The sequence below is a fragment of the Podarcis filfolensis genome (assembly GCF_964270895.1).
Source record: "Podarcis filfolensis genome assembly, chromosome: 6".
Lineage (NCBI taxonomy): Eukaryota > Metazoa > Chordata > Lepidosauria > Squamata > Lacertidae > Podarcis > Podarcis filfolensis.
Window position 1 is genome coordinate 6,149,903 of NC_139609.1, and position 121,896 is coordinate 6,271,798.

General features: G+C 43.3%; 3 protein-coding genes across 54 annotated transcripts; 2 read left to right on the forward strand and 1 right to left on the reverse strand.

Moving 5' to 3' along the window:
• Positions 1–19,513: 19,513 nt before the first annotated feature.
• Positions 19,514–32,293, reverse strand: TOR1AIP2 (torsin 1A interacting protein 2). 3 transcript variants are annotated; one of them, XM_083619761.1, is made up of 4 exons: positions 31,943–32,293; positions 26,399–27,169; positions 24,460–24,552; positions 19,514–23,021 (listed from the first exon to the last, which is right to left on the reverse strand). In XM_083619761.1, exons 2-4 carry the CDS (start codon positions 27,129–27,131, stop codon positions 22,231–22,233), a joined length of 1,617 nt encoding a protein of 538 aa, XP_083475887.1. In that variant the 5' UTR covers positions 27,132–27,169; positions 31,943–32,293; the 3' UTR covers positions 19,514–22,230. The 3 variants fall into 3 exon arrangements, with proteins under 3 accessions (XP_083475887.1, XP_083475889.1, XP_083475888.1); XM_083619763.1 differs by lacking the exon at positions 31,943–32,293 and adding an exon at positions 31,625–31,648; XM_083619762.1 differs by lacking the exon at positions 31,943–32,293 and adding an exon at positions 31,092–31,161.
• Positions 32,294–38,436: 6,143 nt separating this feature from the next.
• On the forward strand, positions 38,437–54,386 carry LOC310765135 (uncharacterized protein). The gene is made up of 7 exons (XM_083619764.1): positions 38,437–39,714; positions 43,448–43,531; positions 44,236–44,280; positions 45,703–45,786; positions 47,076–47,144; positions 49,488–49,526; positions 51,001–54,386. The coding sequence occupies exons 1-7, from the start codon at positions 39,255–39,257 to the stop codon at positions 51,813–51,815; spliced, it is 1,596 nt and encodes a 531-aa protein (XP_083475890.1). The 5' UTR covers positions 38,437–39,254; the 3' UTR covers positions 51,816–54,386.
• Positions 54,387–54,692: 306 nt separating this feature from the next.
• Positions 54,693–114,957, forward strand: CEP350 (centrosomal protein 350). Of its 50 annotated transcripts, none has more exons than XR_014549454.1 (40): positions 54,693–55,007; positions 65,580–65,665; positions 66,836–66,879; positions 68,602–68,716; positions 71,680–71,803; positions 72,745–73,328; positions 74,061–74,174; positions 74,580–74,696; positions 74,899–75,045; positions 77,492–78,135; positions 79,111–79,235; positions 80,886–81,865; positions 82,247–82,400; positions 83,508–83,659; positions 83,808–83,994; positions 84,718–84,926; positions 85,032–85,195; positions 85,693–85,803; positions 87,269–87,409; positions 87,633–87,766; positions 88,928–89,041; positions 89,579–89,742; positions 91,101–91,294; positions 91,751–91,935; positions 93,274–93,361; positions 94,632–94,778; positions 95,395–95,546; positions 99,574–99,696; positions 102,169–102,368; positions 104,610–104,788; positions 105,114–105,258; positions 105,766–105,926; positions 106,361–106,497; positions 106,769–106,851; positions 108,978–110,713; positions 111,117–111,518; positions 112,064–112,210; positions 112,845–112,967; positions 114,173–114,450; positions 114,507–114,957. XR_014549454.1 is itself a non-coding variant. In XM_083619711.1 (39 exons), the coding sequence occupies exons 1-39, from the start codon at positions 54,835–54,837 to the stop codon at positions 114,335–114,337; spliced, it is 9,150 nt and encodes a 3,049-aa protein (XP_083475837.1). In that variant the 5' UTR covers positions 54,693–54,834; the 3' UTR covers positions 114,338–114,957. The 50 variants fall into 50 exon arrangements, 47 of the variants coding, with proteins under 47 accessions (XP_083475837.1, XP_083475857.1, XP_083475868.1 ...); XR_014549455.1 differs by having other exon boundaries at positions 54,694–55,007; positions 80,886–81,484; XM_083619711.1 differs by having other exon boundaries at positions 114,173–114,957.
• Positions 114,958–121,896: the final 6,939 nt, after the last annotated feature.

Here is a 121,896-nt window from a genome sequence, read left to right on the forward strand (position 1 = left end):
GCTCACTGGAAGGACAGATCCTGAAGCTGAGGCTCCAATACTTTGGCCACCTCATGAGAAGAAAAGACCCTGATGTTGGGAAAGATGGAGGGCACAAGGAGAAGGGGATGACAGAGGACGAGATGGCTGGACAGTGTTCTCAAAGCTACCAGCATGAGTTTGACTAAACTGTGGGAGGCAGTGGAAGACAGGAGTGCCTGGCGTGCTCTGGTCCATGGGGTCACGAAGAGTCGGACACGACTAAATGACTAAACAACAACAACAACAACAAATGTGTCCCATATTTCAGAAGACAGCCCTCTGAAAGGCTGTCTTGTCCTACTTTGATTTAAAGATAAGAGAACCATAAGAAGGGAGAGCAGAGACCTTAAAAACTTCCCTCCAAAAGTTAGCACCTGAACAGCATATTAAGGAGGCACGCAGGTCACCTGATGACACTCTCCTGCCCTAGGGTCAGAAATATTGGATTTCTTTGTAAATATTAGTACAGCGGTACCTCTGGATGCAAATGGGATCCGTTCCGGAGCCCCGTTCGCATCCCGAAGCGAATGTAAGACGCGTCTGTGTGTGCGCAGGTCGCGTTTCGCCGCTTCCGCGCATGTGTGTGAAGTCATTTTTAATGTCTGCGCATGCGCGAGCGGCAAAACCCAGAAGTAATGTGCTCCGTTACTTCTTGGTTCGCCGCGGAGCACAACCAGAAAATATTTAAGCTGAAGCGTATTCATCCCGAGGTATGACTGTAATTATTTTGAAAAGTGCAGATAGACATATAAATTAGCATATGCAAATATATGCCCCTTTTCTGAGTAATGCATGTGCATGTAATCACTTGCTTATACTTGATGAGTGACACATTGAATGTGTGAACTAACTCCATGGGAAAATTCTTAATACAGGAATAACAAAAAGTGTCTGGGACAGTCTTATGCAGGGGTAGGCAACCCAAGGCCTGGAGGCCAATCGCCTTCTAAATCCGACCTGCGGATGGTCCGGGAATCAGTGTGTTTTTACATGAATAGAATGTGTCCTTTTATTTAAAATGCACCTCTGGGTTATTTGTGGGGCATAAGAATTTGTTCATTTTTTCCCTTCAAAATATAGTCTGGCCCCCCACATGGTCTGAGGGACAGTGGACCGGCCCCCTGCTGGAAAAGGTTGCTGACCCCTGGCCATATGTAAAGATAGTGACATGGCCAGCCAAGCCATCTTTGTGACTGGAGTAACCCCATCAGATGGGTGCAATTATTATTATTATTATTATTATTATTATTATTATTATTATTATTATTTTGAGTTTACTTGGCACTGGATATGTGTGTGCATCTCTGTATTTTACCAAGAAAGGCTCCCCATATATCTCAAAGGGTCATTGGGAGGATGAATGAGATTATGCCACAAAGCACTTTGCACAGTTAAAGAATTTCATCAATTACTAATAATAGCAAAGGCTGGAAAGGAAGAGGGATCTGGTTGCCAGATGTAGCGTTGGCTGGTGCAGGAAGTCGGTCTAAGCCTCACCATCTCCCCCTTCCTCCCCCAAAAGGTCTTGGCCTCATAGACACAGCAGAAAGAAAGATGAAAGATGTTTGTGAGGATCCTGCGCTGGAAGGAGGTGATACTGGAAACCATCCGTCTAAGGGATGTCCTGGAAGCCAGGGCTGTCCAAGAACAGCTTCTCCAAAGCTGTTCCTAAACCGATAAATTAATTCATCTGCCCTATGCTGTCTGATACCAAGCAATTCATTTGCTCCTTAAACCTCTCCCTGCTCCATTTTCCTGCTACAAATCCTCTCTTCGTTCTTCACCCGGTCCAATGCAAAACCCTATTAAAATGAATGGAAGTGGCAGAAGTGTAGTCGTGTGCCGTGCATTTTAATGGAGCTTGGCTTGTGCCTGCGATCTTCTTGGTAGATTGTGTCTGTGGATCCTAAACCCACTGGCTTTTCCCAAAGGCTCCAAATATATATGGTCAGATGGAGTTCATTTATCTGAGTATCCCTGAAGATAGAAGGAAAACATCACCATACCTGGCGTGGAGATATACCGTATTTTATTTTATTCTATTCTATTCTATTCTATTCTATTCTGCTAAGCAAGTAAAGTTTGGCTAGACTACAATCAGAGTGAGTGTTATCCGCAACTTCCAAATGCATTTGCCCCAACAATTCCCTTATCCCAAAAAATCCAGTATTTTGAGGAAGCAGGTTTGGTGTCCAATCTAAATTTGCTGGCAGGTGATTGAATTCCACCTGAAAATAGTGGCAGTCTGGAAGCACCCTTTGTGTCCCAAAATGGTTCACATCAATTGACAGGGGCAGGCAGGCAGGCAGGCCCTGCCATGATGAGGCTTACACACCAAATCAGGGGTAGGCAACCTAACGCCCGTGGGCCGGGTGCGGCCCAATCGCCTTCTCAATCTGGCCCACGGATGGTCCAGGAATCAGCGTGTTTTTACAGGAGTAGAATGTGTCCTTTTATTTAAAATGCATCTCTGGGTTATTTGTGGGGCATAGGAATTTGTTCATTCCCCCTCCCCAGAAAATATAGTCCGGCCCACCAAATGGTCTGAGGGATGGTGGCCTGGCCCATGGCTGAAAAAGGTTGCTGACCCCTGGACTAAAGAGACAAGACACACAAGGCAAAAGGGAATAGAGGGGGAAATGGGAAGGTTTGCTTTCAAAGCCAGGCCGAACTGCTAAACTACTGACTTATTTGAGAGATAATTAAACCCTGCAACTTTACTCCAAACTAAGATTTCTTTACCTTCGATGTCTACAGTGTGCACGCAAAGAAAACGCAAAGTTCTTTATAGCACAACCCTACACATATCTGCATTGAGTTCAAACTTGCTCCTCGTCCCATGGAAGCATGAAACCTTAGTTTCATGGCAGGCTTCATTTTGGACCAGTTTGGACCAGACACCCTGTCCTGCCATCCAGCTCACAATTACAGTTATAGAGGGCTGTGTGTGTGCAGTATAGTGTGTGTGCGAGTTTGAAGTTGTACACTGCTAAGAATATCTTTCCAAAGAAAATGAAAATAGACTGTGGTTCTTCCCCCCCTTTTTTCCCTTTCTTTCTTTAAAAACAGAAATCAAAGAGAGTTGCACTGCATGAATGCACTGTTAGGAGATCAAGAGAGCACAGGAGTCTCAAGAGCTTAGCTCAAGAAGGACAAAATATTTCCGAAAAGGGGCCTTCAAGACCTTGAACCAAGACCTGGAGGACTCTAGAACGTCTGGCTCACTAAGCTACACCACACCCTTCTTGCCAGATTTGTAGAATTGTAGAGTTGGAAGGGACCAACCCTCTGCAATGCAGGAATCTTTTGCCCAAGGTACAACCTTGAGATTAAGATAAGGTTACCATATGTTTTTCAATGAATCCAGGGACACAATAAATAAATAAATAAATAAATAAATAAATAAATAAATAAATAAATACTACACGTTCGGGATGTTGACGCTGCAGCGATGGCGGTGGCAGAGGGGTGGCCACCGCCTTGACCTCAACCGCCACGTTTCCCCTTCCTCCGAGGCTTCTATCTCCTTTCTCCATGAGCCTGGGCACCCCTGAGTTGTTGGTTCTTCGTTGGTGGTGGTGGGGAAGCAGTGTGCAGTGGGTCAGGCATGGAAGGCGGAGAAGGAGGGCCGAGAGCAGCGGTGAGGCTCGGGCAGCGCGATGCCTCCCTTCCCATCGGAGCAGCCCCAATCCTACTCCTACTTGCCTGCAAGCAGGAGTGGGCGGGGATGCCTCAGCTGGGAAGGGAGGCTTCACACTGCCTTTTGGAGCAGCCCCATCCCAACTTGCGTGCAAGCAGGAGGGGGCAGGGATCTCTCTGGCAGCGCAATGCCTCCCTTCCCATTGGAGCAGCCCCAATCCCATTCCTACCTGTGTGCAAGCAGGAGGGGGTGGGGATCCCTCAGCTGGGAAGGGAGGCTTCCCATTGCCTAACTGAGAGATCCCTGCCCCCTCCTGCTTGCACGCAAGTAGGAGTTGGGAGGCTGCTCCGATAGGCAGCGTGAAGCCTCATTTCACAGCTTAGATGCTGGGGTCAGGGAAGGTGGAGGCAGCCCGAAAGCTGCATCTTTTAGCCCCTGCACCACCATCATATGGGGACTTCTGAGCAGCTCCTGAAGCCAGCCAGAGCCAACTGCTCCGGGCTGCTGAGACTACCACTGCTGCGTTTCCCGGGGACATTAGATAAAATCCGGGGACATTCCGGGGATGGAATTTGTCCGGCGACTTATTCGCAAATCTGGGGACTGTCCCCAGGAAACAGGGACATCTGGTAACCCTAGATGAAGAGTCTCGTGCCCTGCTGAATGAGCTACCTACCCTGTACCATCTGATTTACGCTGATGGGCTTTCATCCCAAACCTCAATTCTTTCCTCAGTGTGAGGACTTGAAGCATGAACCTCACAAGCTCAGGCTAGTGAGCTGTATGAGCTCAGAGGCCAAGAGCCTTCTCTGGTCATAAGGGCAGTATTATACAAACAAAGGTTGTTGAATCTAATACTACTGACCAAGCCATGGTTGTTTTTTCTTAATGTTACCTTGGAAATGCTAAACAGGGGGTGTGTCTTATCCAGGGAGTCTCCTTATGAGGTCCCAGTCCATCCCAGAAATCTGAATCCCTCTTCTCCCTAACTGGCTTTCTCTTGAAAGCAGAGGAGCCAAATAACCGCCTTCTCAATGCCTGTCTCAAGCATATAAGCCTGCAAGGTGCATTAGGATTTGACAGCAGCCGGCATCAAAGTTTATGGCTGCCAATCCATGCGACCCCAAAGGACTGGAAGAGAGCATTTTTCTAATGAGTCCTGATGGGATTTCCTTTCCCCAGGGCCCATCTGGGCATGTTGTTGTTGTTGTTTAGTCGTTTAGTCGTGTCCGACTCTTCGTGACCCCATGGACCAGAGCACGCCAGGCACTCCTGTCTTCCACTGCTTCCCGCAGTTTGGTCAAACTCATGCTGGTAACTTCGAGAACACTATCCAGCCATCTTGTCCTCTGTCGTCCCCTTCTCCTTGTGCCCTCAGTCTTTCCCAACATCAGGGTCTTTTCCAGGGAGTCTTCTCTTCTCATGAGGTGGCCAAAGTATTGGAGCCTCAGCTTCACGATCTGTCCTTCCAGTGAGCACTCAGGGCTGATTTCCTTCAGAATGGAGAGGTTTGATCTTCTTGCGGTCCATGGGTCTCTCAAGAGCTCTCTCCAGCACCATAATTCAAAAGCATCAATTCTTTGGCGATCAGCCTTCTTTATGGTCCAGCTGTCACTTCCATACATCACTACTGGGAAAACCATAGCTTTAACTATACGGACCTTTGTTGGCAAAGTGATGTCTCTGCTTTTTAAGATCCATCTGGGTATACACAGATGTAAAAGCAGTGCCCCTGGATTATAAACATTGGAACTCCTTGAGATGCACAAGAGAATTTAAATGGTACCTATGAAGCTCTTTGGGTCCATCATTCTTGGCGTTCAAAGCACAATGTCTCTGATTTTAAAACGCCGCTTGGGAGACGCCGGTCTTCCTTTCGTAGCAGGTTTAACTTTCCGCTCTCCCTTTCCTTGACTCTGCTTCTGCTTTCTGTTCTTCTCATTCTTGGGGAGATGTAGTTTCCAGAGCCGTCATTTATACAGAGCAAAGCAAGGAGGGACCAATTTCAACACTGTAAAAAAAAGGCAGCGGTGCTGCTAAGGCAGGTTTTGGAGCAGAAGTCCAGGACCGTACTCAGAAGGAGGAACAGGAAAGTCCTCAAAGGCAGCAGGGCTGGCTTACCGTATTTTGAAACAAAGAGATTTGAAAGAGGTGGGTCCTTGTAATAATATTAAAGCCAGGGTCTAAAATTACCTAATTACCCTTTGAGAATCACTGTCTTATTCAAACAACTTGAATGGTTTCAGCAGACTTTGGCAGACTTAGGCCCTAAACGATCCTATGTTCAGACATTGTCCATACCCTTTCAAACATATATTGGTAACTATACAGTCTTAGAAATCTTTTTTTTTTTTTTAAGTAAAAGCTAGGATGCATGCAACTTTGAACATAGGTTGGGAGCTAGCATTGATTGCTCATGTTCTGTGCTCTGGCTAGGCAAAATCTCCGCAAAATCTAGTCCCTGTGGCACAACTGAGATGACGGCTCTTGGTTTCCATTTAAAACAAAGCAAGTGGCTAGTCCACATGATGGCTGGCATATGTCTGAAGATGGAAAGGTGGTGAATGCAAATAGTTGTGAGGAGTCCCTGCTTCTCACTGCCCCTCCCCTTCAAAGCAAGGCCTAGGATTTCAATTCCATTAGAAGTGTGACATCCTCTTACCCTTTCTCATGTAGATCAGCATTAATTAGTGCTGACACAGTTATATGTGCCTGCAGTTTGTTGGTAGATTTTAGGTAACTTTGCTTGGGAGGGTCTCCTCAGTTATGTATCTCCTCAGTTCATGGGGCGAATCTACATACATTCGTTAGTTAGTTATAATGTAAGAAATGTGTTATAAAAATGTGACACCAGGAGGTGATCTGCTGGCAATGTCAAAATGCATTGAGCATTATATAACATTATTTAACGTTATTTTTAATAATGTTTTTACAAATCCATGTAGATCCAGCCACGCATGTATACTGATATCTCACGGAGTTCTGCAGTTTCATACACCACAAGGATCCTACAGAGCCAATATGTGCAATGACCAAGGTGTGCATTCTCTGGGACCATTCTAGTCTCCAGAGAATGACACGTGTGTGTGTGTGTGTGTGTGTGTGTGTGTGTGTGTGTTTCACAAACCAACTCCTTCGCAGGTGGTAAGGCTCCACAATAAAGGTTTTTATCATTTTGCAGTAAGGCCTTTAAAAAAGAACGCATGTGTTTCAGGCACAGCGCTACATGCAGACATGTGCGCCTACATATTTTCTAACTTATTGCATGCTGTATCCAAAACGATGTAACGTTAAGAAGTGGATTTTCTCTATTTCAGGCAACCTGGGAATATTTATAGTCTCTTTATGAGTGGAACTGTCAGCACTTTACCAGACTGACTGTGGGCTGCCAGCTGGCCATTTCCGTTGCAGAATCCTGATAAGATCTGTGTGGAAAACAGGCCTATCCTCCCTTTTGTGGGGAAAGTAAAATATATTAAGGCCAACCCCAAATCACAATGTGGTAAACAAACACTTGAGTTTCCAAAAATTCTTACGTGGGCTAGATATTAAGCCAGGCTTCCTCAACCTTGGCCATCCAGATGTTTTGAGATTACAATTCCCCTCATCTCTGACCACTGGTCCTGCTAGCTAGGGATCATGGGAGTTGTAGGCCAAAAACATCTGGAGGGCCAAGGTTGAGGAAGCCTGTATTAAGTAAAGGAAATCAAATTAAACAACCAGCCTGAAGAAGAGTTTGCACGAACTTAAAATGAACCCGCCATTTTGTGATTTGGAGTTGGTCCTAAAGTACTACTGTCTTACAATCCAGGTATGCGGTTCCTCCCCACATTGGACAAATACTACTCCAATCTGTACTGTGGAGACAGCAACCTTGAACTACCTTAAATGACTTTTAAAGGATTTGGCACCAGCTTGGCTGCAGGTGTTGCTGGAAGGAGGTTACAAAATGCCATCCAACCGTCTTAGGAATTCCACTCTGGATTTGTATAAGGTTTGCTTCTTAGCCTTTTATTCTCCCTTAGGCAGCAGGTATAGATTTTTCCTCCAGGTTTACTCCCGAAGCCTTTCTCATGGATGAGTACAGTGGTAGCTTGGGTTACAGACGTTTCAGGTTACAGACTCCACTAACCCAGAAATAGTACCTCGGGTTAAGAACTTTGCTTCAGGATGAGAACAGAAATTGTGCAGCGGCGGCAGCAGTGGGGGGCCCCATTAGCTAAAGTGGTACCTCAGGTTAAGAACAGTTTCAGGTTAAGAACAGACCTCCGGAACAAATTAAGTTCTTAACCCGAGGTACCACTGTACAGCTGCAAGGTAGTAGAAGTGTAGGATCAGAGTTTTCCTTCTCCTAAACCACTGGTGAAAGAATCAACTGACCACCCCAGGCAATTAAGCAGTAATTGCCTAACATTTGTTGTTGTTTAGTTGTTCGGTCGTGTCCGACTCTTCGTGACCCCATGGACCAGAGCACACTAGGCACTCCTGTCTTCCACTGCCTCCCACAGGTTGGTCAAACTCATGTTTGTAGCTTCAAGAACACTGTCCAACCATCTCGTCCTCTGTCGTCCCCTTCTCCTTGTGCCCTCCATCTTTCCCAACATCAGGGTCTTTTCCAGGGAGTCTTCTCTTCTCATGAGGTGGCCAAAGTATTGGAGCCTCAGCTTCAGGATCTGTCCTTCCAGTGAACATTCAGGACTGATTTCCTTCAGAATGGGTAGGTTTGATCTTCTTGCAGTCCATGGGACTCTCAAGAGTCTCCTCCAGCACCATAATTCAAAAGCATCAATTCTTCAGCGATCAGCCTTCTTTATGGTCCAGCTCTCACTTCCATACATCGCTACCGGGAAAACCATAGCTTTAACTATACGGACCTTTGTCGGCAAGGTGATGTGATTGCCTAACATAGGAATTGTTAATCAGCCACCATAACAATATCCTTATTATGTTTTGTAAGAGTGGATGTTGTTTAGTGCAGCCTTACTGAGAAGTTCTTAAGGGCAACTAACTGTAAGGACAGCTGTAGCTTCAAAAAACAACAGCTCCTTTGGCAGGGGAAGAAAAGGTAAAGGTAAAGGGACCCCTGACCATTAGGTCCAGTCGTGGCTGACTCTGCAGTTTTGGCGCTCATCTCACTTTACTGGCCGAGGAAACCAGCGTACAGCTTCCGGGTCATGCGGCCAGCATGACTAAGCCGCTTCTGGCAAACCAGAACAGTGCATGGAAATGCCGTTTACCTTCCCACCAGAGCAGTACCTATTTATCTACTTGCACTTTGTGCTTTTGAACTGCTAGGTTGGCAGGAGCAGGGACTGAGCAACGGGAGCTCACCCCGTCGCGGGGATTTGAACTGCCGACCTTCTGATTGGCAAGTCCTAGGCTCTGTGGTTTAACCCACAGCGCCACCCGTAAACATAATAGTAAAAAAGATATATAATAGTAAAAAAGATATATAATTTTGTCTGCACATAGAGCATGTAGACTGAGTCTCCAAGAACAATTAATTATAAATTCAAAGTGACAGTGGCCCATCTCTACCCACCCACCCCCAAAGAACATACGTAAATATCCCCCCCCCAAGCTTCTCAAGGGAAAACTCTTTCATCCCAGTCCTCAGGTCCATCAACTCTTGAGTGAAGAGTTTCCATCTGCAGCATCTCAAGGACTCTCAGTGCTGGAGAAATAATGAGAAACACAATGTTTTGTCTAGCCTTGAGAGGAGTAGAATGTTACCGGGGTCGATTGCTCAGTTGGTAGAGGATGAGGCTCTTAATCTCGGGGTCGTGGGTTAGATCCCCATGCTGGGCAAAAGATTCCTGCGTTGCAGTTTCAATTCTATGATTCTGTGATCTGTAATTAAGAAATCTGTTGCGGAATTAATAATAATAACTTACTTATACCCCGCCCATCTGGCTGGGTTTCCCCAGCGACTCTGGGCGGCTTCCAACAAAACACTAAAATACAATAACCTATTAAACATTAAAAACTTCCCTAAACAGGGCTGCCTTCAGATGTCTTCTAAACATCAGATAGTTGTTTATTTCTTTGACACCTGGTGGGAGGGCGTTCCACAGGGTGGGCACCACTACCAAGAAGGCCCTCTGCCTGGTTCCCTGTAACTTTGCTTCTCACAGTGAGGGAACCGCCAGAAGGCCCTCGGCGCTGGACCTCAGTGTCTGGGCAGAACGATGGGGGTGGAGACGCTCCTTCAGGTATACTGGGCCAAGGCGGTTTAGGGCTTTAAAGGTCAGCACCAACACTTTGAATTGTGCTCGGAAACGTACTGGGGGCCAGTGTAGGTCTTTCAAGATGTTATATGGTCTCAGCGGCCGCTCCCAGTCACCAGTCTAGCTGCCGCATTCTGGATTAATTGCAGTTTCCAGGTCACCTTCAAAGGTAGCCCCACGGAGAGCGCATTGCAGTAGTCCAATCGAGAGATAACTAGAGCATGCACCACTTTGGCAAGACAGTCCGCGGGCAGGTAGGGTCTCAGCCTGCGTACCAGGTGGAGCTGGTAGATAGCTGCCCTGGACACAGAATGTTAGCTTCTGTGCAGATATCCACACTACATTTCTTGCAAAAGGGGTTCATGGGCCTCTGTTGTTTCCCTGTTTCATAGGAAGTATGCAGGAAACTGCCTTCTATTGGATCAGGCCACAGGTGCATCTACCTCAGTACTGAGTACCCTGACGGGCAGTGGACTGGCACTGCCAGTCCCAGCCCGCCCCAGAGATGCTGTGGATGGAGCCTGACTCCTTCTGCCTGCAAAGCAGATGCTCGATTGCTGAATCATGGCCCTTCCCCCAAACTTCAATGGGTCCTTCCATCCAGCACCAGCGGCTGAGAATCTATCCCAGACTTCCTCCTCTAGCTGGCCTCCAGATTTTCTTCAGTTCCAACTCCCATCACTTGCAGCTGGACTCCAAAACATCAGGAGAGAACCAGCCTGGGGAAGCCTGAATTCAGTCCCGTATTCTGCTGCTGGAAAAACCTGCAGCACTGGATACAGCAAATGGCACAGGGTGCTGGATTGTGTGACCTGCTCAGAGAGGAATAGGATAGGGTTGCTGTGTTTCAAAAAGTGAAGATCTAGACACAAAAGTTGTAAGTTGTTGTGCTTTTTCTGGCATAGTTGTTGAGCTTTTTTTTTGCAAAATCTCCAAAAGAAATGCCTTAGGGCTGAAAGGTAAGATATAAAGTTTGAAATAAATATATCAATAATCCTTAATATTTAAAAAAAGTGGGAACATGCCTGGGCCATGCCATCATGCCCTTCTTGGTGTGTGTGTGTGTGTGTGTGTGTGTGTGTGTGCGTGTGTACACATATATGGTACATATGTGAGTGTGTGTGTAATATGGAGTTTCTTTGTATCCCTCTCTTCCTCCATAGATGTCAGGACTAACAATCATAGGCTAATTTCCATTTTATCCTTGTAAGAATCTTCTGAGGTAGGTTAGGCTGAGCAATAGTAACCTGAAACTTAGCAGTTCCAGTTGTTCATTTCACTGCAGCTACTGAGCTGAAGAGCTGGGTCCTAACAGGGGAAACAGCCACATTAGCTTTCGAAGACTACAGTGGTACCTCGGGTTAAGTACTTAATTTGTTCCGGAGGTCCATTCTTAACCTGAAACTGTTCTTAACCCGAAGCACCACTTTAGCTAATGGGGACTTCCGCTGCCGCCACACAGCCGGAGCACGATTTCTGTTCTCATCCTGAAGCAAAGTTCTTAACCTGTGGTACTATTTCTGGGTTAGCGGAGTCTGTAACCTGAAGCGTCTGTAACCTGAAGCGTCTGTAACCCAAGGTACCACTGTAATCCGTGTCTCTTCTTTTCCCAAAATCCATTTATCGCCTATTTAGAGCTAAACAAATGCAAGATCCTCCACACTTTCAGAGTTTCCCATTCTAAATATAGCGCTAAAACAAAAGGGAAGCCAAGCGAGAAGCAGGTCTAGAGGGATTTAGCATAGGATGACAATGATCAACACAAACCCTCTACCATAATTTTGACTCTAATCCGTTAACCAAACTCAAACTTCTTTTCTTTTGGCATTTTCCAGAACGCTTGGAAATTGCAAACAGTAGGCCTTCTGCAGAGAAGGAGAAGTGTTTCCCCATCTCTCTTTTCCCCCTCCTGTGCATTTAAGAGGAAATCTAATCAAGTCACCCCCAGCCCCAACTGCAGATGGGAAAATCATTATTGGATTAGATGGCTGACCTGCAGAGGTTGATGGGTTCGGCATGTGTGGTCCAGGAAATAATCCATAATGCAAAACAAAACTTGGATGGCAAGGCATTGTGTCCTTTAAAGGGCATCGACATCAGTTTGATTAATGGCACTTGCCTGCAATGCCCTTCGTAGGTCCCTTTGTTCTTTGGCTTACTATTGACAGCTGCTAAGGTACATTATCCTCAAAAAACAAGGGAGCTACAGGAGGGGGAACAACATTGGTTGGTTTTGCCTCCTCCTACTCTTCCCTAAGGGACGCAGGTGGCGCTGTGGGTTAAACCACAGAGCCTAGGACTTGCCGATCAGAAGGTCGCGGTTCGAATCCCCGCAACGGGGTGAGCTCCCGTTGCTCAGTCCCTGCTCCTGCCAACCTAGCAGTTCGAAAGCACGTCAAAGTGCAAGTAGATAAATAGGTACCGCTCCGGCAGGAAGGTAAACGGCATTTCCGTGCGCTGCTCTGGTTCACCAGAAGCGGCTTAGTCATGCTGGCCACATGACTGGCTGTACGTCGGCTCCCTAAGCCAATAAAGCGAGATGAGCGCCGCAACCCCAGAGTCAGTCACGACTGGACCTAATGGTCAAGGGTCCCTTTACCTTTAGTATTCCCTAAATGTTTAGGTAAGATCCAGCAGTGGGATGTTTTTGCTGCCAGTTGAAGGCATACCTGTTCATTCAGGTTTTCCCTGGTCCTTCATACTAGTCAGTACCGCGATGGCGTTACTGATTTTGTTGCTGCCCATTGAGATTGTTTTTTATTATTATTATTGAGTGCACTGCTTTGGCAGCTCTTTGTGTGAATCAGGGGTGGGGAACCTGAGGCCCTTTTGGTGTTGTTGGGACTCCCATCAGCTGGAATAGCTAAGTCAGTAGAGCACGAGACTCTTAATCTCAAGGTTGTGGGTTTGAGCCCCACGTTGGGCAAAAGAACCCTGCATTGTAGGGGCTTGGACTTGTAGTCCCTTTCCAACTCTACATTTCTATGAGTTTGTTAGCTCCCCATCATGCCCAGCCAGCATGGGCTATGGTCAGGGATGGTGGGAGATGTAGGCCAACAACATCTGGGAGGACCACAGATGGTACCCGCTGCTGCTATAAAGGGAAAGAAGTACAGAAATATTTCAATAAATAAACATGGAATGGTTGTGTCTTTTGAAGCATCTTGTACGGGGCTCCACAGCGTGCTACACCTCAGTATACAACAATGTCCACTAGCTTATGTGACTTTACAAAGGAGTAGACACGTTCATGTAGGGACGCACGTGGCGCTGTGGGTTAAACCACAGAGCCTAGGGCTTGCCGATCGGAAGGTCGGTGGTTTGAATCCCCGCGATGGGGTGAGCTCCCGTTGCTTGGTCCCTGCTCCTGCCAACCTAGCAGTTCGAAAGCACATCAAAAGTGCAAGTAGATAAATAGGTACCGCTTCAGCGGGAAGATAAATGGCATTTCTGTGCACTGCTCTGGTTTTGCCAGAAGTGGCTTAGCCGTGCTGGCCACATGACCCGGAAGCTGTCTGCGGACAAATGCCAGCTCCCTCGGCCTATAGAGCGAGATAAGCGCACAACCCCAGAGTCGTCTGCGACCGGACCTAATGGTCAGGGGTCCCTTAACCTTTACCTTTTAGACAGATTCATGGATATGGGCAAACACAGGGACTGTTGTAGTTCAATGGAGAACTCATTCTCGGAGGCAGCTGTTGGCATCCATCTGTCTCAAAAGACAATGGAGTGCACCTCCGAGGGTGAAGTCAAACCATTGGGCTAGCAGCACTGAAGTGATCTCCCTTGGGCGCAAACCTGGGCAGTGTGTATGGAGATCCTGGGCTGCCCAGATGACAAGACTCTTGGCCTGGCTGATGTGACCCAAAGGAAAGCAGAGCAATACGTTTGGCACCAGCTTGGCTGCAGGAGTTGCAGGAAGGAGGCGTTCAAGGCGCCATCCAACCGTCTTAGGCAGCTGCATAGCATGGGTTGGTGGTGCCCGGGGCGTAAATGTGCACAGTGGGACAAGGATGGTGGCCGCACCAGCCCAAAACCTCACCACCAACCAAGCCGCAGTGGTCTGACGTGCGATGGAGGAGACTGCATGAAGTCAGGTGAAACAAGGGGAGGGACAAAGAGGCTCAAAGCTGCCCCACAAGGACGGCAGACCTGAGGGCTGTGGCGCTCTGTTCGCAAAGGAGGCGGTTGCCGGAGCCTCTCCTTGGTGGGCAATAGTGGTGGCATCCCCTTCCTCCCTCCTTCCCTCCCTCCCTCTCAGCTGGGGGGGTGCACACATGGGTTGTGCTGGTCACAAAGAGGAGGAGCCGCTTCTTCACTAGGCCTGAAGTCTTCCTCGCAGAACTTATGATATCTGGTTTTGAGGATTGAAGATAATGTTGGTTTATAGAAGTTGGGTTTCTTGGGTGTTATCTTGAAGTAGATGTGTTGAATAATTTTCTATAGATAGCTGACAGATGAAGAATCAGAAGTTCTCTTTCTCTTTTGTTATGTACTGAAGTTCTCACCCTGGGCCAGCAGGGGGATACTGTAGACAGTTCAGGTCCACATATGCAAATAAGGGATCGAAAGTGACGTTCAGTGATTGGATAGTTACAGAAAGTTGTTACAGTTACGTTGTACTGGAGCTCTATATAAGCAGGCTGGCTGAACCCTTCAGTTCAGTTCTGTTCCAGCTTAAAATAAAGAGCTGCTTTGAAGAATCGCTGTGTCGTCTGCTATGTCTACCCACTACTTAACATCTTTCTTGTTGATTTCTTTTTCTTTCCCTCTTTCTCCCCTTCTTCTTCTTCTTCTTCTTCTTCTTCTTCTTCTTCTTCTTCTTCTTCTCTTCTCTATTTCTGCTGTGTGTTTTTATTTAGCTTTTTAGTTTTGGTAAAAAGATATCTGATATTAATCTTTATATTTCCCCCCCAAAAAATGTCAATTTTTTTTTTAGAGACAGACAGATGCCAACCAATGTATGTGAACTTTATTCTCTTTTGTAGGCTACCTTGGGAGGGGTTTGCCCTGAAAAGTGCTACTGCCATACTTAGATAAATAAATACAGTTTTGCAAAACATGTGGAGTTGCATTCGCACTCATAAATTACAAGATGTGGGGTGGAAGCTCCACTGAATGCAGTGGGATGTTGGAGGAGTTCGAGGGTTTAAAGGGGGGGCAGGAATAGCATGATTTATCTTTGTGTTAAAATAAAATATTTTCCTAATTAGCTATGGGAGCCTTTCAGAGCCAAACATGCTAGCATGCAAATGCCATAGCAATACAGTGGTACCTCGGGTTAAGTACTTAATTCGTTCCGGAGGTCCGTACTTAACCTGAAAGTGTTCTTAACCTGAAGCACCACTTTAGCTAATGGGGCCTCCCGCTGCCGCCGCGCCGCCAGAGCACGATTTCTGTTCTCTTCCTGAAGCAAAGTTCTTAACCTGGAGCACTATTTCTGGGTTAGCGGAGTCTGTAACCTGAGGCGTATGTAACCTGAGGCGTATGTAACCCGAGGTACCACTGTAGACCAGAGTTTCTCTACTTCCTGATGCTCTCATTTGTTCATTCAGAAATACGCAGTTTTCTTTTGCTCTCAAGCAGAGGAGCAGGGCGCCCTCTTGTGGGCAGGCCTGCACAGCCCATGTTGATGGATGGGGGCCTGACCTCCACAGGAATTTCCGTTGTGTTGCATGGCGGTGCCACCTGTGCAGCTTCGATCTGTTATATCTTTAACAGTTCAAGCTGCTTGGTACAGGTCCAAATCAAAGGACAAAAATAGGAATGGAGTCAAGTGGCTGGAGCAGAGTACAGGGAGCCTGCAAGGAAGCATGCAATCCCTGCTTTGCAGCAGACTGCTTTTCAGCTCGCTTGATGGGTTGATCTCTGCAGAAGCTGTGTTTTGATCTCATTTTTAATACGCATGTTCACTCATTTTAAAAGCATAGGAAAGCATACAACAGTGTAGGGGGGGGGGGACTCCATTACAACGAGCAAGCTACATGTAGAGCGGTATTATGGTTACATTACAAGAATGTAGGGATGCGGGTGGTGCTGTGGCCTACACCACTGAGGCTTGGGCTTGCCGATCGGAAGGTCGCGGTTCGAATCCCCGCAACAGGGTGAGCTCCCGTTGCTCGGTCCCAGCTCCCGCCAACCTAGCAGTTCGAAAGCACATCAAAGTGCAAGTAGATAAATAGGTACCACTCCAGCGGGAAGGTAAACGGCGTTTCTGTGCGCTGCTCTGGTTTCTCCAGAAGCGGCTTAGTCATGCTGGCCACATTACCTGGAAAAACTGTGTGCAGACAAACGTCAGCTCCGTCGGCCAGTAAAGCAAGATGAGCGCCGCAACCCCAGAGTCATTTGCGACTGGACTTAACTGTCAGGGATCCTTTACCTTTGCGAGAATGTAAAAGTTGTGTGTGTCAGCCTTTCGCAAAGTACTGGAAATCTGGCTGTTGCTGAAAGGGTGATCCAGGCTAAGGGGTTCCCTTTACTCTTTTGTAAGTGGGAACTGTTTGAGATGCTTGTAAAATAACAGTTACAGATAGGTAGCCGTGTTGGTCTGCCATAGTCAAAACAAAAAAATTTTTTTCCTTCCAGTAGCACCTTAAAGACCAACTAAGTTAGTTCTTGGTATGAGCTTTCGTGTGCATGCACACTTCTTCAGATAATAATAACAGTCATTAAATAACATGACTGTAAAATAACAGTCATTGAAGTAAGCCCCCGTGAACTCAGTGGGGAGACTGCCGTTCTTAGACTGCAGTCTTAGCATTATTTGCTGTTTCCTCTCTAAGAGGCATGCTATTTGGCAAGGGCTTTCCTCCCCATTGCAGCACTGGTCTAGGAGGAGAGAACGCACATTAATCAGGCTCTCCTACCCCTTTTCCCCTGAACCTGGGAGGCTAGCAGTACCTCAAACTCCCCAGGGACAAAAAGACTGCTAATTTCAAGCAAGTTGAGCCTATACAGTCATACCTCGGGTTACAGACACTTCAGGTTGCACGTTTTTGGGTTACGGATGTGCCGAAACCTGGAAGTACCGGGATGTGTTACTTCCGGGTTTTGGCACTCACGCATGCACAGAAGCACTAAATCGCGCTTTGGGCATGTGCAGAAGCGCCAAATCGCAACCTGCGCGTGCGCAGACGCGGGGCTGCAGGTTGTGAACGCTGCAGGTTGTGAACGGGCCTCCCGCACACACCACGTTTGCAACTCGGGCGTCCACTGTAGTAGGGCATCGCTTTGATAAGAAAATGGGAAATTATAATTTTTTGACTTTTTGTTCATATTGTTGTATATTTATAAAACAGGACAGAAAGGTAAAAGTAAGTAAGGATGGATTAATGTCAACAGTCCATCGTCATTCATTTCCATTCCCAGCATTCTAATCTTAGGACAGGCAGGTCTATTAATCTTCTCCCTTCTCCACCAGCCTCCATGGAGACCTTGGGGTTCACAGGTGGATTTAGGGGAGTGCAACTGGTTCGGAGCCTCAGGGGCACCACAACTACGATGTAGAATGGGAGACGAGAGGCTGCTGGTGCTGAACTTTGGTGTTGCACACGATGCCGCTGAAATTTGAGACTCCAAGGTCACTGTATCTTTGCTAGGAATTCCTACATGTCAACAAGGCCAAGTAAAGTTGGTTGCAATTCCAACACAGGCTCCGAGATAACATTGTTGTCTCTCAAAACATTTCCTTGGGGAAAGAGCACAAGTTTACAACTGGTTACAAAACGGCTTTCCTCTGGCTTTATTTGGAGGCTTAAGTCCTCTGTTAAATGGCAAAATATGAGGTGCCATCTGCTACACATCTCCTGTGCTCTGTCACTAATCAATGTATACATACAGGCTCACTCGCTGGATCATCACCTTGTTGTGGTGAATGGGCTTGCATGTTCCTATGACCCTTGTGAGTGAAGCCATCAGGAGTCTCTTACTCCCAGCAGGGTCACCCAAGGCAGTAAGGTCAAAGGAGAGGAGCTAGACAAAGAATGATCCAATAAGTCCTCAACGGACTTTCTTCAATATCAACTTTGTTGGACAGGTCATGTCGCGCGGATGCCTGATTATCGTCCTCCAAAGCAACTACTCTATTCCAAACTTAAAAATGGAAAGCGTAATGCTGGTGGTCAACAAAAGAGGTTCAAAGACTCTCTCAAGGCAAATCTAAAAAAATGTAGTATAGACGCCGACAATTGGGAAACACTGTCCTGCGAGGGCTCCAATTGGAGAACAACCTTTACCAAAGGTGTCATGGGCTTTGAAGACACTTGAACTCAGGACGAAAGGGAGAAACATGCTAAGAGGAAGGCACGCTTGGCAAATCCACACTGTGATCAACTCCTACCCAGAAACCTATGTCCCCACTGTGGAAGGATGTGTGGATCCAGAATTGGCCTCCACAGTCACTTACAGACTCACTGTTAAGACCGTGTTTATGTAAGACAATCTGATGCACTCAACTCACAGATACACATGGTCCACTCGTACCTATAGGCAGGCAGGTACACGTATGCTCAGAGGAAAGAGGTCAGAAAAGCACACACAGCAGATGATGTGAGTTCCTCCCCATTGTAATAATAATAATAATGATGATGATGATGATGATGTTCCTCTCTTCCTGACCCAGCAATGTGGTCTTCTCTGCTGAGTGTGTTTACTTTTATACCCCCCACCTCTGCTAAAAGTGTCTTCCTGTCCATCCGTCCGTCCGTCTCTGTGTGCGATTTCTATGTGTCCTGTATGTATGTACTTGAGAATAGTGTGGCTTGGCCACTACACCATTTGAAGAGGAGGCTAACCCCCAGCTTTCAGAGAACAGGCAGGCCAACAGCAAAAGTACAGTGCAACACTACACATAGCGGAAGAGATAAGACTGTCCTCCGTTCCCACACTCTCCCAGACAGGCATGTGAATTACACCAATCACATCTGCAGCATCGGAGGCATGAATTGCTAACAAAAAGGTGCCTGTATTCACCAGAAAGTGCCACACTTTTGACATTTTTTTGCATACCCTCAAGTACCACCAGGAAAAAAAAAAGCACTGGGCATGAAGGCATGTAGAAACTACCTTATCCTATAGAGGGAATAATGTATATTTCTTGCAAATTTTGCCATGCGCTTGACACTCAGACTTTGGAAAATAAAACTTTAAAAACTGCAGTGACTTTTTGCGCCGAGCAACAAGTGGAAAGAAGGGCAGAGAGGGTTCTTCCTCTATCTTTCACGGCTCTGGGGAAGAGGGACTTTCAGTAGGTGAGAACAGCTAAACATAAATGCCTTTTTCTGCACAATTATTTAAGGATCAGGAAATCTGTCCTCTTTTGCTTCTGGCCAGCACAGGGCAGGATTGCAGAGCTTCCAGCCTGCAAAACCACATCCCCACCCCCAAAACCCCATGCCTGTTCATCAGCTGATGTCACTGTGTAGACTCAGCTGATTGGCAGGAGTGGAGCCTGGTTTCCTCCAACTTCTTGGATTATCCTCATATTGAGTAAGCCTAAATTTACAGGGGGAAAGCAATGAGAATGGTGTTGTCTGAGGGTAACGTCATGTATGCAAATGAAATGGGAACACAAACTGCTGCAAACACACGGTAAACTGTGGACAATACCCAAGTGTCACTAGTAATATGTGATAACTTCCACTTTGACTTTTATTTCACACAAAGATCAAAAATATTTTTAATGCACTTCATTCTTATCCTTTATTAGCTCATATTTATTTGACTAGATTTTCAGTGTTACTTAAAATGACAAATTAATTGCACTTCTTTATTTGCTGTCCAGTAGTGTTGCTAACCGATCAAAACTTTTGTGCCTTTAGCAGCAACTTGATTTGCAGAAATCAGAAGGCAAAGTTTTTTATAAGATGGATGTGCTCATTGCTACAGTTCAAACTCCTGTTAGGTTGGCAATGCTATTCTCAAGTGTGGCTCCTTCAGACTGCAATTCCATGTTCGACTTCAAATCAAAAATAATCTAGGTGAGTTGTTCTTGGCTTGGCAGCCAAGAACCTGAACTTGCCTTCTGAACAGAGAGACACAAAACTTGCCTTCTGATTGGAGACACAAAACAGCTGGATTCAAGCTATATGAACCTTTAAAGAAAGCAGCATGCACAGTCTTAATGATTTGTGATGGTTTTCCTTTCTACTGCAAGCGAGGAGACATTAGTCGGGTTGTATCCAACCAAGTTACACTCACTGAAATTAATGAACTTAAGTTAGCCGTGTTCAGAAATTCCCATGGGTTACTCTGGGTATGCCTAATACTGCCCTTTGTTTCCCAGGAGACAAAGCCAGGTAACAGAAGGAAAGAAAGTTTTCTGTCTTATGCGTCCTTTCCTGGAAATAAGCTCCACTGAATATACTGGGACTTGCTTCTGAGTAGATATACGTAGGATGGCACTGCAAGCGCAAATGTGAAACAATTAATGTAGCAGTTAATACAGGGATGGAATATGATTGAATGGTGGGTGCTGATGGAACTCAAGCTACGGAACCAGCTGGCACCTGCCATGTAACTATAGCAGGTGGTATTCAATGAACTAGTTCCATCAGCACAAGGACTTTGGGCTGTTTGACAGAACTTCTCTTCCCTCTCCTCATGCACCCCCTGAATCTGTTCAAGGGTCCCCCACCCACCCTCCAGAGCAGATTTTGGGAGGATGCAGGGCACACGCGGGGAGAAAGTGGGAGAGTTCCACTGTGCAAACAGGAATTCTTGAGCTCGCGGAACAAGCGTATTGGATACTGGAGGAGGAGGGGGGGAGTTTGGATTTGATACCCCGCTTTATCACTACCCCAAAGGAGTCTCAAAGCGGCTAACATTCTCCTTTCCCTTCCTCCCCCACAACAACACTCTGTGAGGTGAGTGAGGCTGAGAGACTTCAGAGAAGTGTGACTAGCCCAAGGTCACCCAGCAGCTGCATGTGGAGGAGCGGAGATGTGAACCCGGTTCCCCAGATTACGAGACTAAAGCTCTTAACCATTACACCACACTGGCTCTCAGGATTCTACCAAATCACCAGCAAATATCCATTAGGATTAAAAAAAAGGAGACACTTCTTTTGGCATGAAGTTTGTTCTCTGTTACTTTGGAACAGATTTGCCTTCCTGAGAGATTCTCCTATACAAAAACATAGTCCTTTTTTAAAAAAAATAAAATTCTTCCAATAATTTCCTTCTCCCGCTTGTGACTCCACTTACCATTTCTGCTTCCAGCATTTACCTCTTTCATCCAGACTAGCTTTGTCTCTAAAAAATGTATTATTCAATGGAAATGCTATGCAGTTTCACATGGGGAAATGACAACTGCATTTATCTGCCTCCTGTGGTTTCTATGTAGCCTTGCAATACTGTCTGGGGATATGATCACTGCTAGGTTATCAAGTTAAATTGAAAAAACAACAACATTTCCCTCCCTAGCTACCCATGCTCTCCGCTTCTTACATACGTGACTTGCTTTTACACTCATCTCACTACCTAAGAAAGAAATTTGTGCAACTGGCTAAGGCACACCCAAGTGTAAGGTTGCATCATTCTTCAGGAGTTTTCTGATTTATTGCATTCAACTGTGTGAACCCCCGTACCCTGAGTTTAACCTGGACTGGTCTCCCCCCTATCAGTACAACAGACGTGAACCATATTGAGGCCACACCATTTGCTTCTTCTATGTATTTATAGTATTCTTTCTATGCTTTTGATTTAGTGTCAGCACCAAATAAGACACACAGAATGATCCTGTGCTGATATATACTGCAGGGAAAGGCGGCCTTCCCTGTTTTACGGCTGGTCACAGATGTAGTATTCATTGTTTTTTCTTTGCTTGTTTAGAGTTAATAGAAGATGCTAACCAGGGCCTTCCAAATTTCAGATACATGTTACTGAGTATATTCCCCACCCCTGCACATGAGGATTTAATCAATATAACGGAAAACTTAGGCACACTGCTGTATCAAAACTAACTTTTAACAAGGGCAGAGTTTGCTAAGGGCAATTTCCTGGGTCTCTGCATTCATTCTGTTTTCCTCCAGTGGCAAAAAACATTCTGGATGTGCAACGTGCAAGAGATAAATACCACCCACCTGTCCATTAGTATTTTTTTAAAATGTCCTTTGATTGCATCACAAATGCTGAAACGGCTACAGAAGTAGCACAGTTAATATACTTCTCATTTTGTCAATCAATACCAACATCAAAATGCATTATTGATATAAAATCAGCCAGCTCCTCATTAATGCTTCTAGACCCTTGCTTGGCTCACACAGTCACATAGGGGAAAAACAAGTTTCCTTGATTGGTGCAAATCCTTCAGAGCTTTTTGGCTTTCCTCTGAAACAAGCCTTGTTCAGCCCTGGGCTCTGGCTTGCAAAGGGCAACCAGCATCGTCTATGGCTTGTACTGGGTAGACTGGGAGGACCAGGTGAGATATGCGACTCCACAATCCACTCAGTTTGTCCGTGTCCATGTGGTTGTAGGATGTGGGCATGTCTGAGTTCGTGAACTTGGCCCAGAGGAAGTCCCGCACGTTTTCCTCCATAGTCTGCAGGCCAACATTAGGCTCCAGGTTCTCATCCTCCAGCAAGACTGTCAAAATCAGCGCCATGTCTCTGAAAGCTGCGCTCTCGTGGTCGCAGTACTTGTAAAAGATCAAGGTGGAAGCTGCAGGCAGAGACTCAAACTGATGCACCACGGCCGCCCTCCCCCCTCTGTGGAAGCCAGAGGTGAGCTCCTCGTCGACAGCCAGCTTGGCCCTGTCGCTGCTGAGAGTGGATTTCGAGGCTCCATCCACCTGGACTGTGCTGCCGCCGAGGGATGAGGAGTAGGTATCTGCAATCTGGGAGCTCAGACACTTCAAGGTTGCTTTGCCTTCCTGCGCAGAGGCAAGGAGTAAGATAGCTGGCTCCGTGTGGTGGGAAGAATTGAGGTGTTTCTGTAGGACTTTCCGGACCCGGACCCACAGGTAAGGTCTCTGACCCGGGAAGCTCTCCTTCAGAGGTTCAAATCTTGACAGGAAGGCCTCCACAACTGGGTTTTTGGGCACATTCAGGGGGGGAGAAGTGAGATAGCCAAAGGCGCTTATAAAAACAGCAGCCAAAAGCACCGCAGCTCCCAGAGCAAACCCATGAGACACAAAACCTGAAGACCATGAAAGACAGAAAAACGTGATTCAGAAAGGAGCCCGATATACCACAAAATGCCTTATCATCACTGATATTTGTAACTCACTCAAGGAAGTCTCCCTCCCCTCTCCCCAGCTGAAGAGCAGGATAAAAAAATGCTATCAATCAAATTGTTGTCTGTTGCACTGTGAAAATCAATAAAAAGCTTTATTTTAAAATCAATAAAACTCATTCAGTCCACATGGCAATAGACTCAGGGTAACACACGGTGGATGGCATAGACTAGCTTCACCTTGTACTGAAAATATTTCATACTCCAAAGGGGGGCTGCCACCTCCTGACACACACACACCAGGCTCCGTTGGCAGCAAAGTTGCCGTCAAACATCAGCTCTGCCCCATGGCCAGCTTCCCAGGGGCCACATGCAAGTGGTGGGCAGGGCCAGAGAGAAAACTGGGGAGCGGAGTCAGCAATAAAATGAGCAGGGCAATGTCTGTGGCTCTTATTTTTCTAGCCCGGGGTCAGCAAACTTTTTCAGCAGGGGGCCAGTCCACTGACCCTCAGACCTTGTGGGGGGCTGGACTATTTTTTTGGGGGGGGATGAATGAATTCCTATGCCCCACAAATAACCCAGAGATGCATTTTAAATAAAAGGACACATTCTACTCATGTAAGAGCACGCTGATTCCCAGACCATCCACAGGCTGGATTTAGAAGGCGATTGGGCCGGATCCGGCCCCCGGGCCTTAGTTTGCCTACCCATGTTCTAGCCGCATGAAAGCTCACCTGACCTCTGATCGGTCATGTTGCTGCTGCTTACTAGGAGGTAGAGGGAAGGAGAGAGGAGAGGTCTTGGTGAGGTGGGAATGTTGCAAGCAAAACAGCCAAGCCAACCCAGGGTTTCTGCAGCCGAGTTTGCACTTTGCCAGCCTCACCTCCATCCTCCTCTCTCTCCCTCCTGGTAAGTAGCAACGCAACTGACCAAAGGTTAGGTGGACATGGCAGACCCACCATGCCATCACTGCTGCTGCCTGGGCAGAAGCACTGGGGAGGGTATAGGGCAGGGTATAGGATGATGATGATGATGATATTTATACCCCACCCGTCTGGCTGGGTTTCCCCAGCCATTCTGGACAGCTTCCAACAAAGGATTAAAAATACATTAAAACATCAGTCACTACAAACTTCCCTAAGCACGTGGCCTGGGGTCCCAAGGGCCAGAGAGAGAGAAGGGATGGGTCTGGACGATCACATTCGGCCAGTGGGACAGAGATGCCCCAGCCCTTTCTTACACAAGAAACCCTGGCTGAAAAGGAATAGACAGTTTCGGATACTAAGAACTGGAGTAACAAGCCCATTTGATTTAATTTAATTTAATTTCCTTTTTTGTCATTTCTTAATTAAAATTCATTTGATCAGCTTTGTTGCTATGTAGAGGACAAAGGGTTTCTCACCATTACCCGGCTGCTCCATCGGTCGTTCTCTTGCGCTCCGGTGGCTTGCCTCTTCTGCGCAGGGCTCAGCCTCTCCTTTGCAACCTGTGTGCCCTGAGAAGCACATCAGAGTTACCAGAAATAGCAGCAAGGAAGAAGGCCAGCCGGCCCAAAAGCAAGACCAGAAGAAAAAGAAATCACGTAGTGTACCAGCTAAAACGTGAGGGCGCTTGCCCCGAAAGCTCCCTTCTTATAAATGTGGTGGTGAGTCAGCTCAAATTCTTGCTCTCTGGTATTTTGGAAAATGAGATTTATGTAGGGCGTAAGTTTCGTTTCCAATGTGGCAATGCTTTTAACTACACTCTCGTAGCACACCTCTCTCCCCCCCCCCCCCACTTTCCATCTTGCACTTAAATGTCATTTCTGCACCAGGTAAAGTAATTTTTAGCCCCGCACAATCCCTGTTCCGTATTTTTGCCCAACCTGCCCTTTATTTTGCCCGACCAAAGGTGGCAATACGGACATGCATAACTTTCATTCTTATTTCAAAAGAGCAAGGGTTACACTCAACATGGCACAAGCCATATTCCACTCTCACAACTGAATTTCAGCAGCATCTGTGCCAGCTTTTAAACGCTTGCTGAAAAATTTTCTATTCTGCCAGGCCTATGTAGGCAATCAAGAATACAATCCCCATACAATGGGCTACTGATCTCTGTTTTTAACCTGATTGTTTTTAACTCTTTGTGCTTTTATTGTATGGTTTTACCTTAATTGCTACAAACCACTTTTGATACATTTTTGTGATATAGTTGTATATAAATATTTTTTATAAATAAGTAAGTGAGCAAGCAGAAATCTGTTCTGCAAGTGGGGTGGTCATGTTGGATATAACTCATGGATATTTTGGCCTCATGGTTGCAGGCAAAAGCCTGAAACAGGGTGGATAAAAATCAATGCTTTTTAAAAAAAAAAAAAATCTGATTTTTTAAAATTTAAATCGGATTTTGTTATTTAAATTGGATTTTTAGAATAAAATGCTTTCGGAGGAAAAATCTTTCTAAAGATACTTTTCTATTTCAGTTACATTATAGTCCAAATGCTATTTATCAGGAAATAAGGATTTGTTTTAAGTTTTTCATGTGTGATAAAATTCAGTCTAAGTTTTTTTTATATTAAAAAATCATTTAACCACATCAGTTAACAGACATGGATACATACGCTATAATGTTATTGTTTCAGTTAAATAAATTGTTTAAATTGTTATTAAGGAAATAATTATTTTCTCCTTCCAATAAATTACAGCAGAAAAGTTGTCCAAATATAAAGTTAACTTATTAAACCTCACAATAATTTCATAATCGTCTGTCAATGTATTTCTAATAGTATAAACAAATCAGTAATTTTTGATATAACTGTAAAAACTACTCTGAAAATTTCTTATTCCAAAAATGAAACCTTCATCTGGTTGTAAATACTAAGATTATACCAGCAAGAATGAGTCTTTCTGTAAAAAAAAAGAAAAAGATTTAAATCAAGTCTTACTGACTAGTGATTTAAATCATGAATCAAATCGATTTGATTTAAATCAAATCCACAGAACAAGATTACCAAAAGTCAGGTCAGGAGTGGTATGTATTTCCTTCTAGTCTATTCCTCTGACCTCTTATTCTAACAGCTAACTGCCTGTTTAAAATACATGAGCTTTATCCTCTTCCACTTTAATAACAAACAAACAAACAACAACACACCAATCATCACACATTCCATGCTGGAGCAACTTTTAAAAAATAATCATGGAACAAGAATCAGTTTTATACTTTTATGTCCTTTATTCCAGGTGCTTAATTTAAACCCGCTGGTCCTGATCTGTTTCTTTGGCGCAGAATTTTAGACTGGTCTCTTTCCTATGTGTATGCAGTCAAAGTTAGTTACCATGGAATTGTTACGACAGTCTTACCTTCAGTCAAAGATCTTTCCAACCCAGGGCCTTCAGGCTTTTCAACAACTGTTTCTCTTTCCTTGTCCAACAGATTCTCTTTTGCATCATGAGGGTCCTCCAAGGAGTGCTCCCTTTGCTGGCTCTGTGAACTCACTTTTTCCTGAGGGATGGTTTCGGGCGAACTGTTCTTCTCTTCCATTGGAGAATCTTGTAGGCAAACTTGGGTTGAGCATTCAGCCCTTTCATCTAAGGAACCTACCGCATCTTCGGGTGCAAAACTGTCTGATAAACTATCTGTGCCTGAGGAAGGCAATATATTACATCCTGGAGGACCACCTGTCTCTATTTTCAGGAGATTTCCATCAGAATCTAAGTCCTCTGTTCTTCCCTCAGCTTGTTCCAAGGAGTGAAGGCTCTGCTGGTCCTCTGAGCTCATTTTTTGTTCTGGAGTAGTGTTGAGCAAATTGTATTCCTCTTCTGTGAGAGAATATTGCCGGGTAACTTGGGCTACACACCCAGTCCTTTCACCTAATGGGTTTACCACATCTTTATCTTCAGAACTGCCAGATATGCTAAATGAACCTGGGGAAAGCCTTGTGTCGCATCCCGAAGGGTCACTGGGCTCCATTTTCAGCAGAACTCTGTCAGACTCCAAGGGCTTTTCCAACAAGGAATCCTCTATGGTTTCTTCCGTTTCATTTTGTAGAGTATTGGGTGAGATATCGTCCGTATTTGGGGGCTGAAGAGTCATCTTCCAGTGTGTTATCAGCTTCTCTTTTCCAGGGAAGCCTGTATGGGCCACAGAGAAAAATGACTGGCTGTTGTGCAATTATCAGGTGATTTTGAGTTACAACTTACTTAAAACCTCACAGTGTTATTGTGAGGACAAAACAGGGCAAAAGAGAACCATATACACCACCTTTAGCTCCCTAAAGGAAAGGTGGGACATAAATATGATAGATAATAAAAAAATAAATAAAACCAGAGTCCCTATATATTCAAGAAGCTTTTACAGTTCCATGCAGAGGAGGTATCACACTGCACATCCAGTAGATTGCTACAAACCACAGCTTCAAACAGATTAATATTTATTGTTGTTTTATTTCTATTGTTTTGTTATTTTTGTATGGTATGTTGGGCAGCCTTTGGCTGAAAGGTGGGCTGAAAATATCTTAAATAAACCCAACAAAATAGTAGCCAGTGGCAAAGCCAGCCCTATTGTTCACAATTTTATCCTGTCCTTCCCTCAAGGAGCTTTATTCCGTTTCACCTTCTGACTTCCCAGGATTACTCACTTCTCAGAAATGAGGTTACAGGGAACCAGGCAGAGGACCTTCTCGGTAGTGGCACCCGCCCTGTGGAACGCCCTCATATGTCAAGGAAATAAGCAACTATCTGACTTTTAGAAGACATCTGAAGCCAACCCTGTATCAGGAATTATTTATTTTGATTTACCATTTTTTATGAGCTGTAAGCCGCCCAGAGTGGCTGGGGAAAAGCAGCCAGATGGGCAGGGTATAAATAATAAAATTATTACAGTGGTACCTCGGGTTACATACGCTTCAGGTTACATACGCTTCAGGTTACAGACTCCGCTAACCCAGAAATAGTACCTCGGGTTAAGAACTTTGCTTCAGGATGAGAACAGAAATCGTGCTCCAGTGGCGCGGCAGCAGCGGGAGGCCCCATTAGCTAAAGTGGTGCTTCAGGTTAAGAACAGTTTCAAGTTAAGAACGGACCTCCGGAATGAATTAAGTACTTAACCCGTGGTACCACTGTATTATGATTACCCTGTTACATTTCATGGTTTATTCCAGGTGGAATATTCCACTCACTGCAGCACATTGGCTCTGAGGGCATGGTCTTCCAGAGCCCACACTGCCAGCTTGGTCCTTCAGGTTGAGGGGGAAGACTAGCTTGGGGTGGCAAAGACCCAGGTTATGAGGAGTTGCTGATGTACCCACCCCACATTTGGTGTCTGTCCACACCCACAACTGAGTTAGAGGGCACTGCGGAGAGTACCATGAATTTGCCTGAAGCCTAGGTTCCTACTTGGGCACTTGCTATTTCCCAAACTAGGAAAAGCCCCATTGTGGAAGACCAACCAAGGTAAGCCATTTTCCTTTCCTCGACCTGTTAAGTAGCCATTGTCCAACTCTTATTAATTACAAAATAAATAAAGAAACTGAGCTCAAATCACTTTTCCTGTATATTTATTTATTTGTATAGGCCACCCAATAGCAATGCTCTCTGGGCAACTTATTAGCAACAGAACAGGGTTTCCCAAACTTGGGTCTCCAGCTCTTTTTGGACTACAACTCACATCATCCCTGACCACTGGTCCTGGTAGCTAGGGATGATGGGAATTGTAGTCCAAAAACAGCTGGAGACCCAAGTTTGGGAAACCCTGCAATAGAACATTAAAATATAAGAAAACAATAAAAACAGCATACAAATTTGTCTGTGACCAAAGAGAATTATAATATTATTGCACTATAACATTCCTACATTTTAGGTGGTATGTAGCTAATGTTTTAATATATATTTTAAACCATAAAGTGACACCCACTGAAAACGTTATAGGGAATTTGGGTTGAGCTGCGACGGACTCACCTGCCTGAGAATACATTGTCCCTGTCAAAACAAAACCCTACTATTCAATTCTTCAGGGCGGGGAGGGAGGGAGAAGTTGGACTTTGATTTGAGAAGAGAAGGAAGAACTGCAAAGCAAATATAGGATGCCCTTGATTGAATGACAGCTTTATGTGGATGGTATGTAAAAAGTGAGGAAACAAGGCGGAAGCAACCACAGTGAGTTAACCAGTTAATGGCTGACAACACACGAGATATGGGATATTAGATGTTAGTTGTAGGGAGGGGAGAAAATGGAAGGAAGGAGAGAGGGCAAATTGGCCTCTGCCAAGTTCTGCCGGTTTACAATAGGCATCCTTGGGGTAGGGTGTAGGGTTGTATCCAGGAGACGTACACCCTGGATACACTAAACACTATATTTCAGGGAGAAAGAAAGGGGAAAGAACACCTTCTTCTCATCCCTACTCTCCAGAATTGCTACCCCTTCTTTTCTGCATTACAGTAATAATAATAATAATAATAATAATAATAATAATAATAATAATTTATTATTTATACCCCGCCCATCTGGCTGGGCCTCCCCAGCCACTCTGGGCGGCTTCCATAGAAACCAAAAATACACTAAAATATCACACGTTAAAAACGTCCCTGAACAGGGCTGCCTTAAGATGTCTTCTGAATGTCAGGTAGTTGTTTATCGCTTTGACATCTGATGGGAGGGCGTTCCACAGGATGGGTGCCACTACCGAGAAGGCCCTCTGCCTGGTTCCCTGTAGCTTTGCTTCTCACAATGAGGGAGCCACTAGAAGGCCCTCGGCGCTGGACCTCAGCGTACGGGCAGAACGATGGGGGTGGAGACGCTCCTTCAGGTATACTGGAGTAAAATGCTCAGATTTGGGGCTCACAGCTTCTAACACTGTTTAGAACAATACGGAAAGTCCTACAAGTGTATGTGTCCACCTGTTATTCCTCTTCCTAAATTTTTCTTGCAGGTGGCACTTGTACCATGAAATAGTGGAGCTGACTAGGTCAGTCACCAGAGGACGCATGTGTATGTCTCTGTATGTATCATAATGTTTGTTGTATAGCTAACTTACTGGATTTTGAAAAAACCAAGGTAATTCTTGAACCAGAACAATCTGAAGGCATAATGTTAAATTTCAGAATGCAGCATTTGATGAATAACACTCTCGCAGAGCCCCAGCCCTGTCTCAATGGCATATTATATTCTGCAATCAACGCCGGCCCAATACATTTTGGCACCTGAAGCAAACCCCAAAATGGAGTGCCCCCCTCCCTGCCAGGAAAAAACAGGTGAGTGAAGATTGACATCGGGAACGGGGCGGGGGGGGGGGTTGGAAGAAAGATTGGCAGCAGGAACTCATGCATCGGATAGAGCTGTAGCTATGGGGGTGGGGGGCCAGCCAGGTTTTTTGCCCCGGGTGACGCCTCCAGAAGGGTGCCATTGAGGCTCCCAGACTGTGCATGTGTGTACACAAATGCACATGAGGGGGGTGCCAAACTGGGTCTTTGACCAGGGTGAAGTAAAGCTTAGTTTCGCCCCTGCCCTGGGTACCCTGTTGCCCTAGGTGATCGCCTCATCTGACCTTATGGATGGGCCAGCCCTGTCTACAGTGTATGTAGATGGAAGGAAGTTTCCCTTGATAAAGAGTTCCTGTATTTTCCCAACAAAGTGCGCTTCATAGCGAGGCATTCCTGATCGAACCAGGGTTTAGATTTGTTGGAGTATAATGGTTGTCACGGGACGCGGGTAGCGCTGTGGGTTAAACCACAGAGCCTAGGACTTGCCGGCCAGAAGGTCAGCGGTTCGAATCCCCACAACGGGGTGAGCTCCCGTTGCTCAGTCCCTGCTCCTGCCAACCTAGCAGTTCAAAAGCACATCAAAGTGCAAGTAGATAAATAGGTATTGCTCTGGCAGGAAGGTAAACGGCGTTTCCATGCGCTGCTCTGGTTCACCAGAAGTGGCTTAGTCATGCTAGCCACATGACCCGGAAGCTGTCTGTGGACAAACGCCGGCTCCCTCGGCCAATAAAGCGAAATGAGCGCCGCAACCCCAGAGTCGGCCACGACTGAACCTAACGGTCAGGGGTCCCTTTACCTTTAATGGTTGTCGCATTGCCTTTTTTTGGGTCAAACGGGGTTGAAGAAGTGAAATCAAATCCTGGAACAAGTTTATTCTAGTTTCAGGACATGAGGAGCTTAAGAGGTTGTCTCTCCTAATGAGGAATGTATCTGAGCGTAGGCAGTGGAAGACAGGAGTGCCTGGTGTGCTCTGGTCCATGGAGTCACGAAGAGTCGGACACGACTAAATGACTAAACAACAACATCTGAGCGTAACCTCCCAGAAAAAGAGAAATATTGTTATATAAGGCAAAGGAACATGAATTTTCCTTAAAGCGGGGAAACCAGCTTTCCTGGTTTCAACCCATGTCTATTTCCTATATCTTACGGTGGTCTGGAAAATATTGATTACTCTCCAGTCCATCCAAACACATTTCTAGCCAAGGCCAGGGGTGGAGGAACGGGGGCCGCCCAAATGCTGGACTCTAGCTCCGATCAGCTCCTACCAGCTTGGTCAGACATGATGGAAACTGTAGTCCGATAACATTGGGGGGGTCACAAGTTGCTCACCCGTTCAGGGCACTCACATAACACCCAGACCTAGGTGCTCACGCTGAGAACCAGCGCTGGCAGGCCTTTCTGCTCGCTCTGCCAGCCCGTGGAGAGGGTTCCCACCCGTTCCTTGCCTGCTTCGAGTTTTGTTATTTTTCAGCGCGACAGACTTGCTCGGCTAACCAAGCGCTGCAGAGGAACTCCAAGAGCCGCAACTGCAAGCGCCGCTCCCGGCCATGCATTGGGGAGAGCCAGGCGGTGGTGAATTAAAGCGGGGCGCTCGCCTGGCGCGCCCCTGTCTCCCTGCACCCAGCGAAAGGCGCGACTGAAACCCACCTTTCACGCGCTTTCCAAGCGTTGGCTAATTCTTCTCTCTTTTGCGCTCCTCCTCCTCCACTCTCTGACCAGGAAGTAAAGATGAAAACGGACTCTTTCCCTGTAGAAAGTGACTTCAGGCAGGCCTTCCCTTTGTGTGTGTGTGTGTGTGTGTGTGTTGCTTGCAAGAAGGGGTTTTGGTTTTTTTGCGCAGAGAGATTACGACCCCCAGAGCCTCCCCAAACTTCCTAGCAATTCCTACTGGAAGCCCAGCAGCGCAGCGCACTCACACGCCCAGGACTTTCCATTTCTACCAACGTCAACACCATTCATCCCTAATGGCACTAGGTCCCCCCCCCCCACCCGAGGGATGCTGGGACATGTAGTTTTCTCAACCCTCCGCGTCCTATTTATGAGAAAAAGAAACCAGGTTGACGTTTCGCGGTCGAGGAAGGAGCTGCAAGAGGACCCGGGCAATGTTCCTTCCAGCTCGGAAAAGTCCCTTTTGTTTGCGCTCTCCGACTCCTGCTGCGCTTTTGTGCTTTATCTCTTGAGAAAGAAGGAAGAGGAGACCATAAAACCTTGGCTGCTTTGGTTGGAAGAGCAAAGTACTCCTTTTTAACAAGAAGAGAAGAAACGAGGCTCCCTCTCTCCTGTTAAAAACTCGCGCGGTTCGTGGCGCAGCAAGTCTGGAAAACAACCCGAGCATAATAAACGGGGAGGGGAGAGACTGAATAAATTTGTGAGGGTCGTCCCCCCCGCGGTGGCAGGCAGTGTTTGATTGGGATGGCAAAAGAGAACGGCTGTCTTCTACTTTTTGTTATTACGTTGTTTACTGCTCCGAGGTTGCTAAAAAAGGCCTATAAAATTTTGAAATAAACAAAAGGACGCAATGCAATTCTAATTAAGCACCCAGTGGTTTCAATGGGAATTGTCTGGACACGGGCAGACAATCGTTCCAGTGAAACCTATGAACCTTTAATGAATGTATGGACAGTTCTGTGAGTGCTTACATATTATCTATACATGTACTTGCCTAAAAGAAAGCCATGAATCAGATAAACTTCACCAATACACTAATGGGTATGATCTTGCAGTGACTGACCGGGAAAGCGATCTTGGGACTGTGTTGGGTGGCTTAATTAAAGCATCATCCAGTATGTGGCAAGGAATTAAAAACAGCCAGTGGTACCACTGGCAGGGAATATGCCTTTTTCGCAACTGCCACATACTGGATCCGGAGGTCCGTTTGTAAACCAAAACAGGTTGTAACCCAAGGCACGCTTTCGCCAATGGGGCCTCCAAAAAAAAAATTGGTTGGTAATCCCCCCAAAATGGGTTGTCATCCAAAAAAAGGTTGCAAACCAGGACACACACTTCTAGGTTTTACGTGTTTGTAATCCAAAATGTATGCAAACCAAGGTGCCACTGTATAGTGATGCATTTGTACAAATCTAATGCAAATGTGCTTGGCTTGAAATACAATGTTTCCATTGCTGCTTCTTAAAAAAGGATATTGTGGCTGTGGAAAAGGGTATCCAAAATGGTGAGGGGGCTGGAACAATTCCCTTATCAGATGGGGACTGCTGGGCTAGAGAGACCTTTGGTTCTGATCCAGCATATTGTTATATGCCACCCCCAATCTCCATGGCAGTGCAAGACTCCAGGAGCTTTACCCAGGAAAATGGGACACAGCAGGGACTGTGGTGTCTTTATGTTGTATGGTTTACTGACACATACGGTATATACAACTGAGCTTGCCATGGAAGGGTTCAGAGCAATCGGCATTGCAAGAGGGTCCCGCTTCCCCATAGGCCCAACAACATCCTTGCTCTGTTGTCCTGCTTTCCAAGTCAAATCCCAGCCTACCCTCCCCACTACTCTAAACTTGAACCTCACCTAAAACACTGGCATTGTCTTTTTCAACTAAACTTCCACTTGAGGGAAGGAGGAAATCCACTCATTTGCAAATAAGATTTGTCCTTTCATCCTTTGTCTTGCTAACACCTCATTACCCCAGGCTCACACCTCACTGCAAGCAGGAGGCTAGTCTTGGCTTAATTGGCTTTTGACACTTGCTTAATTAAAGGATTAGCAAAGTCTGGCACAAATACACACTGGAGACTAGCCTGTCTCAATAAGCTTCTAACACCCCAAGACTTAACTAAATTCTAACACTAACTTGATCAGGAATTTAGATGTCTTGCTCCCAGAGATTCCTAACATTATGTTATAATAATAATAATAATAATAATTATTATTATTATTATTATTATTATTATTATTATTATTATTTATACGCTGGGTTTCCCTAGCCAACAGAATATTAAAAACACAATAAAACATCAAACATTAAAAACTTCCCTAAACAGGGCTACCTTCAGATCTCTTATAAAAGTCAAATAGTTGTTTATTTCTTTTGACATCTGATGGGAGGGTGTTCCACAGGGCGGGTGCCACTACCGATAAGGCCCTCTGCCTGGTTCTTAACAGCAACTTATCACCTTTCCTTCTGTCTGAAAGTTATCTTATGGACTTAGGACTTCTTGCTCAGCTGTGCTCCCTAGATTTAAACAGGAAAAATGACATCAGGATTGCACTTTCAGCAGTTTTGATACTTCTGAGTAGTTTATCTGTCTTTAAAAACACTATAGTTTTATGCACTATTACAACCTGCTGACAATGAACTCATGCCAACATACTGGGTGTTCCTCCCTATTTCACCTTAGTGATAGGCTAATGTTACTAGGTGTTACAAGGTCCACCTAGTAGTAAGGTTTTTTTTTGCTAAGTGGGGACTTGAGATCGGGTTTCTCCATTCCAAGTCCAGCACGACAGCCACTATACCTCACTGGCTGCTAACATGTAAGCAATTTGCTTGCTTTCAAATTTCATTAAACATTTTAACATTTTTATTAAACATTTTAACTTGGCACGCTGCTTTGAGGGCTTTTGACCAAAAAAGAAGACATCAACAGAGTTTACAGTGTTTGTTTGTCTGTACAACCTGGGCTCCTTTGGGAGGAGGGCCTGGATATAACTTTGGACAAGAATAAACAGGGCTTTTTTTCCCAGCTGAATTTGCCTGAACTCAGTTCCGTCACCTCTCAGGTGGGCACTGTGACGGAAAAGTTTGCTTTTGCTGGGCAGGTTGGGTCAACAAGTGTTATCTTTTTCTTTTTCCCTGCCGGCAAAAGGTTAACGAACGGCAGCCTCTAATTGGCCGGGGTTCCAGGAGAGGGGTTTGAAAAAGAGAGGATTTGGAGAGACAGTTCTTTAGGTTGGGATAGAGGTTGGGAGGTAGGGAGTGAGAAGAGAGAGACTTGGTTCTGGGTAGAAACATCCCCTCTGAAGAATATATCACAAGCTGGAGAAAGGAGTCTCTGAGCTTAGTGTGAAGGACAATGTGTAGTGTCCTGTAAGAGTAATAGGCCAGGAATTAACTGGGAGGCAGTGGCGTAGCGTGGGGGGTGCAGGGGGGGCCGGCCGCACCGGGCGCAACACCTGGGGGTTAGGGTTAGGGGGCGCAAATCCACGGGTTAGGGGGTGCAAATCCACGGGTTAGGGTGCGCAAATCCACGGGTTAGGGTGCGCAAATCCACGGGTTAGGGTGCGCAAATCCACGGGTTAGGGGGCGCAAATTACTTGCCTTGCCCCGGGTGCTGACAACCCACGCTACGCCACTGCTGGGAGGCTGAGCCAGGAGAAGTAGAAACTGTGAGAATACAGTCTACTTAGGTCTCATTCCAGTCAGGAGGGGAGAGATTCTACTCCAATAATAATAATAATTTATTTATACCCCGCCCATCTGGCTGGGTTTCCCCAGCCACTCTGGGCGGCTTCCAACAAAACACTAAAGTACGATAAGAAGACTCCCAAACCAGTTAAGAGGGGTGTGGAGACCCCTTGGGTCTGTTACTTGGAGGACCTCGGGAGTAGGGTTGTCCAAGGGGTGTGTAACTGACAGAAAAGACCACCTTGTTTAAGAACCAAAGTATTAAGCGGCAAGCAACAACCGAGACAGAACTGAAGTGAAATTAACATTATGATCCGAAGTACTCTATGTTTTACCCACTTGTGTCATAAACTTCCTTTGTTTAATAAAATCTTTCTTGTTTATTTGATCAAATCCTGCCTGAGACTCCAAATTATTAAGTTTTCCCTCACACAAGTCCCCCACAAGATAATCTGGGGTAGTTTGTAGGAATTCATGAAATTGGAACAGCAGCAAGAATACTTATTGCAAAGTATTGGAAGACACAAGATCTACCCACCCTGGAAGAGTGGCAGATGAAGATGATGGATTATATGGAATTGGCGGAAATGACTGGCAGAATCCGAGACTTGGGAGAAGAGGTGGTGGAGGAAGACTGGAAGAAATTTAAAGACTATCTTCAGAAATATTGTAAAATTAATGAATGTTAAAATTATGTTCGGATTGGCAATAAGTGGTATTCAGCAACAAAAGTTAATAAGAATATGCAAAAATGAATTGATAAATGGATGAAAATATAGAGTTATAATATGTTATGATATAGAGTTAAGATAAATGAAAGAGGGTAAGGATTTGCTGAATTGATTATGTAAATGGGAATGCAAAAAGGGGAGGTGTGAGGAGGTCAAGGAAACAAGCAAATGAGCTTAAAAATATCAAAAAATGGATTTGTTTTTTGTATTTTGTATTTTCCTTTTTTTCTTCTCTATGTATCTTTGTATTTTTTGTATTTTTCTTTGTTTTTCTTTTATTCTGTAAATCTCTGTTTTTTTTAAAACCCTAATAAATATCTTTAAAAAAAAAAGGAATTCATGAAATTGGTGTTCTGTGAGGGGGGTGCACTATATTCAAGCGAGGGCAGGCCCAACGGCGCCAGGGGGAAAAGTGATATGCCATTGCAGGTGTTAATGGTGAATTCTGTCCTCAATTTTTTGTAGAAAAATAGCACTGATAATAATAATGGTCTTTTTAAAATTTCTATTTATGATTTTAAATTTTATACATTAACATAATTTTACAACCATTTTAACATTTGGAAAGTCGCTTTCTTCCCCCTCTTTCTGTGGTTCCTTAAATTTATTTTTTATATTTTTTCCATATTCCAAAATTAACTTTATTCATCTACTTTACATGTGTCTAAAACTGCAGGATATGTCCCTCTCAGATGACTATCTAGGGCTGAGCTTTGCGCTTTGGCAGGTGCTTATGAGCTGAACCATCATCAGCAAAAATGCTGCCGGCTAGAATTCGAAGAACTTAATTCTGAAAACAAAAAAATTTTTTTTCCTTCCAGTAGCACCTTAAAGACCAACTAAGTTAGTTCTTGGTATGAGCTTTCGTGTGCATGCACACTTCTTCAGATACACTGAAACAGAAGTTGCCAGATCCTTCTATATAGTGAGAAGGTGGGGAGGGGTATTACTCAGAAGGGTGGTGGGAATGGGTGATTGGCAGATAGCTGTGATGAGCCTGTTGACGGCTCTTAACGACTGCAATAGGTCTTACAGGAAAAAGCAAGGGGTGAGAAGGTGAAAAATGGCTTTGTCATGTATAATGAGATAAGAATCCAATGTCTTTGTTCAGACCAGGTCTCTCCATGGTTTTAAGTTTGGTAATGAGTTGCAATTCAGCAGCTTCTCTTTCCAGTCTATTTCTGAAATTCCTTTGTAGTAATACAGCTACTTTGAGATCTTGTATAGAATGTCCTGGGAGATTGAAGTGTTCTCCTACTGGTTTCTCTGTCTTGTGAGTCTTGATGTCCGAACCTTACGCCAAAGAATAAACGGGCATAAATCGGACATCAAGAATCACAAGACAGAGAAACCAGTAGGAGAACACTTCAATCTCCCAGGACATTCTATACAAGATCTCAAAGTAGCTGTATTACTACAAAGGAATTTCAGAAATAGACTGGAAAGAGAAGCTGCTGAATTGCAACTCATTACCAAACTTAAAACCATGGAGAGACCTGGTCTGAACAAAGACATTGGATTCTTATCTCATTATACATGACAAAGCCATTTTTCACCTTCTCACCCCTTGCTTTTTCCTGTAAGACCTATTGCAGTCGTTAAGAGTCATCAACAGGCTCATCTCAGCTATCTGCCAATCACCCATTCCCACCACCCTTCTGAGTAATACCCTTCCCCACCTTCTCACTATATAGAAGGATCTGGCAACTTCTGTTTCAGTGTATCTGAAGAAGTGTGCATGCACACGAAAGCTCATACCAAGAACTAACTTAGTTGGTCTTTAAGGTGCTACTGGAAGGAAAAAAAATTTTTTTGTTTTGACTATGGCAGACCAACACGGCTACCTATCTGTAATTAATTCTGAAAGTGGCTTAAGTCCATTTTGACAAACAAACAAAAAAATTCAAATTTTGGCCTGTAGATGTTGCCTTGAGTCCTACCTATAAAGGGGGGGGGGAGGTAGAGAATCATGTATAAATGTTGTGCCCAAGTCACTGCGTCTTGAAAAGTCGCGTTTGCGTTTATAAAAGGGGCGGAAAGTCGTAGTCAGAAATCATTTCCTTTCCAAAGAAAATGCCGGCCAAAACGGACTTTAAACGGAATTAAGTTTTTCATCTGCGAAGGGCAGCAGAAATTGGGGCAGCGGCTCCCCTCGAGGCGCCCTGTTGCTGCCAAGGCATGAACCTGCGGGGATGTCGGCCTATTCACACCGACACGTAACGAGGCTCCCGGCGTCGCCCTGCAACCCGACCCTGAGCTGCTCCAATTGTTTTATATTTACACGGCGCCGCAGAAGGGTGCTTTAAAAACCTCCGCTCCCCTCCTGCCCGACCTATTTGCTCTCCCAGGCGGCGGCTGCAGCTGGGCCGGGCCTCCATCCCGCTCCCTCCATTCGCCAATCCCAAGACTAAAGCGCTCTTCGCCTCGCCCGAGAGGGCAACCCGCATCTCGGCAAGGTGAACAGCTGCGAAGGAGCCGGGAGAGAGAGCTGGCGGCGGCGGCGGGGCGGCCTCCTCTCTTGGGAAGCCGCTCGTTTCGCTCCGAGGCCGGAGAGGCGCCAAGGAAGAATATCCTGAGGAGGAAAGTTGTGCTCGTGTGAATGCGCGAGTTCCGGGGAGGGACGGGGCAAGGAACTGAGGCGGCCAAGCAGTCCGCGGAGGCGAAGCGGCGAGCGTGAGGAAGGGGAGTTTTATTTATTTACTATATTTGCACTGCTGAGAGGACGAGGCGGGTGGCAAGCTTGAGCCGCCTTCGCAGCTTCTCCCCCAGCGGCTGGCTGCGTATTAGCCGGGGGGTTTGAAGCCGGCCAGGCCCATATATCATCTCGGGCTGCCCGCCAAAGGCGGCCTACAGCGCCCGGGAGGCGATGCTGGGAGAGAGCCCGGCTGTTTCCTCAGGATCCGGCGGCGGGGCCTTCTGTCACGTGACGCCCAGGCCGCCCCTGAGGAGAACCGCCTCTCAAGATGGCGGCGGTGGCGGCAGCATCGCCTCCCCTCCCCTCAGCAGTTCCACTCCTTATTCCCGCCCGGCCGGGAGGAAGCCGCCGCCGCCGCGGCGGGGAGTGACTTTCTCCGAGGAGGTGCTGGAGCACCCGGCCACGCCGGCGAGGAGGCTGCGGAGGAGGAGGAGGATGAGGGGAGCGGAGGACGACGACGACGAGCAGGAGCAGGAGGACGACGAAGGGGAGCCGAGCGAGGAAGCGACCCTCGCCGCGCCCTACGGCCTCCGCTCGGCCGGGAGGCGCCATCCGCCGACGCCGTTCAGGAGGCCCGAGAGGGCGGAGGACCGGCAGGCCCCGCGAGAAGCCTCGGCCGCCTCTTCGGAAGGTGAGGGGGCAGCGGAGGAGGCGAGCCTGGCTGGCTCCCTTGGGTTTGGTCTAATAATAATAATAATAATAATAATAATAATAATAATTTATTATTTATACCCCGTCCATCTGGCTGAGTCTCCCCAGCCACTCTGGGCGGCTCCCAATCAAGTGTTAAAAACAGTACAGCATTAAATATTAAAAACTTCCCTAAACAGGGCTGCCTTCAGATGTCTTTTAAAGATAGGATAGCTGCTTATTTCCTTCACATCTGATGAGAGGGCGTTCCACAGGGCGGGTGCCACCACCGAGAAGGCCCTCTGCCTGGTTCCCTGTAACTTGGCTTCTCGCAGGGAACCGCCAGAAGGCCCTCGGCGCTGGATCTCAGCGTCCAGGCTGAACGATGGGGGTGGAGATGCTCCTTCAGGTATACAGGACTGAAGCAACCCTTCCTCCCCCAGCCGACGTTGGTGGGACTACAGCGCCCATCATCCACAACCTGTTGGTTAGGGGTGATGGGTTTTGTAGTCCAGGAACCTCTCCAGGGGTGGGGACGCCCAAGGTTGAGGAAGGCTGGATTTGGGGCGGTGCAGGTGGTTTGCCTGCACACATGGGCAAAGCCAAGGGGGCACAACATTGGGAAGATTCACAACGGGACTTTGCCCTTGCTCAGGGTGCCATATTACAAAAGGTTACCTGAAGTCTGCCTCTGCTGGATTGGAAGTCCAGTGGTTGGTGGCATCTCACGGCAGCCCCCTGATGGGGGATGATGATGATAATGATGATGATGATGATGATAATAATAATAATAATAATAATAATAAAATAATTTGTTATTTATACCCCGCCCACCTGGCTGGGTTTCCCCAGCCACTCTGGGCGGCTTCCAACAAAACACTAAAATACAATAATCTATTAAACATTAAAAGCTTCCCTAAACAGGTCTGCCTTTAGATGTCTTCTAAAAGTTTGGTAGTTATTTTTCTCTTTGACATCTGGTGGGAGGGTGTTCCACAGGGCGGGCACCACTACCGAGAAGGCCCTCTGCCTGGTTCCCTGTAACTTGGCTTCTCACAGCGAGGCAACCGCCAGAAGGCCCTCGGCGCTGGATGAGAGACAGCAGGGATCTTTGGCCACCGAGGTGGCCCTTATGTGGCTGCCATTTTGGGGGGACAGCTGCTTTAAGATGCGAGTATTTCGGAGCCTCTCGCTAAAGAAGAGATGAGGAGGACCTGCGGCTCTGCAGATGCTCTCAAAATTCCCGGCCGTGCTGGCCTTGGGACTCAAGGACAGGGCTGGCCCAGCCTTGTTGCAAGGTGAGGCAACGGTCTCAGGCAGCAGGAACCCCTGGGGCAGCAGATCCCGAGGACAGAGATATTTATCCCCACCCTGCTTGTTCCTGAAGGAGCTCTTCTCCTTTTTCCTTGGGAGTGGTGGGGCACCATTTTGTGCTTTTCCAAAATGGCTTGGGCTGGCCCTCCTGATGGGTGTTAGGAGTCTTGGCACCTGAAGGGCCGGAGGTTCCCCACCCCAACCTAAAATAGTGTTAGGCCCAGTGAGAAATGTGGAGCTGAAGCGGCCTCGGAGTAAGCAAGCAAGTGGCCGGGGGAGCCCAGCCAGTCAGTCCATCAGCCATTGCTGTTGGAAGTGGACGGACAAGGCAGGCAGGCAGGCAAGCGCCATGCTGGCCTTTCTTGTGCTTGCTGTGTGCAATGCCTGCCTGGTAGCTGAGTGCCTGATGCCAAAGGGCAGCCTTTCCACCATGCAGGCTTGGCAGTGCCTACTGCTGCCTCCCAAGGTAAGCAAGGAGCTGGCCTCACTTTCACTTTTGGTCAGCCTCTGCTGGGTTGCTAAGGCTGGGGGCATCCTCTTCCCACATTCCTGTGAGGCAGTATGAGGAGGCAACTCTCTTTGGGGCAGTTAGGGCAGCTCGAAGACCATGGGTGGGGTCTGCTGCCCGGAGGACTCCCAAGGAGAGGGGAGAGGAGACTGAGGGAGCAAGGCAGGGTGTTTGAAAAGGGGTGAGGGGCTGCCAGCTCTGCAGACAAAGGGGTGATGTAACTGGGCTTTTGATGCTCAGAGCATGTTTCCCCGCAGCAGAGCCATGGAAGAATGTCCTTAGTCAAGGCAGCTGTGGACTCAAAAAGGTTGAAAACCTCTCCTTTAAGCTATTGGATCTCTTTAATGTTTTTTAGGGGTGTGTTGATCTGTAGAACTATTAACAATATTAAAAGTTGGAAGAAGGGGTGCTAGAACCAAAATAGGTTTTAAGATTTAAGATTCATTCTTCTTAAAATGATGAATCTTTCGTTTCCCCTCCAAGTTATTTGGTCTCTCGCAAGCACTCTTTCCAGTATATTGGGAGGGATTGACTTTTGCAGTGGTTTTTGTGTATGTTTACTCTAAACACAGCTCTACTGTGTTCACTGGAGCTCCCCCCCCCCCGCCCCGGAGAATTGCCAATCAAATTATATCACTGGGCTGCAAACTCTGTATATGCTTATTTATTGAACTTGGTTGGGCTTACTGTTGAGAAGGCACCGTCAACTTTCACAAGCTGCAACAATTCTTAAGTTAGGTTTCTGTTTCCTTTTCCTCATTTTCATCTATTTTGAATGCACAGAAGGAAAGAATTGCGTAAACAATAAGTGACTAAGAAAAATGGTACGTGAGGGATGTCATGGTATGTTAATGGTTACTTTTTGCCTTTAGCTTATACAGTCATACCTTGGCTTACAGACGCTTCAGGTTGCGTTTTTTTGGGTTACGGATGCGCTGAAACCCGGAAGTATCGGAACGGGTTACTTCCGGGTTCTGGCAGTCGTGCATGTGCAGAAGCACTAAATTGCGCAGAAGCACCAAATTGCAACCTGCGCATGCGCTGACGCGCCGCTGCAGGTTGTGAACGTGCATCCCGCATGGATCACGTTCGCAACCCGATCATCCACTGTATATTGTTAGTTTCTAGCAATATCTACATGTCTTCTTAAAGTAAGTCATAGGCCCAGTTGCATATCATTGTAAAACAATACAGTGGTACCTCTGGATGCAAACGGGATCCGTTCCGGAGCCCCGTTCACATTCAGAAGCGAACGCAACTCATGCCTGCGTGGGTTGTGATTTGCCACTTTCACACATGTGCGTGACGTCATTTTGACCGTCTGCGCATGCGTGAGTGGCGAAACCCAGAAGTAACAGAGCATGTTACTTCCTAGTCGCCGCAGCGCACAACCCGAAAATACTTATCCCAAAGCTACTTCAACCCGAGGTATGACTGTAGTTAACTGTTGTCAGACAATGTTGCTTAACTGACATAATTATTGAAACTATTTTAATCAGATTCTGTCAATTCTTCTATGCCCCAAACATGGGGACTTGGAGACTTTACTTGTCACATAGTCATTATTATATCTCCTTTGAAAAATATGCTTAGCAAATAATGTTTTAATGATTCTGTGATCATTTGGCAGGGGAAAAAAATTGGCTAACCAGTAGTAGATATTTGGAGCATTTCTTCATTACATCTTCAAAAATCTGCCTTGCCTACCTATATTTAATGTTATGTCTTAGTGACAGGTGTATAAAACCTGTGAAGGCCAAATATTCAGTCTCTATTTCGGAGTCCTTAGGGTTGCATGTTCTACTTGTGCTCTTAAATTGATGCCTTTTCTCTGTAATTAAGGGATATGAGTGGCTTCAGTAGCTATTTGATTACTGAATTCTTTGCATTTCTACTTTGCTTCCTTTGGTAGGGAGTAAAAACATATTGGGAATTGCAGATGACTCTGAGCTTGTTCGACCAGCTCTTAGAAGAAGTCCAAGAAGTCCAAGGACAGGTAAAATGTCTACAGCAGTCTTGAGCAAAGTTGTGTTGCTCTATAATACTTGGATGTAATATGTACAGTGCTTACATGTACATATTCATGGAAATTCAGAAATCTGACTAGATTCAACTGATTCTGACTCTGGCTGTTCAGATTCATGTTTTATACAGCCTGTTTGCTGCTGTGTTTGCATGAGTCTAGAAACAATCGTGGTTCCTTGTTGCATCTGAACTGAGAAGCTATGGTTAGGATATGCTTCCAAGCAAGCCAGGATTTGGAAGTCATCTGTAAACAAATTGCTTCATATTTTTGCATGTCTGGAAATTGTTGGCTTCTTATTCAGATGCAATGGGAAGCTATGGTCAACTGCAACTTGTTGCCCCGTTTCCGCAAAGAGTGGGATAATGTGGGGTCACAGAGGCTGTGTGCAGGTAAACAAAGCTCATGTATATCCTGGTTTATTATACCAGGATTTCATCATCCAAACACATCCTCCGTAACAGATACCCAGCTCCTAATTTTTGTTCCTTTATTTATACCAATAAAATAAAGGAACAAAATATAACTTTGCATTTCCAAGAATTGTGGAAGCTAGAGCTGAAGTAAATGCATTTTCCCTTGTAGCATTATTTGAAATCTCACTTCAGAAATTGACCATCTTTCTTTTTTTATTCTTATTATATTGATTACTAATGAATAATTTCTTGTCTTAACAGGGCTTCCTTATGACCAAGCCAGAGACTCTACAAGAAATAAATCAGGTTGGATCACTTTCCTTTTGAATTTCAGAAAGGCAGCCATTATAATCTGGGACTTATGGCACCCTAAAGCATATTGTGGCATATGCTTTTGTGCGCCAGAACCCAAATTAATAGATGCATGAAGTGCTATCCCTACAGGGAGGTACATTCATGTCTACACATACAAACGGGTATGAAGGTATAATCTAACTGGTGGGACCCAGAGGTTTGTGAAATGCAGTAGTCTGTGGTGTTGCCTACACAGAACTCAAATTTATTTATACCTCACCCTTTAGTTATAAAACATTTCCAGGTATATTGCAAAAAGGTAGTAACTAAAGAAAATAGCAATTATTCAACAGATTTCTAATGCTACCATTTTATCAAAGATTAAAATTGCAGGCAAATTAAAAGGTCATTGCCTAGATCCATGATGACAATAAATTAGGAACTATAAGAGCTTCTCTTAATTGAGGAGCCACCTGTTTCGTTTGAGATGGTGACAGCATTATTGATGATATTTTTATCAGCATGTTCATGTTGGAGGAGGGCCTTCTTACAGGGGGGATTTAATTATTTATTAGTCATTACTGTTAGAGTAGACTTACAGTGATTCTGTCCCAATGTGTTGTAGCCCAACATGTGTAGCAGGTCACACTTTGGATCTAGTGTTATCAATTAAACTGGAAGGTGGTCTAAATGGGATATTTAGCTAAACTCCCATGTTATAACCAGATGGCTACCTGTTGAGGCTTAAGATTGTATGTAGCGTGGTACCTTGGTACTCGAACAGCTTGGCTCCTGAACAAATCAGCTCCCGAATGCTGCAAACGCAGAAGTAAATGTTCCGGCTTGTGAACGTTTTTCGGAAGCCTAAAGTCCGACATAGCTTCCACAGCTTCTGATTGAGTGCAGGAAGCTGCTGCAGCCAATCAGAAGCCGCACCTTGGTTTTTGAACCGTTTCGGGAGTCAAACGGACTCCCAGAATGGATTACATTTGAGAACCAAGGTACCACTGTAAACCTATTCCTATGGTCTTCTGGAATCTAATTTCTGCATGTTCTTGGAGCTCCAGATGGTCCTTTCAATACTTTGGTCACTTTGTGAAACATGGAAATGACCAGAACAGTTGTTCCTGAGCATCCACTCCCGTGCTGTTGAGCTGGCTAGACTGCTAATATGGACCACCTATATTGAAGCAACTCTGCTCACTTCTAAGAAGTGTCTGAACTCAATTCAGTGTGGTGCTCTTTATGTGTGTATTTCTTAAAATTAAGTTCATTCTTGAAATATGCATTTAGTCCAAAGTAACTACTCATCTTAATGAATTAGTTGAAGTACATGGCTGACCAAACCTAAATCTAAAGATGGGGTTGTAAGTAAATATGGGATTAAATAGTTTTATTGCTTTAGGCTCTGATTCAACATTTGTATCTTTTCAGAACATGAAGCAAATGAAGTGGAGAGTGAAAACAGACCTGAAATCTGGCATGATAATTTTCAGTCAGCTAGCAGATTCATAGAAGGTAGCAGTCGCCTGTTTTCCTATTCCTGTCAGGGTGTCAGTTTGTTATGTGGTGCAGGATCTTTTTGTATTTTATCCACTGCAGTTTTCCGGAAATTTAGGCAGCTCATAATATAGAGCTATAATCTGTGAGGAATTCATTGCGGCACCCATAGATTGAATTGTGCATATCCAAAAGCGGTTGTGTGCATTGCCTGAAACTCTGGTTGGATCAGAGCCTGTTCATGCAGGTAGCAGTTTGACATGCAATATAGTGATAAAACCTAAGATGACTCTTGATGCCAAACGCCGGTATTGTCCGCATTCTGTTCTCACAGTGGCACCAACCAAATACCAACAAGAAACCTGCAGGCAGAACAGAGCACAATAGCACTTCCCAGCTCATATCCCCCAGCATTTGAAGGCATGTTGCTTCTGATCCTGGAAGTGGTATTCAGCCATGATGACCTGTTGCTATTTAGTCTAGTTCTCCATGAATTTACCTAATATTTCTAAAGCTGTACTGGTTGGTAACCATCACTACAAATTCTACAGTTTTTACTATGTGCTGTGTGAAGTAATTCCTTTTGGCCGTCTAGTATCGTGAGAGAGAAAAGCTTATCTCTATTCATTTTTTCCACACCATGCCTAGCTTATATCATATCATATTCCCCTCTTGCTTTTTTTTCTAAACTAAAAATGCCTAAACATTGTAAACTTTTCTCAAAAAGGAGTAGCTCCATCCCCTTGATCATTTGGTGGCCCTTTTCTGGATTTCCCCCCCAAGCTCTACAATTTTTTGAGGTGCAGTTACCATAACTGTTCACAGTATTCCAAGCACACCAAATCAACATTTTAAGGACTCTTTCCTGGTTAGTCCCAGCGAGTGGAGACCAAATCTGTGGCTTGGGATTTTTTGCCCTACTGTGCATCACTTTACACGTGCTTACATTGACGCTTTGCATTGCCATTTTAATTCCCATTTCCCCAAATTTACTTCCTTTTGAAACTCCTTGCTATCATTTTTAGTTCTTACCATCCTGAACAATTTGGTGAAATCAGAAAACTTTGTAAGCTGCTAACCCTTAACCCACAGAGATTCTTACCTCACCTGTCTGCTTAACTTTCTGATTGAACTATTGTCTGGGGCTCCCTGTGCCCCTAGAGCTGGGCTTCCTTGCAAGCTTGTCTTACTCTTATATCCCTAGCTAGCTTTCTCCATCTAGGGCTCCTTTTGCAGTCTTAGGATTGTGTTGGTTCCTTGTATCACTAATGTGATGCCGTATTTTTTTCTTGCATCTTCTTTTTTAGATGCACATTATTTTGCTCAGAAACCACAAGGGCTTAATCAAAAGACAAAGTTAAGAGCGAGAACGCAAGGTTTGTATGGAACTTCAGTTTTTGTGTGTGGGTATTTTGCCTGCTTTTATTTTAAAACTTTCATGTTTATAGCTGTAGGTTAAATGTGTGTTCATTCCACATTACATGATTATAGAACACTGACAGGATGATATGGTAGATCTAGTTCTGGGTTGGAAAGTAAAAGAGGAGAGATTTAAGACATTGGTTTGGCAGTGGTATATAATGAAATAAATAAATACAGACAGACAGACCTTGTTAGTCTGAAACATTTAGTTGTATCCAATGAAGTTATCCTGTTTGTGCAAGGATTTCCACTTGCACAGTGGAACTTCCTTGTGCTCCCCTCTCCCCAAGTGCCCCCCATGTGGCTCTGGAAGGTGGAGGAATCCCATAGAACAGATTTGAGGGCAGGAGAGTCGGGGAAAGTTCTGTTGCACACGTGGAAATCCTTGCCCAAACAGGATGACTTTATTGGACATAGCCTGTGGTTGAATAATAGGATTTCCCTGCGTTCTTCTAAACAGATGCATTTTTGTTGAAAGTGTATCTAAATGTGAGGTCTCAATTCATAAGTATATAATGTTCATATTGTCCTAGGTAGGTGTGATAAGTGTGAAATGTTCCAGTACTATGTTTTGGCAGCAGTGCATGGAATTGGCATTAAACCCAATATATTTCTCTTGAAATATATGCCCCACTTGATACCTGTTGTCCCAAATCTATTTCCTTCACCTATTCCCCCTTGCACAGATACTTTCACTAAAATAAGCAAGTGTAATGAGGTTTATGTAAGGAAGACTCTAAGCTCTGTTGAAGGCTTTGGGCAGGGAAACAGAAATATTAGGTCCTATCGTGAGATATTTTTTCTGTGGGGGGGGGGGGAAATGGAAATATAGGAGTAAACAGGGGGAGAAAAACCTTGAACTTTTATTTTTGAATAATTAATGAAAGGCTTTTTAAGGCAAGGTTTTAAGATAATGTGTTGACTACAGTTCACTTTCTCAAAATGGGTCCCAGGAATGGTTTCAGATAGTGGTAGCCTTCAGCCATCATGGCAAGCTATGTTTAAGTGTCACAAACAAGTTGTATTTGTAGTGAGCCTCTGGCTCGGGTTCTTCTTTCTCTTCCCACATAGCAAGGAGGAGGCATTCATTGAATTAAAACCAGCGGGTGCTGCTGTGGGTTAAACCACAGAGCCTAGGGCTTGCCGATCCCCGTGATGGGGTGAGCTCCTGTTGCTCGGTCCCTGCTCCTGCCAATCTAGCAGTTCAAAAGCACAAACTACAAGTAGATAAATAGGTACCGCTCCGGCGGGAAGGTAAACGGCTGCTCTGGTTCGCCAGAAGCAGCTTAGTCATGCTGGCCACATGACCCGGAAGCTGTACGCCAGCTCCCTCGGCCAGTAAAACGAGATGAGCACTGCAACCCCAGAGTTGTCCGCGACTGGACTTAACAGTCATGGGTCCCTTTACCTTTACTTTAACAATGAGTCATGAAGCTGGCTTGCTTAAACTAGTCTTAGTGTTAACTAAACTTTCAGATTTGGACAGCACAGGGAACTGAACTTAACAAAAAGTGGAAACAAAGTTCCTGAAACCCTCTCTACCTAAATGCATAGCTAGCCTTAGGCATTCCTGACAAAAGAGCCATGACATACTGTTATGTCCAAACATGGCTATTGTATTGGGTAATTACTAATACTGCTTGGCTAAATACTTCTGAAGACTTGCAAACAGTTTGAAGAGGGATAATTGTTTGTAGTATGTACCACCTTGCCACTGTTTCCTCAAAGTGATGCAGGGTGTGTTTTTTTTGTTTCATCTTTTTGGATAATGTTGACTGGAATGGAGTCTGTTTTCTTTACCCAAATAATAATACTTGCTTTTATTTATTGTAATGCTTCCTGTTTTTCCAACTGGCAAAAATATATACATTTAGTACAGTATTTTAAAGATGGAACAGAGAAAGCTGTTGCATTTGTAACAATTTGAACAAAATATAGATACTTAAATTGTGCTATACACTATAAACTAAGGCATTTATACTCTGCTACATTTATTATGTAATAAGTTATACAGAATATGTTTTATAGCCTTAAAACACCAAAGCAAATTTACAACAGAGAAAAATGCATGTTTGGGTTTTCCAGAAATTATAAATATTATAACTACTTGGATTCAAATATGAATTCCTGTTGTGCTGTTCTCCTGTTGCCTTATGAATATGATGAGAATATTCCTCTTTTTGTAGGAAGACAATTTGGATCATGAAGTTTATGGAATTTATTTATTTATTGAATTTTATTTGAAAATAATTGGATTGGTTTGCACTTAAATCTCTTATCTTTGGTTTGTATTCTAGCCCATGTGCCAAAGAAACAACCACACGTTGCTCCCAAAAGTAAGGTATTTTCCTCTTTCAGACTATGTGTAGTTGTTGTGGTGTCTGTTCGTACCACTGATAAAATCTAGTGGTTTTTTTTACTGAAATGTGTTTGACAACCTTGCACCTCTGTAATTATGTATGCAGACTTGCTTGTCTAGAATCTAGGCTTTTAATCGGGTGGGGAACCATTTTGCCTCAATGGGCTAGATCTTTCTCCACTCCTCAGGCCAACTTTGATGGGTGGGAAATGATTGATATGTTGGGATGTTCTGTCCATGTGTCAAAATTCTGTTGTTTAGCACTTGGGTAATACAGCTCAAGGGGCTTTTCTAGTCTTATGCTGGGCATAAGGTGGCAAAATTGCTTTCTGCAGGGATTGGTTGCGCAGTTAGATTTCTCATAGGGAAGTTGGTTGCACAACCAATCCAGCATGCTTGAACACTCTTTCCATCAAAGGAAGAGCAGTTACTTCAACTCTGCTTCCTGCAGAGTTGTTCGAGCAGGAAAAAATGTACGATAGACATTTTCCTTTTGAATGAGGGAATAGCTTTAAAATATCTTAAAACATACCTTGTTCCTTGTGGTGTAAAAACACTACCAGCTGAGCATTATTTCTGGTGATCTATTTCTGTTGTGATGGAATAGGGCAGGGCTATAGCTCAGTGGTAAAGTACACATGCAAAAGGCCCCATGTTCAGTCCACAACAGTTCCAGATAGGACTAGGAAAGATCCCTGTCTGAGACACTGGAGAGATTATGGCAGGTGGGGATAAACTACACATTACGTTGAATGCGAATTTGTGCAGTTGCACCTTTTTTTAAAAAAAAAAAGAAAGAAAAAATGTAGACATGGGGTCTCACTACAGGTGGGGTCAATTGTTATTGGGCTGCACCTGTTAAGAGGATATGTTACCCTTCCCCCCCCCTAAGTCATATTTAGGAGGAAATCTCCCCCCACCCCTGCAACTATGAGGCAGATCCCACTTGGCTATGAACAGGAGGTTGTTTCCTTCTAGCAATCTTATCTGCAGATGGTCACAATCCACAAGTTGGTTGGGGAGAATACTTATTTCACTCACTTTAGCAGACAAATCTATTGGTTGAGACTGGAGAATTTTGACATAAAGATGTGTTTTTTCCAGCAGAAACAAGCTTGCAATGAACAATAATGGAGAAGCCATAAATACTACCAAATACTGACTTTAAGAATGCCCGCTTGTGCCATGTGTGAGATTTTCAGTCCCAATATTTCATTTATGAACATTTTTCAAAAAGCAAGCTTTAATTTGAACTTGTTAACACTTTAGGGACATTTGCTTTTTGCTGTTTTTCTGGGGAAGTCCAATTCTTTTGAATTGTCAATAGTGTGCCTTCCAATCTGCCTGGAATGGTGATGAAATCAGCCAGAATAATAAAAGCAACTTCTAAAATGAAACTCAGATGTATGTATTTTTTCTCATCCTTTGTTTTGTGTATATGTGTGCACTAGGTTCTAAACAGTCTAATCGGGGACACACATTTGCATGGATTCTGCCACTTATAGTAGTAGTAGTAGTTTGCCTTGCTGGTGGTGGATGGTATGTGCTTCAGTATTCATCGTACCATAGTTTGGAAAATAACCTGCGAACTGAAGCCCTGAAAGCATTTCAGAAACAAATGAGAGATCTCATGAGCAGCTACCCAAGTCAAGACAAAAAGTTGTGGAAGGGAATCCAAGTCATCTTGGAGAAACGCCTCAACTCTTCTCAACCGTTTTTGCAACCAGCTGTTTTATTGTTCACTGCTGCAAAAGAAGCTGAAGATGCACTGAAATGTTTAAGCAACCAGCTTGCTGATGCTTTCTCATCCTCGCAGCGCGCTTCTACAATAAAAATTGATGGGGCCAGCAAAGCCGCTCTAGACAGTGATGATGCCAAACTCCTTGTGGACGAAGAGTTGAGCTCTGGGTTCAAGGGAGGCAGGAAGGTGGCAGTAGTGCATCGATTTGAGTCGCTGCCTGCTGGTTCCACCCTGATATTTTACAAGTACTGTGACCATGAGAATGCAGCATTTAAGGATGTTGCCCTACTTTTAACTGTTCTTCTGGATGAGGAAACTCTAAGAAAGGACCTTAGCCCACTGCAAGTTGAGGAGAAAGTGAGGGACTTCCTCTGGGCTAAATTTACCAACTCAGACATGCCAGGTTCCTATAAGCACATGGACACAGACAAACTGAGTGGGCTGTGGAGCCGCATATCCCACCTGGTCTTACCTGTGTGGCCTGAAAATGTCCTTCCTCAGGAAAACTGTTTGCAGGTGAAATGATATTTTTGTAAGAGAGAATGAAAATAATACAGCATGTGTACATCTATTCATGGCTGGATAGGGTATGTATTTCCAGCTTGGTAATCAGAACTGACTCTTAGGTGTGTGCTTCAAAATTTTAAATCTGATTTATTCCTTTCCAAATAAGCTGGAAATTCACATATTAAGAACTTGTAGAGCATAACATAGTTCTGTTTATGTGACACTCCTGTAATTCTTAGAGTTCAGGACCTTGCATCTCAAAAGAATATGGATTGCTAGAACTACTTAACAATTTGAAGTCCTTTCAGAGAATACTGCAAATGGGAGCAACGAGTTAATGAATAGTAATAAGCACATGGTTCTGTCTTCTTTGTACTTGAAGTGTATTAGAATAAAATGCAAACTCAAAGGTGTCACTAATACTTCGTATATCCAGTAACAACTCTTGTCATCCATTTACCAAAATCTTGGACGGACTAACTCTCCTATAATTGCAGGCTCTTGGAGTTTGCTTTAGCCACGTCCTGTTGTTGGGTTTGATTAACATAATGATGCAATTCAAATTTCTAGTCCGGAGTGGCAGGCCTTCACATACAAGCACAAATGCCCTGTCCAGATTCTAACTTTGGGATTGTCTTCACAATGCCAGTATTTTTAATCCAGAACTACAAGGCTCGTCAATCTCTGTTGATCCACTGCCAGACTGACCAATATGAATTTCCTTTTGCATATGGGAGTCCCAGGTGGACAAGATGCAGCCTTTGTAAACACACATTTTTGCACTTGTCCAAAAAGGAGTGAAGGAATCACTGATATAGATTAACCCATAGTTCAATCAAGATTTTTAAAAGTGTTGTACTGGTGTGCTTCAAGGTCCTTCCTTTCTCAAAATAATTCACTCTTCTGAAACATCTGAATATTAAATATGAAATATTATTTTACATAAGCACAGGTTTTAATGGTGCCTTTGCACTGGGCAGAACTTATTTATTGCAGAAATGAAGACTAAAGTCCCAGTCCCCCCCCCCCCAGGTTTGGATTCCTGCCCCGCAGGAAGATGGAACTTTCCATGTAAAATTTGAATCTGACAACTGGTAAAGTGCGACAGCCCACATATTTTGAATGCTTCATTCCAGACAGCCTTCAGTTTATGTCAGGCTATACATCTTAATTGTATATGAATGTATGTACTTGAATGTAAATGGTAATGTGCAAACCTCAGGACTTTGATACTTACTGATTCTTATATAATTGAGCCACTTGGATTTTACTGTGTTTGAGAAACTTGCAAAACCTGCATTTTTGAAATACGTTCTCAGCACAGTTGTCCTCCTTGCTTTTTGAAGATTCACCAGAGTGCCATTCTTTGTCCCCAAGTGTATCTACAGTAAGTGGATTTTAACCGCGGAAACTATGGCCGCCTCTGGAAGTGCTAGAAAAGCCCCTGGCCATGTTCTGTAGAATGTTTTTTCTTTATTTGGGAGCTTTTGCACATGATGCAGCTACGCATTCCTTCCTGACTCAAGAAATGCTTACGTGGCTTATATTAAAACTGGCTGTGATACCTTGAAGTGAAGATTCCTGGGACCTAACACTGAATACACCTTTTTTGAGTGTGGGACACAAGCAGCAGCCAGAGGACATGGAAATGTTTATGTATACATGAAGGTCTTCAGAAAATATTTTCCTGTAAAGTGGTTTATAAGGTGTAGGCGTTGGGTCTTGAAGTTTTCTAGGCCAGAAACGCATAACTCGTAGAGCTCAGGTCACCTGCACCTCCCAAAGTGCCATTTGGTGTGGGAGGTTTGCCCTTCTGAGCAATGGTGTTGGGAAGCTGCTACCGGAACAGGGATTTGCTCAAAATTGGGTAGAGGTTCACCTTTGTACCATTCCCCCAACAGTGTCTCACCCCGCCTCCCCATCCCATATTATTCAGAAGGGCCCAGTCCTCCAAGAAAGCTTTCAGAAAGGGGAAATCTCCCTTCCATTTACTTGTTAACCTGGGATCTAGTTGCACTGTATATAGTTATGTTTAAATAATTTTAAAACATGTAAATTCCTATTTGTTGACTACTCGGCTGTTTCTTAGTGCTACTATAATTATATAAGAGATTTCATACATCCTGCCAGCACAATTATTAAATGAATGAGTGGACAGAAAATCTTTGAGGAGTGGCTATAACAGTTGTCTTCTCTATTAAGTGTACGCTGAACATTTCGTGTAGGATTTTTGGGTAGTGGCTCCTGGAGCATCAATACTACTTTGCACTGTTCATGAACTGAGCTTCCTAACAATCAGCAAATCAACTCAGTGTGGATCGGATGCTTCTGAAATACAATAGCTTTTAATTCCTGGAGATCAACCAATAGGACAGATAAATATAATATAAACTTACTGCCATATATTGCTGCTCAGCTTTTCAATACTATAGTATTTATTTTCAATACCCTTTTGAAAAAAGATTGTTTCTCTGTTGTGTTTTTAAAGAATTAATTGTACACATGATCAACATATAGAAACAGACATTAATTTGATAGCTTTTGGCTGTGTTACAGAAGGGCAGTATCAATAAAAGTAGTGATTCCAAATCTGGGATGGAGTTATATTAATGCTCTGCTTTATTAAGATTCATTTACAGCACCACAGCTCAAAGAAGTAGTATTAAAACTATAGAGCTGGAGACAGCTAAGAGGAATAGAAAGTTTGCCTTGTAAAAGGAAGAATGTACACACATTATTTTTGGCACCAGTTTTCATTTTGCAGCTTCCTCCAGTTCTATCCAATTTCAAACCACGATAGTAGAATATGGATTTTTCTGAGTGTGGCCAATTCTCATCCTGGCCTCAACAGGTGGAGGGCAGCCCTTCCCAAAATACCAGCAGGCTTCCTTTAACGCCGTTCATGGATCATCTTTGGTTTCAGTTGCAGCACCCAGCTGCCACTTTCTATTTTTAGGAGGGGTGTGCAAGAGCACTGTGGAGTGGAAAACTTTCCATCGCCCCTGTTTTACAGTCACAATAATCTGACTGATGTAAAATGATAGCAGGCTTCTTTACATACAGCCCTCCTCTCTTTCCCTGCCAGCATTTAGATTGCCCAGCTACAATTTACTTACTTTGTGAACTTGGTAGGAGTTCACCCGAAAGAGCTTTAAAATGCAAGTTCTCTTGGTTCTTCCCTTACTTGCCATCTGTGCTTCTTTCCAGCAGGTAAAAGATTTGTTGCGTTTCTTAAAATGCTAATTATTTTCTCAAAAAGGGTCATGTTAAAAATGGAATATGACTTTCCCACAAAAGACCAGGGTTGTCTCGTGTCTTCTGCACAGGCCTTTAGGTTTTAATGGGGAAACACTGAATGAAGCAAAATCTGTGGCAAGTGGAGTATCGATTTCTTTTGGTTTCACTCACTAGTAAAGCAAAAGCAAATCTTGAGTGGATTTTAAAAAACTATTTAGAGGGGGGAAGTGGAAATCACTGTGAGTAAGTAATCATGGTGATCCCCCCCCCCAAGGTACATTTCTGAAAATTACTTATAGAAACTGGCTTCTAGTTTATCAGCATAACTAATAAATTAAACAAGCCATGCAATGTTCAAAACTGTAATGGTGCCCTATTAATCTTATTTAAAGTAGCCTTTTGCAGCTATCGGAATGGGAGTAATCAGCCTTTGCCAGGGATTTTGTATTGGGGTGTAAGCTTACAAGTGCCCTTTTTGCATGTGTCCACCACTTTTATCTCCTTTTTTTAAAAAAATTATTCTGTACTAAGATATAGGATGTAGACTGCAGGGGAAATCGTGTGTACTTTGGCTGCATTTATACCCTTGGCTGCTTTTGTCAACTTCTATGGAAATCAATGGGATGGATTTGTGCTTGTGTAGATCAATATTACTAGCAGATAGCATACTGACTAAACCATGGCTTAGTTTTCATGATAGTGCCTCTTTCTTCTTGTTGGATCCTCTCCCCCATTTATTTGTTTGGGAAATGAGCTTGTGGTTATGTTTGAATCAGGAATATAACAGCCTAGTACTAACCGTCATTTAGAATTCTAACTATAGTTTGAAGTGCACTTCCAGTCCGGCATCGGAGGGAAGGTATGGTTTATGCTTACTGTAGCCTGTGTACTTTGACTTTCATAGCAAACTATGGTTTGCTTAGCCTCCAAAGGGAGGAAGTTGGAACGTGCAAGGGGAAGAGGCATGGTTGGGGTAGTCAAAGAATGGTCCGATCAAGTATGGGGCTGGCTCTGCCATTACTAGGCAGAGTGAAGCGGCAGCTTTAGGCGTTTGATTTCAGGCAGGGTAGCAAATTCTTATTTATATTTTTTAATTTGTTGCATTTTTACTACCAAGGAAGGGGAGAAGTGCCTCCTGCAATTTCTGCCTTAGCTGCAAAAATGACTGTCAGACGGTTCCCTTTGCCGTACTGTACTTGGTCCAGTTACAACCATGCTTACATGTATGCAAGTCTGACGAATGTCACTGGATCTCAAGGTGTTGCTTAGAAGTGCAGATATTTTGCAGTCACAATAATCTGACTGATATAGCAGGCTTCTTTACATACAGCCCTCTCTTTCCCTGCCAGCATTTAGATTGCCCAGCTATGATTTACTTGCTTTGTGAACTTGGTAGGAGATCACTGAAACAGCTTTAAAATGCAAGTTCACTTGCTTGTTCCTTTACTTGCCATCTGTGCTTGTTTCCAGCAGGTAAAAGCTTTGTTGTGTTTCTTAAAATGCTAATTATTTTCTCCAAAAGGGTCACATTAAAAATGGAATATGACTTTCCCACAAATGACCAGGGTTGTCTTGTGTCTTCTGCTGCAGGCCTGTAGGTTTTAACGGGGAAACACTGAATGAAGCAAAATCTGTGGCAAGTGGAGTGTATTTCTTTTGGTTTAACTCACTAGTAAAGCAAAAGCAAATCTTGAGTGGCTTTTAAAAACTATTGGGGGGGGAGTGGAAACCACTGTGAGTAGGGAATTATGGTGATTCCCCCCCCCCCAAAGGTACATTTGTGAAAATTACTCATAGAAACTGGCTTCTAGTTTATCAGAATAACTAATAAATTAAACAAGCCATGAAATGTTCAAAACTGTAATGGTGCCCTATTAATCTTATTTAAAGTAGCATTTTGTAGCAATTGGAATCGGAGTAATCAGCCTTTCCCAGTGATTTTGTATTGGGGTGTAAGCTTACAAGTGCCCTTTTTGCATGTGTGCACCACTTCTTTCTCATTTTTAAAAAATCCATTCTGTACTAAGATACAGGATGTAGACTCTGCAGGGGAAATCGTGTGTACTTTGGCTGCAAGTAAACCCTTGGCTGCTTTTGTGAACTGTGGAAATCAATGGGATGGATTTATGCTTGTGTAGATCAATATTACTAGTAGATAGCAGATTGATTAAATGTGCCTCTGGCTTGTTGGACTCCCCCCCCCCCCGCCATTTATTTGTTGGGAAATGAGTTTGTGGTTGTTTGAATCGGGACTATAACGGCCTACTGCTAACAGTCATTTAGAATTCTAACTACAGTTCGAAGTGCACTTCCAGTCCGGCATCGGAGGGAAGGTATGGTTTACGCTTACTGTAGCCCGTGTACTTTGACTTTCATAGCAAATTGGTTTCCTTAACCTCCAAATGGAGGAATTTGGAACATGCAAGGGAAAGAGGCATAGCTGGGGTAGTCAATGAATGGTCCGATCAAAGCAAGTATGATTACTGTACTAGGCAGAGTGAAGCGGCAGCTTTAGGGATTTGATTTCAGGCAAGGTAGCAAATTCTTCTTTATATTTTCTAATTTGTTGCATTTTTACTACCAAGGAAGGGGAGAAGTGCCTCCTGCAATTTCTGCCTTGGCTGCAAAAATGGCTTGGCTTTGTATGCTGCGCACCTTGATCCGTGTTTATGCGAGGGGTTGTCATTTGAGAGTTTTCTGCTTTTAAGAGGCAGCTGACACCACCGCAAGTGCTACCTTGTTTAGTTCTTTGCCACCTTGATAAATATGTCAGTTACATGGAGAAGACAAACAGTCATTTCTTCCCCTCAAGGAACCAAGTCAGTGGTCTCACTGTGAGGTTCTTGATGCCTACATTTTACTATCGCAGCTTGCCAGCATTGATACACTAATGTTTGAGTTACAGATAGGTAGCCGTGTTGGTCTGCCATAGTCAAAACAAAAAAAAATTTTTCCTTCCAGTAGCACCTTAAAGACTAGTGTATCTGAAGAAGTGTGCATGCACACGAAAGCTCATACCAAGAACTAACTTAGTTGGTCTTTAAGGTGCTACTGGAAGGAAAAAATTTTTTTTGTTTTGACTAATGTTTGAATTAGTCCTAAGGTAACGACTCTTGAACTCTTAAAAAAAGTTCCGTACCTGAGTAAGACCAGTTACAACCATGCTGACAGTGTATGTAAGTCTGGCAAATGTCACTGGATCTTTAGTAATCTCAAGGTGTTGCTTAGAAGTGCAAATACTTTTAGTTATTTGAGCCAGGTACCTTTTAGCAGCACTGGGACCAGGTGCTATTATTGAACAGGCACGTCCAACTCCCCAGAGACTGCGATCTACTCCCAGTATAAAAAATGCATTTTTTTCATTGGAGGGAGGAGGACCGAGGGTGGGTGGAAGGGAGGATCGCACAGAGTTGTTGAGTTGGGGGGGGGGGGAGGAACGACCAGAGTTGTTTAGCTTTGAACGTGCCTGCCATAGACCATACCAGCCTTTTCCGGCTCTTCCCAACCGCCTCGCGAAGTGGGCGGGGCCAGCCGCTCAACGTCCGGAGAAGGGCGTGGCGTGGCGGGCCGGAACCGCCGCCATGTTTAGAAGGTCTCTGCCACTTCCTTCTCTCTCTCTCGCCCACCCCCCCCCCGCATTCTAACATCTCGCGAGGCTTCCGGAGGTCGGCTCCCGCCCTGCCGCGCGCCTTCGCCTTCGCCGCCGCCGCCTCCCCCCCCCTCCCCGCGCGTCCCTGTGTGTCAGTTGCTGGCCGGTAATGGCGCCGGGCTGGCGGCGGCGTTGCCGCTGAAGCCGCCTCTGGGCCCGCCGCCGCCGCCCCTCAGCGCTCTCTTCCCGGAGGCTGACGAGATGAACCGGCTACCTCACCCGCCCCGCCGGGAAGCGGGTGGGAAGAACCGAGACGGCGGCAGAGCAGGTGAGGGGAAGGAGGCCTCCCGAGGGCTGACCGGCCCACCGGCCTCCACCCTGGGACCGGCCCGGAGGCCGGAGCGGGGCGCTGGGCTTTATGAAGGGAGGGCGAGCGGGGCGGGGGTCCCTTCCTCGGCCGGGTGTGGTGGCCCCGCTGTGGGGTCGGTGGGTGTTTTCTAGTAGCGGGGGGTTCCGCGGGCGAACCTCCCGTGCCCCGCTTCCCCTCTCCTCGCCGCCCTGTTTCTCTCTCTCAGCTTCGGCCAGGGCTGTCACTGCTGCCTCCTGGTTTAAAGGGACAAGTTCTGCCTTCGGGTTTCCTGTTGGCTGGCCCTGTTTTCAGAAGCGCTGCCCTTTAATTTCAGGGAGCCCGTCGTAGATTGTTGTTTGTTACTGCTACTCCTGTTGTTGTTTGTTTGTTAGTTACGTGTCCCGGCCGTTGTGGGGAATTCAGTTGTGGGGAAATCCATCCAGACGGGCGGGGTATAAATAACAAATTATTATTATTATTAAAACAAAAAAATTTTTTTCTTCCAGTAGCACCTTAAAGACCAACTAAGTTAGTTCTTGGTATGAGCTTTCGTGTGCATGCACACTTCTTCAGATACACTTCTTCAGATACACAGAAGTGCATGCACACTTCTTCAGATTCTTCAGATACTGTATCTGACGAAGTGTGCATGCACACGAAAGCTCATACCAAGAACTAACTTAGTTGGTCTTTAAGGTGCTACTGGAAGAAAAAAATTTTTTTGTTTTGACTATGGCAGACCAACACGGCTACCTATCTGTAACTATTATTATTATTGTTATTATTATTATTTATTATTATTCAAAGTGCCTGCTGACGAACATGAGATGTTGGGTCTGGGAAGGAGAAGAAATACATGTGGGCTCAGAAGTTTGTGCAGAAGTGATGCCATTTCTAACTTTGGGATTCGGATTGCAAATTGCCATTTAAGCCACAGGGAGGATGCATAAGGCTGTGTTTGTGCGCGGGCAGGTACCCCAGGCATGCATGTTTGTCTGTGCGCTTTTAAAAAGTAAGATGAGAGAGGTCTCTGCCACCAAGAAATGTAAAGTCTAAGGGCTCGATATAAGCCATGCACTTCCAAGGCTGCAGTTGCATGTACACATCAGGCCCATTGGTCTGAAATACTTCTGAGTAAACACGGATTTGGATCCGTTTGGGTGTCCGTTCATCTCTCCTGTAAGAAGTGTTCTGCTGCATCAGATCAAAAAAAATTCAGTCCAGCACCCATGTCACCCATTTCTCACCATGTTCAACCAGATGCCCCAAGAACCCGACAGAGTTTGAAGGCAACAAACTTTCTCTTGCTGTCTAGCGAATGGTAGTCAGCAGTAGCATACTGCTTTCTGAATGCAGAGGTTCCATTTAGCTGTCATGCCAAAAGACCTATATACCTTATGCATTCGTCTAATCTTTTAAAGCTGCCTAGCCCAGTGGCCATCACTGTATACTGTGGCAGTGATTTCCATAGACCATGTATTGTGCAAAGTAGTGCTTTCTCTTATCTGCCCTCAGCTGTCAGTTTCATTGGGTGACTTGAGTTTTAATATTCTAGGAAGTGGAGAAAAAGTTATGTCTCCACACCATTCATAATTTTATTAGCCTCTATCATGCCTCTTAATGGACAGTTATCTGAAACAAAAAAAATTGCGAACACTTTTCATGATTTTAGCTGTCCTTTTCTGGACCTTTTCTAATTCTACAGTGTCCTTTTTGAGGTTGAGCACCCAGGACTGCACATAATATTCCAGATGTGGCTGTGTCTTGAATTCATCCACACTATTACACTGCCAGACTTAAGAAATTGATTGAATGTGACTGCTAGCATTGAATTCATGGTTTTATTTTATGCTGCACACTGACTTTTTTGAGCTTTGCCTCAAGATTGATTTCCTAGTTAGTCACTTTTGGTTCTGACCCCATCATGAATGTCAGCAGTGGGGAAGCTTTTTCAGCCTTAGGACTACATTCTCTGGTGAGTAACCTTCAGGGCAGTGGATAGGGCCAGAGCCCAAAGTGGGCAAGACCAAAGCCACATCTATCCACCCATATCCCATTCACACACATCTGTACACACACACACACCCTGCTTTGGACAAATCTATATAGAGAAGAAGATTCCCTTTCTCAGTGCTCTGCATAGGGACACAGAGAGTTGCTGATGTGGAAAGAGATTGTGCTCTTCCTCCATTGGCTGTTTGCTGCATTTCTGTGATGGGTGCTGAGAAGCAGGCTTTGCTTTTTCAGCATGCAGCACAGAAACACAGTCAGCTGCCAATGGAGGAAGAGAGCGATCTTTTTCCATAAGCAGCAGGATTCTACAGCCACACACCCCTTCCCTGCTTCTCAGCTGCCAAACCTCACCTCCACCCCCCACTCCAAATCTCCCACAACCACAGCAGCTACTCAGCAGCCACAGCTGAGCTGAAGAGGAGAGAAGGAAGCCTGGGAAGGGGGCTAACATATCAGATGGGGAGGCCCTGTGGGTCTCATCTAGCTCATAGGCAGGCTTGGCACCCCTGATGCATGTGAAGTTTGGATTTCTTTGCCCCATTTTGCATCACTTTTTCATTGTTTATCTTTTTAGTGTCTTTTTAGCGGTTTTTAGTGTCTGTTCACCCAGTTTGGATAAATTCTTTTGATACTTGGGATTTCACCATCTGACTAACCTGGTGTCATTTATATAACTGGATTCCTCACTTCTCATCCCTGACCCCAGATCATTTATGAAAAAAAGTCAGTTAATACTATATCAAAAAACAGATACATGTTTTTGTAGTGTAGCAACACTGGAAAGCACCAGAACCATTATATTTTTTGTTTCATCAATGGAGACAGGTGATATGTGGTGTGATGGGGTTGTGGGGAGGTAGTTTGAAAAAATATGTAATTTATGCAAGTTTAACTGGAAGTGACTTTGTCTTTGAAACTCCATTTTACTGACTCCTGTGACACTCTGGAGTGACCATAGGTGAGAAAGTAGATTCCTCCTCCCAATCTTTCAGATGAATCCCACCCCCCTTCCTTCTGGACCCTCACTATTGCTCTGCTTTCTGTTCAGCTGCTCAGGTGCCATCTGAGCCCTGGGAAGTGCATGATGCTAAAAGAGGAACAGAGTGTCACTCTTGAAACTTCTTTCATCAAGTCTACATGCTTATTTCAAAGGGAGAGTGGGAAGATAACCATCCTCACCACCTCATGACAAAGGGGGCAGTGAATGGCTGTGTGTGTGTGTGTGTGTGTATGTGTGTGTGTGTGTTTCAGAGGCTTCACAAGCAGAAGGGAAAATCCTCAAGAGTACCATTGTGCCCATGGGCTGCACATAGGCAACTCCTGGTTTAATGATTATGTATGCTTAATCATTCTGTCTTTATTTATGATTCCATAATCTACCAGGAACTGATGCTGACCTGTAAATTCTTGAATCTCCCCACATCCCTATTTATAAAATTGATGTCATGTTGGCTGCTTTGTCCCCCTTATGAGAGGTTTGGATTTTAGTAACAAGTTGCCTTTCCCTAGTCAATCAGGAGTTTCTTATCTGAATTCTTTAGGACCTCTAAAGGTATATTCCCCTCAAACCCTGTCACTTGTTAAAAGTTAGCGTCAATTAAAAATTGTTTCCCAGGAGGCATACCCAATATCTACATCGATGTTCTTTTGGTGACACATGAATACCTTTATCCAAGAATTGTTATTGGAATTGATACTGTTATTCTTGTCTGATGTTCTATGCGTTGTTGTGGCTTTATTGCTTTTATTATGTTATTGTATTTTCTATTTTTGTTCTAAGCTGCATTGGAAAAAATTATTGAAGGATGGTTTAGTAACCCATTCAATAAGAGGGCTCCTCTTTAAGGTGCCCTCCCCCAGACTATTTCTGTGGATTTTGCTGCTTCACTTTCATATTGGTCTTTGTTTTAACTTCCTTCATTGGCTTCATTAAAATCAGTGGAACTTAGTGCTATCCTGTGCATGTTTATTAAAGATAATTCCTGCTGAGTGACTTGAAGCTTATCCCTTGCGTAGAATTGCAGCTGAGCAGCATAATCATATTTACTTAGAAATAACTTCTACTAAGTTATTTTAAAAATTCAATAAAATACTACAGATGCAACAAAAATCTCACTTTAAGTTTAGGAAGAAAACACACATTCTGAACTACAGATAGTGAACATGGTGTTATCCTTACGTTTCATAGACAGGTGACGTGAATTTGAGAGAATAGTTGCTTCCTATGGACAAAGTGAGAGTTCAACTGGGGGTGAGGTCCTGGCTCACAGCTCACAGTCTTATTCATGTGACAACCCTATACTGGTTGTCAGCAGTGTAAATGAACAAATACCTATGGCTCTGATAGGAAATAGCTTAGTGTCTGTAAAGCTTCCCTACAGTTAAACTGGTATAACAAATATTAATCTGGACTCTGTTCGTTTGTTTTAAAGTATTTATATGCTGCTTTTCATCAGCAAAGATCACAGGATGGCTTATCCATTTTGGAAGGAGTCATAACTATTTTTTTTCAACAATATTCCTGTTACTGTATAAAATTTGAGGCGTATGCCTTCAATTGTATCTCATTTTGCTTCCTCTTGCCTTATAAATGGACACAAAGCTTCACAGTTACACTTTTCAGCTGACAGAGTTACTCTGTGCCAAACTAAAAGAAGGCACCAAATAGGGCTCTGATTCGGTTCTATGCTCTGCATGGCAGTGGCATCCTAAGGGCACAGAAGTGAAGCGTATGCCTGATTCAGTGTGTTCTCTTCTGCCTTCTATCCCAATATTGTTGTGGGTATATTCATAGTATTTATGAATACAAGGGAGTTGGTGGCGCTGTGGTCTAAACCACTGAGCCTCTTGGGCTTGCTGGTTAGCTGTTCAAATCCACATGGCGAAGTGAGCTCCTGTTGCCCTGTCCCAACTTCTGCCAACCTAGCAGTTCGAAAGCATGCCAAAAAGTGCAACTAGATTAATAGGTACCGCAGCGGTGGGAAGGTAAACAGTGTTTCTGTGCGCTCTGGCACCTTGTCACGGTGCTCCGTTGTGGTTTAGTCATGATGGCTACATGACCTGGAAAGCTGTCTGTGGGCAAACGCCAGCTCCCTCGGCCTGAAAGCAAGATGAGCGCTGCAATTCCGTAGTCACCTTTGAATGGACATAGCTACCCAGGGGTCCGTTCCCCCCCCCCCCCCAGTATTTAGACAACTGGTGGAGTCACTTTGGCTGGTAGCCAAGTAGGTCGTACTCAGCATAGACCCACTGCAAAATGTTTTGAGGGTTTTTTCTTATAATTAAGCAGTATGTGTATACAGTGGTACCTCGGTTTACAAACTTAATCTCTTTCGGAAGTCCATTCTTAAACCGAAACTGTACTTAAACTGAGGCACACTTTCCCTAATGAGGACTCCCACCACCGGTGCCCTTCCACCATTCGGATTCCATTCTTAGACCGAGGTAAAGTTCACAAACCTGGACACTACTTTCACTTTTGCTGAGTTCATAAACCGAATCGTTCGTAAACAGGACTGTTCTTAAACCGAGGTACCACTGTATATGAAATAAGTTATTCGTAGCTTACTTAAGATATTGATTTAATTGGGTCTACTCTGAGTATGACTCAGTCAGATACCACTCTAAGAGTGGAACTGAGAAGTCCACAGTTAAATCTTACTTCAACAAAAGAAAATTTAAAAACCCCAACTCTTACCATCAGAAAGTTCTTCCTGATGTTTAGCCAGAATCTGCTTTCCTGTAACTTGACGCCAAAGCTTGCAAAGCAGGAGAAAACAAACTTGCTCCATCTGCCATATGACAGCACTTTAGATGTTTGAAGATGACTATCATATGTCTTCTCAGTCTCCTCTTATTCAGGCTAAACATACCCAACTCCTTCAACTGTTCCTCATTAAGCTTGGTTTCCAGGCCCTTGATAATCTTGGTTGCCCTTCTCTGCACACATTCCAGCTTGCCAATATCCTTCTTAAATTGTGGTGCCCAGAACTGGACACAGTAGTTGAGATGTGTTTTGACCAAGGCAGAATAGAGTGGTACTATTACTTCCCTTCATTGGGACACCATATTTCAGTTGACGCAGCCTAGGATAGCATTAGCTGTTTTTGCTGCTACATCATACAGTTGACTCATGCCAAACTTGTGGTTTAACAGGACACCAAGATCCTTTTCACATGTACTGCAGGCAAGCCAGGTGTCTCCCATCTTACACTTGTGCAGCTGGTTATTTCTGCCCAAAATGTTGAACCTTGCATTTGTCCCTACTGAAAATCATTTTGTTAGTTTGTGCCCAGTTCTGCAATCTCTTAAGGTCACAGTGAATCCCAGTTCTGTCTTCTGCAGCATTAACTACCCCTCCCAGTTTGGTGTCACCTGCAAATTTGATGAGCATCCCCTCAATTCCTTCATCCAGGTTTATAAAGATGTTGAACACCAGTGGGCCTGGGACAGAACCCTGAGGCAGTATCCCACTTGTCACTTTTTCCAGGATGATGAAAAACCATTAGTTGTGCATGGTGTTCACTTTACTTTTTGTATGCACTTGTGATTTTGTTTTATTTGATTTCTTAGTGAATATTTGTTTGTGTTTTAGGCGAATTGACACGATGTGGAGGAACGAGTTGAATGATGTGCCTTTACAAAATCCAAGGTCGTTCAAGAGTCGAATCCCCGTCAAAGGTTCGGATTTATTTTGTTGCCTAAGTTTGAAAGCAGTTTTGCCAGACTGTCTCTTAAATTTGGCAGCGTGTGCCTGTGTTGTGCAGTTTGCCATGCAAGACATAATGGCTTCTAGATCTGCTTTGAAATACTGTTTCTGGGAAAGTGGTCAGATGATATTGGCTTCCTTTCTTTACTCCCAGCTTCTGTTAATACACATTCAGGTTGCCACTTTCAAACTTTGCAATAAAAATTGCATTAAAGAGTGTTGAAACCACAATTGTCACAGCTTTTAAGGGAAGCTGCATTTTCTCTGACTAAAAATCCTCTTAAAGCTGTTTGCATATGTCCTACAACTAGTTGAAAATAAGCTGTTCAAAGTAAAGGAATCATAGGTATAAAAAGGTAGCAGAAGCAAATTATTTTGACTACCCAGTTAAGTCCTTTTTCTTAGCATTTCTCTTAATAAGCCAGTGCTACTGCAGTTTTGAGTTTGAAGGACTGCTTCTTCACATGTTATCTAATTTCTGTGCAGTTATCCTATGCACTTGGTATCACTGCAATAAGTTACAAAAAAATATAATCACATAAATTAAAAGGTAAAGGATGAGCTTCTGAATGTTTCTCTCTCCCAAAGGGAGAGAATGATAATGTCAAGCAATTATGCATGCAAGCAAAAAATTCCTACTATAACTGAGTTATACTCATTTTACAATATTATTGAAACATGCAAAATATTTGCCATTGAATCAGTGTTTGAAACTCACATTGTTCTTAGGCGCATTTTGTGACAGGGAAGTTCATTAGCACGAGCAGTTTCTGAGTTCTGGGCGCAGTACTGTGCCTAAGATGTCAGTTTAAAAAACTGCAGAGTGGAAAGAAAATAGGACCCCCCCCCACTTCCAGCTACTCTCTGAAGACTGGAGAAGAGGCCCTCTTGAGAATATTTGGGGGGGGGCAGGGGAAGGACTAGACCATGTGAAAAATGAACATAATAATTTAGCTGCAGTTCATTCATTTTCAGCTTTGTATTCTTGTTACTGTATAAAAAAGTGTGCCTAGACATTCCATTGTTGCACCCATAACCTAGGCTTAAGGTGCCATTTAGCTCATAGCTTTCATATTTCAGTTTCTAGCACTGCATTGAAGCTATCATGAAACTAACAAACTTGCTTTCATTTCTTTGTGCAGTCTTAACCAGAGCACGGGATGCTTTTTCACAGACTAATGCAACAGTAAGTATTATTTTAGCAGTGAAAGAGGAAAAGGCCTGTGAAAATAATAGTGTTCCATAGTTCTAAACATATTAAATGAAAATGAGAATTTTTGTGTGTGACTTGGAACTGGTAGGTGGTTGTGGAAGATACATATTCCTGCCCCCCTTTCAGCAATGTAAGCCACATTTGGATGGTCACATAACTTAAGAAGCCAAAGAGGTGAACATGCCCTTTGCCTGCATGCATGGTCCCATTTGCAGTGCAAGCAATCAAACAAAGAGGTCTTTAGTTAACCGTAGTAGACCAGGATATGAAACCACATTTTGAAATGTGCAGGCAGAAGGTCTGCAATAATCATTATCTGAGCCAGATCACTGTGTTATAGAAAATTTGCCTCATATCTCAACTTTTGTAAATTGCAGGTAACATATACCATGAAATGATAAGCCAAATATAATATCACACACATTACTTTTTTCAGCCAGAACTCACTGGAACTCAGTTCCAGCACCACTCAGGTGGGTGCCATTGCCATTATAAGAGAAGAACGGAGGCATTCATAGTGAGTTCCAGCACCTCTTTTGCTAGAAAAATGGCACTGGCTCATTCATCCGCATGTGGTGGGAATGCCCCAATTTTTATTTTTATTTTTGGAAAAAGGTATATCATGAAGCAGGCCTTATCACAAAACAGGATATCCTTTTGGATCCTAAAATAGCACTATCATCATATTATTCAGAAACTGCTCAACGAATTTCCCACAAAGATCTCATTACTCACCTGAAAACTGCTGCACGGCTTATAATATTGCAAAGCATTGAAAGACTCTAAATTCAGACCTGTTTGAGATCTGGACCTCACAGCTTTGGGACGTAATGGACAAACTGACAACTCATGGCTGAGAGAGTTGAACAAACAAGAAAATCACCACCTTTCAATCATCTTGGCATAGTTTTAGTACCTATGCAACATCAGTAGAACATGGGTATATGCCTCCAAGAAGTCATGGCGATTTGTGGAATGACAGTTTTGTTTAAAAACCAAAATGAGTTAAAAGTTAAACGTAGTTATATAGACGTATGGTTCATCTGTGAGGTGGAAGTAGTGTGTGTGTGTGTGTGTGTGTGTATTCTGTGTATGAATCACTGTTTATCATTGATATATATTGCAAGTAAAGAAAAACACAATGGAAAGAAAGAAAGAAAGAAAGAAAGAAAGAAAGAAAGAAAGAAAGGGTTTTGCATTAGCTGCAGCAGTGTAAACCACTCTTGCAGTCCCTGAAACTGTTTTTAAAAGGTGGGCTATTTAGCCTTTCCCCCCTCTTCCAAGTTGAGCAGCCAGATGAACAGGATCCTCTAAACAATGTCCTGTCCTGTACGTACTTCATCTAGACTAGAGTCTAAAACTACTGTACAAGTTTCATTCCTAGTGCATATATTTCAACATGGGCAAATATTAAAATATATTTGTCTTATTCATCTTTGGAAAATGCCACTTATGTCTTCAATGAAACCTACTTTGAGCTCAACTTCATAATCTAACATGGGCTCCACATTAGATGAGATTAATGATTGTACAAAGTTACAAACTGAACTCCATTCTACTTTGGTAGGCATTTCAGCCTTTTATAAATCTTATCCAATCTGTACAGCTTTGGCTTCTCTGCTTTTTTGTGGGTGTGAGAAGTGATCTAAATATTTAATTTCTAATACACATATTTCTTATATATCAACATCTTAGTTGCAACACATTGAGAACAAATTGGAAGTAGCTCCTAACAGCACAGCTGTGTTGGAGCCTGTCATGGACAGCAAGAAGCCATCCGCAAGTACTACCAGGAAAATAAGTCGGAAAGGTATGCATTTGATTAGAAGAGTCATTCTACAAATAAGCTTGTAAGTGGTTCACACTCCAGTTTGGGATGCCCATCTCACACAACACAGACCTTTGGCAAATTGGAAGACTAAAAGATTTGGCACAGGAGGCAAACCTTCTGTGATATATAATGGTAAATTGGTAGGTGCTCTCAACTCCTGCAATAAGAAGCTACCTCTTCTAGGAAATACTTTTTCTTAAATTTTTGTTTGGGCACTACCATTGTTGACTGATGCTTAGAAGCACCATAAAGAACAAAAATAAAGATATCATTTGGGGCAGTTTTTAGTACTCATTAATCAGGTGTGTTCTTTCTCAAAACTCGTAATAGCACAGCATTTTATTTTCTGCCACGATTTTGGCATGCTTTAACACTAAACAAACTTCTGTTTTGCTCAGGTTGGGGATTGCTGATCTATGTAACTATCCCTTGGTTATTAAAATGTAGTGCAATGTTACTATGGTGTTCTGCACCTCTTGCCTCAGCTTTTGTGTGTCTGTGTCCATTGGACTTTTTATTTATTTAACAGCTTGTTAATTCCTATCTTTCCAGTTAAATCATTCAAGATGGCTTTTACATCTATAAAATAACAACTTATCCTTTAGCCCAAAATCTTGAAATATGCCTTTGTTATGACATTATCAGCACACATGTAGCCTTGGTAATAGGATGCTTGGAATGTTAAAGGTAGAGTATCTTGGCAACAGTGTCTGCGTTGTCATAACAGATTGCTGATCACAGCTTTTCCATTCTGACATCAGAGTCTATGTCAAACTAAGGTCCATTTGAGCATTTGTGTTAGATGGTTGAAGTCGTTTGGCTGGAGTCTGTCTCATATCTTTACTCATCAGCTGAATGAGTATTACCTTGGTAATGGACTGGATGAGAGCCAATAAACTGAAGCTCAGTCCCGATAAGACTGAAGCTCTTAGTGGGTGGTTCCCTAGACCAGATGGATTGGAGATGGCCTGCTCTTGATGGAGTTACACTCCATCTGAAGGAGCGGGTACTTAGCTTGGGCATTCTTCTGGATCCATTTCTGTCACTTGAGGCTCAGGCGGCCTTGGTGGCACAGCGTGCCTTCCAACAGTTTGGGCTGGTGGTTCAGCTGTCCCCCTGTCTGGACAGCTTAACTTCTGTTGTCTACACTCTGGCAATCTTTAGATTAGATGAATGCAATGTGTTTTATGTGGAGCTGCCTCTGAGGATGGTTTCGAAACTTCAGCTGATGCAGAAATCAGTGGTCAGTTGCTCACTGGGGCAAGACAGCTTGAGCATATAATGACAGTCCTGGCCCTCTTGCACTGGCTGCCAATTAATTTCCGGTCCCAATTCAAAGGGCTAGTTTAACCTATAAAGCCTTCTGTGGCTTAGGACCGCAATGCTTCAAGGACCACCTTTCCCCATATACAGTGGTGCCCCGCAAGACGAATGCCTCGCTAAACGAAAAACCCGCAAGGCGAAAGGGTTTTCCGATTTTTAGCGGCTTCGCAAGACGAATTTCCCTATGGGCTTGCTTCGCAAGACGAAAGCCCATAGGGAAATCTCCGGGGACAGCGGGGAAGCGCAGCGCGCCTTCTCCTCTGTTCCCGGACCTGTCCTGAAGGCTTGCGGTGGGAGGTCCGGGAACAGAGGAGAAGGCGCGCAGCGCTTCTCCTCTGTTCCCGGGGCTTGCGGTGGGAGGAGGGTTTTTCCTCCCCACCGCCAACATTCAGAACAGCATTCTGAATGTTGGCGGTGGGGAGGAAAGCCCTCCTCCCACCGCAAGCCTTCAGGAAACCGTGCTTCGCAAGACGAAAAACTCGCAAGAAGAAAAAACTTGCGGAACGAATTAATTTCGTCTTGCGAGGCACCACTGTAAACTGACCTAGATCCTGTGATCGTCATCTGTGGCTCTTCTTCATGTGCCTCCTCCAGGCAAGTTCTGAAGTGGGAAAACATAAGAAGAGGCCTTTTCTGCAGTGATTCCCCATTCATAGAATGCTGTCCCCAGGGAGGCTTGCCTGGCAGCAGTGTTGCATATCTTTAGGGGCCAGGTGAAAACTTTACTCTTCAACCTGACCTTCAGCTGTTAATCAATTTATGGCATTTTTATGTGTGTGTGGGGGGGGAGTAATTGCCCTTTTTTCTTTTTCTTTTTTACTATTATTACATTATGTATTTTGTGTTTTATGCTGTAAACCACCCTGTGGTCTTTTGATGAAGGGTGGTATATAAATTTAATAAATCGTTATCATCATCATGCCTTGGGGAGTGTACCATAGGACTTTGAGAAAGGCAGAGCTGGAAGGTATGCAGAAAGAACAGCAGGTCCTGGTCTTTTCCCTGCCTGGAACCAGATCTCATAAGTAGTTCATTGGCACAGTAGTTAAGGCCTTTCAGTTAATGGCTCACAGGGCTGTGGCTGCTTCCCCACACAATTCATTTTTAGTGCTTTAACTGTTCCCTTTGCCTCAGCATTGAGGCTAGGGAAGATGGATGTTCAGTAGAAGGCCTCATTGAAAATACTTTGAGATTGGAAGCTAAAGCTAATTTTAAAATAATACAATGTAATCCATGTAATATGATTCCCTCTTCCCTCTGGAAATGATGGATGTTCTGCCACCATTTAGACAAATAGCATAAAATCTGTAAAAATTCTTGCTCATAAACTTTCCAGCGAGGGGGGGAAACGTGGACATTATTGTTGAATTTTATCTGTTGACTAGGAAGTGAGTTCACCAAGATGTCCTTTAAGTGTTATTTTGAAATACAGGCAACCCCTGAAATGCAGGCTTTTAATATATTTTACAAAGTTTTAAAATAAGTTTGTTACTTTGCTCCAGTTCCTTACCATTTATTTCTGAGCGCCTGAAACTACGTTCTAGAGACTCTGAGGAATTATTTAATGTACTCCTGAGTGCTAATTGAGCACCTCCCCCCTCCCCCGGTTTCTTCTTTAGCTTCCAGGTCTTCCAGCCAGAAGGAGAGGTCCCTTCGCTGCCCCCTTCGTACCACCACTTTGGATAGCAATGTTGGAAAGAATGGACATGTTGAATTTCATGAACCCCTTGTGGCTTCTTTCAGGTCAGTATGAAATAAGAGGAAAGTTTGCTAACTCATGGAATCAAACCATCAGCACAGAACCTGCCGTTTGTTAAGGAACGAATATTTATTAACTTCCTATCCCACCTTTCAATCCAAGCAGGTTTTTGTGAGCTGGACATTGCACAGACTGTTGAAGATGTCAGTTAAATGAGGGGTGAGGGAATGGAGTGGGGAAAGGGAATTGGTTTACTAACTGTGTTGTCTGTTAGAGTAGACTGTTAGGAGTGCTTGTATTCCCTCTCCTGTATCCGGGATGCAACAAAGATTTTGAGGGCTCTTCCTCACTTCATAGAGAAAATTCATGGTGCAGGGGAGATTAGTATTGAAGGAAAACCACCACCTCTAGTTTTGAATAATTCTGAGCTATGAAGGAGCAGAATCTCTAAAACCTAAACCACCCTGGAAAAAGGACTGAAGTTTGGGTTTTCAGATGCATAAAGTGAGACAAAAAAAAAAATCTGGTTCCAGTCCCTCACTGCCTAAGACTTCCATGCAGGAAAAAAATAAATATATACCCCCACTGTACTGTTAACGTTCAGTGTGCAGTTGTAGACTGCTGGGGCTCAGCACTACATAAGCATGAAAGTATTTGTCTAATCCTAGAGAGCAGCAGTCTTGTACATTGGGAAACATTCTGGTTTCAGTTGATGCTTGATGGAGAGGCGTAGAGCCCAGGCAGCTCAGTCTTGCAGGGAAAAAAGATTATGAAGAGGAACCTAAATTTCTTGCACATTCTGTTGTTTTACCTTCAGAACTGCATTATAAGAAATTCAACAAATATAAGAATAATTTGTTAATTGGATACTTGCACTGTAATAGCGATTCTACTTGCAAAAGTCTTGTTAGATCTTTTGTTTTGTATTTACTATATGTTTTTAGAGCTGATTCTCAGTTATTTTTTTAATGTTTACTTCTTTTAGGGGCCCTCCATGGTCCCCACCTTATAAAACATCTTACCAACCGGAGGCTAGATGTTTAAAGCGTAAAGAAGCGGGGAATAAGACTGAAAAAATGAAACACTTTACCTTTGAAAAAAGTGAATCAGATTTGCACAGCAGAGATTTCCAAAGCCCATCTTTTGCCGATGAAACTGTTGTCAGATATTTAAATGACCGACCAGCAATTGATGCCTTACAAAATTCTGAGGTTTTCTTCAAATCTGTATCAGAGGAGGAAAAGGCTGAGAAATCTAGAGATGAATATAGTAAAACTTCTCAGAGTACCACAACCCAGGATGCTGACCTTAAAGAATTGCAGCTGGCAGAATCCTCAGCTTCTTCTACCAATACATCCAGTGCACACAGATTAGATATTTTAAAGCAGCATCGGCGTGAGGCTAAACTGGAAAAACTGAAGGAACGGATTAGGAAGCAATTGGCACGCCCAGAAGAGCTGAGCAGCAGAGGAAATCATCTGGGATACGATGACCATCCTATACCTGCTGCAGCTGTAACTCCAAAAGTCAGAAAAGTTGCAGCTGCACCTCCTGCTCCTTCATATAAAGGTACATAGCTTGCAAATTGAATCTGTGTGAGAAGAAATATATTTATTGGGTTTGCGAAACCAAGAATGTGGTTTCTGTTGCAACTCTGGGATAGGTGCACCCTACCTTAGATAGGAACACATTAAAGACAAAGGATTGTTTGAATTCTTATTATTTATTACCTTCCAAACTTTACCTGCATTTCCATCCATGAAGATGTTTTTTGTTCAGATGCACTGTATACAGTTAAATTCACAAACATTGGATTGTGACTAACTGTAGGGATTAATTGCTTTTATTTCGTTAGTTTCCTTGTCATTGGTGCTAACTATCGCAGCTGCCGCGTGTCACGGTCGCACAAGAGATTTTTCTGATACAGCTTGTAGGAAACCACTGGCTGTACATGCACAGCAGTCACACAGTACAGTCTTTGCATTTTAGCGGTTCTGTAGGCATCAGTCAGTCATGTGTATAAACTATTCTGAAGTGTACTTGACCCCTCATTGCAACTTTTTTTATTTTTGCAGGAATGTATCTTATTTTTCTGTTACGTAATAATTCTGTACAGAAATTTCTCGTTTAATCTATTTTATGCAACATGGATTTGGAATCCGAGTTTCTTTATTTCTAGTAACAAATGTATTAGATGTTTAAAACAGATAAACTATGTCCACATTATGCATTGGTCACCTTTATGTTAACCAATTGTTTTACGGCAAAGTCAGCTAAATATAGGTATACTACTTTTGTTAGGATTCAATCCATCAGAAGCCAAGATCCGTACACCTGATGGAAAGGTGTGGCGTGAAGAGGAATTTATTAATCTCAGTAGAGAGTTAGGTCCTGACTTAGAACTGCAATTAGCAGGTAAGTAGAAAACATTATTATTATTATTATTTATTTATTTATTTATTTATTTATTTATTTATTTATTTACATAGCTATACCATCCTTCAAAGGATCACAGAATGGTTTACAGTATAAAAGCACAAAACATCTTATTAATAGCCACATGGAAAGCAAAGAACAACTACACATCCTACATAATTAACCTGTAAATTAACAAAAACTTATAGCCCTACTTCCCAGACTTCTTAGATTAAAGAAAAAACAAAAATGAAAGACTATGAAGTCTATCTTGAAAGCCTGATGTTGTGTATTTAAATTCTGATAGGCTAGAGACTAGCTAAGAAGGCAAGCTGCTACAGTTCTGATACATGTCTTTGTGTGTTCTTTTAGTTGTGGCAATGATTCTCTCACACTGTTTTTCAGAAGACAATTTGACTGTGAAAGAGACACCTGCTGGAAAAGCCAAGGGGAAAAAATCAACCAGACCAGTGCGCAAAATCCAGAAAGTGGCCCAACTTTCAAGTCCCGATTCCAAACCAGGTCAATTCAAGTTAGCTTATAAACACAAGCTTTGGCTTGCACTCTTTAAACATTGTTCAGTTTTTTCTGCTTTTGATCTAGACACCGCCCTCCACCACTGGTGATACCCCTCCTTTTTTGCAATCTTTGCGGTGTCCTGAAGTTTATATTGCTAATGAAGCACTGGAAAATTACTCCTGTCCTTCTTGGTTCTTTGTTTTAGGTAGTACCAGTGTAATATGTACATCATCCTGGCGGGAGGGACTGAGACTTGCAAAGAAGATATTGGGTCCAGCACCTAAAGTAGGGCAGCAGGACCAACAGCCATTATCCATTGACAGAGCTGGCAAAGATAAGCCCACTAAATCTGGTAAGCTAAGCTTTGTGTACCAGGTATGGGGCAGATAATAATATGGCTGCGGAGCAGCAATCATGCTGTCGATGGTTCCCTGACATTTGTGGCCTTTCAAATTTGGTGCCAAACACAAGCCCCTCTGGAATTGGTTCTGCTCTTGAGCTCCCAAGTGCAGCCGATCCCTGCCGAAAGCAGGGTTCAAATCACTGCTTATAACTGCTGGGATCGGCTGCACTTGGGGGTGCATGTTTGGGAATGGGATGCTGAGGTTTTGCAAATATTGGCCACCCCTGATTTGCACCGGGGTCGTGTTCTGGGTCATCGAGCGCAACAAAGACCGCTCCCTATCTGACTTGCTCTTGCTGTGCTGTAGAAAGGACATTATGCATTTGACGAAGAACTGTCAACTGGAAAAGGAAGCAATAGTGCGCATTTGCATTGTCTGTATTAGGGGTGTTGTTGAATGACAGCTCCAGCAGTCTCAGCCATCATTGTCAATGGTCAGGATGAGTATAGTCTAACATAAGTGGAGGACCACAGATTCCCCATATCTGGTCTGAGGAGCTTTCCACCATATATTTAGTTTTCTGAGATCTCCTGAGGCTTTGGGTGACACCAGTGTAGCTCTTAACTCAACCATTACCTTGGAAATTGGTTCTGGTTTGGCTATCTTGAAGGATCGTGTTTTCTCTCCTAGCTGACACCTTTGTTGTCACTGTCTATTTACTTTTCCTCTTCTCTTCTGCTAGAACTGTAAGAAAGTTAGGAAGGGCAGATGGTAATACCCCAGCATCTTTGACAACTTGAACGTTAGACTAGTGACAGTTTGGTAACTTCCCCATCCAGTATCGGATGAGATAGCTTGTGTGCAACAAGTCATGTGTGACTGTGATTGAAACAGAACAATAGAATTGGGACGCAGCTGGTTTAAAGTTGTTTATTTCATTTTCAATAAGTGAAATGGCCTATGGCCATGAGCCACTAGAATTAAATAGCCTTGTTTACCTCCTACCCAAGGGACTATCAAAGAGATAAAAATAACTACTCTCTTACATGAGATCTTGGGGTTTAAATGATATTGCATTGCTCAAATCCAATCAGTTTAATTTTCACCTTCCTTGGCTGTGATTTCAGCTCCTCAGTATTCTTGAGTTGCTGTTGTATACAGTCTCAGCCATTAATCCCTTCTTGGCATTCCACTGTCAATGTCTTTTCCCACAAGAACTGTTGAGATTTCTGACTGCTGATCCAGCTTCTATACACTTTATCAGAAGTCTTCAGATTTGCCTTAAAAAAATTGCCACAGCTGAAGTTTTTTTTATAATATAAATGCCCTTCAATGTTTGATTGAGCCAATTTTACTCTAGAAATGCTGAAAATCTATGTGGAAGTTGTTTTAAGCAGCATATGCATGGTGGTCCATGGGGTGCTGGTGCATAAGAGGAACTTTTCTGTGATGGACCCCAGACTGTGGAATGCCTTCTCCTTTGAATGGTTTCTAGCCTTGTCACTATATACATTTCAAAATTGGGTCAAGGTGCATCTTTTTGCACTGTGGGTGGAAGATGTTACATGATTTAATTGTATTGAGCTGCATATTACCTGCCCTGGGACCACATTTTGGCAGGTTGACTATATATGCCTATTAAATAAGTAAACTAATATTGGAAACTCTTATAATCTTGGCCCCGGTGCTTGGTGACAGATTAAATTAACCTAAGTGGGGTTTTTTCACTGCAGAAGTTGCTCTAATTCTTTACCAGTGAATAAACTGATATCCTTATCAGAACTATGATCCAACATGTTTACCCAAAGGATCTTGAGATGCTGTGCATAGATACAGGGCCAAGCTTCCAGATTAGAATTCGTAGAAGCTACTACTACTTGGTGTGTGTGGGTTTTTTTTGCTTGTATGTGTTCTATAAGGAACCATGTTCACACAGTGTCCCATCAGTATGGCCATTTCTAGTGAAAATCTGAGAAGAACATCAAAGACAGTAGCCCACTTGGCAAAATATGCATTGCATTCTGGCTTCAGTACAGGATGAAATTTGACAATGTCCATTCACAAGTGGAACATTTGACCCTGGTGAGGCGTTCCCCTTTTCTGCTGTACTGTAGAACTTTCCAAAACTGCTCCAGAAGGTTTGGGCTCTACAATGCAGACAGGGAGGTGCAGGATGAAAGAGAGGAAGGAGTAATTCTGCCTGCACGAGCTGAAGTCCAGCGTCAACCAAATGCAGCCTATTTCTGTTTTTGATGTGTTCAGGTTTTTGCAGCTCGTTTCTTGTAGCACTTGCTAGAATGTCTCATGGTTTCTTGCCTTTCTAAAGTGCTTAAGTGGACAGGCTTTTAACACTTAACAAAAAGCTGCCATGTGAGAGGTTAAATAAATAGATCCTTCTTGTCTTACAAGTGGAGAGTGTCTAACACTACTTTTGCCCCCCTATCCCCACCCCAGTTTTCCACAGTGAAAAGACAGACAGTAATTTCAAGTTGGATGTGACCATAGAAACCCGTTCAAGAAATTCTGAAAGATCGCAAAGTAAAGTAAGAGTGGAGAATAACACGAAGAAAAAAGAATCGACTCTTCCCGATTCAAAACGGAGAGAAGACCATGTAAACAAGGACTTCTTGCCAGTGGAGATCCGTGGAATGCTTGATGACCTGCAGCTAGACTCTGTATCTCAGGGTGCAGAACAAATGAGGGATGAAGAAAGACAGGATCAAAAATCACCACCTTTTGCATTTATTAGGAGCCACAGTCCAACCAAAAGAAAGCCAGATAAGCTTTCTGCCAATGAAGAGCCTCAAGTCACTTCTAAGAAACGCTATTATGATACAGATGAAGTTCGCCAGTATATTGCTAGACAAAAAGAGGAAAGGAAAAAGAGGCAAAATGAAGAGAAGAAAGCGCAGAAAGTGGCAACAGAACAAAAGAACAAAAGACTTCAAGAGCTTTACAAGAAACAGAAAGAAGCTTTTGCTAATAAGACCAAGGAAACATTGGCTCCTGAATTAGCCACCAAACAACTACAAGAAACATACTCAAAACTGTTTCTGGAGCAAACCTTACTGGAGGAGCCCCTGGTCCCTGGACAGGAGGTACAGGGATAGCTATTTTGCAAGATTTGCTTGGGTTTTTTCTTGCAGTTTGAAAGTTTGTATTAATGTCATTTTTTTAAAGAAAAGATTTGTAAAGTATTAGCAGCAGTAAAAGATAGGCATTAGGTTTGCACATGCCGAATAATGCTCAAACTGAGGTTTGGTTTGCGCCTGCAGTGTGGAGCTCTGGTAGGAGCAAGAAACATGCCCAGAGTTAAAAATGGCTGCAGCTGTAGCTCACAGCATTTGTCATGGCATAGAGTAAGAATCCAGACGTTGGGCAGCATGGATGTTGATCGATATAAGCATGTTGATCAATTTAACTACCCAGCTCGTATTCTGAAGAAGCATTGATGAGGGGAAGGCAGAAAGCTCAGGCGCACCAAGGGGCAAATTATGTAATGTGTGTATGGCAGCTCCTGTGAAGGGTGTAGACCTTTAAATGTCACCTCGGCATCCAGTTGTGCCTGATTTGGCACAATTTCCCTTCCTCCCACACCAGCCCCCTGTCCTGCTGTATCCCACTCTGTTCAGGAGGGTCTCCTGACTGCCCAGGAAGGCTTTTTGGAAAGGAGTGTTTTGGTGTCCCCTTGTGAGACCTTCCTTTTTCTTTTCTTTTTTTTGCCGTAGTTAGGATTAAAGCCTTCATATATTCTGATAGTGATCTTGAATCACTGAGTGCCAGTCACATGTAGCCAAAATTACAACATCCATACCCCACCAAGGGATTTATTGGCAGCCTTGGGAGAACCCCATCGTTTGCAGAAGTAGAAAAAATACTGACTTAAATATAAGGTGTTCTTGCCAAAGGACCAGCTAATATGGCTAATATGTTGTTACTTTTGTCTACTGCGGAAAACAAATGTCAGCTGTTTGCTTGGTCACTTGGGACTTCTCACATGTTTTAACTTTTTTTATCTTGATTAATTCTAACAGAATTTCATGTTTCAAAAATATCTCCATTTCTCTTCCCAGGCCAAACCTGGATATCAACCGTCTGGAGAATCTGATAAAGAAAACAAAGCGCAGGAGCGCCCACCCAGCGCATCTTCCAGTAGCGATATGTCTCTCTCTGAAGCTGCTCCTCCTCCTCTTATTAGGTAAGAAAGCAGGGCTATCTTTAAGGCAACTTAAAGTATTTTAAGTATTTTAATAGAACATTAAACACTATTTTTTTGTGAAAAGTCACTGTTGCGACCTTAGAAACTTGGTACAGTATAGTAGAAAATGGTCTTAAGATGACTTAGCAATATGCCCTGTCTAAGCAGCAGCAAGATTGGAGGACTTTTCCCGCAAACATAAGTGACCTTTTAAAATCCAGCACTTTAGATTTTGTAAGATTCCACATTATAAGAATGACATGTCCCTGCATGAAATACAAGCTGAAAAAGCAATCATCTTCTTTATGCATAGTTAGTGCTCTGTGTGTGATTGGATTCAATGACACGGCATAAAAAATACATAAATATTTTGGGATAAAGAACTTTCCTTAATACAAAATGCCCTTATTGTTACAACAGTATTCTTGAAAGCTTATGGGCAATGCCTACTGAAACTTCAGAAGCCCAAGTGGTGACTGGGCAGATTTCCAATGGCTGGGGTTCCTGTTAGTATCTTTTTCCTCCTCTGTGACTAGAAAATCAAGAGAAATTATTTTGAAAAACAAGTTGAGCATGATTGAGTTATGGAAATTTGCTGAGTTGAAAGGTGTTGTACATTTCAGTTCACTTGCTTTTAAAAAAACATATATTTCAAATATATTTTTCAATTTTTAAGTATGACTTTATACACACATACCTAATCTAAATGGCATTGTTTGACTTACACCCACCCACTTACACCCGCCCCTGGTTTCCAATTTTTTCCCTTTTCTTCTCCTTGCATATAATTATATTTCTCAAATTACTTTCAGCTTCTTTTTCCAGTCCTAATGTTACTTCATAAATGTTACATCAATTCTGCTAATGTTTTAGCGCATTTACAGTGTTCTTTAAAGTAATCTGTAATTTTTTTCCATTCTTGGTTAATTTTTTTCTCATCTTGGTGCCTGATCTTCATGGTCAACTTTGCCATTTTGGCATAGTCCGTCACCTTAGTTATCCATTCTTCCTTCTTTGGGACGTTTTCTTCCTTCCACTTCTGGGCAAGTAGCATTCTGGCCGCTGTAGTAGCATACATAAGTAGTCTCTTTAAATTCTCTGGCACTTCTCCTGTTATTCCTAGTAAAAAAGCCTCTGTTTTTTAAGAAAATGTTAATAGATTTCAGTCCTCTTGGTGCAGGATTTGGGAAGCTTGAATGCTAGGTTCTTTACAGTTCAGCAGCTTGTATTCCATTTGCAACAAAAGTTTAATCAGTTTGTAATTATTATCTGAATAATCTATACTTTTAATATAGCAGATATAAATTTATGATGAACCATTTTATGCACAATGCTTTTTATGTTCCTAAAGTAACAAAGTGGATTTCAGTATATAAAGAAAAGTAATGCATTTGTTCAGCTTTCCCCAAAAAAACATCTCTTTCCAAATCTCACGCCCTGGAAAAAACACGTCCCCGACCCACAGCTTCAAATTTTACACCTTTACACTGCTCCCACAATGTGTATGGGGGGATCGGGGGAAATCTAATCTGGGCTAAGAAGTCTAGTTTTTAAAATGATTTCCAATACGTTAACATATGTGTAATAGTCAAACATTGTTCAGTCTTCATTATTCCAAGTTTATGAGAATTTAACTTTTTTTGTTTATAGGAATAACCCTTTATGGATTCAGCCAGATAGGCTGACTTCAGAAGCCCAGCTTTCTTCCCAACAACCTTCAATGGTCTTGACTGGAGGATTTGTCTCCCAGCTTTTGGCCCTAGATCACACACATGTCTTGCAAAACGACTTTGACTCTGCATTACCAAGCAGAAGGAGTTACGGTGCTGCTGTGGGATCCATGCCTTTGGCATCTCAGCCATTTATGGCATCTGCTGTACAACCTACCATTAATCAGTATAAAAGTAAACTGAACCGCATTGAAGCCCTGAAGGCAACAGCAGCCTCTTTGTCAAGCCGAATTGAAAGCGAAGCCAAGAAGTTAGCCGGGGCCAGCATTAACTATGGTGAGGTGTGGAATTCTGAGCGTGACTTGTTGCAAGGAGATCAGGGTGATGGCCGTTGGGCAAAGGCCAGCAGCCCCCCTGTGGAAGAAAGTGATGTCTTTTCAGCCAGGCTGCAGAAGATGTTGGGTGCTTGCACCCCACATGCAAGTTTTGATGATAACCTTCCCGGTGTTGGAAACCTTGGTGAGTTTAAAAGGCTCCCAGAGACCCTCGGCCCTCGGGCTGCAGCCATCAGCCTTCCAGGTAACTACAGAGCTGAAGGAATGCTAGGAGAGCTATCCAAAAAACAAGCATGCTCCCCAGGTGCTGAAAGTAAAGTTGTAGCTCCGCGTGATGGTAGCATAGAGTCAATAAGTGAGGGGCCAATCAGTGATGGCCGTGCATCTGAGGAGGAAGGAGAAAGGCATGAGCATCCAACTTGGAAGACTGTGGAAGTGTTAAAGGAAAAAGAATTCTGTGCTGCAGATATAGCTGGCTGTGAGCCCATAAAAGAAGTTCAGAAGGAGGCAGAGAAGTGTTTACTCATTTTTAGACATATAAGGAGTACTTGGGAAGAACTGATAAGGGGGAGTCCCCATAGTGCCATCAACGTCTTTACAAAACATTACCAGCAGTGTGGGAAAGGTAAGGCAATGAGAGACTTATTGCTGCCTCTGGTGTTTCGTTGGTGTAATTGTCAAAATGACTGCACTTCCATGACAGTTGAAATCCTGAGCTCTTTAAGTTACGTTATAAACCTGTAGCTCGGATTTTGTGTTGTTGTTTTTTTGCTGATACCAGTATTTGCTGATAAGCAAGAAGTTTTCAGTCCTTTTTGAAAATTTTGGCGGCTACTTCTTTACTATGAAATCACTTAACTGTCTTCAGATTATAATTGAACGTTGTTGCATATAAAGGAAATTTTCCAGAGCTGCTCTTAATGGGCTTTGGATCTCTGTCAGCAAGATTATTTGGCATGCTTCTGAAATACAGATTACTTTCTTTTTGCTTTTTCACCTCTTGCAGGAATTGAGCAGTGGTCAGAGCAAGCACCACCAACTAGGGAACCTTTCCTTCCAGTCATGAGTCCCCCAGCTAGCATTGTTTCATACGAAGATGATTTCATTTCCTCACAGGAAAGTGTAACCATTGCAGATAAAAGAGCTACTCTTGAGCCCAGGTACTTAATGAGTTCACAAATGGCAGCGAAAATCAATGAAAAACCATGTTCATTAAATAAAGAACTATTACAGAGTTGTTTTTCATCCCTGAATGGGAAGGGAACACTTCCTTGTTATAGAGTATGGCAAATCTGAGTTTTGGCACAGAGCAGAGTAAATGAATACTTCGTCTATTTAAAACAGCTTTCAAGTCACAACCTGGTACTTTTTTATGGCACAAATGACACTTAGCTCAACTGTTTTTGAAAACCCTGAATTATCAACCTGAAAATTATTTAAGTACTACAGAATTCCCTTTGCTGGTGTTTTGAATCAGGATTGACAACTATTTAATCTATTTAAGAGACCTAGAGAAAGTAACTTTTTAACTTAATTTATTAATTCAGTTGATTTTTCAATATAGATATTTCAATATCCTTAAGGGTGCTGGAGAATAGGAACTCAGTTTTGAACACAAACATTATGGCATTGTTAAAAGGAAAGGTGTCTGTAATAGTTTACATGCAGGTCCCACTATCCATCCACTGGATACCCACCAGTTCACTTATCCAGACATAAAGAATTATACATTCCGCAGAGTCAGATATCTGAACAGCTGGAGCTTGCCCATTTTGTGCTTTGCTTGTCAGTGGCATTCATTCTGGGGCTGAAACCATGGAGAGAGGAAGAGGGAGATAGAGCAGACCAATCAAGAGGGCAGGACAAATAAGTTTTTCTGTCTCTCTTTTGCTGGCTGGCTACAGCCATTTTAGGCAGAAACAATGTTGGGAGGAGGAATGCATTGTGGGCAGATGGCTGGTCCTGCGTGTAATTCCTTATTGCGACAACATCTACTTAAAAAAATAAATATGCTTTTAAGATTCAGCCCAAATATTAATGGGCTAAACCATAATTCAACTATACATTAAAGCTTGCAGGTCTAGCCCATGTGCCCTTAAGCTATATGCAAAGTTGTCTAAAATTCAGCTGCTTTTAAAGGTAAATAGAAGTCCTTCTCTTCTGCCTTGTAAGGCTTTATTAAATAATTTAAAATGCTCATTACACAAGTAGTATAAAAGTAACTGAGAAAGTCCAGCAATATTTTACTTCCGTGTCTATATTGACAGTGGCAGCAGCCCCAGCCTCAAAGAAGAGTTTGCGACCAGAAAGTCATTGTATGAGCAGCCAGCTGTAGAATTTACCCCCCATTCCTCAGGAACACTTTCTGCAGGTTCTTCCAACTCGTCTGCATCGTCTAAAAAAAGAGTGAAAAAGGAAAGTAAGTGCCATTTACTACGCTCCCAAATCTGGGTTGAAATCTTTGGCAAAGTTTTAAAATCTGAAAATGTCAAGTGTACTTGTCAAGTGGGGGAAAGTGTATATTTATTTTATATTTAAAACACTTTTTGCCAAAATATGTGTTACAGAGGCAGAATCTTTCAGCACAGTTTCAAGTGCCTCTCTGAGGGAGGAAAACAAAATGTTGCCAGGGTCAGAGTATGGATCGCAACAGGTGAAGAATGCATCACCTAGTAATGGAATATCTCACAGAGAAGAGAAGAGCCCAGATTCTGACAGCACTTTAGAAGAACTTTCTGATCACTCCTTGATGAGGTAAAGTGAACCACTTCATTTAGTTGCATGTTACCAAACCATAGCCACATTCAGATAATCATATATTGGCTTAATACTGAGTGATGTCAATGTGTCTTTTCCCCATGCATTCAGACTTTTTGCTTGTGCAATGAAGCAAAGAGCCATATTTAACGGCTTTGGAACAAACCAGGTTTTTAAACCACAGTTTGAAATTGAGCTAATAACCTAACCTGTTCTGGAGCTGGTAACCAGAATGTCCTGGTTTAGATGAAATAGGAAATTATGATTGATTAGAGATTGCCTCATTTGATCATATCACAAAGGGAAGAGCGAAGGTGGATGCTTGTGTGGGCAAAACAGTAATTTAATATCTCTGTTTTAAAACCAAGGTATGATAATCTGAATTATACCAATGTTTTTGAAGTAACGTATAAGCTCTTCCAAGTAGTTGGAAGACTGTGTTTTGTGTGTGTAAATCTCAACTATGGCCAGAGCTTTTTTTTCTGGGGTACTCAATGTAGGCAGTACTGGAACCTTTTTTTCCGAGAGGAAAGGTTAAAAGTGTGGCACATACTGATGAGTATCAGGACAATTTTTTCGAGAAGAAAATCACTGGCTATTACTCTTTTCTTTGTGTATTGATGGAAATATATGATGCTTTTCAAACTGGTTTTGCTGTGTGACTACTCTTTCTTGAAAGAATAAAGACTTGCTTCAATTTTTGTTTAACTTTTCTGTTAGTCTCCCAGATAAGATAAAGTCTCCAAGGACACCAGGCTCTCCTCATTCTCCAAGCTTACAGAAACCATTGGATCCTGCAGTAAATATAGCAGAAAAAAATAGACCCCTTTCAGACTCTCCAGGGACTATAACTTCTGGACCCAAAGCAAACCATGCCTTCTCTGATATGAGCCTTGGAACCAACAGGACTGGAGCAGGTAACATGAATGGTGAGCTGGCAAAAAATATATGATGCTGCTTACTCTTCCTGTGTTTCTAAAAACTGTGATTTACACAAACACGTAGGTGTTTAGTATTTCATATTTACCTTACAGGTACCATGCGCTTCTCACCTGCTGGTCTCCAACATCGTATGTCAGCAGAACTTAATTATTTAAGTGCAATTGAGGAGTCTGTTCGCCAGATCTCTGATGTTGAACGAGTCCGAGGTATATCACTTGCCCAGCAGGAAAGTGTTTCACTGGCTCAGATTCTAAAGGTAACCGTAGGCGTTCTTATCTCTACCTTATTTGCTGTATGCACTCCTCTGAAGTATCTCAGTCAAAGATAAGAGTGGTTGCGATCAGATGAATATTGTTCTATTTCCATTAAAGCTACAAAACTAGTAGGCTCTTGTTCGAAAAAGGAGGAACAAAATCTGTGGTTCCTGAAAATGATAACCACATTTGTCACAAGTGGCTATGTGCAATTTCAATACTTCATACCACAACTTTTGTTTATTGCAGTATTATTGTATAGGGTGGAAGTTGTGAACTTTGTAAAATAGGCAATGAAAGTCCTGAGATACACTAAAAGATGCAGAAGTATAAGTGCATGAATACAATACAATACAATGAAATATTTAGGATTCAGTGACAGGAGCATTAATATCCTTATGGAAATATATTTTAAGTGTAAGGTACCTTGAATTACATTGTATGCAAAAAGGCAGGATATAAGTTAATAAACTAAAACTAAATTAAACTTAATCCACAGGCACAGCAGCAACGACATGAGCACGACTTGGCTCTTCTGAAGCTCAAGGCAGAGCAAGAAGCTCTGGAAAGTCAGAGGCAACTAGAAGAGGCGATGAAGAAAGCAGCTCAGGTAATGAGGTCTTTCAAACAGTATGTAAAACTTAAAAGTAGAATTCTTTTCCTGTGGAGAAATTGGTGCGAATGGATGCTAATCCAAATCTCACAAATAGTAGGCAACAAGAAATCGGGTCATCTCAATGTACTTCAGAAAAAGCTCTTGTTCTAGAAGTGCAAGATTTTAGAAGCTGCAACATTAGTGGTTTGGGGGCACTATGGGTTTCAGACACAAAATAGCTACCATGTGGGCCACAACATATCACAAAATGGCTGCCATGTGTTAATTTGGAGATCCAGTCAAAGCCAGCGCACACCATGCCAAATATTGACACTTCCTAAGCCAGGGAAATGACAGGAAGTGAGGTCTTTGGACCTAGCAGATCACACAGACAGGATGTCTCATTAAAAAAATAATACTGTACTGAATAACACATATTGTATTCAGAACTCAAAAGCATCAGTTCACGTTGATCAGTTCATACCCAGCACCTCCACTTCTGCCTGACACTCTCCCTACGCTCAACAAAATTTAAACTGTGTTGTTGCAAAATGTGTCTCAATGAGGACCGTGCCCTAATAGCAAAGGTGCTGGGCATGTCATAATAATTTATAATTTATATCCCACCCATCTGGCTGGGTTTCCCCAGCCACTCTGGATGGCACACAATAGAATATTAAAAAACATGATAAGACATCAAACATTAAAAACTTCCCTGAACAGGGTTGCCTTCAGATGTCTTCTAAAAGTCAGATAGTTGTTTATTTCCTTGACATCGGATGGGAGGGCATTCCACAGGGCAGGTGCCACTACCGAGAAGGCCCTCTGCCTGGTTCCCTATAACCTCATGTATCGCAATGAGGGAACTGCCAGAAGGCCTTCGGAGCTGGACCTCAGTGTCCGGGCTGAACGATGGGGTGGAGACGCTCCTTCAGGTATACTGGTATATCACGTTTGTCTGGCCAAGGCAAATCTACATTTTCTATGAAAGCAAATAGTCCAGGTTCCAGATGCTGTATTACGGTGTGTCAATCACATTTTCATCATTTTTATATCTCCATTTCAATGGAGCTGATTTTAGTATGATTCTGGTGGATACAATCCCAGATAACATCTGCTCTAACTAGCTCACATTTGCCACAACGTACGTCTTGTTGGAAGAAGAGAATGAAAAAGCCAAAATAGTTTACCTATGCCACTTTTGTGTGAACATGTTTAAATAAAATTGTTTATTTCTTTTATGTCCTAATCATTTATCATGAGTTTCAAGCATTTATTATTGCCTGAACAGATTTTTTTCTGCCTCAGAATTTTCTGCTTTGACAGTCACAGAAACGTTAGTGCCAAGTATCTCATCCAGTTTTTGCTTCTGTGCGTAAAGAAGAATTAAAACCAACAAAAATACGTTTGGCATACTCAAATTCCAGTTTGGCCCCTTTGGCACCTGAACTAAAGTAGAACTTTTTTTTTTAATACATAGGGCCATGCAGAATCTATCCAGCAGCTGGTACAGTCACAACAGGAGAAAGCAGATGCTTTACAGGAGACCACTTGCAAAATTGCAGCTCAGCAGGCGGAGACTGCTCTGCTCACCACAGAAGCTGCTAGCCAGATACGTGAGGTTAGATTCTGCTCTGAAATCCTTGGCAAGCTTGGCCTCGTGCAGAATGGTTGCTAAAGCTAGCTTGCTGATTGTAACTAAGAGCTCCTCAGCAGACTACTTTGGGAAAGGAAAGCACGCTGCCTATTTGAAGGATGGGAGAGAGAGGATGTGTGTGTGTGTGTGCTTAATTTCTCAAATATTAACTTACGAAAAGTACATCTGACTGTGCTTTTTTATTCAGATGACAGAGCTTGCAAGAGTCCAGATCTCTGATGCCATTGGTGCTCCTGCAGCCCCAATTACCACACTGTTTGACCAAGAGCGGAAGCAACATTCAGCATTCATAAAGAAGCTAAAATCTCATAATACAAGCAGGTATTTTAGATGACATTTTAGTTCTTAGAATAGATTGTGAGCGGTGTTTCAACAGAGGCATGAAGGCAGACTCCAGAGAACACCCATCACCACTGATATGCATAGGTGAGGGAGGGGAATATGATGTCCGCATGAGTACCAGGCAACTCCCCAAGGCTGCTCTTTACTTTGTTTTTCCTGTCTCATCAATAAAGAGCAGTCCCCCCCCTTCCTTTCAGCCCTTGTGACCTTTTATTGTTTGATTTTCTACACTAGCAGCCAATACTGTAGCAAGGCAGGTCATTTGGCTCCAGTATTAGAGTGTAGAAGGGAATTCTTAAGGAAAGGGAATACAGTCAAACCATGGTTCTTGAACAGCTTAGTTGCTGAATGTTTCGACTCCCTAACGTCGAAAACCCAGAAGCGAGTGTTCCGGCTTTCGAATGATTTTTGGAGGTCGAATGTTCCATTTGCAAGAGCCAATCAGAAGCTGCACCTTGGAAGTCGAACGTTTTGGAAGTTGGACATCCTTCTGGAACGGATTACGTTCGACTTCCGAGGTTTGACTGTATGTGCATTTGTACTTGTTGGGTTTACTTGATAGTCCCTTGATTGACTTATTGTAGGCATCAGGGAAAACTTGGTGCATAGGGCTATAACACCAGTTTGCACATCCTGTCCATTTCTTCCCATTGGGAATGGAAGAATGGTAAGTTCTCTGATGTTGGCTGCTCCACACACCTTTTATTTCCCCTCAAACTCCTGGAGTTAGAAGACTGAGACTTCTACTTTCTGCCTGCCAATCAGAGGCCTATTTCACATGCCACTTGGCAGGAGAGTCTTCCTTCCCTGTCAAGTGACTCATCCTGAGAAGTCCATGCCAATTTATATTGGGTGCTCCAGAGTGACAAGTGTCAGGAAGCATCGCCTGCTCTCCATTTGTTCTGTACACAAGAGAAACTAGGCCTAGTTGGGAAACACACAAAGCTCTTTTTATGCAGAGCTAAATACATTTTCTGTCTCATTTGTCATTACTGATACTTAATTGGATGTTTCTCATTCATTTATTTCACTATAAACTTTTTGTCTTGCAAGGCTTTTTTTCAGCTACTTATGACAATCAGCTTGAACTTTCTTTTTTTGTTTTCAGGATAACTCAAACTTGCTTATTTTCTTTAATAGGAAAGCAGAATCTACACTTTCACAAAGTAAAGAGGAGCTAGATGACTCAAAAATCCTTTATTCCTCATTTGAAAGTTATTCAGAATCGTCGAGATCAAAGGCACATGATCAGAGGTAAGAAGCATAACTTATACAGTTACTGTCAGCTATAATGGTAGTTAGCAGAGGAAGACTTTGAGCAGTACTTGATGCCTAGTGTTTCTTCTTCTAGTCCAGACCTGCAGCTCTTTTGAGCCCGCAAACTCACATGGGATCAATAAAATATTGTAGAACATAGTATATAGCTAGCTGTTGGATCACAAGTCATGCAGGCCTATCCAAGGACCATTGCATTAGCCGAGTTGCTATATTTTGGAGTGGCGTTTAATGCTAATCTGATACCCCATGACATGAATATGAACTGAATTCTTCTTCATGGTTTCTGTGCAGTCACATAATTTTTGCACTTATGCAGAGCCTCGTTCAGAAACGATCTAAAACTAAACTAGAGTTGTTGTTTTTTAATGTGCAGCAGCACACTGTTGGTATTATTATTATTATTATTATTATTATTATTATTATTATGCATTTATTTATTTATTCTGAGACGTGTTTTACAACCCTAATTCAAGATTCACTTCTGTGCTTTTATTATACCTTTTCCTAAAACAGCAGCAGCAGCAGTTGCCAGGGAAGTCCATCTGTTTCACCTTCCAAGGGGACCAAGAAACTTTCCCGTCGTGAAAAGTCAGGCAGCTCCATTGAAGAGCAGGCTCCTATGGCTGTGAATGATTCTTTAATGAATAATAGTATTCCATCCATTGCAGATGAGAGAGGTGGGTCCTTGGACGAGTACTTAAACTACTTCAGTGTTTACTCCTAGTTCTGTTCCCATCTACTTGATGCTTGTGCTATTTCCCTTGCTCTATTGATTGTTCTGCTGGTGGAGTCACATAGAAGAAATATAAAATGGTGAAATATTTACCAGGCTGTTGCATGCAGCACTCTTTCCCCATCACAGGCAATCCACAATTACTTTTATATGTCATTTTCTGGTTAGCCAGCCCCTTGAGCTGCTGGGGAATCTGCAGTCTGATAATGACACCAGGATAGCCACATTGAATCCTGGCTAACTGTTGCTTCCAGCCTCCATTGTTCTGGGAGCCACTGACTGAGTGTTCCTCCTTCCTTTGTTCTGGGAATCACTGAGGTTGCTTGTTTTTTTAAGTCACGAGTCTTTACATCAGTGTGTGTACTTGTTTACAAGTGAGTGCTATGCAAGATGCAACTTCCTGAGCTTGATTTCTATTACACAAATATATCTTAAGTGATGGAACGTCAGATGGGGCTTGGTTATTATTGGCTGACAGCATGTTTCATGGAGCAAAAAAATCTGTTGCAATTTGAAGTTCTTTTGTGGGAGGAAACATGGGCCTCCAGGAAGCATATTTAGCTCCCATGCTGACATTGCTACTTATTGATATCCTTTTAGTCTTTGACCCCATACTTTTTGACATTTCTTGTAAGCGGGGAAAGTGCTGCAGATTGGAGATAATATCTACTCCATCATCCCAGCTCTTGAGTGTCCTGAATACCATTGAAAGGGCATGTTGCCGATCAGAAGGTTGGTGTTTCGAATCCCTGCGACGGGGTGAGCTCCTGTTGCTCTGTCCCAGCTCCTGCCAACCTAGCAGTTTGAAAGCATTTCAAAGTAGATAAATAGGTACCACTCCGGCGGGAAGGTAAACGGCTTTTCCGTGCGCTGCTCTGGCTTCGCCAGAAGCGGCTTAGTCATGCTGGCCACATGACCCGGAAGCTGTCTGCAGACAAACGCCAGCTCCCTCAGCCAGTAAAGCGAGATGAGCGCCGCAACCCCAGAGCCGTTTGCAACTGGACTTAACAGTCAGGGGTCCCTTTACCTTTACCTATGTGCAATATATGGACCCTTTCCATCATATGGACAGGTGTTTTGGTAGTTTATTTATACATACATACCCTGCCCACCTGACGGGGTATAATTCAGTATAATTCACAGTCATCTACGATACTGATCATTCGGTCAGTATTCATTTACTTGTATTGCTCACTTCGTTAAGCCATACGTTCCACCTACTACATGAAACTACTTCATACATTACTCGTTCTGTAATGCAAACTTTCCCTTAATTAAGTATTTTTGGGGGGTTTTCTTCAGACTCAGCCTCTGTAGCAACAGAATATTCTCTTAAATTTGATGAGTCCATGACGGAGGATGAGATTGAAGAAAAGTCATTCCGGTCCTTGCTACCTTCTGAAAGTCACCGCCGGATCAATTTGAAGAAACGAGTTCACCAAGATTATTCTGATGAGGAGGCTTTCCCTGGAAAGACTAGCGTATCACCTGTTAAAGTAAGTTTTCAATACTCTGCAGCCACATATTTGTTGAGGCTCCTCTAGTTGCTTTCAGAACCTTTCAGTAAATTTTAGTGAGGATGTCCTGTACATAAATGAACACCATAATTGTATAGTATCTGCAGACTTGGAAAAACTGTGGGCATGGTATATCTTGTGAAATTCTGCAGGGTACAGGAACCTCCTTTTGTGAGCAAACGGGGTCCAGGGAAACAAACTGCATAATACAGTTGTAAGTGCATGTGCATTTTCAAAGCACTTGCATACTTCTTCATGGCCTGAACTTAGTTTTTTAAACCAGCTATTCATTTCATACTTGTTTGGAAGGATGCTTGATCAGAGAGGTGACATCCTCTTTAGTAATGCTTCTTATCTTAGCAAAAGTACTTACCCTGTTATACAAACATTTACATTTGGCAAATGTATGTTTTAAATTTGTTTTCTTGTAATTAGGAGCTAAGCCTGCCATTCTCAGGAGGGCAAGATAGCTTTTCTAAATTTACCATGGAAATGGTGCGGCAGTACATGAAGGAGGAAGAAGTGCGGTCAGCTCACCAGTCGTCACTGCTTAGGCTACGTGAAAAAGCACTGAAAGAGAAGGCAAGGGCTGAGCTAGCCTGGCTGGAACACCAGAAAAAGTAAGAGTGTTCAGAAAACATAATGACCCCAAATTTAGTGGTTTGTGCTCCATCCTAGGACTTCTTTGCTTTTCTGTCAGTTTTGTTAAACTCTGCTTCCAAACCCCTTTTGCAAATGTTCTGAATGCCACGAAATAATGATTAAACAAAGAAGTGTGTTTGTAGTTACCCAAATAGAAGCCCTGGGGGCAAGGTTGGTGCACAGTTGTGCTGCAGAAGCAACTGCAGAAGCCAGATGGAGTTTAAATGAAGTGTGATTTTTTAAAAGCATAGCTCTGCCTCACTTGTAAGGAAACAGTGAGTCGTTCTGTATATTTCATAGTAACTTTAATATATTCTATCATGTGGATTCTTGAAAAGCAAAGAATTACTGTCCATCTTTCTTTTGAGGGAGATCTTCCAGACAGTGCAATCCATTCTTCAGCTGATCACCCTACTCTTTTTCACACATGTGAACCGTCAAGCGCTTATTGCTTGCTGGTTCTAATATTATTACAGAACCTGATCATCTGTGATGGGATTGGATAGTTCCATTTCTTGGCCTAGCACCTGGAGATTAGAATTGCCTCCAAAAAACAGTTTGGCTATTTCTGCCCCTGAAAGGCCCAGGTTCTTTATCCCGTAGGCCCTATGTTTTGGGGATTATGGTCCTACTTGAAGTAATCAGCTAGTACTAAAAAATGAGTGCTGCTGCTGTCTCATCAAGAACAACCAAAATGGCCAAATATGAGGTACCAGGATTGCATAGGGTTATTGCCCACCTGGTAAGTGAGAGTGTGAATGCCATGGTTGCCCTTTCAGGTGTTGGCTAGTGTAGGCACAGGAAGAGCATGTCTGTATAGTATCCTAAAGCCATCTGGCATGATGTAGAAGCATCTAAATTACTTCAACACATTAGCTAGATTTGAATTAGTCTATTAGAACAAGATTATATTGGCTATGGGGCTTCGATGTTTTGTGCTCCAGTTCCCATCACCCCCAGCCAGCATGAACAATGGTCAGGAACAAAATGAGTGTTGTAATCCAAAACATTTAGGGTAAAGCTGTCCAAAGTCTAGCAGAATTGGGGGAGGTGTGTAGTTGAAAAATTCCCCAGGGGGCAGTGGGATCCTTGTGGGGTGGGGTCGATGTGGGGTGAAAGATGCTGTGTGCATTTGCATAGTCCCCTTTGACTAGACTTGACCATCCAGGTGTCTTTTACCTTTACCTGTGCATTTGCTAACCAAAATAAAACTGTATTACCAATACTTAAATGAAAATGAAAATCCATAACTACCAAAACAGAATTGCAATGCAGAAGTGAGAGAAAGTGAACTTTCCTTGCCTTGATTCTCACAGGCGTTTACGAGACAAAGGAGAGGACGACAGAATGCCTCCTATCCGAAAGAAACAGCGTGGTCTACTTCTGAAGCTGCAGCAGGAAAAGGTAAAAATTAATTTTAAATCCACCTGTGCCGAGTTTCTCCTTAATCACTGAATTTTGATCTGGTGTATAGGGCTGGGCGAGATCTGGTTTTCAGCATAGTGCTATATCACCACCTAAACATTGTGATATACTGATACTGATCACAATGTCTGAAATAAGGTTGGAGCTATGCAGAGGCATCGTGATAACAGCTTTTCAACATCGCTGCATATCACCAGCCAAACATCGCAGTCTGGTGACATGCCACGATGTTGAAAACACAAGCTGCATTGGCCTCAGCCTGCAAGACATCGGGTAAAATTGCCACAGTGTCCAGCGGGGTGGGACATGGCAGCTTGTTTGTACGGCTCAGCTGGGGCGCAGGAGGGCTCCCCATCCCCAGCAGAGCCTTCCCTGGTGCCCCCCCCCGATTGTGTGGGAGCCAGTGCTGGACTGGGGAATCCTTTAAATGCTTGAAGGGGAGCGGCAGCTGCACACTCCTTAGCTGAGCAGTTGAAAGATGCAGAGGGAGGAACAAGCTGTGTTGGAGCCTCGCCAATGAAGCTTTTTTCTCCCTCTGTGCAGTATGGGGGCATAGTGGGATGTCAGCGATATACCACTGAGTGAAGCCGACATCACTGTCTGCTCCTCATACCAGTCCTGGGCGATATATTGATATATTGCCCAGGCCTATTGTAAACTCCTTTGGGAATTTATTTTCGGCTAAAAAATTGGGAGACGGGGAATGTTTTAGACAGTTGCATATAAAAAACATTGTCCATACTTTAAATCTTTGAATCTGAAGCAGACATGATGTATGAGGAAAGTGAGAGCGGATGAATGGAGAAAATGAGTATTGGAGGTGAGGTACTGAATTCAGAAAGGGGCAGAGGGGAGGAACAAAAACCATGGGAGAAAACGTAAGTTTCAACCAGTGCATTATAGAAAACGCACTGGAATAGGACATTGCAGAGAGAAGGTAGGTCTATTTCAAGAGGGTTGGAGCCAGTGAAACAAAGGACGTGGGAAGGAACATTGATTGACAGAAGAGAAGATGAGAAGATTAGCAGAAAAGTTGAGAAAGCTAATTATTAGAATAAAAAGCTTGTAATGAAAGCAGGAAGTATAAAGTAGTGATAGGGGAGAGAGATGTGGTCCAAACTACAGGTGAAGACAAACATACCAAGCAGCATAATGAGGAGCAGAAGTGAAAGGCTGAAGATAAGAGAGAAGCCTGCAAAAACATTACTGCTCTTTTTTTGTTTTGCTTTATTCTTCTGAACTCATAAAGGCAGAAATCAAGCGTCTTAAGGAAGCCAATAAGGCAGCCAGAAAGGAGAGGCAACTGATCCTTAAGCAGCAGGAAGAGATAGAGCGAATACGGCAAACCACTATGAAACTGCAGGAAAAACTGAAGTCTGCAGGGGAAAATAAACAGGTAAGCAAGAGCTGGAAACATGCACCTGAGAGTTAGCCTGTTGTTTTTATTTGTAGCACTGCAGTTCTCAGATTGAATGAAAAATAATTGAGACAAAAAAGAGGGGTATAAGTTTTTAAAATAAATAAGCTGGTCCTGAATACTTTATTGCTAACATTTATGCTTGAAAAAGGCCAATCACACAACAGTGACTTCTAAAATAATAAGATCTGTTTTTGTTGCTGAAACTGCAGATTGCGCTCATAGGTCTAGAGTTTCTCAGTATAATTTCTGTCCCACCCTTCCTCCCCACGGAGCTCAAGGTGGCAAACAGGTCCACAATTTAAAAATGAAAAAAGCAAAAACATACTGAAGCAGTTAAAACGTTCTAAAAACAATTGCATCTAAAAGCATTTACAGTTAAAAATATTTGCATCCAGTGATATTGGAGTTACCGGTATATTAAGATGCTGATCAAACCGTATATAAAATTGATAGAGGAAAATATTCCGTAAAAAATGCAAGGTACATGGATATAGAAAGAGAGAGATAATAGCTAGAGAAATATGTATAGATAATAGAAAATAGCTTTTTACATGTTGAATATCTATTTGGGTTTTTTTGTTTTTGGTCATAGGAGCATTTTAGTGAGGACGATGTAAAGCGAACACGTTCTTCAACCCCGCTGCCATCAGATGCAGAAACATGGAGCCTATCCTCTGTTTCCGGCTCTGAGACCAGTAGCATTATGCAGAAACTGAAGAAAATGCGCAGCCACATGGATGAAAAGTAACTATTGGTGGTTTTTTTATTGATGAGATCAGTAACTGGTTATAAGGTTGGCTCCTTCTTTGGGGTTTACTTTTGCTTCCTATAGCTGTAGTGTCATTTCAGTTTAGCTAGCCTCACTGGTGGCTTGGCATTGTACATTGAACATATGAATGATTGTGAATATACAAAGTTGCCTTGCCATTTCGTCAAGTATCGCCTATTCCAGGGATAGCCAACATGGTGCTCTACTGACGTTGCTGAGCTCCAACTCCCATAATCCTTTGCCATTGGCGGTGCTGGGGCAGATGGGAGTTGTTGTTACTTTGTTTGTTCATTTTATATCCTGCCCTTCTTCCCGCAGGAACCTGGGGTGGCAGACACAGCATTAATAAGATACTAAAAACACACACAAATAAACTCACAGTTTTAAAACATTCTTTAAAAAAAATCCAGTTTCAAACATTCTCAATGAGTGATCTCAGGGTTTCCAGGAACAGTGTATTCTGATCAAATGCCTGGGTAAACGCAAATATTTTTACATTTCCCCTGAAAGTCAGTAATGAGGGAGACAGACCTACCTGTCACAGAAAAAGCCCTGTCATGGGTCACCACCAGCTGAGCAGTCCCCAGTCTCAGCAGAACCAACAGGTCCTCACAATTGTAGGATCTGAGGTGGTTGGGGCTCTTTTGGATACTTGGTCCCCAAGCCATTTATGGCTTTAGTACTGACACCATGAATTTGACCTGGTTAGCTCACTGGCAGCCTGGTGACACATTGTTCCATTGGGTTGCCCCACTTCCCAGCCTAGCCACTGGATTCTTCAGTAGCTGCAACCTCCAGATCATCTTCAGGGGCAGCCCCACATTACAGTTGCCCAGACAGGAGTTCACCAGAGTGTGGACAACTGAGTCCTAGGCACTCCTAGCCACTTGAGATTCCAGTGACAAGTTGGAATCCAGGAGCACTCCCAGACTATGTGCCTGTTCCTTCAGGAAGAGTGCAACCCATCCCAGGACAGTTTAGACACCTAATCCCCAAACAAAAGAACCACCCACCTATAGCACTTCCATCTTGTTATCAGGATTCAGCATCAGTTTATTAGCCTGCATCCAGCCCTTCACTGCTTCCCACACACCCGTCCAACCAACACCTTCACAGTCTCTCCTGATTTAGATGAAATAGAGAGAAAAAATTGTGTGTCATCAGCATACTGATGGCACCATGCTCCATTTCCCAAGATGGCAGCTCTCAGCAATTTTATATGATGTTAAATAGCAAAAGAGACAAAATAAACCCTTGTGGGACCCCATAGCCCAAAAGCCATGGAGCTAAGCAACATTCTCCTGGTACTACTATCTGATCATCATGCCGCAGGTAGGAGCAGAACCACTATAACAGTTTTTCCACCTCTCTGAGTCGCTGCAGAAGAACACATGGTCCGCCACTGAGAGGCTAAGGTGAACCAACAGGGTTGCATTCCCCCTGTCTCTCTCAGTCTGGGTGACTATGGCTGTTTTGGTGCCAAATCCTGGCCTCAAACCAGACTGGAATGGATCTAGATAATCTGCTTCCTCTGACAACATCTGGAGTCCAACAACGTCTGCAGGGCACCACGTTAGCAATTGCTGGTCTATTCTTATAGGTAACAAGAGACTGTCTAAAGTCCTGGACAGGAAGATCTCTCTGACATCCCTTTTTGACTGGACATGTTGCGCATTGAACTTGGGACCTCTTGCATGCAAGATGCATGCTCTCCCACTGAGTTATACAAAGCATCCTCTATTGTTGAGCGTACACATCTTCTGCAGGGCTGCAGCTGTATAGATACATTACTTTAATGCATAATGCTTGCTAGATAATTTGATATCTATCTCAATGCAGCTTGTAAAGAGGTGGTCTTTCTCTTCAGCTTTTGCTACCTCCAAACCAAATGTGATCTTTGAAGCTTAACCTCGAAGGCTCAAATTCATCAGGAGAACAATTCATGAAATAAGATGGTGCAGCTTGAGGTTGTGTGTTGGGTTGAGTACTTGCATTAAAAAAGGGGGATTATTTTATTTCTGTCGTATGTAGTATTAGGCATCTTCCCACTGGTGAGGACTTTAAACTGAAATACTGCCTTTCAGTCACAGTAAAATTTGTTTTTATTAGTTCTATGCAGGATTTAAATTCCCATGCGGGGCTTTGGGTGGGTGGGGCAGGTGCCAGGGTTTCCATAAATGCACTGGGGTTTGCCCTCATTGCTACCTTCAAAAAGATGCCCCTGAACGTCAGGATGCTGCCTGGCACCAGAGCCAGCAATAAGCCATGGCAGTTTGGACTCTCCCTAAGACACACACACTGACAGTTTTTGACACACACACCCCGGCTCTATTAGGGTCTGCTGTCCATGGAAAAAAGTTGCTGGCTTCCAAGATGATGAAGACACAGCGTGTTTCTTTTATGTTTAAAAGAAGCATATATCTGGTATATTTCAAACTATTGCATTTTTTACATGTGCTTAATGGGAGAGTTCTTTAATAAATTATTCTGCTAAATTACCGTATTTTTCTCTCTATAGGACGCACCGGACCATAGGAGGGGGAGAACAGGGGGAAAAAATATTTTTCTTGTTCTCCCCCTCTAAAACAAGGTGCGTTCAAGGTGCATTCACCCGAGCTTGTGGGGCTGGTGGGGGGGGGGGGAGCGCTGCTTTCCCCCACCCCCAGCCTCAAAGATCCCTGAAGCCTTTGGAGTGCAGCACCCCGCTGCCCTGGAGAGGTTTGTGCGCAGCTGTCCCCAAGCTAGAAGAGCGAGACGGAGCGCTCCACAGCGCTCCCTCTCCCTGTTCTGCCTTTGGGCTTAGCGGCGCAGCCTGCATTCGCTCTATAGGACGCACACACATTTCCCCTTAATTTTTGGAGGGGGAAAAGTGCGTCCTTTAGAGCGACAAATACGGTACATAGAAGCTTATAGCATATTTACAACAACAGGCAGCTTAGCCTCCTGTTTCATGTCTGGAATTGGCAAGTCTGATTGGAAAGCAGAATATTTTGTAAATTGTCAAAGATGCCGACAAATTAGAGGATGATGCTCTTGGGCTTTCTGCAAAACTAGGTTTTATCTGACAGTTTGTAGGATTCCTCCTCTAAGGAATTATCAGGATCTATGTTTGGTTAGAGGAGAAATAAAAGACTTTGTCTGTAGTTTGCATGTGAACAGGAGCATGCTCTGTCAAAGAATTAAGCCCTTGTGATCCTGGCATATTCAGCCCCTTGACATGGAGCCGTCCCAAACACAAGTGATACTTCATGTTGCTGTACCTTAGTGAGTTCTTACTGTGCATGTATAACTGATTAGTGCCTATGAATAGCATGACTTTTACCGTTTACCAACTTTCTCAGCCAGTGCTTTGTTTGGCTTTAACATTTTTGCCATGTAGACATTTTAGTAGAGATGATGTCCTGTTGCAGAGCAGTATTTGAAAAGGAAAGTGTGTGTGTGAAGTGTGAAATCCGAAGAATAAAACCAACTTCTAGTGGAAAATGACAGCATATGAACTCTTCAACTGACATTAGTTTTCTACATCGTTTTGAAGTTTTGCGCCAGGAGGTTCTGTGCATTGAAGTTGAAGCTTTTTTTTCTTTTTATTTGGCGTTCATTTGCTTAGCTTAGGGCAGTTCATTAGAGTTCTCATTAGTAGGAATGTGTCTACTAGCTAGAACATGGCTTGAAACCTTTGTTCAAATGATCAGGATAGCAAGCCTTTCAAAATTCAGTACTGAAATGGATAGATGGAATCCCTTCCTCTTATAAACAATGGGGGCGGGAATCATAAAATGCAGCAAGATATGTTTTGTAGTGTAGAAAGTGGCTGGCTTTTGACAGGGAACGAAGGGTTGTAGGTAATGCATGGTTACGTTCTGTTGCCTTTGGAGTCTTCTACTTGTGGAAAGACGATGTGTTTGACATTTAAGACCCATTTGTGCAAGATGCTCTCCTGCTCTCATTTTTCTGTCTGTTTCTTGCTATCTTGGCTTAAAACTCTTCCTCCTTATTTTGTAGACACTGCTCTCCTGTTCACTACTTCTTCTCTGTCTTTACGTCTCACCACTGGGCTTCTCTCAGTGTCTGTTTTCCCAACCTCCATCCCAAATTCCAGCTGTATATCTACAACCAATTGGTCAGGTAACGTTCTACCTTTTTAAGTGGTAGACTCTTTGATCGAGCATGCTCTGTTCAGTTTTACATGACTGGGAGGCTCTTCATGAATTGGACGGATTTTTCACAGCTCTTACCTGGTAATTCTGTAGATGTGACTGGCAGTCTCCTGCCTCTCTTAGTTACCCAATGCATAATTTAGTGTTAGAGAACAATGGTTTAGGCAGAGATTCTGAGATTTAATTTGTCTTTTAGCACCTACCTATCAGCTGAGATCACCAGTTTTGAGATTTTTAACTGTATATAAATAAAAGATTCTTCAGTTCAATTATTTGCTTTCATTAAGCTGTTCAGACTGATTTGAAAATAATGTTGGTGCCTTGTATATGGCCACATTGGTTGAAATTTATCCTGCTCAAACTAAATTGCTTATAAATGAGCCCAAATCAGAGTTAGGAATAATGATGCAATCTAACCAAATGTGTTTCTGTTTCCAGTAATTGCATCTTCCACCAAATAATTTGGGGTATTTTCATGGTGGCCTGATTTTTAAAAGGCATGGATACTAGGGTTAGCAGAGGGAGGTACAGCAAGCAAAAGTTGTTGACTTGCAAAAGCCATGTGGGAAACAAGAGACACAATATAGTTCTGGACTCTTTATTTCCTTGACACATGATGACTGCTTTGCCTAGCTCCTGTTTTTAACCTTCACAGGATCCTTGCTGTTTCCAATATTTTCTCTCTAATTATGAGGTTCAGACTTACTATTAAAAAAAAATAAAATTAATGCGTCTTACTTAGCACAAGACTTTAAAATTCATTGCTTTCTCGGTTGAAAGACATCAAAATGGAGAAAGGATGCTCCCTGGCACCAGATCCCCCTCCTGCTTCTAACTTGGAGAATAGAGACCAGTGGGATCATGAAATTTCCAGTGTAACAGAATGGGGGGGGGGGGAAATCAAATGATCAGAAGCAATCATCACCCCACTGTCTGTTGGGTTCTGACTTACGGACCTAAGCCTTTGGCATGTGGAACAATAAGCTTCCAATTAAAGCTTTGTCTGAACATCTCTATTTTAACAGCAGAAGAACCCAAACCTAGACAACAGCGTAGGGCAATTGTTTAGGTATGCTTTTTTAGCTCCCATGGAAAGTGTGGCTTCCATAAGCGGCCACCTGGCAATTGACACTGCTGTGGTTTTAGGTTATCTGACTTCTACCCATAGGAGCCCAGTAGGTCCCTTTGCCCCCCCATGAAATATTTGAGCCCCCCCAAAGTTGATGGACATTGCCATTCAAATGGTGTGCATGTGCCACGTCTTGTGATCGATTATGCCCCAATAATTTATTCACATTGGCAACCATGCATTTACCTGAGCATTTGGTTCTCCTTTGTCAAATTTCCTTATTCTGCTAAGGAAAATTAGTGAGTAGTCTCCTTAGGAGGAGATCCTCCCTTGTCCCAGTCTTCTGCTTCCTTTTGTAGTATATGAAACTTGAACATTTTGGTTTTGTTGCTTAGAACTTTCAAGAACTGCTGGGAAAGAAGTTCTGGAAATGTAATTGATATAGCTTTGTGTCAAGGTTCATTGGAAAGTCACAGTAATAATTACCTTTTAAATATCTACTTCTCAGCTTTCTAGATCAGGTTTTTGCAATCTTCATCTTGTGCCCCATTTACAGTATCAGAGGATGATGTGGTCTGTCTCCAGGGGGCACCATTTATGCTACCATTAAACAGCAATTATTTATTTATACATGCATACATACATACATACATACCACCATAGGGAGGCACTATTCAAATTTTTTTTCTGCCACCAGGGTTTGGCTATTTTTGTGTTCACTATTTGTATTTCTTAAAGCCCTGTTCTCATGGTTGACAGTATTTCAGAAGAACTATTTGTTTCTTCAATCTCTTGTAACCTGGGGCAGTAGGAAAATGTATGGCTTGGTGGAGATGTGTGCATTCCATCTCAACAGCTTCTTTCTGGAGGATTACATTGATGTTCTGGGCAATAGAGTCTACTGCAGTTCCTGACACACTTTGTTGATGAGATAGAAATCCTGAATTCTATAATTGTTTGCAAAGCATCCAGATATGGAGGTGAATTGCTGTACTGCTAGCAATGCAGTTATATTAAATTGTAAGCCTAGACTTACAATTATCTGTTACTTCAAATAATCTAGAATTTATTTGTAACATTCTTAAATTCTGTGCTGCTCACTCTTTGTTCTGTTGAAAGATCAACCTGGATGGGAACTCCCCCCCCCCCTTATTTTTTAGGGCAGGTTGTGAAGTGACATGTATTAACTTCTGTTGCCTCTTCTTACTTTTTCATGTATTCTTGTTGTACTGAATTAGCAACCATGATAGTAATTGAAATATTGATATTAAATAATGTACCTTAAGCCAAACATGTTAATGGAGGGTCAGGTACCTTGTCTCCTACACTTTGTGGCACTTGTAACCAATATCTCACTGTTTTGTTTGCCAGGTTTTTGACAAAGCGAGAGCAAAAATTGATGAAGCGTCGCCAGCACGCTGAAGAACTGCTGGAATGGAAACGTCGCTTAGATGCAGAGGAAGAAGAGATACGTCAAATAGAGAAGCAAGCCCTGGCTGCCTGGGACATGGAGCTGCTTAAAGCAAAAGTGAACAGAAAGGGGGCCGGAGACCAGAAATCTGATGCAAAAGGTACAAAAATGAGAGGGTGCTTTTGAGAAAGACCTTGATTGGGTTCTGATCATGGAGGAAAGACTCATGCAGTTGGCCCAAAGTCACAGGAGCAAGATGATCCTTTCCTTCAACATGGAATTGCACCACAGTGGAGCAGCTCTCACATCTTCCAGAGATAGATAGTCTGATCAAAGGGTTATGCCCATTTCACATGATTATTAGACAGATTCTTCTTCTTCTTCTTTTTATAGCAGCCACCACACAAAGGGAGGAGATCATCAGTTAAGCATTGGTTTAGCTGCAGTGTGACGGTTCTTGGTAGTTGTGGTTTTTTTCTGGAGGGGGAAGTATACTTGGTTCACTTGATATAGCCGCCTGTGCGGGTGGCGCTGTGGGTTAAACCACAGAGTCTAGGGCTTGACAATCAGAAGGTCGGAGGTTTGAATCCCCACGACGGGGTGAGCTCCCGTTGTTCGGTCCCAGCTCCTGCCAACCTACCAGTTCGGAAGCACGTCAAAGTGCAAGTAGATAAATAGGTACCGCCCCAGCGGGAAGGTAAACAGCGTTTCTGTGCGCTGCTCTGGTTCAACAGAAGCGGTTTAGTCATGCTGGCCACATGACCTGGAAGCTGTACGCCGGCTCCCTCGGCCAGTAAAGCGAGATGAACACTGCAACCCCAGAGTCGTCTGCAACTGGACCTAACGGTCAGGGGTCCCTTTACCTTTACCTTTTCTTGAATGGTTGACCTTGTCTTGAACTATTCTAGTTCGTTGCATTCGGTGAAGAACTAATGTCAGTGCTTTGATCTGGCAGGATAAAGATGGTAACAATGACTTTTCTTCAATCACCTTTTCCTTTATAAGAAATTGGGGAAAATTGAAATTGCACTCTGTGTGAAAAATGAAACATTAAAATTCCAGTATCAGTCTAAATGGCCCCAAATGTAGTGAAAATTCATGATTAGCAGTATAGGAACTTTGTTTATTCAGTATTTGAAGGAAGGAGGTATATAACTATACCTTACTCTATTTTATAAAAAAAATTATTGGTTTTACATTTTAGTTTTACATTCAGACACAAAATACAATCATAAAGTGTAGAATTCTCTTAATTCTCAGACTTCCTTCCTTCCCTCCCTCTGTGGAATCTGCAAATAATCACTTTCCACTGCATATCATATTGTCATCTATTTGTCCATAAATACTCAACTTTATCCAAAGTTCTTTTTCACATTGCAAGTGTTCTTGCAATCCTGCTAATATTTTTAATTGTTTACAGTGTTCTCTCAAATAAGTTACAAATTCCCCCCCAGTCTTTATTAAAGTTTTTATCATCCTGGTTTCCGATTTTCCCCAAAACATTTTAGCCATTTTGGCATAGTCCATCAATTTTGTTATCTATTCCTCTCTTCTTGGAATCTTCTCTTCCTTCCATCTCTGGAATAAGAGTATCCGGGCTGCCGTAACTAGTCCCTAGTCTTACCTCTTTTTCCTTTGGCTGACATCTCCAAGGAAAATAAATATGCATGAGTGGGATATCTGGGGCCTTTGCTTTTTGTCACTGTGGTTGTTGCATACTTCACATAACATCACTTTATAGTGATGACCCTAGGGCTATCAAAAGCAACAATAAAATATTTGTAACATTTAACTGAATCATTGCCAGATGCATCTCACTGGACAGCAATACCTCAAGCATCACCTCTCCCCATATGAACCAACCCAGACCCTGCAATCATTATCTGAAGCGCTTCTTTGTGTGCCTCCTCCGCAAAAGTTTCAAAGGGCAGCAACACAAGAACAGGGTTTTTTTTTCTGTGGTGGCTCTCCGCTTGTGAAATGCTCTCCCCAGAGAGGCTCACCTGGTGCCTTTGTTACGCACCAGGCAAAAACATTCCTTTCCTCCCACGACTTCAGCTAATTTAATAATCTATGGTCATTTAAAGTGGGGGGTGGGTATTGTTTTTGTCTGTTACTATGGTATATATTTTGTGCTTTTATATTGTAAATAGCCCCATAATCCTCAGATGAAGGGTGGTGTAGAGATGGTGGTGGTGATGATGATGATAAATTACTAATTACAATTGCTTGTTGTTCAATTGTGCCTGTGATCTTTCTGTGAGGATTCATTAATTTTGGGTGTGTCCCTCACCTCAATAAAGGGGAATTAAATTTGTAGTCAGAACATTTGTATCATCTCTGTATGTGAAGGTGGCGGTAGTTATTGCTCTACTGACTCTACTCCACTATCTTTTCCCAGAAATAGCCAGTGAAGATGAGTCTTCAGTGCCACCATGTTCTCACCTGAATAATGAAAGTTCTGTCCCTGAAGAACTGGGCAGTGTCACTGTTGAGAATTGCCTATCAAACATCTCTGAGGACCAAGAGCAGTTGGAAAGCCTGGATCACAAACCTACTGAAGAAATGGTTTATAAACATGTTAGTGGATTTGTTTATCACTGTACTAAAACCATGTTGCACCGTGACTAAATATTGCATATAGTTTATTTTCTTCTTGGAAGAAAAAATAGCATTAATATTTTGATTTCAGCAACTTGTAGTATATCTAATTAAAGGGCTGCAGATAGAATTTTCCTTAAAGTTCACAGATGCTTAGCAGTTTGCTGTAACTAAAGAACTATGACCAGAGAGTGTTTTCCATACTTGTAATTGGTCTGTTGAAAATGATTATCAGGATGCATGTTTCCCACCCACCTCCCATGTCAATTTTACAAGCAGATTGCTTTCTTCCCTCTTTGAATAGTCTCCATCCAAAAGCAGCACATCCCTGTCAAAGCAAGAATCTAGCAAAGGAACCCACGGAACTGCGGAGCAGCAAAACTTATCTACAATATCCCAAGATGTATCTTACTGTTGGTCTGATGAATCTTTTTCCATGACTCAGTCAGGTACGTATTAGAGCTTCGGGATTACTATCTTTTATTTCAAGCATAAGTCACACTCAACATTTAGGCATTAATATTTCTTTCTTGCTGGGGAAAGTACATATTGATTGTTTCCATTTAGGAAGCTTGTTCACTAGGGTAAGTGTCAGTGTCAATTCTCAACACTCCCCCCCCCTTGGGGCTTTTTGGGCTGAATCTTTAAAAAATAGGTGTGAAGGTATGTAAGCTTGAAAAAGCTCGGAGTTCTACCAAGATTCCATTGATGAAATCAACATTACCTGGGTGCCTAACTGCACTTAGCTTCATTGATATATGAACAGGTTTGTGAAGATTGCTACATTAAATATTAGCTTACTCATGCATCACCTTCAAACTAGGTGAAACTTAATAGCATGAGCAAACAAGAGAAGGCCCTGACTCAAAAATCATATGATCAATCAATTAGTAAAGCAGTAAAAAAAAGCAGTACTACGCATTTGTCTCTGAAATTATGAAAACTTTCCTTATCAGAAACTGCATCTGATCAAAGTGATGTTGAAGGCCGGATTCAGGCTCTGAAGGATAAGTTACGGAAGAGAAAGTCTGTTGTTTACCAGCTGAAAAAGGAGCGGAAGAAGAGGTACAAGGAGAGACTGAGAGCCCAAGAGGCTAGTTTGATCAAGCAGTTAGAGGTAAGGATAACTTGAAAGAGGTGTTTTAAATAGTCATGGAATCTATAAGAAAAATCATTCTCTCCTCCAGCTTGGTAGCAATGGTGCCACTATATCCATGTTTCCTTTTAAAATGCACAATTTTAAAATAGTAATCACAGCTTAAAGGTTGCAGTTTTCAAAGATTCTATAGTCTTAGTGGTGCTGACAAATAGGGAAGAATAATGCTCTTCTGAGGTACAGTTTAGTTAATATACAAAAGCGATTTGTAAAAAAGAAATTATTTTCAGTTATAGCATGCTGTATTGGCATATGTTCAGTAAGACTGTCAAGGTAAACTTAAATTAAAATGGAGCAAAGGGAATTTTCACAAGAATCTCATCCTCTGTTTCTATTTGTTCACTGATTTTCAAAGTAAGAATTAAAGTTCTCAGACTTTCCTCACCTATTCTCAGACTTACGATGAATTCATCAAGAAGACTGAAGCAGAACTGAGTAGGGATCTGGAGGCAACCTCTACTGCAAAGCCTCAAATCAAAACCCCGTCTTCACCTACTGAGAAACCAAAGATCAAGTCATCTTCACTGACTAGGTAATACAGTTGTCTTTCTAAGTGTATGCCATTGTATATCTCAAAAAAAGTTTATATCTCTTCCAGATACCAAAGTTAAATTTGTTTGTTGTATCACACTGAGTTGGAGATTAAAACTTATGGGGAGATCGATTTATTTTTTTTAAAAATGCCCTGGCCTAGATAGCAAGTTTTGGCCAGGTTTTTTTTTACCATGTTTCTTTAGTGACTTTAGCATATCACACTTTCACATACCATAATGGCTGTTGGTTTCCCTTTTTTTTTTTTTAAGGTCAGAACCAACAAAAAGTTGGAAATCGATAACTGATTCTGAACGTCCCAGAGGGTCCTTGGAGTCCATTGCAGAGCATGTTGGTACGTAGCTTGAAAAACAAATGCTTGCTGATGTTGTCTCTGAGGAAACCTTCCTGGGTATTTACAATATGCAAACTGTATGGGGGGTGTTGTGGGTAAACTATATCCAAGATAAATGATTCTTCCTTCTTTGGGGCTATAGTTTTTGAAAGTAATGTCAGTTCAATCAACACTTCCCCCAGTAATTAATTGTAACAGTTTCTTGACTACAGCCTTGGAAGAAGGAGGTACAATTTCGGAAACTGTTTCATGCCGAAAGTATGAATTTCAGAAATATAGTTTATATTGGTATCAAAGTACTGCACATATTTCCAAGTGTTTTTCACCCCTTCTCTGTGTGCGCAGTTACGCTGTGTCTTTTCATTTTTCTGTACTTCTTTAAAGTTGAAACGATGCTGTATTAGAAAGGGTGCACAATACTAAAATAGCAATTAAAACTTTTCTACGCACAAAAAGGATTTTAGTAAGTCAGTTGCCTCAACCCTTTCTCTTCCTTTTTAAAAATGCCAATTTGAGATTGAAATCAAATAGATACCAGATAAAAACGTTTAAATTTGGTTTAAATGTGTCCCAGAGGACTCTCCTCAGGTCGCGTCCCCTGTCACCAGGCCATGTTCCTCACTGTCCCTGTTCTGCATGCCCCTTGAGTGCTTTTGCTTGGCTGGAATGTGTCCTTGAACTGTGATCAATGCCCCTTGCTTGCCTGGATGGAGGTGGTGGAGATACACACGTCTTCGTGTGTGTCTGTATGTATGTAACTCTTCAATGTTTGCATGGCTGGAATGTAGCCAGCTTTACGAAGGCTAGGATCGCTAGGATTCTCCACCCACTTTTGCTGTTGGCCGCATCCAGCACTGACACATTGCTCCAGAAAGTTGCTCATGATAAAAGTGCCTTATCGATCAAATCCTCTCCTACATTGAGCAAGGAACTGCTGAAAGGAGATGCCTTGGTTTCAGAAAAGATTTCCATTTGCAAAGAGCCAACATATTCAAATGATTTTGAAGTGTCTTCCTCAGGAACAGAGATGTCAAAAGCCCTTGAATAAGATTCCTCGCCCCCAGTTTAAAATATTCTGTTCCTTCCTGTGAATGGAACGGGGCTTTCCTTCCTCGCTCCTTCACTCTGGAATTCTCACTGCTCTTACCCCAAATCTGCTGGTGAGCGTTAGGGACCCCCTGGAACAGTGTGGGATCTGGTATGAGGGACTGCAGATAGGGATGGGAGCTAGAAGAAGTCATTTTGTTGTGACTGGAAGAGCCACTTCGGATATATAGGTTTGGCACTGTAAGATAAAACTACAAAACCGTATTAAGGATTCTTAATACAGGGATATGACTGTAGATATGTGTAGTCTCTGTTGGTCCTCAAAACTGGGGAAAACACCGTGGGAAGGAAAAGAAACAGGAAGAAACCGTAGGTGCTTGAAGAAACATTTCCGCCCTCAGTGGTTTAAGAACTTGGTGGAAATTGCTGTAAAAATGTGCTCCTGAGGAGGAATTAATTCTAGAAATAAATCTGTCTTCAACTATGTAGAGGCATTTCCTTGTTTTTTCCTGCATTGTACCTCCCAAGTTAATTTCTGTGGTGTTCTCTCATTCTTACTCTCTCTCTCTTTCAACTCCATGAATGTAAGCCAGAAAAATGCAGGTGATTAGCATTTCATAATGTATCTTGATACAACCTGTTACCTATTATGTTGCTAATTGATAGTTTTCACTGTGTTGGAGTTGTGAACCTCCAGAATCTTGGATGTGCACTCTTTCATTTCTCCACTCACTACCCCCTTCCCATTTTCTCTGTCCAACTCTATTGCCCTCTTAGTGAAACATTGGCCTTTTAAAGTATCTGTGAAAAGTTTTACATATATATTTCTTGCTGGATATAGTGCTGTTCTTAACTGATATGTTGTTCAGCCCCTCTGGGTTATTTTGTAAGGAAGTTGGGATGTACATTTTTAAAATAAATGAAAAACTACTTCACTGCACAGTTGTTTAGCCTGGCTATCAAGGATTACTTTTTCATTACAACACAAGCATTATTGACTTAACTGCTTTAATAAGGTTAAATTGCAAATGTTATACAAAATGATGTTAAGCCATTCATGTCTTTATTCCCACCCCCAGATGCTGCTTCTCCTGAGAAATCTGTGTCTGCGTACACCAAAAAATTCATTGAAGCAGAAATTCAGACCGAAGAGCACTCCCGAACACTATCCTCATTTGTACAGTCCCCAAGAATATCTAGAGCAGAACCTGGTGGTTCATTGGACAGTTTGGCCTCTTCATCTCTCTTCAAAGACTTAGGAGACTTAAGCAAAATATCCCATGTGTCCCAGGACAGGTTTGAAGATGCAGAGAGTTATGATTCTATTGTTTCCACTATTAGATCTGTGATACAAGAGGAAATTGAATCTGTAAAATCAGAAGAATCAGAGGCAGAAGTTTCTCAGAAGGTTTCTGAAAGATGTGATGCTTATAAATTTAACAAAGAGCTGAAGAGTTCACCTCCGGCTTCCCTAAAGACAGATGTATGTCCTGAGGCTGAGCTGTTGGAAAAGAACCAGATTGAGTTGGCTATTGTATGTGTTGAGAGAAAAACTGAGATGCCAAAGGAAACTAACAAGGATGATAAAAGTGCCTTATCGACCAAATCCTCTCCTGCGTTGAGCAAGGAACTGCTGAAAGGAGATGCCTTGGTTTCAGAAAAGATTTCCATTTGCAAAGAGCCAGCATATTCAAATGATTTTGAAGTGTCTTCCTCAGGAACAGAGATGTCAAAAGATGAGACATCTCTTACTGAATATTATAAGGATGATTTTGACACATTTACACTGTCCCCTGAAAAAGACTCTAGGTCACAGGGGGAGAAATCTTGCTATACAAAAACTCCTAGGAGTAGTATTGAAAGTGACGACGAAGTAAGTGAATGTCTCAGTGACAAGTCTTCATCTGTGGCTGGCAGTGTTCATTCAGAGAGATTATTAGAACTGAAGTCACCCACGGAATTTATGAAAAGTAGGGAACGCAGTGATGTGGAAGAGGAACCCTCTCATGTTGATTCATCACTTTGGGTTTCCATTTCCAAGACAGAAGAAGAAAACATTTTGAGAAGTTTCAACCTTGGTGACAGAGTTCTTGTGAGTAATATCCAGCCAGGTACACTGAGATTCAAGGGCCTGACAGAGTTTGCTAAAGGCTTTTGGGCTGGTGTAGAGTTGGACAAGCCTGAAGGAAATAATAATGGCACTTACAATGGCGTTCAGTATTTTAATTGTAAGGAAAAACATGGTATTTTTGCTCCTCCACAAAAAATTTCTCGTATTTTGGAAAGTTCCAATAATTTCATGGACACAGCTGAAAACTCTTTATGCAAACAAGAGCTAAATCACCACAAAGTGGATCAAAATGAAAAAGAGAATCTTGAAGAGGAGAGCGAAGGAAGAAACCTAAGTAAGAAATGTCCCCAGAATAGTTCTCCAAGAGATGCATCTACCGTAGAGGACTCACCTGCAGCTGAAGATTGTATAACGTTTGCCTCTCCGCTCCTGGACTTGCTGACAAAAGAAAGAAGCCAATTAGAAGCACAACTTAGAGTCCCATCCCAAAAGGAGGAAGAACGGATAGAGCAAAAGAAAAAGGTTGGCTTGCTGGCCGATAGCCTCCTGCAGGCTTTTGTGAAGGACACAGTTCATGAACTGCGGCAAATTGGGAAGGTCAAGAATGAGAAAATCCAGTCTAGCAATCAAGACCTCTGTTCTGTCCAAGAGAAAAGATTGGAAGCTAATGACCTGCAGAGCACTTTAATTTCTGAACTGGATGATGGCGAAGAAGTTTATTCTCCAGATATGTATCCCAGAGCTGTAAGTACAGTCAATCTCTATTGGGGAGGGGGGAAGACTTCTGCAGGGAGCTCTGCAAAACTCTTTCCAAACCTTTTCAAGCTCTGGTTGTGGAGCAGACTTTTGAAGCATATGTGATTTTGACAAAAGGATGGGGCAACCCAGCTGTCAATCATGTGGCATCATTGTGACATAATACGATAGGTGGATTACTTGTCGAAGTACGCCCACAGGTTCCAGCCCTTGGAGCTAAAAAAGGTCCTCTACTTCCAGTCTAGCCATTAAGTCTTATGACTGATGAATGGAACGGGGCTTATCTGGAGCTGATGCCTACTAGATTCCACTGTGTATCAAAATGTGGCATACACTATAGGTGAAAACCACTACTGTTCTGAGTAGCAACCACTTTCTTTTTATTCTACAGGAAAGCCCTGTGTGTTGTGCCAGTGGTCAGGAAGAGCTTGCCAAGAGGCTGGCAGAACTGGAGCTTAGCCGGGAGTTCCTGGATTTATCGGACGATGAGCAAGATTGGTTTGAAGAAGACTTTGGCTTGAGTTCTCAAAAACTCGTTCAGAAGGAAGCAGAGGACTTGGCTGTGCTGCCTGAAACAGAGCCCCCCAAAGTACCTTCCAAGCCGTGTGAAGAGCTATTGGCTGTCCCACACACTGCAGAAGAGGTGGAGGAGCTGGTGCATGCAGCAGCTGAAGAACTATGGAAGTGCAAAAAGCTGGGGCACGAGATTCAGGCTTTCAGGCTCCCCAGAGACCTGAGCGATTCCCCCAGAGATGATGACATTGAAGCTGTTAGTGAACAGATCTATAAACAGGTACATCAAGGGAGACAGTTGGGATTGTTGCTCTCAGATCCATGTGAAAAATTTCTTAGGAATCCTTTGGAAAAGAAGGAATGGGCTCTTTTGGCCTCCAGCTTTATTTAGTTAGTTAGTTAGTTAATACATCTATCTCACCTCTCCTCTAAGAAGTTCCAGGCAGCTTCTCCTTCCTGCCCCAATTTTATATTTACAACAACCTGTGATTAAGGTGAAAGGTAGGAAGTAGCCGAAGGTCACCCCCAGAGCTTATATGACCTAGTGGAGATTTGAATACAGCTCTTCTGGGCCTTAGTCCAACACAAAGTTAGGGGGTGCATGCAGGGGGTTTGTGTAGGTGTGCAACAAGAGGGGGACCGTTAGAAAGTAATTCTAGAAGTTGTACCTCATCAGGAAGATTCACCTTCCACATTGAGAGACATGCACCAGAATAGCTGTGGTCACTATGCAGGTGTAATTATAAACCACAGACTGCATATTGATAGTCCTGGAGAATACACCATCTGAAGCTATTTTTATTCTACATTCTTATGTTTACCAAGGCTGTGTTTGACTTAACAAGAGAGATTTTTGAAGAGATCTTTGCAGAAGATCCCACTATTAACCAACCCATTTGGATGAAATCCTGCAGAATTATTACTGGTTATTTCCATCGAGTAAAAGATCCAAATGATCTAGAGGAGATCAAGGTAAGAATGAAGCTGTTAACTTCATTTAGGGACTTGGCACACTTCATCTGTAAGCCAAAAAAAGTTGTATAGAAATAGCTTATAATTTTATCTAGAATTTTTAAAAGCAAGCCATGACCCATACAATGCATATTATCTTTTAGTTATAGCAAGAAGACTTAAGCTCTGCCATGAATACATGACTGCTCTGACCTGTATTCTGGGATGTAAAACTGATGAGCTTTGTGGTTCACAAATAAGTTTATAATAGTTACTGCTGTAGTTAGGTATCAAGTTGCTTTATTGTAATTGAACTAGCACAATTCTGAGAGTCCTTCCTGGATAGTATGTTAAATTCACTACATTTTAGTTTCTGAGGAAGAATATATTCTTGTCACCTCTTAAGATGACTATTCATAGTGAATAGGATTTTACTGTGTTTAACTACTATATAAACCGACAACACATTTTCAGAATTTTCACAAGAACGACCAAGGAAACATGTTATATCTTCTATTGTACATCCTATACCCAACAGTACAAAATTCTTCATTGGATATCTTCCACCTATGAATTGTGTTGGTAGAGAGGATTCTGTGAATAGGATATATTTCTTTCAAATATATTTAGCTCATTCTTATATACTTTGCCCTAGTGTTTCATAACAACAGAGGTGCTAAGGCTCTTAAGTTTAAAGAAGGAGCCGAACCACAAAACGGACTGGCAGAAAATGATGAAATTTGGACGGAAGAAACGTGACAGAGTGGATCATATACTGGTCAGTAGATATTTCTAAAATTAGTTGCTGAAACATTTACTGGATAGCTATCAAAGGACAGGGAGTTCATCTGCTTATCAATAAAATAATTTGCCCTTCTGTTCTTATACTGAAACTCATGGACATGCTCCAACCAAAACTGAGCACATTAAAAACCCATTAGACTTAATGGAATCTACTAACTCCAGAGCAGAGCATTTGCTTTGTATTAACGTCCTGAGTAGCAAGGACCCAGTGTTTGCCATTTGGGGCTGCCTTGCTAAACCAAGCCAAAAATGGTTGTCATCAGCTTTGTCTTCCTTCCATCCTGCCTTGATGGAGACAAGCACTTTCATTCAATAGCAGCCAAGGAAAACACACACACACACACACACACACACACACACTTCTATTTCCTGCAGGAAAAAGAGGTGGGGAATACACCAGATTCACCAGATGCTTGATGGCAGTGTTCAGAACACCCATCACTGTGCAGAAGCCAACAAAATCACAGCCACCCTTTCCTGCTCCAAAATAGAAAAGTGCTGGGGGTTTGAGCCCTACATGTTTAAAATGATCCAAGTGTCTTCGCCACAAAGCTACCAAGCTACTTTCAGCCTTCCTTTCAAAGAAGGGGGAAGAGAGGGGATTCCCATGCAGCTCTTGGGACAATTCTCAACCATCTCTTAACTTTGGTGTTAGAAGGAAGGCACACACTGTCCAGAGTAAATACTGAAACCTGGCAGGGAATTTTATTTGACTTGTGAGAGTAGAATGGGTGCTGGTGGTGATGTAAGAGTTCGGAATTTTACTTCATCTTAAATGGGCATATACAGTATATACTCAGTCATGCTGTCATTTCATTGTATTGCACAGTATGGGTGGAGCTTAAAATCACTGTCAGTTGTCAAGACAGACATAACAGTGGAGGTTGGGGTATAACACTACAACTGGCCTGAAGCCCTAGTGTGGAGTGAGTGTAGTCACTGGCAAGCACAGGTTATTGCAATATTTTCAAGTTTGCTTTTAAGCTGTTATATAAATGATGACTATATTATGTTGTTCATAATAAAACACTTGTGTTGGTTTCCTGAAGCCTGTTCTAAGGTGGGAGGAAGCAAAGGTAGCTGCAGGCTTTTACAAGAACGTGCTTATTCTAAATATGTATACAGATTTGTATTTAATAGTAGGAACTTTCTCTCCCTCTGCCCCCTCTAAATTCTAAGACACAGGAGTTGCATGAGGAAGAAGCACAATGGGTGAACTATGATGAAGATGAGCTGCAGGTGAAGATGCAACTGGCAGATGGAATTTTTGATGCCTTACTTAAAGACACTGTTGATGTCCTTCACCAGATTAATGAAAAACACAAGAAGCTGCTGCCGGTCTGACACAGAATATTTTTTTCCGTAGCAATATGGTTTTACCTCTCCCCCTTTAATAAACTGGAGTTATTAAAATGAAGAACCATGTTTACTATTTAGTTTCCGTTGCTCGATGTCTCGTGCTCTAACCCAGTTAGCACCTCCGTGAGTGGTTCCCCAAAAACCACTCACAGAGGTGCTAACTGGGTTAGAGCACAAAACACCCATCAGTGGAAACTAAATAGTAAACATTGTTCTTCATTTTAATAACTCCAATTTATTAAAAGGGTGAGATGTAAAACCATATCGTACTCCAGTGACAGAAGCTATATTTTACTTGGATATACTGAGCTGAGCTGCAGAACCAGTTTGACATGGTGATTTACACAGACACGTACACACACACTTCGTATCTTATATGAAGCGTGTGTGTAAATAACCCAGTCAGACTGGTTCCCAGGCCAATTCCTGCTACCAATCACACCTGCAGCTCAGCAGATTATAATTGCAACCTTAACACTCTGTAAACTGTAAGATATCCAGGGTAGTCCCTGTGTATACCAGTGTAAATATCTTTGTTAATTTGAGATGTACTTTAAGAGAATAAAAACTGTAAATAAACTGGTTTATAAATTATCCCAAAAAAATTTCTCTTTTTGAAACGTGATCCTAATTCTCTCTCTGTATATGTGTATCTTATTCTACTCCATTAAAAAAAATATTGCATATATATACACACATACATACATGCGCACACACAAATACGCACGCGCGCACACACACACACACACACTTCTGTGCCATTTATTCATATTATATTCACATCTAAAAACGATCTTTAAAAATTCACAGTAACCTCCCAGAGCTTCTGAGGTGACTTTAAAGGAAGACAAAACAACAACACAATTTTAATTTGTGTTCAGCCTGAGACACAAATCTGAGAAAAATGAGGGGTTGAGAGAGCCACGAGATGGAAAAACTCTTTTCCCCCACCCTTGCCCCTCTACTGTGAGGCCTGGACATGAGAGTAACAGCCCTCTCCCATGTATGGCCACTTGGAAGGAAGCTACACTGCATTCAGCCAAGAGACAGGCCCAGCACCACCACAAACCTTTCCAAGGCAGTCACCTCAAGCGGCACTCTGGGAGGAGCGGCAGATTTGCACCTGGCGTCTGCTCCTGCCTCCATGCCTCCTCGCTTGTGGCAGTGATCCCTCTTCCCTGGCCCAGTTTCTCCAGGGATGCAGGAAAGCTTTCCCTCCCTGTTCTTTTCCTTCAACATTTCACTCCCCCCCTTGCTTCACCACAGCACTTCTCCCCATTTTACAGCATTGTACCTTCCCTTTCTTTCCACACCTCCACCCAAACCGCTAACCCACAGATTCTGTGCACGCGCAGCTGCCTCTTGCCAGGCAGGTTGCCAGTTTTGGAGGAGAGCGGCTTCCATCTCTAGCCAGCAAGCCATGGTGCAAAAGCGAGAGGGGTCAGCCAGCAAAATGGAAAGCGGAGGTGTGTTTGGGGGGTTGACGAGGAAGTGGGTGAGATGAGCAGTTTCCCACCACATGACCTTCCTCCAAAGACACATTTCAGTTGGTCAAAATCAAGGAAGGAGCAAAGCAGAACTGGAGGCCTGAGAGAGAAGCCTGAAGGCTTCCGTTTGTTCCCTGAGCCTTACATTCCCTATCCATGCTCTAACCCGGTACCCTTTGTTGTTGTTGTTGTTTAGTCATTTAGTCGTGTCCGACTCTTCGTGACCCCCTGGACCAGAGCACGCCAGGCACTTCTGTCTTCCACTGCCTCCTGCAGTTTGGTCAAACTCATGTTTGTAGCTTCGAGAACACCGTCCAACCATCTTGTCCTCTGCCGTCCCCTTCTCCTTGTGCCCTCCATCTTTCCCAACATCAGGGTCTTTTCCAGGGAGTCTTCTCTTCTCATGAGGTGGCCAAAGTATTGGAGCCTCAGCTTCAGGATCTGTCCTTCCAGTGAGCACTCAGGGCTGATTGCCTTCAGAATGGATAGGTTTGATCTTCTTGCAGTCCATGGGACTCTCACGAGTCTCCTCCAGCACCATAATTCAAAAGCATCAATTCTTCGGCGATCAGCCTTCTTTATGGTCCAGCTCTCACTTCCATACATCACTACTGGGAAAACCATAGCTTTAACCCAGTACCCTTAAAGAACTGCAATTCCCAAGGGGAGTGCCATTTTCTGGTTCACCTCAGGCAGCAAAAAGTCTTGGGCAAACTCTAACCAGAGAGGATTGGCAGGGGTGGCACATGTGCTTTCTGGGAGTTTGGGACCCAGCAATCATAACCCCCAGCCACCATGGCCAGTAGTCAGGGATGGTGGCTGTTGTAGTTCACAACATTTGAGGGTATCACACTGGCTATTCCTGGGATTAAGGGCTCTTCCACACTTCTGGTAACCCTGGTACTTTCCCCCGGGGAAACCTGCTATTTACCACTGAATCAGAGCGAATGGTGATTGGGTTTTCTCCAGATTGACGTTAGCTCCGATTTAGCGCTTAAGAGCAGGTTTTCCAGGGGAACGCGGCAGTGCAAAGGCAGAACGGCTTGGACCCGTGCTTTCTAGACATGTGATAAGCGTAAGTGTGGACAAGCCCCAAGACTGCGTGGATTCAGGTTAAAATTGACACTGAGCTATGCAACTCGCTGGGTGACACCCCCCCCCCCACTTTGAAACTTTGTCCCCCTTGCCGTCTCCCAGCCTAACCTACATGACAATTTTAAACAGTTATCAAAAGCAGCAGAATTTAAAAACGGGTATACTGACAATTTATGCACATGTCTGGGTAGCTTTGCTGAAACGAGATCATTTTCAGCATGCATTTAGAACAGCCTGCCAAATATTAAGAGAAGAGTTTCAGGGCACAGGTGCTGCCACAGTGAAACGCTGGACTCCTCACAGATGCACCTCGCATGATATTTGCAAGAGTGCACGTTCTGTAGATCGAAGCAATTGAGTAGGTGAAAGAGGGCCAGTGATCTAAGCATACTAAGACCTTGAACATGACTTGGTAGCAAATCAGCAACCAGTTCAGGTCTTTAAACAGGTGTAAATATGGTGGTAGACTTTTCGACTGATTCAAGAGGAGACTTCCTATGCCTTTACATAAATTCCAATACAGCAGAACAAACATAAGTGTTTGATAGTCACAGAGACTTTTCCACTTGTTTCCAGCTCTCTCCTCAAGGGGAGGCCAAAGAGGCTTGCTGAACTCCAAGCAGAGAGCCCAAATAGAGAGACAAAACACTTTTTATGGGGGAAGTTTTCAGCAAAAGGCTTTGGCTGGTCCCCTTGTGGGCTGCGATGCCAAGAGAGATCAAGTTGCCACTGGCTGCAAATATGCATGGAGATGCAACAGCTGCCACCAGTGTTTCCACCTGCCGTGGAACGTGTCCTGGGTGGAAACCATCTTCTGATTCCATCTGGGTTGGAATTCTGCATCAGTGGGGTTTTACTCTGTTGTCAAATCACATCAACAGCGCTATGGCAGTATAGCTAGACCCTCTTTGAAAACAGCACGCAGCAAGCCTCTCCTCCAACAAAACTCACAAGGAATTGGCAGATCAACACCCATCGTAATCTGTCTTGACATTTAATTTCTAGAATAAGAGCTGGCAAGAATATGGGCAAATGGTTCTTAGAAGCATAAGAGGGATATTTAGGAGAAATCTGGCTCAACTGCTTGGGTCACCTCCCTGTTTCAGAGACTGGCCAGATTTTCCCAGAAACTCTGTGAGAGCCATCAGGAATCTGTCCTCTCAAGGTGGAACCATTTTAATGGGTTTTTCCACCTTAGCAGCAGTTTAGGGTGGTTAGAAAGGCTAATCCCTGTATTGTTCCTTGTGTCATGAAGCAACACTGGAAACTGTTGTTACATTCAGTTGTATGACTCCTTTCTGTTGCTAGCCACACCTCTTCACTTTCAATATATATCTTGTTCCTTCCAGCCCATCTCTTAAAGGAGCCGTGTCCTCAGGTTTGTCTGACCTCTACAATAGATTCACATTGGATTCACCTACCCACAGATCACACTCTTTTTGCCCAGTATGAAACACCATACCCATGGTCTGCTAGATGTACTGGATACTAGATTCCATTTGAGAGACTTGTGGTTGTCATGGAGGCCATGAACCCCATGGCTCTTTTGCATCTCATGTATTGCTTGCAGACTTCTCACAGGCATTTGGTTGGCCACAGTAAGAACAGATGGGCCTTTGGCATAGGGGCAACAAACTTGCCCTCTGCCCCAATACTGCCGAACCCCAAAGTTTTCTGACACAAGCACATGCAACACTCATTTCCCAAAATAAAAAGGTGTGATGTCAAGAGCTAGAAGCTGAGCTCTACTCCTTTACACACCTATGTGGCAGGAGGAGGAACTGGCCACTGAAGCTGCGCTCAGCTCGATGCTTGGCCCGAGTTTTTTTTAACATGGGGGGCAGGCCCGCTCCCCAAAATATTGGGGGGCAAAGGGTTGGGTCTCCAGGCACTGGTGCCCTGCACATAAACTCCACAGCTGTAAAATCCTTGTAGTACGTTTGATGTCTGTAAAGCTTAGGTTCCCTCTTGTTGGCCTCCAACTCCCATATACTCCTGTCACCATGACCATTGATCAGGGATGATTGGAGTTGTAGTCCATTGACACCTGGAGGGCGGCAGGTCTCCCTGATTTAGATATTTTTTTCTTTTTGCTCTCTTTCAGGGTGATTTTTTAGCATTTTGTTGCTCATGTAGGCAGGGGCAGCCAGTCATGTTTTGCCACCTGAGGCAAAATGGAAAGGTGTTGCCCTGTGTGCTCCCTGCCCCTCCTTGCTGCCCCTGCCACCACCACCCCATTACCGTGGCAGCGTGGCTTCCAGGTTCTGGCGAAATCTCACGTGAGCCCTTCTAAACCGATTATGAGGGGCTCTTATAATCTCTCACCGGAACACAGAAGCCACCGCAGCCACTTCTCCTCGCTTTGGCGCCCTTTGGATTCTGCCACCTGAGGCGGCTGCCTCAGTCTGCTTCATGAATGGGCCGGCCCTGTACTTTTGAAATAAATTAAGTAATTGGCTCAGCAGGGCTCCAAAGCATATGCTAGAGCTCCCGCATGAGTAAATAGTTCACTTCAGTGTCAAGGCGATGCCTGCCCAGAGCTTTCACCAACACAGAAGCAAATGAGGAAACCTTCATTGACTTTCGGGAACTCCCAAGTGTGTCAAAAGCTGCTGTGTCAGGAGCCGTGTTAGGGCAAGAGGGTGGCACCCCTCTAATCTGCATGGTTACTCATCCCCTGTCTCTTGGAATACCAGTTCCATTTCTCTCTGCCAATGGCTCCTTCCTAAACCAGTATCCTTCACCTTGTTGAAACACAGGGCCTTAAAGCGCGCAAATCTCAGGATTCTGCAGAAAGCGGAATTCCTGCTCTACAATAAAGCATGTGGATTGATACAAAACCAATATATTCTTCTGAGCGTTACACTTGTACACCCCTTGTTCAGAAGCTTAATTTTTTTGTCCTCTGATCAGGCTGCTATGCTGCTAATTTCCTCTTTTGCACTGACTTTAGTATGCAGTCCTTTCCTGGCCTCAACTGAACTCTTTGCTGTCGCCTTCCTCATGGTTCTATAGCAGATGAGATCCTGGAATAATTATACCGTGTTCCAAGTTCCTGGCCGCTTCATCTCTGGGAATAGTCCATCCTTTTTATGCTGTTGTGTAACTCAGGAATGGCCCAGAGGCATCAGGAGTGCAGCCGTACTTTACAGCCACTTAGTTTTTGTAGAGCAGCTCCTGCCACAGCCAGCTGCGGGAGGCAAGAGTTTTGGCTTAGCCTCTTGGTGGCTTTTGGAATTCTAATTGCCATGTAAAAATTCTGCCTTCCTCCAGCAAACAGAACCTGTCCGCACTGAATGGCTGGGTGGAGCCCTGGGAGGTTAATAGGCCTAGCAAATAAACAAAGCCATAACAAGCTGTGTTAACAACAGTTAACAAGTCCCAGGGAGGAACAAGTGGCTGGGAGGAGCTGAATGCTGAGGGACTGATCAGGTCTGTGACCCAGAGCTTCATTGCTGCTCATGGTCTTCCAGCTCTTCAGAGAGCCAGTGTGGTGTAGTGGTTAAGAGCAATAGACTCGTAATCTGGGGAACCGGGTTTGCGTCTCCTCCACATGCAGCTGCTGGGTGACCTTGGGCCAGTCACACTTCTCTGAAGTCTCTCAGCCTCACTCACCTCACAGAGTGTTTGTTGTGGGGGAGGAAGGGAAAGGAGAATGTTAGCCGCTTTGAGACTCCTTTGGGGTAGTGATAAAGCGGGATATCAAATCCAAACTCTTCGTCTTCTTCTTCAACAACAGAGAGTGTGCAACATGCGGTGTTATGGTTAGAGGGTTTATGGCCCAGCCAAGTGAAAGTGTGTGTGAGTTGGCACATGTTCCAGTGGGCGAGGGTTGCAACGAGGGAGAGATCAGGACCAGGGAGGGAGGATACCACTGACAGATCTACAAATACGCAGTGACTAAATTTAGCCGATTGTATGTCACAACCTTAGTCCTGGGTGCTCCTTAAAAAAAAAAAAAACACATGCCGCAAAGGTGATGAAAATATAGCATAATGGATGTTTTGTGTATGTGTGTATGTTATTAGGGGACGGCAGATAAACGCAGTGAGAATGCATGTGTCAAGAGGAGTGTCTTTGCAGGGAAATATTTTAGAGGTGGATCAAATGTTTTGATGAGAGCTGGAATTTATCTCAAGTGCTGCTCAAGAATAAGAAGTCAAAGCAACTTCTACCTCACCATCAGAGAATTCCTAAAGAAGTGGATGTTTCTTTTGGAAGATTTACCACCAAAGGACAGTAATTGGCCAATGGAAAAGATGGAGAACACCTGCAATCTATTATTTAGGCAACTCAAATGTTTTCTTATCTTGAGGCACAGTTTCAGGCTAGCCATGACTGAAGAAGAGAAGAAGAGTTTGGATTTGATATCCCGCTTTATCACTACCCTAAGGAGTCTCAAAGCAGCTAACAATCTCCTTTCCCTTCCTCCCCCACAACAAACACTCTGTGAGGTGAATGAGGCTGAGAGACGTCAGAGAAGTGTGACTGGCCCAAGGTCACCCAGCAGCTGCATGTGGAGGAGTGGGGAAGCGAACCCGGTTCACCAGATTACAAGTCTACCACTCTTAACCACTACACCACACTGGCTCTCTCTCTGAAGCAGGACACCGCAGGAGGTGGCAGTGCTTGCTATGTGATCCCATATTGTCTGTAGGGCTGGACTATCTCTGATTCAAACTGGACATCTGTGAATCCACATCGTCTCTTGGTCTCCACAGGAGCCTTTGCTCCATGATGATCTCCTGTCCTTCAACCCCAAGATACAAGGCAAGGATCTTCCTTGGTGTCTTCCACATAGAAATGAGCAGCTTAGGAGAGCTAATCAGATCCAGAGGATGGAATGGGGCAGAAGTTCAATTCAGTTCACATTTAACAGTGAGCTTACCTAATGCACTTTCTGAGGCAGCACGCAAACTGAAATACTTTCAAAATTTGCACTTCTCCAAATTTTGCAATGCA

What these genes read in the sequence shown, in the direction of transcription:
- LOC310765135 (XM_083619764.1), top strand. Translation starts at nt 39,255, where the DNA reads ATGCTGGGAGAGAGCCCGGCTGTTTCCTCAGGATCCGGCGGCGGGGCC. An exon ending in CTCGGCCGCCTCTTCGGAAG is followed by an intron (nt 39,715 to 43,447) that starts GTGAGGGGGCAG and finishes TTCCTTTGGTAG; the next exon opens with GGAGTAAAAACATATTGGGA. An exon ending in ACCACACGTTGCTCCCAAAA is followed by an intron (nt 49,527 to 51,000) that starts GTAAGGTATTTT and finishes TGTGTGCACTAG; the next exon opens with GTTCTAAACAGTCTAATCGG.
- TOR1AIP2 (XM_083619761.1), bottom strand. Translation starts at nt 27,131, where the DNA reads ATGACTCTTCAGCCCCCAAATACGGACGATATCTCACCCAATACTCTA. An exon ending in GGAAAGATCTTTGACTGAAG is followed by an intron (nt 24,553 to 26,398) that starts GTAAGACTGTCG and finishes TGTGCTTCTCAG; the next exon opens with GGCACACAGGTTGCAAAGGA. An exon ending in GATGGAGCAGCCGGGTAATG is followed by an intron (nt 23,022 to 24,459) that starts GTGAGAAACCCT and finishes CATGGTCTTCAG; the next exon opens with GTTTTGTGTCTCATGGGTTT.
- CEP350 (XM_083619711.1), top strand. Translation starts at nt 54,835, where the DNA reads ATGATAGCAGGCTTCTTTACATACAGCCCTCCTCTCTTTCCCTGCCAG. An exon ending in TCTGATCACTCCTTGATGAG is followed by an intron (nt 83,995 to 84,717) that starts GTAAAGTGAACC and finishes CTTTTCTGTTAG; the next exon opens with TCTCCCAGATAAGATAAAGT. An exon ending in ATCCATTGCAGATGAGAGAG is followed by an intron (nt 89,743 to 91,100) that starts GTGGGTCCTTGG and finishes GGTTTTCTTCAG; the next exon opens with ACTCAGCCTCTGTAGCAACA.